We start from the raw sequence: 144,179 nt of genomic DNA on the forward strand, positions 1-144,179 counted from the left end.
TCATTAATTTACAGATAATGATAAAATAGATTTCAGTCCGAAATAGACTAGGTACAATGATGGTTGTAGTATGCTACTTCACACTAAATTTATGAGCACAGAAATTTACTTTATATTTTCATCTGTAAGGTGACCGGTACGATTGCACTATGAATGCCAATTTTAAATGCCTTCCTCTAAATGATAAAGTATTAATAACAATAACAAATGCTGCACGTGGCTTTTTCAGTTATATATAATCTAACTATAAAATGTTCTACATTTATTAACTCAAACCAAACCCCATGGCGCAACAGCCACGAATTTTATTGATCTACCAGGCGACCGCTGCTCATCCCAGCAGGCCAGCAGATCACGAAGTGTCATTTGGTCGGCACGACGGAGCTTCTCGGGCGTTATTCTTGGCTTTCTATACCGAGGCCGTTATCTCACCGTCAGGTAGCTCCTCAATTGTAATCACGTATGCTGAGTGTACCTAGAACAAGCCCTCAGATCCAGGTAAAATCTCTGATCTGGCCTGGAATTGAAGTCCGTGCCTCCGGGTAAGAGGCAAGTAAGCTACCCCTGCACTGCGGGGTCGGCTCATTTATTAACTCACATCATTATCAAAAGAGAGCTTGCTAAATATTTCTGCCCAAACGATCTTGTCCGTCAACTTTATAAAATAAATTCTCCTATTTAATGTCAACACACGTAGCATGAATTTGAATAAAGTGTTTCCTGCTGTACCAAGGACAGAAATTTACCATCTTAAGCTGAAATAAAGTACGAACTCAAATACTTCGAACTTCGAAAATTATTCTCTGTTGGTTCAGTCAACCCTCTCACCCATGTAACTTATTCAGGCTTAAACATTGAAAATTTTAAATGATTTACTCACTGATTAGCTAACAGAGGCACAGTAGAGTGAATCAGATTTAAGGGTAAATAAGGTATCAACCATGATGAGACTACACTAGAGGCTAAGACACTATAAAATGGGAACAGTGACATGTTACTGCTTGGAATTAGACCCTCCGCTGCTCGACAACGCGTGAAAACTTGCCTTGCCATTTGTTTTCTTCTTATGAATCACTGCTGAATATAAATAATGAGATGCGAATGAAAGTAGGAAATTAAATATAGCAATACGATATATACAGGGTCATCTCACATAGGCGTGAAGACACATAATTACTGTACCAGGAAGGCATAGGCCCTGGCACATACGAGCTATAAATTTTATTTTATGAGCATACAATTCAGTTCCGATGCATGAACAGCTGTGTAAGAGAATTTTCTCGTACTCACTGCGCTACACGAGAGAGAACGCAAGTCAAGCAAGGTCAAGTGACGTCACCGCTGCCTGTAGCTTATCTCCCCTTCGGAACTTTCTCCATTATTTTCATGAACTTTTTAACGCCTGGACCAATCAACACGAGACTAATGCTGAATTGTAGCTAACATTCTGGAAGTAAAACCCTGCAAATTTGAAGTCAATCCGTCTAGTGGTTTCCGAAATATGATAATTTAAAGTTGGGAAGGAATTCTCGCCCCTTCATCACCTGATTCCAAGCCCTGCTCGCCAGACCTGTATAAATAGGCCTCTGGGCCAAGGCCATAACCAGTGTGTGCAGAGAGTGTGTGTGTACAGAGTGAGCAGTAAGTGTGCCGTAAGGACAGTATACTCCGTCATGATTCGCGAGGACATAATCGTGGCCGCACTCGAACGCTGTTGAAATAGTACAAGGACGTCGTACGTAAAGTTTCTGACGACGGTAATATTCTAGACGTTTCTCAAGCAGAATTGTCGGAATATAATACTTGTAAATTTATTAAAAAATGTGAAGCTATAATTGGAAGTGAGAATTGAAGTGTCCAATATTTTACTGACCAATATACGACACCGTGAACGTTACCAATTTCACGTAATTCTGAACTGTGATAATATCCTAAATCATTGCGTGTGGTGAACTGAAACCCTAATTTAAGACCATTTCAATCAATCTAAGACATATTTCTCTTACAATAATATAACAGTGAACTGTATGAGACTTTATTTCACTCGACATTCGTCCCATAGCAGGGCTAGAACTGACTATTTTCCTTGTGTACTTTCTCAATTTTTCGATCATCACTGTGAGAAACTCAGTGAACTTTAACGACTTTTATGGTAATATTAAGTAGTACAGACTAGTGTGGTGTAAATACAATCATAAAATCGCCTTAATCTGTGAATAATATTTGTTTAGAGACTGTGGTAGAGACTGTTATAAATCACATTTTTCAAGCGCTTATGGAGTGTGGTCACTACTTTACAGTCGAATCTCAGACATAACTAGTGACAATTATGAACTGTGTTAATCCTCAAACACATGAACTGTGTGTATAAAAACTGTGTTTTCTGCAGCATGGACTGTGAATGTTAATTCAACACCGTAAAATCAATATAATAGAACTGTGCATTACAACTTATGTCGGTGTGAGCTCAATAGTGCCAATTGAACTTTTCCGTTTTCCGGCATTACCTCCTAGAACAACGGAAATCTTGGCAAGATGCTACGAGATCCTGGTACATCGAACGTCGCTTCCAACGAGGGATTTACGTGGTTTCTTCAGTTATGGTACCCATCGAGGGACGTCGACGAGGGAGATAGACGTGGTATCTTCACTGAACACCGCCGGTGCTGAGTTCGAGCCTTCGCCCGCACTCCGCGGAATGTTCCAGACACCAAGTCACCGTACAGCACAACTCCAACACTTGTAAGCAGATCTTCTCGTATTCTGAGTGAGTAATCACAACTGACTGACTTTTTACAAAGCACTTCATTACAGTGCTCTAACAAGTGCTTCGTGCGAATATCAACTCGTAACCTATAATTTAAAAGAAATTCATATTTTGCTTTTAAACTATAAATTCCTTTTCAAAGTCATTAATTAATTGAATTCACTTTACCTAGATGAACTTTGATTTTCAAGTGCCTTATTATTTTCATTTTTCAATTCAAACGAACTGAGAGACATAGAGCAAGAGATCAAATATTTGATTTATCAAACTTTTCATGACAGTGTGTGTTCATTTTGTGGTCTAAACATTAGAAGGACTGTAGGTCAGCATCATAAATGATGAACTGATAATATCCAAGTTGCTAAGTGATATTTTTGTTTGCATTTAAATTAGATGAACTGTAGGTGGTACATGATCTATTTATTTTGGACACCCTCAAGCAAATAGGCGTTACAGAAGATAGTAACAGCAATCCGAAATAGAGCACTGACGTTAGTTCATATTAAAATTTCAATATGTAGGTTGATGAGTTAGGAGAAAGGTTAAATAACATTGTCACCGCACTTTCAAATGATATTCAAATTTGAATATTAGGAGCCTTAGATGGTTTTAAAACCATGTATTTAAGTCAACAATATAGATACGCCACACACGATAAATCGCACTATCATCCGTCGTAATTTATGACACCCGAAAGTAAAAGAAGGCTGTTCATTAACTTACGAAAGCACTCAGCACCTATCAGAAAAGGATATATTTAACACAAACTGATTTTCAAAAACAATGTACTGTGGAATAACATCCACATCGATGGTCGTGACAATCTGTTTAGTATACTAATTGATATAGTATAGTCAAATACAGTAGAGACAATACGCGACACGTACGGATTTAGCCTTGTTAAAATGGGAGACAATTCGACGGTGGCGCTCCTAGCGACTTGACCTGAAAAGTCGCGCTAAATTCAAATATCAATGGAAATGCATATACGAAAATGGATAAATAAATTACGTCTAGAAAGAAAGTATTATTGAGATATTAACTTCGAAGTTGCTAAGTCAATTCTGGATAAATGAATGAAGAATTATTCAAAGACTGAAATTAGACATATAAACAAGATGTGAAATGGACTGCTGTCAAATGGGTTGATCTTTCATTTATGCATTACTTTTTTTGCTTTAGCATTCCTGCCTGAACTTTTAAGGTCAGATTTGTTTTTTTTCTCGTTTAAAATGCATTGTATCATCACATTAAGACACTTGTCAATAACAATATCGGTACATTCCTTACACACATGATGCAATGAATTAACATTTAAAAGCTGGACAATTTTCCTCTTAACACGAAGCCTATTAACAGAAAGAAAATCGATAAAATCCCGGCTTTAATATGAGAAGAGGGATAGAATAAAGAAAAGTATGAAAATGTTGTCGATAGTGATGCTTTGAGGAATATTTACGTACAATTAGAGTAAAAATATAACATACCCTTGGCTGTATAGTCGAGGATTTTTTAAATCGCTGGCCTGGAAATGATCTGAAGAGATCTTATAATTCTTATATAAGCGTAACGTCCCTTTTTTTCTTGTACACCTTATCCAAATCACTTCTGCGACATTTCAAAACCCACAGATCACACCTACAACAACACATCGGTACTGAAGGTTAACTGCTGCAATATACAATAAAATATGCGTATTAAATTTTGTAAGCCCGTTAAAATAAGGGTCGAGCAGGTCAGAAGATTATGAAGTACTATATAAGTATATTTGTCACTGGAAGAATATATATGCAAACACAATATTACTTACATTTTCATGTCACGAGAGAACCTGAAGAATAACCGCGCATTCTTCTCTACTTCATAGTTACTGCAGCCAAACACAGCACATACCTTTCCCCTCATGTTGAGAGAAGATATCAAGGAATGACATGCGCTACTATTTAATTATGTCAACTCATTGAAAACGCATAAATAACACCAAAAACTTCACACACAAATCACGTGCTCTTATGACAGAATCAGTAGTTCCTAGGTCTATCCGCTAGAGAGCGCTGAGTGTCGCGTATTGTCTCTACTGTATTTGGTATAGTGTAGTATAAATCGTTTATATTAATTTCAGTTTTTTAAAATAATTATCCATGGCCACGCATACGGCCGTGTTTCTGAACATCTGACAGAGCAGCATCAAATCAGACATTTTTTCATCTGGCATGCAGGGGCAGATGCTGATCTTGAAAGTCAGGTATGCTCTTGTGATCTTTGAGAGAATGGAAAGTGTCGTTGTAATTTGAGTAGAATAATAATGATTACTACCCATTGAAAACAATATATTTAGGATTTAATATTAATGTATCTCATGGAAATAATACAGAATTTAATTTACAAATGGTATTCTGTTCTGACTACTTGAATAAGTTACTAATTGTACCCTGTGGTTCTTCTTAATGAAGTGATTCTTAACGAAAATATTGAGTTGTAACGTACAGTCAATTTTTAAGTATCATTTTCTCCACAAACAAAAGAGCTAACAGCGATAGTCTTACCTGCTCTTGAGTCTCCTGAAATGCGTATTTATGTGCCTTAGCAACGAACTATGTATAGGTTCCCTTAGTTGGAAGAAGTTTCCATTTGTATTCAAATTCCTTTTCACAATTAACAATATTTCGTAAATCATTTACTTCCTTTTCTGGGTTGAACTGTGTTGTTATTTTCTGTACATTACATGCTGCCTGAGATACTGATTACCTCGGATCAAGTAGGGGTATTTCAGTCGCCTTGACAAAGAGTACTGCAATGTATTCGAAACGTCGGAAAAATCTACCTAATGTACAGAAAACAGCAACACGGTTCAACCCGGGAAAGGAAATAAATAATTGTACACACCGTGGAAGCTTCACTTCTAAAATATTTCGTAAATATATACACATGGTAATCGCAATATAGAGTAGGCCTACATTTAAACAAGAGATTTGCATATCGATTTGTGTTCACCGTATGTTTTTTTCATGGCTCTCGTCTGTAGTACGAGTATTTTAAAACTAGCTGCTGAACTGTCCTAAAGTATTATTCCATATTTTCACAATGAAGAAAACAGGCATAATAAATATTTTTCATAATATGAAGAATAGTTACCGTTTTCCTAATTCGCATTAGGTAGCTCATGGAGTTTAACTTCCTATTTTCGTAATTTATATGAGTACCTCATGTCTATGACCTATGAATCATTGGTATGTTACACAAGCAGATTTCTATCACTTCAATCTTTATTACTTAAGACACTAACAGGTTAAAGTGGTCTTATTATGTGTCTTTTGAAAGTTCATATATTTAGTTTTATCGAGATTGATTATTAGGCCTATTTCACATTCAGTGTCAGAATTGACATTAACGCTTGAATCATTTATAAATTACAGAAACATTGAAGGCCCCACCTTAGATCCCTGTGGAAACTGTGGTATTAATTAACGTGGATTAGGTAAAATAATAAGATATGTCTCTGTATCCTGATTATTAAATTAAAAATTCTGTGACATGAGGACGGTTAAATACGACCAGAACTAATAATTTTTAATTCCATTTTCAATTATGCCCAATTTGGGGAGGCATTATTGTTTCTGTCTACAAATACATTTTTCTTTCATCATGGTTAACATTCGGTCGTAGGTATTCTGTCCTTTTGCAACGATCTGTATAATCTTGGACGTGCTGTATACTCTTTGATTGTAAGGAAAGCTATAAATATTACCGGTTCTGCTTTGTTTTCCGCACTTCGATAAAGATCTGCTCTCGCAGCTGACGTGTTGAGGTTGCCTTTCTTGTCAACACCAGTGCTGACATTTTCGTGACTAGACCGTTCGGTGAAATATGAGTGTGAAACATCTCGGAAAAGGTAAGTGAAGTGCCAGCGGTGTGTTTTACTTTTGCTGTGGACACTGCTGTGCATTTCCTCTTTACTGAGTCGTATGCTGTTTCATGTTCATTGTGTATTGTGGTTTGTATACCTATTATGTCTTTCAAGGTTCGGTAAATCCTCCGCTGGAAAAGGGGAAGCTGCGACTCTATAGTATGCGTTTTTGTCCGTACGCCCAACGTGTCCATTTAGTGCTGGATGCTAAAAAGATACCGTAAGTTGTGTCCTGCTTTTTGTAAATTTTACATTACAGACATGTAACGAATGTATACAAGTTATGTTTATTTTTTTCTTGATTAATTACAAAAGGCACAGGTGGGCAAAATGAAACATTATTTAGTCATTTTAGTTATTTTGATCTGTTGGAGATATAACATTAACAAAAATTTTTGTTTTTGTGAAATTGCATGTCAGGTGTATTCATTTTCTTGCCCAGGATTATTGTCGTCTTTGTGCCGGGGCAGTTATCCATTAACCTTAGTGTGAGCAAAGGATAAAATTTTGTAGACCGTTCACGGAGAGCTCCCAACATGGCGCGGCTCGGGTGATGTCATAGAACTTAGCAATACAACATTGCTCGGCTCGACCGGTGTCACAGAGGCCACACATGCTTGTTAGTCACAATACAAGGCTGCCAACGTTGAAAGTAGAAAACTTTACAAGATCATTGGGATGGATAAAACCATTGGTCTGGATTGGTTAAGTCCGACTTGTTATAAGATAAGCTGTTGTGTTGTTAGAGCTAACTAAAGTTATTTATTCAGCATCAAGCAGTTACATGCAGTAGCTTTGCCCACGAGATTATAGAAAATAACATTCAAAACAATAACAAGTGCCCCATAATAATGTTTACAAAAGTGGCTTAAGGTGCGTCCACATCAAGATGTTTTCGTTAACTTTGTCAATAAACAATGATCATAAACATTTTTGTATGTTAATAAATAAAATAGTGTGTTCCTCAACACTATTGTAACTTTTGTGAATGGAACTTTTCGTGTTTTCGTTAACATTACGGTGCGCAAGGACGCACTTTCATAGCGCGCAGTACGATGAATTATTATTTCTTAAAAAAAATTGACTATCAAACTGTAAGCGAAAGTTCTAATATACAGTATTATTAATTCTGTATGTTATTTTTTAGCTGTGTTCTAATGTAGTTTCATTTCCAACTTTGCTCCGAGCTGTCACTTGTATATCATCAAAATAATACTATCCTTACTAGGTTAAAAGAAGACTTTCTTTATTTTTTTACCTTTTCTAATTACTTGACATTGTTGTATAAAGCTTCAAATACTCCAGGCATAACTGAAATTGTTTTTTTGATTCTGTAGATATAGTACGTGAACCTCTTTTGTGCCCTAGTTCCCATTCAGCACTATGGAGCTCAGGGCTCAAGAAAAGGTTCGCGTACTGTAGGTATATAAGTGAAATGTCAACCTGTAGTTAGTGGAGCCAGCTTTCTGATAATCTGTATAATTTCTTGCAATTTCAGGACCAATTACTGTCAACAAGAACTGAAAGTCGTGTGGGGGCATTCTCAAGAACATTTTGAAAGCCTCCTGCATCATGAATTAAACATTCTGACATACATGTTCTCTCCTAACTTAATTCTAAATGCTTTTCTAATATTTTTCTTTGTCACACTTTGCGTCTATTCTTCCTGACCCTATACATCGTAACCTCACGAACAGCTTTTCTGGTGTGAAAGTTTTACTAACTTAGGTGTGGACTAGCCATTATACATTGAAATGTGGTTCCATAAATTATATATATATATATATATATATATTCAAGTTGTTTTACGTCGCGCAGGCACTGTCTTATCTACGGACATTGTCTTATGGGATAGGAAGGGGCTAGAAGCGGGAAGGATGCGGCCGTGGCTTTAATTAAGGTACAGCCTGGTGTGAAAATGGGAAACCACGGAAAACCATCTTCAGTGCTGCCGACTGTGGGGTTCGAACCCACTATCTCCCGAACACTGGATATTGGCCGCACTTAAGCGACTGCAGCTATCCAGCTCGGTCATAAATTATAATCAGATGAGTTCAAGCCTGTGTGAAATACCATGAATTGACCAACGACTATTTGCAGAAGAATTTTAATGGTAGGTTTTGAAATTCACATCAAATTTTATTATAAAGTTTTATTCTTCAGATAGTGTATTTTATTAAAAAGTTTTATATCTAAAATGGTATAAGATTTCTAAGTTCTGTACAGACTGCACCTGGGTAAATCGATCTGATATGAATGTCTAGTATTGCATAAATATATCACTCGTGGGCTACAGTAGTGGTACAGCCAAAAATAAAATAAAACAAGTTCTGAAATAAATGAGTTCAAAGTTTGTACTGGATTGCAAACAATAATGCACACCTTATAGTGTGTTGTTATTGACGAAGAGAATGCACTACATGACTGCTGCCCTCTAGGTGCGAACTGAGAAGCACCAGTATTGCACCCAATGTAAACAAGAAAGCAGAGAATGCAACAGGAGCATTTCTGCCATTTGTTGGTGAAATAAAAGGTATGCTGCTATTGTTGCTGGAAGGAAGACTTAAATCTGCAATGCTGGAGAGTGCATTAACTCCAAATTCATATTTATTGAGTTGTGCCGATATTGCAGCCCATGAGTGATATGATATTCTGACAAGTTAAATCATTGATAGACTTGCTTTCTATGTAAAGTAATAGCTTATGCCCAAATACATCGATTACAGTTTTAATGGAAAGTTCAGTAGAGAGGTTTACAATGAGTCTTTAGAGAAAACACTCCCAATTATGTGAATAGCCCTCTTTTACAATTTTGAGCCACTGATGTTTAACGAACAACACTAGGCCTTGATTGAAGATACTGGTACTTAAAACACGAAGTATGAAGATTTTAAATATTTCTATTTAACTGTAATCTTATACAAAAACTGTTCAAAAGTTCAATCTTTGCTTCAATACAAACTCTGTGTTGACGTTCTGTTGTCTGTTGTATACATTTGAAAACTCCAGTCAGGTGCTACTGAGAGTATGCAGCTGCATACATTAATTGTGAGCTCTTCCTCTGTTTCAATTGCAGTCTCATACACAAGGCTTTCCGGTGCTTCCACGCAAGAAGTTCATGTGGGGTGAGGTTGGGAGAACAAGCCATCCATGCATCAACAGGCTGCAGTTCTGAAAGTTTGTGTAGGCCTAAAGGATTAAAATTTATTTCATATTTAATAATTTTATTGACAATACACAAAGTAACTCAAATGACCAATTTTCGGCCTATGTTTACTTCGTTAAATATATATATGTATATATATATATATTTTTTTTTTGGTCTCTTCTTTCATCTCTTGAAGCTAAAGTACTGTCTACTGGGGTGACTATGGTTAAAACCTAACTGAAAGGATAATTGGTGCCGTAACAATATTAACGTCACACTCTGCCTGTACTCTTCCACCCAGGTATCCTACGGCACGGAGCATTGCCTCTGCAAGTGGCGATATTCCCTGCCCGAACTCATAACTCCAACACTGACTTTGCTGTCTGGTAAACCAGAATTTAACCAGTCACTATTGGTATTTTATCACGAACAGTAACCTTAACTAGGCTATCATTATTAGTAATTTTGTCACCAACAGTAAACTATATTTCAGTTTTTATGAGTTTTGACTTGACAGTTAACCGGAAGTCAGACGGTGGTGCCAAACTGCTACGCATACAAACAGCTGATTTACGATACACAACACAAATGGAAATGTATATACTGGAATATGCCCATAATCAATTATTCTTTGTAGCAACATACATAATTCACATAAGATGAGCAATAATACACGACACATTTTAGGATAAGGCTACAAGATAAAAATGTCAATGCTCAATAGATAAAACGTGAGAAAATTAAATTTCTACTCACTATGTAGAAGAGTTCGCGTTCCTGTTATATTCGATTTTCCCTAAGGAAGGAAATAATCCTACAAAAGGAACACATGACTCATTTCTGAGTCAATATGGGCGTTGTCATCGTCTGTTGAGGTTTCACTCTCGCCTGACCCTAAATAGATAAAGTCTTCAACATAATCGTCTGCGAGACTTTCTTTCACCCTAGCTTTAATCATCTCGGATTTCGCGTCTCTCAAAATTGCTCCAGTCCTCCGCACTTATACGGCCTACGCCTTTGAAAATTTCTTTCAACTTCCAAAGCTGTTAAGTCTGTTATTGTCAGCTACATAATCCTTCACTAGGGCCCAAATAGCAGTGGTATGGTGGAAGGCAAACAACTTTATGCCCATGCCTCCTGGGTATCCACCACATAAACTGGGCACTGAGGCTTGCTTTGTTTCAAAAGATGAATGAGATCCCCCTTCCTCATGTCATCGCAAACCGAAATATTGCGTTCCTTCAACCACTTCAACTTGTTCTTTCTAGTCACCATTGTTGGAGCTTGGTCAAGAATGACGGGATGATAATGGGTGTGGTCTATGATAATGCTCTTTTCAAGCAATTTGCTCAGCAGGCTTTCCTCAGACCATTTTTGGAATGTGCCACTATTCATTTCCTCGTGGTAATCTCCGGTTTTCTTAAATGGAACACATACAAGCAATTTGGCACAAAACCTTGCGAAGTACTGACGTGAATCATTATAACTCTGCCCCCCTTCCCAACAGGTACTGGCATAGTGCCTTCTACTGAATCATCTGTCCAGCCTTTGCTCTGGGAATGAGAAGCATTAACCCAAGTTTCATCCAACCATACAATAGAATAAAAATTCTCGTCGATAATCTCTCTCAGAAATCTGCACCGCCACGTCACGATATCGCTTCTCTCCATGAGCACTCCTTGCCTGTTGAAACTTCTTGCACCTAAAACCCAGATTTTTAAGTACTTTTCTAAGAGAAGAATTGCTCCCACTGAAAAGTTCACTGTTTTCAAGAGAATGATGCAATTTCTCAAGAATAGGGTATTCCTTCCTACAGTAATAGGCGTTAATATGCCTACGAATCGCATCTTGTTGAAAACAGTGTAATTCCATTACCGATTTAGGCTTATTCCTCTTCTTCCTTGGAGTTTCAAGTTTGGACAGCCCCGCTGTCTAGTCCTTGGCAGAGTACTTCTCCTTTTCTATGCTTATAACTGTGCTCCTGTTCATTTTGGCTGCATCAGCTGTTCTCTGAACTGCTTTCGCAACAGGCAAGAGAGATACGTTGTTATCGTTCTCCTTCTTGAAATACTCCCTAACATTGCAAACAGTTTCCCGGGCCTGGCTCCTTAGTAGAGTACCGCGTCCGAAGGGCTTTCTTCTCTTGGGAGCTTCATCCTTAGATGTAGGCATCGACATGACAGAATATTGAATTCACACACGGGCCTAAAATTAACCTACTATATAACTACCGAACGAAATATTAAACTAAGCTACTATATAAACTAGATCACTATTGTACCTTGTTACACACTATTCACTACAATATAACATGCTATACTATTAAAAGATACTAAATAATAAATTTATAAACTCTACACTACGAAATATAAACGAACAACGTAGCACAAAGACTGCCAAAAGAATTGAGCACAGTACAACACGCAGCTGATAGTACGTGGTTACAGTAAACAACAGTCCAACAACACTGCTAATTGGAACTGGAATCTAACGCAGTGTTCTCCCTAGAACCCTTTTAATGGGCGCACCGCCCAGCCTTTTATACAGATCGCCCGGGTAACCTAACCTAGATATGTGCTAGTTACATAATATTAATACATATCTGAGTCACTGGGTGCTCCAAATTAAGAAGTAACTACTGTAAAACAGTTTATATAATAAGCCTTCATTATTCTCAGCATAATTGCATCAGTTACATCAGAGTGTAAACGTTTAACTTGACTGTCTTGTAGTGTCGTCCACGAGCGGTGTCTGGATTAGCGTGAAATCGCTTGTAAGCATTTGATTCAGCGGGACGTCACAGACTCATTGGCATTTCCCCTTGGGTACGGTGGGTATAAAGCCAACCATATTCCCTGCCTGTCGTAAGGGGCGATTGAAAGGGGCCACAGGGGCTCTTGAAAGCATGGTTTGGTGGCCATAGGGCCCTTAGCTGCGTCCTGGCATTGCTTCCACTTACTTGTGCCAGGCTCCTCACTTTCATCCACGTTATCTGACCTCCATTGGTCAACTCTTGTTCTTTTCAGATCCTAACGTATTAGGTCCCAAGGCCTAGCGAGTCTTTCACTTTCACGGCCTGCATGCCCCTCGTCTTTTTTGGCTGATACCTTAATTTTTTGAAATGTCGAACCCCTTCCATTTTTTCTCTCTGATTAATATTAATAGAGGATGATTGCCTAATTGTACTTCCTTTTAAAACAGTAATCTCCACCACCACCCTCTACAGCAACCGAATGCTAAGCCCGGGAGTTACATGATTATGAACGAGCAGTTCAGAATAATCTGTTATGTCTTGTTCGTCATTATAACACTAAAATAGTTCAATTCTGCGGTTAGTTTTTACCTGTCCGATATTATTGTTAATACCTTGAAGGGAATACATTGAAATTTTATCATATTCATTTTTTACATAGTATTTCCCACTCGGCTACTCATTCCTGCCACCTGGCTGACAAAAATTTCTGGCGAGAACACTGTAACGTGCTCTGACCGATCAGTTGCCTGCGATTGGCTGTTGAGTAATTCACTTACCCTCTGCCAAAAGGCAGCGCTCAAACGTCAAGTCAAAACTCATAATAACTGAACTACAACCCTCCGCATCAGTAATTTTGACACTGACAGTAATTATTAGGTTTCTGCACAGCCTAACTGAACTCTGTCACTAACAGTTTTTTCCGGGGAACCAGAGTCTTAACTGTCACTAATGATAACCTTCGAGCAATATTATGGCCGTTACGGAAGAGTTATGAATTACAGTAAAATTTGCCCATGCTGCAGTTAGTGCAGTATGAATTACAATGATAATTAACCTGTTTAAATAAATTTCTGAATTTTTGTATTTTTTCTCAATTCCGGGCAGATTTCTCTTTTTTTCTTGAACACACTAGCCTACTCCTAAATATGTTCTTAGTACATTAGTACTAGTTTTTGCCTTTAATCATCACCCCTGTGGCCATAATAACCCTGGTTGACAGTAATGAATTCTTTTTCATCCGATGACCCAGTAGACTTACACACCGGGTGAGTTGGCCGTGCGCGTAGAGGCGCGCGGCTGTGAGCTTGCATCCGGGAGATAGTAGGTTCGAATCCCACTATCGGCAGCCCTGAAGATGGTTTTCCGTGGTTTCCCATTTTCACACCAGGCAAATGCTAGGGCTGTACCTTAATTAAGGCCACGGCCGCTTCCTTCCAACTCCTAGGCCTTTCCCATCCCATCGTCGCCATAAGACCTATCTGTGTCGGTGCGACGTAAAGCCCCTAGCAAAAAAAAAAAAAAAAAGTAGACTTACACCTAATATTGTAAGATATTTTCCACAGGCATACTATCAGATCTCGTGTTTGCAGCTATTATCCCGTATGTGTGGCAATACTGTTTACTTCAAATTGCATCAACACAGACAGGTCTTATGGCGATGATGGGACAAGGAAGGGCTAGGAGTTGAAAGGATTGACCATGGCCTTAATTAAGGTGCTGCCCCCATCATTTGCCTGGTGTGAAAATAGGAAACCACAGAAAAACCATTTTTAGCACTGCTAACAGTGGGGTTCAAAACCACCATCTCCTGAACCGTGCAGCCACGTGCTTGGTGTTTGGGGCATTAATATTTTATGATGTGTATGTTATAATTAGGGCCCTGGTACTTTGGTTTTAACTAACCTTTTCCCTTGGAACTAAATTAGAAAATTCCAACACACCTTTGTGTTTTATGCCAATAAGGTTCTAATTTGTGAATCTTGCATGCATACGTCTTCATTGTAGATTGTTATGCCTTTCAGCGCTCAATCTGCAAGCCTCTGTGAATTTACTAAATGCTTTCACAATCCTCTATTTGTAAAGAGGTCTGTGGCCTCGTTTACTTCTATAACTCTTAAATCATTAAAAACAGAGTCTGACCATAGTAGTGTTCGTTTCCCTGTACTTCTCTCACCCTCCGTGAGAGAATCAATTATTTCCCTAGGTAAACTACCCTCCTCCATTCACCTCACATGACCCCACCTCTGAAGCTGGTTTATGCATACAGGTTCTTCAATAGTGTTCATTCCTAACTTGGCCTTTATCTCCTCATTGAGAGTACCATCCTGCTGTTGTTCCCACCTGTTTGTACCAGTGATCATTCTCATTACTTTCATGTCTATTACTTCTGATTTTTGAATAAGATATCCTGAGTCCACCCAGGTTTCACTCTCCATAAAGCAAAGTTAGTCTGGAAACAGCCTGGTGTAAAGATATTTTAGCCCTGGAGCTGTCTTCCTTCTCACAGGATACTCTTGATTGCCACTGAAAACTCACTGCATTAGCTTTGCTGCATCTTGATTCAATCTCGCTTACTATACTACCATCCCTAGAGAATATACATCCTAGCCACTTGAAATAATTTACCTGTTCCAGCTTTGTATTCCCAACCTGACATTCAATTCTCTTAGGTTACCTACCTACTGACATTGCTTTAGTCTTGGAAAGGCTAATTTACATATCATACTCATTGCACCATTTTCAAGTTCCAAGATATTAGATTACAGGTTTTCAGCATAATCTGCCATTAAGACAAAGTCGTCAGCATAGGCCAAACTGCTTATTAATTTTCCACCTAATTGAATCCCTCCCTGCCACTTTCAACCTTTCAGTAGTTGATCCATGTAAACTATGAACACCAAAAATTAATGATTACTGCCTCGTCTAACCCCCGTGAGGATATTGAACCACGAATTCCATTCTACCATCAATTCTCATTGCAGCATGGGGCCTGTTCCACAAACAAACTTCGCAACTTTTCTTCAGTTCAGATTTTGTTCCACCATCACTTTTCAGATTTAGCTTGCAAAGTGAAAAGTTAGGAATCTTTTCACTTTTCAAGTATGTTATGTTCCTCCATTGGTACAAAAATGCAAAGTGCAAAGAAATGAAGTAAAAAGATTTCAAAAACCTTCCAAAGAGATGATTCCCTTTTCATTTGTTCATTAACAAGTATGTACACTAGTTTCTCGGCATAGAATTTGGTTTAGTGATATAAACATGTTACAATGAGAGCTTTTTTTATCAAGTGAGGACAGTGATGAAGAATCCAGCAAGAGACAATACACAGACAGGATTCATTTCCATAACCTCACTTAGACAGAATTTCATGAGTGTTTTCGTATTACCCCAACACAGACAGACTATATTCGTGAAATGATCGGTCATTTATTGAAACATGCAACAAAAAGAAGTCAATCCCTTTGCGAAAAACAACAAATTCCTCCATGCTTACATTGGTTAGGAAATGGTGCCCGGCTGCATGGTGTGGCAGCAATGCATGGGACATCAAAATCAATTATTTGCGGAGCTGTTACCTAAGTTGTAGATGTTATAGCAAATGTAATATTTCCTAAGATAGTATGTTAGTCTGATAATACACATAATATAGTGATGGTATTTCCAATGAAGGGTGAATTTCCTTCTGTGTGTAGTTGTGTTGACTGTACTCGTTAATATTGATGCTTGCCATCATTTGAGAGGTTATTTTTAAAGTTGCCGTAAAGGATGTCCCGTTTCTCCTTGACAACTTATAACACGGCCATCTTCTTGTAATCATCTTTCTTTCCCATGATCAAAACTTTAAAACTACCGGTAACACAATTATACTGTCAAGTTCGCTGCAAAAAATAAAGCATTAAAATCGTGGAGTATTATACAGTTTGCACATAGAATAAACTTGATCGGATCACTCATTCGCTAAGACTTTTCACTTTGCGAGGAAGTTGAAGAGTAAAACCAAGATCATGGTGGAACAGAAGGACTTTGCACTTTGCAAGAATCGAAGAGTGAAAAGTCCAAAGCTGAAAAGTTGCAAACTTCGTTTGTGGAACAGGCACCTGATTGTCAATATAAATGTATTTGATTGCTTGTAATAATCTACCCCTAATCCCATACTCCCGCTGTATGGCGAACATCCTTTCCCTCAGCACTCGTGTCTATGCCTTCTCCATATCTATGAAACATAAACATAACTGTGTATCCCTCTCGTAGAATTTTTCAATTAACTGGCACGTACTGAGGACCGGTTTCTTCAACTCTGTGTTAAATTTTACTGAACAAATGTTAACTAACAATTGTTATTATTTTAACACTTAGTTTAAAAGTGCCCTGTTTCACGAACACATTTCTAACATTTGTTACGAAACAATTGTTGAAGACAAATTAACACATTTCTGTGAGATTTCTGAACGTATTTGGCAGCGAGTGTCTTTTGTTTCTTTACATAAAGCGCTCCTAGTGGTGTGTTGAAATGGTATTTTCACACCCCGCCCGACTTGATGCGTCGCTCTATACAGATTTCACCCAGAGAACCAGTCGTGATGTAAACATAAGCACGTGCTTGGGTTAATGTTTATTGGTTATTGCTGCCGTGGTACACCTATGCGGAGACTTGAAACTAGTTCTTTAGCTACATCATGGCTAATGCGATCCTAGATGAAAAATGTCTGAAATATAATTCCCCAGATAATTTAAGTCAGAAAAATATAAAAAATACTATTTGTACTCATTATTATTTAATATAAACAAGCATTTCAAATTGTACATCAGGAACATATACGCTCATGCTTGACCCGACATTCTTAAGCTGTGAGCATGGGAAGCAAGCAGATACAGTGAATGAGTGAGTGAGACAATACTTGTTCTTGTGCAGTATGGATCACCGGGTTGAGTTCGTTAAGCATCGCAAAGGGAAACTTTTGAAAAGCGGCGAGAAGACAATTGTATTGAATGTGTTTCATATATTTTGTGAAAAATACCTGACTTTAGCTTTAAATGATATTGCGAAGTTGACATCAGAGTTCACTGATGTTTCGGAGTGGAGCATTAATTCCGCGCACAGCGAACGGCTGCACCAAGGATTTGTAACAACACGTGGGAAATCGAAGAAGCGCCGACTTGGAAGGAGTTCGACCTTTATCAGATTCTGATTAGGTAAAGTACTGCACTTTTTTTAATATTGCCTTTTGTATGCTGTAAGTTCCCCTCTAGAATTTTATTTTATTGAAATATTAAATGTGTGAAGTTTAACTTACATGTGCTGCTGTGATTGATTTATTACGTATTTACATTTCGGTTCAAATCTACTTTTCTTTTCTAATATGTTAAATGTCCAGATGTCATTTGCCATTCGATTGTTGTTTATTTCTTGCGGACAGTGAGTATACTCTAATTTGTCTCGTAGTCCGCATCACAATTGCGTGTTAACTACATGTTGACATTTGTGGTATCCAGCAACAGTCTATGTAGAGCTAACTCTGATATAATATCTGCAATCAAGCGAAGTAACGACAGTTTCAAGACTGCCCACATGGTTCCTGCCATGCGCTCGGAAGTAGCCCAGTGATTTTCCAATAAGCGTTCAGGCCGCGGATGGACACATGTGGATACACAATGTTCTTTGTTTACATCAGATTCGATTCTCTCGGTGACGGCAGAATAGCTAGCTCCTTACCGGCCTTAACAATCAGGTCCACGCACTGTAATCAGAGTAGTTACACAGCTCGACGCATGGCGCTGGCGGCCTAACTATTATCAGTAGAAATAAATACTTCTTTATGGAAAAGATACTGACTTTGATTGCTGATTATTTGTAATTTAGAGTTGTAGAGAATGTTACATAGGTTATAACTGTTAAAAATTTTAATCCTAAAGGTTACTTTCGTAGATATTTGCCAAAATAATGTCGTGAAATGAAACTACGGAGAGATGGAGTAGTCCAGCTGACGTTCCTTAACTGTGAGGAATAATAGTAATTGATTTATCATGGCATTTAGGTACATAACAGAACTTGCCACAATACTTTTGTCTTCCGATGTTAATCTTGAGATTAAGAGTCGCTGTTCAATTAGAATTTTTAAATTCTTCAAGTGCTGCTTTCAGGAAGGGGGCTGGACAAAACAGAAGTCTTACTTTTTCCTATATTCGTTGTAGGCCTATGCATAACATAAATATTTTGACTCAAACATGTTTAAATTTAAATTTCAATATATATATAGTTCGATTACATTTCACTCATACCTCTCACTAGAATTTTAAATACCGGGCGAGTTGGCCATGCGGTTAGGGGCGCGGAGCTGTGAGATTGCATCCCGGAGATAGTGGGTTCGAACCCCACTGTCGGCAGCCCTGAAGATAGTTTTCTATGATTTCCCATTTTCACTTCAGGCTGTGCTTTAATTAAGGCCACGGCAGATTCCTTCCCACTCCTAGCCCTTTCCTATCCCACCGTTGCCATAAGACGTATCTGTGTTGGTGCGACATAAAACAAATGGCAAAAAAGAACATTTTAAATAAAAATTCAGTGAGAGAGAAGTATTTTGAGTAAATATATTGAACTTTTCATTGCTCAGGTAACACTTCATACTTTGGCCTTACCGTCATAACAATAATGGTTCTTACTCGTCAGTGTTTAAATGTTAAAGTTCAGATCATCTTGGATAAAAATGTGTTGTGTTGCTGTCATATGGCAAATACGACTCCGCCTAAAGGATTATTCAATGAAAGAAAATTTAGGGGTAAAACTACCTGACTAGCGTGATTAGCTGCCACCCCAAGCAGGCCCGGGTTCGATTCCTGGCCTTGCCACCAGTGGCGAAGCGTGAACTAAGTAAGGGGGTAGACAGATATTTCTTTCATTTAAACTGTTTTAATCATATTATACGGAATTTCGTTTTCGACGCATACATCTGTATTCAGTATTATATTAATGACTCTGAAAATAAGACAAACCCTATAACAACCTATAACCCTACGTGCACTTGCTTTATTTTTAAATATAGACGAAATAGGCCACGAGAGTTGTCAAATAACATACTTTCAGAATAAAAATAGCAATATATTTCTTTGTTATGTAGATTTAATAAGAGAAATAAGAAATAAATAGTTGTTCGTACAAGTCACATTAAACAATATTCTTGAAAATGAGTTTAATCTGCCTGTCCGTCATTTCGGCAAATATATCTATTACTCTCGTCTTGAAGTCAGGCGTCTTGCTAAGATTCCACAGAAATTTCTTCTCTATAGCTAGAGTTCCCAAGTTAGACAGTCTCTGGTTGGTCATCCAATTCCTTAAATACGTTTTAATTCATTTGAAGGCACTCATAGCGCGTTCACTAGAAACTAACTTTAACGGAATATACAGCATCAAGTTAAGCAATTTTTTCCGTATGCGTACTCTGGAGTACCTTATTAAGACTGGAAGCCAATACTTGTTGGGGTTATAATACTGCAACTAATATTGGCGGGCAAGAAAATGCATGTACTTGAAGGGTTTTGATGCTGTCATTCATTTATTAGGTGTAAGTTTACTGTACTTCATATTTAAATATTATTAATTTATTTTTAGACGTGTCTTATAATAAATTCAAATTAATAACATCAAAAGCATGTCTAAGATGGTAGCCAATAAGAGCACCTTCATAAGAGAGATCCAAATACTAACCAATAAGAGCAAGAAGAGACGCTGGTAAGTCTGTCTACTGGGCGGAGACATCTCGCTATAGGAAAGTCATAGTTCCACAGTTAGCACCTACAGATAGCGTTAGTGTTGCTCTATCTGAAAGCTTTGAAAATCAAAGGGAACATACACAGAATGGACAGCGTCTACTTTCGCCTACGTGCTTCGTGTAACTGACACGAGCCTTAGCATTGCCGAAGTGAGACGAAAGTAAGTAAAGCGGGGAATACAATAATGCCACGAATCTGAAAATAATTAATGTTCTAAAAAGTAACTGAATTAACTAGACAATATTTCTTTCACAAAATGTTGAGGGTACACGCTGTCTACCCTGTCTCCCCTGACGCTTCGCCCCTGCTTGCCACGATATTTCAAAAGTGGTATGAGGGCTGGAACGGGGTCCACTCCGCCTTGGGTGGTCAACTGAGCAGGGGGGGGGGGGGATCGATTCCCACCTCAGCCATCCTCGAAGTGGTTTACCATAGTTTCCCACTTCTCCTCCAGGCAGATGTGGGGATGGTACCTAACTTAAGGCCACAGCCGCTTCTTTCCCTTTTCCTTGTCTATCCCTTCCAATCTTCCCATCCCCAACACAAGGCCCCTGTTCAGCATAGCAGTTACGGCCGCCTGGGCGAGGTAGTGGTCATCCTTCCCAGTTGTATCCCCGACCCTATGTCTCAAGCTTCAGGACACTATTCTTGAGGTGGTAGAGGTGGGATCCCTCGCCGAGTCCGAGGGAAAAGCCAACCCTTCAGGGGCAAACAGATTAAGAAAGAAAGAAGATAAATACCTGAAATAGAAACGGAAAACTAAGATGAAAGTTTTAACTGCTTTGAGCCACTCCATAATTTTGTCCTGGTCTACAGAGAATTCGTGAAATGATAAGTGTCCTTTTGCTCTCTTCTTTTTCCTGTTCGAAATACAAAAAGGCACACAGCAATACTTACTCGAATATTTCCACACACGGTTAAATAAAAGCAAATCACTACGCCATTAAAAACGAATTAGTGCATAAATTAAAATTCTTGTTTAGGACGAAGTTAGAGCGAGAAATCACTTTGAACCATTCATTACATTTGTTCTTGTTTGCAGAAAATTTCTGCTCGAAGTACAAAAAGGCGCACGATAATGTCACAAAGTCCAAGATTTGTGAACACAATTTAAAAAATGTAATCACCACACTACACAATAAAACAAACTCACTGGCACATAACTCAGCTAACAATATCAATCCAGGAAGCACCTCATTGCGAACTCGTCGCCAATATTCACGACAGCAAAACAATATAAATAAAACTTGAAATGCGGCAAGTTGCGGTATACAGCTTCCTGTCAGTGACTAGGAGGCCAGCGCTCCAGGGGCATTATGGTGAAAGTTTCCAATTACAGCTTTATGCTGGGCTTCACAAGCGATTGTCAAGGTCGGTATAAGGAGCGCAGCGAGGGATCCAGTCGGCCGTGGTCACACACACATGGTTGACATTATTATAGGTTATGATTAGCGAAGACTGATAAGACGTAAACATGTCAAGTAAGAGGCAAAAAAAGCGCTATTATGATGAATGCGAGACAAATGTTGTTATAGTTTTAATTTAAAATTATGCGAGTGTGCTTAAAAAATTAAAGAACGGACTGTTATATCACAACATTCGGTACCGGTATAGGCTATTCATATATTCTTATCACCGGGAAAATGTGATAATTGATATGTTTTGAATGATTTTCGGGCATTCTTTTATTGCGTAGGAAATAATATAATGCCTTGTTAATGCTGCAATGGCAGCAGGATTTACTCTTTCCTTGCACTCGCGAACATAGTCGCCTACAGTTACATGAAATGTCTCGAGCCGTTGCCTACAGTGGGTCACCTTAATATTCGGACAACACAGATAATGGAATGTTTCCTGACATAATGCGTTCGCAAACAAATGTATATACAACAAACACACGTCCAACAATTCATGAGTATATACCCCACGTATCACATCAAAATTAAATGTCAGGCGAATTGGTGAAGTGTTCTGATAGTGATAGAAAAGGAAATCATCAGGTACTACACGTCACTTTATTATTCGGACACGTCGTCGTTACTCCATTTGTACGTGACTACCTTACCCAGGGCCTCTCAAACGCCCAAACTCTCACGCGTGCAGAGCGAGGTGCATAGGCTCTGTGCACTGTGCATCGGTACGCTTCGCCTCAACTCGGCTTGACTCGGATGGTGTAGTGTGCTGAGAGCAACGAAGCGTTTGGTGGTAGACGACGTGTTTATCAGTGAAATAGACAAGCGCACGAAAACAACATAATAATGGAGCAACCTGTTTCGAAGAAAGCAAAGACTTCCGAAAGTCCATTTCAATCGAACTGGGAACTTTCGTATTTTTTTTTTTTTTTGTTTGTTTGTCATGACGATAACGCCAAATGCTTAATCTGTGGGACGATAATTACGTGCGTAAGAAAATCATCTATTGAAAGACACTACAACAGACTACATTCAGAAAATTATTGTGAAATCATAGGAGACGTCAGAGAGAAAGAATTAAGGAAGTTGAAACAGCTTGAAGAAGAGCATTCTATATCCACAAATGAGTTTTGTTCCAGTACTGTAGCATTTTCATTTTGGTTACGGGTTCTGCATTTTTTAAAATTATGTTTACATTCCTCTCAAACATGTATGTGTATTTCTAATTCACTTTTTTAATTTTTTTAATAACACTGGTAACCTTGTCCCATACAACTGAGCGTCTCCGCTCACCACACGTAAACATTTCGCAGCGGGGGAGAAACAGCAGTGAAGGTGAGGAACGCGGAGACAGGCGGAACGGGGAGACAGGTGTAGGGAGAGAGGAGTGGGGGTCTGCACTCTGGTCAACCAAGCGAAGTCGTCTTTTGCACCGTGCACAGTGCATGCACCACGCGCATGCACTCTGAGAGGCCCTGACCTTACCCAATTGCGGCAAGGGAGAAACGTAAGGAGTAGGGTACGTATCCCTGAACTTCACTGCAGTGAGCAGCGCTGTACAGAACGACAGGGATTAGTCTGTACGTACAATGGGGCGCAAAGGCAGAAACACAACGTTTGAATAGCACCAACTGGTTATTTTCCACAATGCGAAGGGGCGCATCTTCAGAGATATTGCGCAAATGTTGTGTGTGAGTAAGAATACTGCCAATGACATTGTACGGCGATTTAAAGAAGAGGACAGTATTGCGTCTATACCGCAAAACGGGTCAACTGAAAAAGCTAACTGATCGTGGAGAGAGACTTCTCTTAAGAAAAATAGGGAACGATCCTAAACCGAATGTGCCACAACGTGCACAGGAATTATAAGAGGAAGCTGGTAAATCAGTGCACCCTGAAACTGTGCGCAGGACTCTTCGAAAGGCCAGATTTTACGGAAGGGTGTCGAGGAAAAAGCCATTTCTCAGTGAAGTGAACCGAAGGAAAAGACTGAAGTTTGCCTTGCAATATGTATACAAGGACACAGAATAGTGGGAACTTGTGTTATTTTGTGATGAGAGCTAATTTAATATGTATGGATCGGATGGGAGGAGAATGGCTTGGTGCAAACCAAGTGACGAATTAAAACCGAAACATCTGCAACCAACTGTCAAACATGCAGGCGGGAATGCAATGGTATGGGTGTGCTTTTCGTCTGCTGTAGTAGGTGAAATTTCGTTTATTGAACATACAATGGTCCATAAACAATATCTAGCCATCCTGAAGAAAAATTTACACCGAAGTTAAACAAAGCTTGGGCTAAGGGACATTTTTAATTTCTATCAAGATAATGACCCCAAGCATAAAGCTTGGAATGTCCGAATGTAGCTGTTGTTGAACTGCCTAAAGGTGCTTGAAACTCCACCCCAGATCCAGTATCTAAATCCCATTGAGAATTTATGACGTGAACTTGACAAGAGAGTGAAGAATTCCAGAATAACGTCAAAGAAGGAACTGCCACGAAAACTGATACAAGAATGGGCTAATATTAGTCCTAAGGAGACGGAAAAGTTAGTTTGTTCTATGCCATAACGACTGGAAGCCGTGGCAATGCCACCAAGTACTAGATTGATTTGAGTTCCATGTTACGCTACTGTTTCGGTCATTATGATCCTTGTGTCCGAATATTAAAGTGGTTTTGTTATGTGATAAAGTGATGACTTATTTTTTATCTACATGTCATTTTTGTTCTGATAAACTTGTATTATTATGTAATCATATTGGAAATATTGGGGTTTTGTATTGTCAAACTTTCTTTTCTGTATGTGTCAAAAAAGTACAAATATAATGCTCATATTGTCACATGTCATATGGTGTCCGAATATTAAAAGTGACTCACTGTACATAAGGCCGGGAAATACAGCACACTAGACTTGGCCTCGAGATACTTCCGACAAGCGCCGCTAGAGTTCTCTTTACTGAGCTGTCTCGCCCGCTCATTGCAACACATTCCAGTACGAAAACTTATAAAAATTCATTAAAACTAGCAATTTCACAAGACACTAAGCAGATGTGAGACAAAAAAGTAGACCAAGAGCAGTTGTATGACTTACTTCTACAACGTATTTCTTACACTTTGCTTAAACAAAATATGTAATTCACGAAATAAGCAGAGACGTCTATTAGCGAGTTTGTAACTTCTTCCCGTTTCCTCTAATTCTGCCTCAGTATATCCGATAAACTGATCGAGATTGCGCTCATAAATAACTGGGTTTAATCACCATCTTATAACTTATCCTACCTTTTCCTCCACACATCTGTTGTTTTCGTATTGAAGCCCCTGTTTGGAGAGCGATGTTATGCCCGTTTCGCCATTAGAAAATCCTATATAATTTTTCAGCATCTTCTGATGTGGTACAGTTAGGCAGTGCAAAGTTATCAAATCTGTAGCCGGTAGGTGTTTTCCCATGCCAGAGGACGCAAATTTTTATCGTCGTTTCTCCTTATTTCACTCTTTCTTCCCGTAAGATTCAGTTTGTTCTAACAGGAAAAAAAAAGCTCCTAAATGATCATTTATACCATTATTTTCAATTTGGTTTACATAAGATGCCTTAAATCATTTTTCTGATTTCATTACCGTATCCTACTTCTCAATATAAAGACTCTTTTCCGTAATGTGGCATTTGATGATGATGATGATGATGATGATGATGCTTGTTGTTTTAAGGGGCCTAACATCGAAGGTCATCGGCCCTGTGGCGTTTGAAATCTCATCAATATATATTTATATTTAACAAAGATACTCTACGTAGCCTTTCCTTGACATAGGAACGAGACTTGTAGGTACCTTTTTTGTTTGTGGGTGACGTAGATCAGTTACATGCTGAAGATAGGGTATGTTCATAGTTCTAACTTTTGATGGCAATACGTCATTTCTTGGAACTGGAGCCTTCCTGCGTTTGACACTTTTCTGTTGTGAACAGGATATAGGGCCTACACCAAAAAAGAGAAGGAACTTCGTTATAGAGAATTCGTTTGATTGATATGCTTACCCTGAAATCTGATGTATTAAAATGCAAGCTACATATTCTTGCCTCGAAATAGCTTACCTGAATTTCTCTCTTAAACCGCACTCCGAAGGAAGATTATGGAACGTCTCATTTTCTTGCTTTTTAGCGGTATCCGAAGTATATAAAGGTACACAACAGTGCACCATGCTTTTCAACCTCACGGACACTCGCCGACAGAAACAATACGCACAGTAAATTGCGTAAAATCAACACATCACAGTTACTCCGTATATCACAATGTTTAAGTCCGCCAAGAGAAGAACAGAAACCTGACATCTAGCGGCCAAACCGGCAAATTAGTAGCTATGTCTCGGCCATGTATATCTCGTAGGCAACGCTCGAGCATAATATTTAACAAGTAGAGGCCAGACCCTGCGGTCAACCGATTTCATCGAGCTTCAATGTACCTGTGGGGAGACACTCTAACTAATTTTACTTAAACATGTCAGATCCGCAACCTAATAACTTCAGAAAAATTGATGAATTCCCGATTCCAATGGGAGTTACATCACAGAGAAATGGAGTGGTGGCGAGTGGTCACCGTACTTGTCTGCGAACCTCGTAGACGTGAGTTCGAGTCTCGTCGCAGCTATACTTGTTGTGCAAAATAAATTAATATTTGAGGGAACGTTAAGAAGAAAATTGGAACGAAAATATTACGCAAATTGCAGCACACTTAATTTTCTACCTGAAATTAATATAAGCGTAAACGTTCTCACAGTTACTGCTGGATCTCCCTCTCTCTCTCTCTCTGTATATATATATATACACACATTTGAGATAGAAAATAAAGTTCCACTGCAATTTGATTATTAATTTTATTCGCATTTTACCTTCACATTCCCTGAAATAATTTAATTTTTATAAAAAAAAAAAAAAAAGTACGTCGTCGCCGTTCGGAGACAAGTATGATGACCACTCGGCTACTGCTCCACTTGACTGGGTTGCTTCTCTTCAAGTATATACGTGTTGCATTTGAATCGGGAAATTCGTAAATTTTCGGAAATTATTAGGTTGCGGACCTGACAAGTGTAAATAAAATGTGTTCACATTTTAGTGTTCTACAGAGGGCACTAGGAAAGTTTTGCAATATGAAAAAAGGGTTGGCTGGACACCCCTGTTATGGTGAGGGATGAAAAGAGGGGTGAAAACCGGTCTAGGAGACAGCAAATTGCGACCTTCACACCAGTTGTTACCAAGCAGTGGGATTGAAAGAAAGTTAAGATGTCAGTGTGGTCTAAAGGTGAAAATCGCGCAATTATCTGCTGCAATTTTGCTCATGGATTAATTCTACACGACCATCTCCATGTTAGAAAGGTTTGTTCTCTTTGGGTGCCCCATTCACTTTCTGAGGAACAAAGGGCACATCGAGTGAAATGGTGCCGAAAAATGCTAAAACAGTTTGAAAATGGGACTTTGCATAATGTAAATAGCATCGTTACAGGTGACGAAACTTGGCTTTATTATTACGATGTCCCAACAAAATCCCAGAACAAGATGTGGCTGAAGTTGAGGTCAGTGAAGAAAAGGATGATTGCAGTATTCTTCACTAAATGGGGCATCCTGACTCGGGTTGTGCTAGAAACACAAAAGACAGTTACTGCGAAGTGGTACAGTGAGACTTGTCTGCTTCAGGTCATCCAGGCTCTCAAGCAGCTCCGTCCAAGGTCACTGCTCAACACTTGGCTCTTGCATTACGACAATGCTCCAGCACATCGTGCTAATGTAACAATGGATTTTCTTGCCGGATCAGGGTTGACTGTGCTTGATCACCTTCCATACCGTCCTGATCTTGCCCCATGCGACTTCGCACTCTTCCCAGTGAGTGAAGATGAAGCTGAAAGAGCGGTGTTTTGCATCCGACGACGAGCTTCTGGCAGCGTGGGATCAAGAGTGTGAAAATAAAACCGAAGAAAAGTGGCAGAGTTGGTTCAGTGACTGGTTTTGACGTATGGAGAAGTGTATTGAGTGTGGTGCAAATTATTTTGAAAACGTCTAAAGCGTTGACTCAAATTGCAAAACTTTCCTAATGCCCTTTGTAATACCTCCATGTGGTCCGAAGCGGATTCTGCATAATGACATTTGTCCTCTCTTTTTTTTTCGGAAACGAAAGCATGACCTAAACCCTTATACACGAGTTACTGTTGAGTGTCCCCCAACAGGTACATTAGCTCGTTGAAATAGATTGAATGCAGGGTCTGACCCCTCCTTGTAAAATCTATAAGCAACTGCTACACTGGAGACACTGATAAGTTTCAGTCTTTTGGAAACTCTAACTTATGTTCAATATCGTGTAGTACCTTGCTCATTATGGCTTTGGTAATTAGAAATATTTCTTCTGACAACTCTAAAAAGTCGTTATTTCTTAGCATGGGTCATCCTTTGCCTTCTTCAATTTATAAATAGAATTCATACAGCAGTAAAACATCAAACTTACATCTTCTACATGCCTTCATTTTGAAATATTAGCAGCTGTTAAGAGGTTTAACGCAGGGCTGCTGCCACATTAGTTTAACACGAGTATTAACATTCGTTAGAGTTAGCAATTCTTGATGAGACGACAATTTTGTTGAATTACGTGTTAAGCCTCCCTAACAACAGAGTTAACACTTAATGTTCGTTGGAGAAACCGGGCCTCTGAAATTCTTACCTTAACAGTCCTTCTGTTGTCTGACACCACACTGGTTTTCATTAAACTTGCTCTCAACCACTGATCGCACCCTCCTTTCCAAAATGCCTGTTACTCCTTGCCTGGTGTACTGATTGATGAAATACCTCAGTAGTTGTTCATGTTGCAATTCTTCCCATTCCTTTGCTTACAGATAGGTGTAGTTACCCAAAACACTATTCATATCCTTTCTTCCTCCCGTTTTAAGGTTCTTTATTACTGTCCAGGAAGGTTTCCCTGCTGCTTGACCTAGTCTTTCCCTTACCCGTCTGCAGGCGTTTCACTTTCTCTGTCCTAGGCCTAGAAATACTTAGTTCACTACAGATTGGATAGTGGTCTGTGTACAAAAAAATCCTGGGCATACGCTCACATTCTTAACAGATTTCCTGAGTTCAAAGTCGTTCATGATAGTCTATTATGGATCTGGTGCCCCTATCCTCCCATGTGTAGTGGTGAATAGCCTTATGCTTCAAGAATGTGTTGGTAACTGCTAATCCCATACTATCACAAAAGTCCAGTAATCTCTTCCCATTCCTGTTAGCTTCCATATTTTCCCCACATTTACCCGTCACTTTCTCACACCCTTCAGTTCGATTTCCAACTCTTGCGTTTAAATCGCCCATTAGTACTTACCTATTCTTGCTTTTGAGCCTGACTATGATGTCGCTCATTGCTTCATAAAACTTGTCAATTTTATCTCCATTTGCTTCCTCACGTGGTGAATAGACAGACAATTCTCGTCCTAATTCCTCCAACTGCCAAATCTACCCAAATCGTTCGATCAGTTACATTCCTAACAGGAACTATGTTGCATGCAGCAGTATTCCTGATAAACAGTCCTACTCCCTGCCCTCCCTTTTTAACGCCCATCAAGAACACTTTATAATCTCTCTTCCACATTACTTCCCCCTACCTGAATGTCATTAACTTCTAACACATCCATATGCAACCCCTTTGCTGGTTCAGCCAGTTGTACTTTTTCCTTCCATAAGCCCCATTAATGTTGAAGCTCCCCCCATTGAATTCCATTTTGTTTGCCAAGTTGTTTCCAAGGAGTCCCTCACCTGTCAAATAGAACTGGAACTTCATTACTCCTATAGGTCCGAGGCTTGCTTTGGGAGGCTATGTTGCTAAATCTACATGCAGCTTAAGACTGGCTTGAAAGCACCAGTTGAAGAAACTTCATGAATAGAGGGATTTGAACATGGACCTTCGTGCTGATAGGATCGTGCCTTAGCAAGTATGCTATGTTCACGCTGGCTGAAACCAGTAGTGTGTGTGTTATTGATGCTGCTTTCTCAGCATGATTCCCAAGCCATAATTAAGTCACATGCAGATTTTGTAACACCGCCTTGCATAGCTCATTTGAATTTGCTCACTAAGTGTTCTGATTGGCTAACTTCAGCAGCTGATAAAATCATAACGGCATGAGATATCTAATTATTTTTCCAAGCTATTTATCAGTATGACCAACTCTCTAATGCCCATATACCTGGTTCATGTTGTTTCCGTCCACCCTGTATATGTCTAGACTTTAAATTTGTCATAAAATTTCTATAAAAGCCAAAAATAATTCTTGAAAACCTAAGAAAACTCTAATCTCTGATAACAAAAGTCTAAAATTCATTTTATAAAAACCTAAAAGTTGGGGCCCTAATTCTAATGAATAATTTCAGTTTTTAGAGGAATGATTTTTTTGTGGTTATGAAGGTGAATATTTGTGGCAATTTTGGTACAGTACTGTATTGAAGTTCAACAGGAACAGTACTCTTGAAAGGTTGTTTGATAGATCTTTATTATTTTTATACCTTTTTCTGTAAACTGTTTGCCAAAATGCCTATGAATCCACATCGGTTTAAAATGAGAAAAGATAAAGTTTTTATGTACTGTAGTAGCCACCTAACTAGCAATGCCTGAATCTTGATGCTTAGTTCAGTCATTAAGGGTGGCATTTTGTGTCTAGCGGAAGCCTGATTATCCTTACGATAAGCTTCCCTATGGTGAAATGAAAGTCCTTGTTGTTTCGTGTCTGTTATTTACCTTTTCAGGAGGATAAAAATTTAATTTGAAGTATTCGTGATTGCGCTATTTAACTTTTATAATACAACCAATGATGCTTCCTCCATGTCATTTAGCTGTTGTTTACATAGCCTATATTGTTACATTGATAAGGTGCATTTTACTCGCATTATGAAGTGATATATTTTTGTATAGGCATATATTTTCATTAGACTGGTGTGTTTTAGTTCAGTCAATCAACTAAACACTCGATTGATTCTGTGTTAGCAGCCTCATCCTCCTCCATGCCATTTACCTATAATTCATTAGAAATAATGATCACTGTCTCTTAGGTCTCCCTTCACTTCTTGACCTTCTATGGCCGATTAACGTGCATAGCTTTATCCATTGTATTCATTCCTAACTTAGCCTTTAGTTAAAATATGATCCAGTATATATGTATATATACACTCGACTCTAGATTAATTGGGATAATGTAGGGTTAAGGCTTTGCGGATAAGTAAAATCGTGGTGAACCCATAAAAGAGTTAAAAATAGAACAGGCATACTTAAAGTACAGTTAAAATAATAATAAATCATACTACTGGAGTTCCCTGTTTGCATCGGACGAACAAGCAAATGATAGAAATTTGTCTTTGTCGTATAAAATATCCTGCACGGTAGAATCACGGTTATATTGGACACACCTGTTTAACAGTAGAACCTCGTTCTATATTTTATACAACATCCAACTTCTGTCGAATCGTCAAAACGACACGCTTCCATTTTGTTGCCATTGTTTTGCAAACTGAACTGCACTGAACAAAAACAAGATAATGACTGAGAGGGAAGTGGTGTGGAGTAGAGAAAGTGTTCGTGGCCGGTGACACACCAGCTACAAAAACTTCAAGGTCGCGCCACCCCAGCTACTATTACGACTCGGTAATATTATCCTGACCCTTTGTAATTCTATATTACTGTAACTCCTTGTCTTTTGCCCGAGAAGTGCACTAATAAACAGATTTTCAAAATTCAGCTTCTGCCCTAGATTTAGGTTTTTGCCACAATAGCATACGCTAATGCAGGTGAAAATCAAATTTGTCGTACGACGACGAGACAAAGCTCATTTTAAGTCTTTAGGATGCAAGGAACAAATCTCTTAAACTCCGAGGGATACCGAAAACCACATGTTTTTTTTTTTTTTCCCTAAAACCAACAGTTTTCAAGATTTTGGCACCAAACTCTATAGTCAAAGTGCTGGAGAACAGATGTTGACAGACTCACGAACGAGGTGAATGGAAGCATAACACTTTCGCAGATTGCGTGAGACATGCAGGATTGCAGGAAGAAGATACTAGTCTGCAAGAGAATTTCAATGTGCTCATTGTCAGTTGTCTGTGTTCTTTCATACAGCTCATTGATATAACCGTTATTTGTCATACACATCTTTTTTTATTTTTTTTTCTTAATACTTTCCACCTTTTCAGACTCATTTTGTTTGACAGTGCTATAGTTGTTCTACCAGGCTTTCCTAGAGCTTTTGTAAACTGTAGTTCCTGTTACTCGTAACTGACTCTTATTTTACTTTCTTTTTCCATATTTATCTTCTATACCTAGAGAAGCACAGATGAGCTGCTTTGTACAGCTGTCCCATTTACTGCAGTGCAATCTGACATGCTTCTGCATTCTATCATACAGCTTCATACAGCTCATTGAAGTCAGACACATAATCTTATCTTCTCTTCTCTTCTTTTCTTTACTTTTTAATACTTTCTGCTTTTTCAGACTCATTTTGGTCACAATGGTAGTTGTTTTGCCAGGTTTTCCTTTTGTTTACCTACAGCTGCTGCATACTGTGTTCCTGTTTCTCATAACTGCCTAATTGGCAGCGTAAATGTACCTCCCTATGTTGTACCTATGAAGGGAGACTGGTCCTGTTTTTCTGTTCTCTATCTTACTTCACGGCACTAACTCGCAGGTGCCTGATGTGCGGGCTAGTGTCGTACAGCATATTTGTAAAAACTGGCAGTGGTTTCCAGGGTTTACTATGATGCATTGTGGAAACGTACAGAACCATGGTTGATGACCAGGCTTGCATGTCCTTACTCACCTCCTATGCCATCCACTGCAACTTCGTGGCTGCTGATGAAATATATACCTCTTTCAACATCTGGTGGTGTACCATTAAGGGAATGTGATTATATTGCCTGTTGAGGGATGGCCCATATTATGTTGTCATTGCATTTTGAACCATTCATACCTCATGTCCCTCCTCATCGACCCACTATTGCTAGCCTTGTCTTTACTCCGTACATCACTGAGCTCGATAGCTGCAGTCGCTTAAGCGCGGCCAGTATCCAGTAATCGGGAGATAGTGGGTTCGAGCCCCACTGTCGACAGCCCTGAAGATAGTTTTCCGTGGTTTCCCATTTTCACACCAGGCAAATGCCAGGGCTGTACCTTAATTAAGGCCACGGCCGCTTCCTTCCAATTCATAGGCCTTTCCTGTTCTATCATCACCATAAGACCTATCTGTGTTGGTGCTTAATGTAATAATCCCTGGAAGCTTTTTTGTACAGTGCTCTGCCAATGACAAAACTGACAATGAATGTCCTTTCACTGATTATCCATCCTCTTCTTAAAAACGCGTATCTTTCTTTTGTGCCCGATCTACATTTTCCCTCCGACTCAAAAAAATGTAAAAATTTTCAGTCATCCCATAAAAATCAAAGAGGCAAGACGTGCCATGCTGGATTTGCAAAAATGAAGATTACAAAAGCGTAGGGAGTCTGCAGACAGAAATTACCGAGGAAAACTTTCAATGTTAATAGGAAGGCTGTTAGGAAATACACTAAGAAAAATCCTGGTGTCAATCAAAAAGCTGTTAGGAGCAATGAAAATGTTTGCATGGAAAACAAAATCTTTATCAGGATTAAAGTACGACCACAATGCAGATTACAGTAATATCATGGTATTTGCTATTGGTGTGAAGGTAGATTGCAAGTTGTATTGTACAAAAAATAGAAAGAAGGCCCTGGTCTGAGTTGTAGGAACAGAATGGTAAATCTCCCTCATATTGAAAAGCCTCTCCATCCTCTATATAGCCTCCTTATTAATGACCAACTCAGTCTGAGCAGTTTTTGAGGAACATTATGAAGTATAACAGATCATTTAATTTAATTTCCGGGTTGAACCGTGTTGTACGCACATCACGTACAGTTTGCCGACGTTTCGAATACATTGCAGTATTCTTTGTCAAGGCGACTGAAATACCCCTACTCGATCCGAGGTAATCAACCCGGAAATTAAATTAAATAATTCTTCACACCGTGGAAGCTTCACTTCTAAGATATAACGGATCATTTTCAAATGACATCCTCCGGAGCTAAGGAAATTTTATGCCAACTTTTAAAGTTTTAAGGTCAAGTTTACCACAGAATAGGTAGTTTGTTACCTTCATCATCACAAGAAAAATGCTCATGTTGGCAAATATCTTTTGTAGGCAGTGATGAAATAATCTGAAACAAGTCCAGTATCTTCCCTTTTGTGAAGCCTTGGTAAATTTTTATAACTTCAACAACTTCTGCATAATTGGAATCCTGATATACAAGATTTTAAAATTAAAAAAGGATATTTGAAGCTATTTCTTTTCAGTTTAACTCTTAATTTATAACTGCAGAATACTGATATGTTCAGTTGTGGCTATGAACAACTTGAAATTGTATAGTTGTTTAAATACTTGGGTCAGTACTAAATATTAATTATTTATATTTCTTTACATAAGTCTAGTACATGTTTCGAGAATCTATATACATTCTCTTCATCAGCTAGTCAAATTAAAATTAAAATTCCTGTACACAAAGACCTAATAAAGGGGTGGGGGGGGGGCATTAAGAAATCCAAAACTATTGCCAGTACAATTTAACATTTTTAAAATCGAAGAGTGGATGCATGGAATTAAATTCCATCCAGTCGAATACCATCAAACACAACGTGTAAATTTCTAGCTTCTCAAGGGTATTCATTTGTTTACAGGTAAAAAATTACAAAAATTTGATAATGAAAATAGCCTTACGAGCACATGGCAGAGGATAACCATTTGTTTAAATTGGTGACCCAATACGCTATGAAGAGAGCAAAAGACAAGGAAGAAAAGTGCGTAAGAGGGGAAGTATGACGTTAGCACACAGGGGCAGTACCTCTCCCCTCCTCCGACCAATCACCGCGCCTCCCACTGCAACTCCGCAATCAGCCGCCGAACAACTTCAGCCGCTTTTATATATCCTTAATAGTTACACGACAGCCTCACGTACTTCTTGTATCATTATATTGGTAAGTTTTTAATAATTTTACGCGTTGTATTCTCCTTTTGTTTATGTTATAGTCTTCAGATTATAGTTTCTATTTTACTTTTCCCTCTTACAGAACATTTTAAGCTCATATCACCTGGCTGCATAACGCACCCATTAACGGATGGTTTTGGCATAACAACAAGTTTTTGCACTCTTTTATTTTATTCTTAACTCCAATTAAATTTTACAAGAAATCATTGGATCATCAAGTACACAGTGATCTAACGCCACAACAAGAACATAGTGCTCAATATTTTAATTCATACAGACTTTACTCTATTGTGTTTTATGGTATTCGACTGGCTGGAATTTAATTCCATGCATCCACTCTTCGATTTTAAAAAAGTTAAATTGTACTGGCAATAGTTTTGGATTTCTTAAAGGGGCACCCCTTTTTATTAGGTCTTTTTGTGTACAGGAATTTTAATTTTAATTTGACTATCTGATGAAGGGAGTGTGTATAGATTCTCAAAACATGTACTAGACTTATGTAAAGAAATATAAATAATTAATATTTAGTATTGACTAGGCGGACCATCCACCTACATATTTGTTGTGATCAAGTCAATACGGATCAAATACCGGCGACTGGTCAAGATTATTAATAGTAAATACTTGGGTATCGCTCTTCAAACTACAGGCTCAGCTTTCACACCGCACAGACAACAGAAATTAGCAGCAGCAACCAAAGCCATGTATGAGATCCCTAAGCTCCAGAATCTCTCAAACTGTACCACATTGACACTATTTAAGCTTAAAATTGTCCCAATTACAACTTACGGTATCTAGTTGATATGACATTAAGGGCCGATTGCAGAAACGGTGTTTAGACGATGTCTACGGTTAAACAATGCCAAGTATGGCTGCCGCATTGCAGAGATGTTATTTATCACATAGACACTGTCCAAAACTGATGTTCAACCGGCCATGTTTAAACACTGCTAAGAACACTGTTTAACCTGAAATGAGAGGAGTGAATCACAGAGGTTATGTACCATAAAACATGTAATTTGTATTATCATGTTGAGATGATTATGGGAAGGAAGGTTAGTCCGACGGCCCCTCTGTGGGTCCCCCGCTGTGAAATCGCAGCAGTTCATTTGAAATGTTCTGGGAGGTAGAGCTTAAAATAAGATTTCACTTTTCAAGAGACTTGTTTCTTGAGACTGACAAAGGGACGGTCCAGTAACTGTCAACTTGAATACAATTCTTGGCAACCTATATATTTTATTTTACATGGGGTAGTTTCCATGGAATTATTGGACACATAGACTACATACATGTCAGAATTATTTGTCCCAATCGTCAGAGGGCTGTCATATACATCAACCGGGAGGGATTCACTTACATTTACTGCCAAGTAAGCACACATAATAGTGTAAACTAACTCCATGGCTAAACGGTTAGTGTGCTGGCCTTTGGTCACAGGGGTCCCGGGTTCGATTCCTGGCAGGGTTGGGAATTTTAACCATCATTGGTTAATTTCTCTGGCACAGGGGCTGGGTGTATGTGTAGTCTTCATCATTATTTCATCCTCATCATGACGTGCAGGTCGCCTACGGGTGTCAAATCAAAAGATCTGCACCTGGCGAGCCGAACATGTCCTCGGACACTCCCGGCACTAAAAGCCATATGCCATTTCATTTCAGTGTAAGCTAACAAGTGAGTTGTATGTGGTTTTTATATATATAATCGTCACACTAATTCAGATCAGTTTTCGGCAAGTATGAGATAGGAAAAGGCAAGTGGTGGTGGTGGTGATTGTTTAAAGAGGAGGTTTGGGGAAGAAGAGCCATGGCCGTAATAACAGCCCTAGTATTTGTTTGGTGGAAAAATAGGGAAAGTACGGAAAACAATGTTCAGGCTACTGATGATGCGTTTCATACCTACGATCTCGAGAATGCAAACTACATCAATATGGTATGTACAACACATTCGGTTACACATTACTATTGTTTCATCTTCCCTTCATCGAAGCTATTTATGAGTAGATTACACGCACCTTAACAACGCTATAATCAAAGCTACACTTTCCCGTACTGTGGCGTGTCGCTTTAGTGTTGATAATGTGATGAGATTTAATTTCCACCGAAAGCGACATTCTTATCTGTGAGCAAGTCACGCTCATGCTTAGCCATATTTGAGTAATGTGTAGGAAGACAAACAGTTGACTGGCGTTCGGCACGTGCACAGACGAATTTCATTGGTTGCGACAAGCTAAGAGTTGCATGAAAGATACTTCTATCTCCATTTTCAAACCAATATTGGAACTTTAAACGATGTCTAGTTACACACCGGCTGAACATTGTTTATGCAATGGAAGATCGTGCTAGATTTAGACGTTGTTTAGGTAGACATTGTCTAAGGCTTAAAACTAGTCATCGTTTCTGCAATTGGCCCAAACTGACTGTAGCAAACCTAAGAAGACTGGAAAACATAAAAGGTAGATACGTGAAATGGGTCTTCTAGAATTCAGAGTATATGGAAAACGAATTGCATATGTAATAAATAGCCAATGAGTCATTTTTCTTGGAGGTCACAAAGTCCACATCTGGACTCCCCGATATTGCCGCATCAATTGTTGTACTAGGAGAAAGACAACAGAGCTCAGCAGATTCTGGAAGAGTTCTTCTACATGGTAGTGAAGAGCAGTATCTGGAGAGGGCCTGAGTACAAGTTATGCCACATATACACATGCTTTGACATCCATGGGAAGGTATGTCTAACCAGCGGATCACACACCGCAAGGGAGGACTGTACTGCCAAATCTGGTAGGCGGTGCTCATATACTGTCTAATGAACTGGGTCAACATAATTCAGCTGCTCAGTAAATTTGGCAATGACTGGTGTCAGCATTCCTTTGTGTACACTATGGTTTATGTATTTATCTATGCACATTGTGTGTAATAATAAATTAGGTGCTGAATTATAAATAAGTATATCAGATGCACCTGTGCACATATCTGAGAGCCCTTGGAAAAATGACCTGAAGTGGGATATTTAGAGGGAGTGTTAAGTGCAAAAGCAAAGTAGCTATTCCGTTGTGTGGAGTTCTCAAGGGCAGTAGCACTAAGGCAAATGGTATAGTGATTGACCTATCTAAAGCATTTGATAGGGTAGATCATGGGAGACTACTGGCAAAAATGAGTGTAATTGGACTAGACAAAATAGTGACTGAATGGGTTGCTATATTTCTAGAAAATAGATCTCAGAGAATTAGAGTAGGTGAAGCTTTATCTGACCCTGTAATAATTAAGAGGGGAATTCCTCAAGGCAGTATTATCGGACCTTTTATGTTTTCTTATATATATAAGGAGAGGAATCGAAGGTAAGGCTTTTTGCTGATGATATTATTCTCTATAGAGTAATAAATAAGTTAGAAGATTGTGAGCATCTGCAGAGTGACCTCGAAAATGTTGTGAGATGGACAGCAGGCAATGGTATGTTGATAAACGGGGTTAAGTCAGGTTGTGAGTTTCACAAATAGGAAAAGTCCTCTCAGTTTTAATTACTGCGTTGATGGGGTGAAAGTTCCTTTTGGAGATCATTGTAAGTATCTAGGTGTTAATATAAGGAAAGATCTTCATTGGGGAAATCACATAAATGGGATTGTAAATAAAGGGTACAGATCTCTGCACATGGTTATGAGGGTGTTTAGGGGTTGTAGTAAGGATGTAAAGGAGAGGGCATACAAGTCTCTGGTAAGACCCCAACTAGAGTATGGTTCCAGTGTATGGGACCCTCACCAGGATTACCTGATTCAAGAACTGGAAAAAAATCGAAAGAAAAGCAATTAGTTCTGGGTGATTTCCGACAAAAGAGTTGCATTACAAAAATGTTGCAAAGTTTGGACAGGGAAGAATTGAGGGAAAGAAGAGCTGCTCGACTAAGTGGTATGTTCCGAGCTGTCAGCGGAGAGATGTCGTGGAATGACATTAGTAGACGAATAAATTTGAGTGGCGTTTATAAAAGTAGGAATGATCACAATATGAAGATAAAGTTGGAATTCAAGAGGACAAACTGGGGCAAATATTCATTTATAGGAAGGGGAGTTAGGGATTAGAATAACTTACCAAGGGAGACATTCAATAAATTTCCAATTTATTTGAAATCATTTAGGAAGAGGCTAGGAAAACAGGGAATCTGCCACCTGGGCGACTGCCCTAAATGCAGATCGGTATTGATTGATTTGATTGTTTGATTTTGAAATGGACAGTCAAACATATAGGGTGTTTCACGAGTTATAGTGAATGCGTCAGGAGTCAGTAGTATGGACTATTTAGAATAAGAAAGGGTCCTATAAACATGCATCCATGCATCCAGTTGAGAGAGAGAGAGAGAGAGAGAGAGAGAGAGAGAGAGAGAGAGAGAGAGAGAGAGAGATATATGTGTGTGCACACTGATGGGAAAATTAATGGATCACTTGAATTTTCAAGGAAAAGAACTTGTTAAATTGTGAAACATTTGTTTTATTTTTACATTGATTATTTTCATAATAATATCTCTGGAATATGGAATTAAAGGTTTTTGTATGGTACACATAAGAACAACCTTATAAGTATTATTAAAGACTAACAAAAGGCTTTCTGATGCACAAACCTACGTACATTCTTTGGAACAACTTTCAATGTATGGTGAGTTACAGCTGTCCGAAGTATATGGAGAAAAAGTAAACACAAGAGACAGATTGGTTGCTCTCTTTATGCGTGGTTCTGCTCTCGTAAAAAATGCCACTTCCCTGTCAGAATTGCTTCCTTCAGCTTCATAATGCCAAACAGCGTAGAGGGTGCAAAGTCTTTTATTTTTAACTTTTTTTTTTTTTTCCATCTGTGGCAAAGGTACTTGGCTATCCCTTTCAGCATCACTAATGATGTCTATCTTCTGTTGAAGAGTCAGCTACCCCTGTGGGTGGGGAACGCAGACGGAGAATACACCCATGGTATCCTCTGCCTTTCGTAAAAGGTGACTAAAAGGGACGACCAAGGGATGATTGAATTAGAAGCATGAAAGTACTTGTGATTAGTACCATCACGCGGGGAACAACATGGGTCGCCTTTACTTGCAAGTAGTACCACTATGTTAGGTACACAATAGGTTTGTGATTGGTAGCAGCAGAGAGCGGTTCAGTGTGGGTTTCCAGTACGCGTGATTAGTACCATTCTGAGAAACACCATGGTTCTGGGCATTGCCTGTGATTAGTACCACTATATGAGTGACACTGTTGGTCTGCGCTGCGTGTGATTTGTACCCACTATGTGAGGAACACCACCAGATAGTAAGAGTCCCTGTGATTAGTACACCTATGTGAAGTGCACCATGGGTTTGCGTTGCCTACGAGTGGTGCCATTATGTGAGACACCATAGGTCTGCATTACCTGTACAACATACAATACTTCTGAGTAGTACCATAATGTTTGGAACACCATGAGTTTACGCTACCTTTGATTAGTACCGCAACTTGAGAAATACCATGGTTCTACTTTACTAGCGATAAGTGCCGTTGTGAGGGACCGTTGACCTGGATATTGAACCCCTTTAGACAACAAGCATCATGGAAACAGGATTGTGCTTTGGAAGCAGTCCCTTAGTCAGTGATATTGTTTCTGGGAAGGTGAGGCACTGCGGGTCAGATCCACTGATTGTTTTAAATTCATATTCATCCTTTCATTGTTCATCATGCTTTGAATTCTGGTCAGTGAATGAATTTTGTACTTTTAAATTGTCATTGCATTCATAACATTCGGGGCCAATACCTAGATGTTCGGCCTCTTTAAACAACAAGCATCATCATCGAAGAGTCAGCTTCTTACGTTTAGCAGCCATAATGAACGTAGTCCTTTGTAACATTCAGTACAACACTTATCACAGATACAAATGTAACTCGTAGCACAACTTGCAACATAGGAACAAAAACAGTGAATGAAGCTGCGGATATTCTTCAGTCTGTGCCCTCCGCGTGATTCTTAAGCAGGGGTTGGTGCTGCGAGACCGAAATGTCTAGCCGGGCTAACTGCGCTGCGGCTATAGGTTAAGGCAGCTGACCTCACTGGAGACATACCTATTTAACTATTGTTAGTGAAAATTCTCCTTTTTCAGATAATGACTGGACATAGGATATTTAATTTCATTATGGGATTATTCATACATTTGTAATTTTATTATTATTGACTACCGTTATTGCGGATGCTGAAAAATATGATGGTAGAAATGTCACAGGCTTGATGTACTATATGAAATTAGTCATTTTTATGGATATTTTAAGGTTAAATACCGACCTACCCCGACTGAAACCGTCCTAACTCCCGAACCATTCATGCAGTTTATGTACTTTAAAAGATTATTTTAATCTGTAAGGAGTCCAAGAGGAGATTAAACTTTATTTGGATGTTCAATTTGAGGAAATCTCTATTTATTTATTTATTTATTTATTTATTTATTTATTTATTTATTTATTTATTTATTTATTTATTTATTTATTTATTTATTTATTTATTTATTTATTTATTTATTTATTTATTTATTTATTTATTTATTTATTTATTTATTTATTTATTTATTTATTTATTTATTTATTTATTTATTTATTTATTTATTTATTTATTTATTTATTTATTTATTTATTTATTTATTTATTTATTTATTTATTTATTTATTTATTTATTTATTTATTTATTTATTTATTTATTTATTTATTTATTTATTTATTTATTTATTTATTTATTTATTTATTTATTTATTTATTTATTTATTTATTTATTTATTTATTTATTTATTTATTTATTTATTTATTTATTTATTTATTTATTTATTTATTTATTTATTTATTTATTTATTTATTTATTTATTTATTTATTTATTTATTTATTTATTTATTTATTTATTTATTTATTTATTTATTTATTTATTTATTTATTTATTTATTTATTTATTTATTTATTTATTTATTTATTTATTTATTTATTTATTTATTTATTTATTTATTTATTTATTTATTTATTTATTTATTTATTTATTTATTTATTTATTTATTTATTTATTTATTTATTTATTTATTTATTTATTTATTTATTTATTTATTTATTTATTTATTTATTTATTTATTTATTTATTTATTTATTTATTTATTTATTTATTTATTTATTTATTTATTTATTTATTTATTTATTTATTTATTTATTTATTTATTTATTTATTTATTTATTTATTTATTTATTTATTTATTTATTTATTTATTTATTTATTTATTTATTTATTTATTTATTTATTTATTTATTTATTTATTTATTTATTTATTTATTTATTTATTTATTTATTTATTTATTTATTTATTTATTTATTTATTTATTTATTTATTTATTTATTTATTTATTTATTTATTTATTTATTTATTTATTTATTTATTTATTTATTTATTTATTTATTTATTTATTTATTTATTTATTTATTTATTTATTTATTTATTTATTTATTTATTTATTTATTTATTTATTTATTTATTTATTTATTTATTTATTTATTTATTTATTTATTTATTTATTTATTTATTTATAGTGTTTTTTTTACCACTGACTATGAACTAAAATCGCTCTAAAGGTCAAATGGTTGGAGATAAGTATATGCCCTCACAGCCTTCTTTGTGGAGCTTGAACAGCTCTACATTTCATATGCTTACACTTGGGGTCTGTTGATAATGGTTCAGGCAGCGTAAGCCTTTCTACTTCCCTAATTTTGTTTGGAATACATTTTCATTTTGTTGAATATCCATAGCGTTTTCAGTTTCTAATTGCTTTTAATCTTATGAAATATATCTTTCACTGTAAATTACGTGAAATTTGCAAGAGACCTTCCACCTAAATGTTTATATTTCGTGAAGTTACTTGTCTCGCGGCATGTACACGTACGTCAGCAAATACAGTGGAGCCAATACGCGACACTTCCAGATTTAGCCTTGTTTAAATGGGAGACAATTTGCAAATGGTGCTCCTAGCGGTGTGACTTGGATATTCGCGCTAAATTCAAATATCAATGGAAATGCATATACGGAAATGGGTAAATAACTTACGTCTAGAAAGAAACCGGTCCCAAATAAAATGAATATGTGATGACTTTATAATTATCGCCATTTCTTGTATTGAATAGGTGGATCCCCATACCTAACAATTTTGAATGTAGAAAGAAAGTGTTATTAAGATATTAGCATCAAAGTTGCTAAAGCAATTCTGGATAAATTAATGAAGTATTATTAAACAGGTTATTATTTAAAGACTGAAATTAGACATATAATCAAAATGTGAAATGGACTGCTGTGAAAGGGATCTATCTTTCATTTATGCATTACTTTTTTTAGTTTTAGCATTCCTGCCTGAACTTTTATGCCTAGATTTGTCTTTTTTTCTCATATAAAAAACATTGTATTATCACTACGGCCCAGATTTTTAGGTTTTAACCTATTTTTTCCCTCGCTATTTAATTCACAAATTTCAATATATTCGTTCGTTTCACACTTCCTGGAGCAGAATATGTGAATTTTATTGCACCTAAAAAAACCTAAATGAGGGGTTGACGCCTAGAATAACCTAAATAGCTGTTTTACCTTCTTCAAAAAAAGAATGTTATTTTCCCTGCATTGTAAAATTATTTTCACTGCAATTACAAGCAATAGGACGGAGATAGTTCATGTTACTACCGTTAAATGCAGCACATCCCATGCTTCCCACTACATATGTGACATCTGGTGGCTCCTTGATGCATCTGATAGGTCAGGAGGAACGTAAACAGTTTCACCTCCAGTTGTCCATAGAGAGTACAGCCGGCAGAGTGTGTGGTGACTGGTTCCTGCAGTATTTTCTAACCGTAATTGCTGTATAGTGAAACAATGCCTAAATCGCACTGGCTGAGAAAATGGTTTGCTACAGATGGACATTTCACTACAGACGGTAGAGTAGTCTTCTGTCAGGCATACTCCAAAGAAGTAGGTTTTCTGTAACTGATCTAAAACCTGCATTGCAATACGCTAGTTCGCTTACTGAAGATTACTTAGGATTTGGATTCTTCATTTCAGCTTAAATGTGAGCAAAAATCCCATCTTGAGCAGCATAAATCTGCAGCTGTTCACATGGCTAGCATAGCGAGGAGAAATAAGTCCAGCAGCAACAGTAAGCAAACATTTATTTCTTCCACAGTTGGCAAGCCTGAAGATAACTTTAACTTTCGCCAATGTCAGGCATTGGTGTCTGCAAACGTCCCATGGAACGTGCTAAGTAACCTGACCCTGAAAACATTCTTAGGTGACATCAGCGGCCGCAGTATACCTAATGAATCCACTTTAAGGAAGAATTATTTGCATCTTGTTTACCAGAAGACATTAGATGAAATAACAGAAGATATAGGCGATCACTATATTTGGTGTTCTGTCGATGAAACATCTGACAGTTGCGGTCGCTTCATTGTGAATGTGGTAGTAGGTAAGCTGGATCAAAATGAACCAGGTAACGCTCATCTAATTCTTTGTAAAGAAATAGAACAAACTAAGAACAGCACAATAGCCTGTGCTGTGAGGGATGCTTTACGCATATTGTGGCCAGCAGAGAATCAATATATTAAGTTCCTTTTGCAAGTGACAGACAGTGCTGCCTACATTTTGAAGGCAGGGCAGGTTCTACAGTCCTTCTACCTGAGCATGCTACACGTTACGTGCTTGGCCCACGGCCTGCACTGCCTTGCGGAGGAGATTAGAAGCAACTTCAGTGACGTCGACAGTGTGGTTTCTTCAGTCAAGAAAGATTTCCTTAAAGCCCCAACATGTATAGAGTTGTTCAAAGAGAAACTACCAACAACACCTCTTCCACCTGAGCCGATACCCACTGGGGAACTTGGTTGTCTGCTGCTATTTACTATGCTGAGCACCTAGAAGGAATTAAAAATGTTGTCAATGACTTGGATGAAACAGAAGCTTCCTGCATCGCGAAGGCCAAGAAATCGCTCGAATGTCCGACCCTCGTCGCTTCCCTAGCATATATTAAGACACATTTTTTGTTTTATACCAGAAGCTATTCTTTAGTTGGAAGGTGCAACCTTGCCACTCAAAGATTCCCTGGATATCATTGGCAGTGTTTCCAGATGAGAAATACCTGGGCCATTGGGATTGGCATATTCTTCGAAGCTGCAGAAGATCCTTCAACGCAATCCTGGTTTTCAAGATATGAAAGTCATCAATTCAGTATAACAGGGAGAAAAGTATTCAGGAAAATTACCCCTAAAACCTAATGCATTATCATGTATGTACTACGCTCCAATGACGTCATGTTCCGTTGAAAGAACTTTTTCGTCATATAAGAATGTGTTACGTGACAACAGGAAATCATTTACGCCAGACAATTCGGGTATGTATGTTGTTATTTACTGCAATGCCAAAAAATAACTTACAAAGGCAGCAGTACAGTGTATTCTCTTGTGTATTTTTATGAATATGACAATGTAAACTTTTGTGAAATAAGTACATAAATAAATTTTACAGAACTGCAAAAACAAAAAAATATTGCTGCCTGGAGGCAAAACCTAAAATAACCTATTTTAAGAATACAAAAAACCTAAAGTGAAGGTTTATTCCATCTAAAAATCTGGGCCCTAATTATCACATTAAGATACTTGTCAATAAAAATATCGGCATATTCCTTACACACATGACTCAATGAATTAACATTTAAGAGCTGGACAATTGTCCTTTTAACTTGAAGCCAACTGACAGAAAGAAAATCTATAAATTTAGCCTCAAAATCATTCAAAATTTTCCTATAAGCAATACTTGCCATTACGTTAGGGTAAAGCAAATTTGCATAATCATATTTTCAACAAAATATGTACATTTCTTAAGTCACCCATATTTTCTTCAGTGCTTGACAACACTTTAGGGCATTCCAAATGGGGGGGGGGAAATTTGGAACACAATCAGCCACACAAATATGTATATGCATTTTCTGGAATTAAATCAAAACCCACAGACCACACCTACGACAACACATCGGTATTGAAGGTTACCTGCTGCACTATACAAGAAAATAAGTTTATTATATATTAAGGCAGTTAAAATTAGGTTGCGCAGGTCAGAAGTTTAGAAAGTACTATAAAAATCTGCGCGATACTGGGAGAGTTGGCCGTGCGGTTAGGGCACGTGGCTGTGAGCTTGCATCCGGGAGATAGTGGGTTCGAATCCCACTGTCGGCAGCCCTGAAGATGGTTTTCCGTGGTCTCCCATTTTCACACTAGGCAAATGCAGGGGCTGTGCCTTAATTAAGGCCACAGCCGCTTCCTTCCAACTCGTAGGCCTTTCCTATCCCATCGTCGTCACAAGACATACGTGTCGGTGAGACATACAGCCACTAGCAAAATAAAAATCTGTCAGTGGAAGAATATATATGTAAACACAATATTTACTTACATTTTCTTGTCTCGAGGGAAACTGAAGAAATGCCACGAATCCTTCTGCACTTCATAGTTATTTCACCCAAACACAGCTCATATCTTTCCACTCATGTTGAGAGCAGATATAAAGGAATGACACATGCTACTATTTACTTATATCAACTTACTGCAAATGCATAAATAATGCCCAAAACATCACAAACAAATACACGTGCTCTTATGACAGAATCGGTAACTGCAGGTCACTCCGCTAGACAGAGCTCTAATCGCTGTCCCTCAATATCTCGCAGACTGTTGCATATCGTCTTTACTGTATTTGACGTCAGTCATGCCAGTAGGCCTCGCTGGAAACCACACTTCGCTCCCTTACAGCCGTCATTCACGTACTGCCTACAGTTCATTGGACATGACCAACCAACGGCATCTAGTGTAACAGTGACTGCTGCTTGCTGATAAGTGATTTCCAAAGGCTGCGCCAATTTATCATGGTTCCATACATCGCTAAAGGAGCACTTTAATTTAACATGTTAACTTCAGATAGAGATTACGTGAAAACGGAAGTTAATTAACATTTCAAGCAAGTTTAGAAAAAAAGTATCTTATCGCAAATTTTTGTTACAACGGTATGTGCGATGGTAATTGATGTGAAATATATTCCTTAAAAACTGACTTTTCCTTATGTCGGGGTTCGTTAGAAGGGGGTTTAAATAACATTGTACCAGGTGAGTTGGCCGTGCGGTTAAGGGCGTGCAACTGTGAGCTTGCATCTGGGAGTTATTGGGTTCAAAATCCACTGTCGCCAGCCCTGAATATGGTTTTCCGTGGTTTCCCATTTTTCCCACCAGGCAAATGCTGGGGCTGTACCTTAAGGCCATGGCCACTTCTTTCCCACCATCAATCAATCAATCAATACTGATCTGCATTTAGGGCAGTCGCCCAGGTGGCAGATTCCCTATCTGTTGTTTTCCTCACCTTATCTTAAATGATTTAAAAGAAATTGGAAATTATTGAACGTGTCCCTTGGTAAGTTATTTCAGTCCCCAACTCCCCTTCCTATGAATGAATATTTGCCCCAATTTGCCCTCTTGAATTCCAACTTTATCTTCATATTGTGATCTTTCCTACTTTTAAAGACTCCACTCAAACTTATTAGTCTACTAGTGTCATTCCACACCATCTCTCCGCTGACAGCTCGGAACACACCACTTATAATACCAATATAAATGGTCCGATATTGGACATCATAAATTTTTCCAGCTAACTCATTCCTGGTTGCCAGCGTTTCACCCCGGTTTGCTAGGCTGGGCTGATCAGTTGGTACCTAACACATCTACAAAGATACATGGCGAGTGCATACCGTGGAGAACACTTTATAGGCTAATTGGAGCCATCGGCAGTGCCAATACACTATGAGAGACTGTCTCATTACCAAAAATTGATGCCTGCTTGGCCATGAGACAGTCTCTCATAGTGTATTGGCACTGCCGGTGGCTCCAATTAGCCTACGCAGTGGCCTCCACAGTATGCACTAGCCATGAGTCTAGGTAGGTGTGCTAGATACCAACTGATGAGCCCAGCCTAGCACATGGGGGCAAAATGCTGGCAACCAGGAATGAGGTAGCTGGAAAATTTATAATGTCCAATAACGGACCATTTAACTTATATTGGTATTATAAATTTACTCATTCGGAACAAATATTTCAGATTCCCTATGGGAATCAACATCTATATCGCATACCACGTAGTCGAGCAGCTCGTCTTCTTTCTCCCAGTTCTTCCCAGCCCAAACATTTCAACATTTTTGTACCACTACTCTTTTTTTTGGAAATCACCCAGAATAAATCGAGCTGCTTTTCTTTGGATTTTTTCCGGTTCTTGACTCAGGTAATCCTGGTGAGGGTCCTATACACTGGAACCATATTCTAGTTGTGGTCTTACCAGAGACATATATGTCCTCTCCTTTACATCCTTGCTACAACCCCTAAACACTGTCACAACCATGTACAGAGACCTGTACCCTTTATTTACAATCCCATTTATGTGATTACCCCAATGAAGATCTTTCCTTATATTAAAACCTAGATACTTACAATGATCCCCAAAAGGAACTTTCACCCCATCAACGCTGTAATTGAAACTGAGAGGACTTTTCCTATTTGTGAAATTCACAACCTGTCTTTTAACCCCATTTATCAACACACCATTGCCTGCTGTCCATCTCACAACATTATCGAGGACACGTTGCAGTTGCTCACATACTTGTAACTTATTTATTACTCTGTACAGAATAACGTCAACTGCAAAAAGCCTTATCTCTGATTCCACTTCTTTACACATATCATTGATATATATATATATATATAAGAAAAAAATAAAGATCCAATAATACTGCCTGAGGAATTCCCCCCTTAATTATTACAGGGTCAGATAAAGCTTCGCCTACTGTAATTCTCTGAGATCTATTTTGTAGAAATATAGCAACCTATTCAGTCACTCTTTTGTCTAGTCCAATTGCGCTCATTTTTGCCAGTAGTCTCCCATGATCCATCCTATCAAATGCTTTAGACAAGTCAATCGCGATACAGTCCATTTGACTTCCTGAATCAAAGATATCTGCTATATCTTGCTGTAATCCTACAAGTTGAGCTTCAGTGGAATAACCTTTCCTAAAACCGAACTGCCTTCTATTGAACCAGTTATTAATTTCGCACTTTCCCACTCCTAGGCCTTTCCTATCCCATCGTCGCCATAAGACCTATCTGTGTCGGTGCGACATAAAGCAAATTCTAAAAAAAAAAAAAAAAAAAAAAAAAAAAAAAAAAAAAAAAAAAAAAAAAAAAAAAAGTAACTGTGTGCTTATGGCAGTTTGAACTGGGCGTTACGAAAATCTTCGTTAAAAGCAGGAACTCCTTAAAAGCAGGCACGTGAAAAAGGGGTTCTACTGTATTTCTTAATTTTAGTCATGACATTTGTTCATGTAACGTAAGTTCTATTTTATTTGGTACTTGTCTTCCTGGCAGCCAACATTCATTTTCAGTTAAGGTACAATCATATCTATGTATGTATGTATGTATGTATGTATGTTCACTAGCATCAAATGTTTAATCTCACCTCTGAAATTTTTTTAATATTCTAAAACTTTATTCTTAATTGAAATTTACTGGATTTCTTATCTATTTTCTGCTGCAGGAAGTTGTCCATTCTGATCTATTGCACTTTAAAATACATTTAGGTATTATGTAGGTATCTGGAGAATGATACTTGTAATATATATATTTTTTGTTTACAATTTTATTTTTGTCGCACAATCACGGTAGGTCTTATGGTGGTGATGGGATAGGAAAAGGCTAGGAATGGGAAGGAAGCGACCGTGGCCTTTGTTTAGCTACAGCCCCAGCAATTGCCTGGTGTGAAAATGGGAAACCCCGGAAAAACCTCTTCAGGGCTGCTGATAGTGGAGCTCGAACCCACTATTTCCCGAATGCAAGCTGATAGGTGCGTGGCCACTTGCTCTGTAAAATATAATCTTCAGCCCTTATGCACGAAACACCAGCCTGCATTCTGTTATTTTGCTATACCAAAGCATTTACAAATCTTAAAAGACCCGGTTGCCTTTGTTGTTGAAATCATCTATTGTTAGCTATAATACAAACTACTTTCCCCCCTTTTTGAATATCTGTTGGTTTAAATTGTTTTCCAACATTGACTGCTCTTCAGTACTGCTCCAGTTTTTGCAGGATAGAGACTCACTGAAGAAATGGGATCAAAAGCTAGGGAAAAGTAAAGGAGAGCATCCTATATCATATGCCTACAAGACAGTTGATTGGTCAGACCAGCAGATTGCTGCAAAATTAGGGATTTCTGAATTTGGCGTTTGCTCTGCTTTGACGTGAAGACGAGAGACAGGCATTTGTAAAGATGTAGTACGTAGTGGATATCTTGGAACATCATCGGCTGAAGATAAACACATTGGGATCTTGGGATCTTATCAGCATAACAGCTGTGGACATTTGCGCTGAAATCAACAGAACTAGAGATCAACCATTGTCACTGTCAACTGTAAAATATCCTTTAAGTTATATTTACTTGTATTCACGTGCACCTGCCAGAATCATCTTTCAACATGCAGACATAAATCTTGGAGACTTCAGTGGGCCAGACAATGCAAAGATTGAATGGGCCAGACAATGCCAGGATTGAACCATTAGAAAGTGGAAATATGTGCTATGGGCTGATGAGTCAAAATTTGAGAACTTTTGTTCATATTGTCATCAGTATGTCTTCGGTCGTCGAGGAGAAAGAATGCTAGTAGCAGGTTACCCAACACTACAGCATGGGGGCAGTAGTGTTATGGTTTGGGGTTGTTTCAGAGACAATAAAGTGGGAAACTGTGATATCCACTATCATGAAGGGGGAGCAGTACCATCACATTTTATCGAGCAGTGTAGTACCATCTGGAACTCAGCTCATTGGAGGTGGGTTTGTTCTAGATCGATTTTGGAATTATTTTTAACTATCAGTATTGCGAGTTGGATCCGCTAATTATTTTAAATTCATGTTCATCCATTCATTCTTCATGTTTTGAAATCTGGACTTTTAAATTGTCATTACATTTCGTCTCATTTCGTACCATTAGGGACTGATGACCTAGATGTTAGTTAGGCTCCTTTAAACAAGAAGCATCATAATCATTATCAGTAGTGGGATGAACTTAACCGTAAGGCAAAATAATCTTCTGTCAACAGTTGTGAAGATCTCTGGCAATGCCTTTTGTAATCATGGGAAATTATAACCATAAAGATGTTGGAAAAGCTATTCAGAGCAAAAGGGGGGGGCACACAGAAAAGCACAGAGTTTGAACAGTGTAGCTCTAAATGATATAGTTTTCCATTATTTGAAGCTTAAATTGCTTTATTGTGTGTCACTTTGTTTATAATGGATGCCTATGTTCATATTTTGATTTAAAATGTAATTTGAATTATTACTAATCTGCTGCCTTACAAATAATAAGAACTGGAGTTCTCTCAAGGGAAGTTCAAAACTTTTTTCGCGCGCGCGCGCGCGTTGTGTGTGTGAAAGAATTACCATATTTACTCATGTATTAGACCCCCTCGCATATTAGTCACCCCTGGCCTTTTGAGGCAAAGAAAAGAAAAATCTTGCATACAAGAACCCCCAACGTAATTCATCAGAGAAGAACGAATCTGCTTCAAAGAGAGTACCAGCCTTACTGCAGTTCCGATGACATCACACGAATTTGTGAATAATTTTGTCTGTACGACCCACGCAGTCGCGCGGTACTTCCGTTTCGTTGTTAAGAAATGTCCACCTTCGCTGCATAGGCCTACTGCAGCTCTGATAACTTCATGCAAATAGATGAATAGTTTAGTGTCCGACCCACACAATGCAAGCACGCATCAGTCATGCTATGTCTGTTTTTTTGTATTTAAGAATGTCCACCAGCGAAAGGATTAGCACAATTAGCTGCAATTCTCTGGGAGGAGTGAGTTAGATTCCCAGTACCATACTGCCAGAGATTAAAGAAACGCAGGAAGTTTGATACGTAGTAATAATGGTGCATGCAGCTCCCCTCCACTGGGGGCGTGCCTAAAGAAAAATGAGCTGCACCACCTTGCGAGGAGGAAACTATTTTACTTCAGTTAGGCAATATTCATGGTTGTTCCTAGTAATATAGCAGGCGAGGTGATTAACAAAGTGATTGTTTAATATCTCGTAACTCGGGCCAATGTACATAATTTTTGGAGAGAAGCTGGCTTATAATGTGATCAAAACAATCCATTCATAATGATTGTTTTTCTCGGCAACATACCTAACAAATAATAATATTGATTTTACGGCCCCACTAACCACTTTCACGATTTTGGGAGACACGAAACAAAATATATCGTACCATGCATTAATAAAAAATGGAGATAACGAACGTACAAAATTAAACAGTATGATAGAACGCATTACCGCCACATCTGTAGATATCCATAAATGCGGCATTCTTTCATATTTTTATTTTTATATTTTATTCTTTCCGTTTTGGAACTTCTAACACTATCCGGGCACTTGATGGCGTACCTAACCTAAACAGTGCGGTCTCCCTTATTTCAGTTATCAAAATCAAATCAAAATCTCTTTATTTGCAAATGAGGTGTCTACCTCGGTGGCAAATGGTACACTAAAATACATTATTGTCAAGCACTAAATATTAAATTAACAAGAGAAGAAAATTTTTCCTATAATACAATATTATACAATTTACGCTAACAATGTTTTCTATTAACACACAGCTCATCCTTCATAAATTTATATTGTTTACGAAATTCTAATTATAATATCTCCTGTACTACTTACAAATATAGTCAACTGATATACAGTATGTGGAATTGCTTCAAATGATACTATAAAACTGGTATAACATTAATATTTACATTGCATTTATTTATTTACTTTTTTTTTTTTTATTTTTTTTTTTTATACCCGTTCTGGATCCTAAGTAGCATAACGACCTGCTGCGTCTTAACCAGAGCCCCTTTTGCCACCACTTTTCAGAGTTCCTGAAGGGCCTTCACAGCTACCGTAGCGGTCCCAGGGCCCTCGAAGTCCCCACTGTACTTCACCCCTACAGGCAGTCTCCTACTTTGGCTGTCCAAACTCCTTAGACCAGGGGATGGAATTAATTTATTCACACACATTTTTTTATTTACAATAACCTGCACTGGTCGAATGCCCTCTAACACTTCATTTATTTTCTCTGTTGCTGTTTATTCTCTTCTTGAATATCTGTACAGATTTTGGAAAAGGATCAAACACTACCCCTGGTAAACTGTTCCACTCCTTCACACCCTTCCCAATGAATGAAAATTTACCCCAATCGCTTCTGCTAAAATTCCTTCTAATTTTATATTTGTGGTCAGTCCTGCCGATATAATTATTTTCCAACTGAAGCCTCTCACGGATATCTCCCCATGCTTCTTCTCCTGTATAGGCTCTATATAATCCTGTAAGTCTAGTTTTCTCCCTTCTCTTACTTAAAGTTTCCCACCCAAGTTCCTTTAACATTTCTGATACACTACTCTTTCTCCTGAAATCCCCTGTTACAAATCTTGCTGCTTTCCTCTGCACACTATCTATTTCTTTTATTAGGTATTCTTGGTGAGGATCCCAAACACTGTTTGCATATTCCAATAATGGACGAACCATACTCAAGTAACTTTTTTCTTTTAATTCTTTGTTGCATCCTTTAAGTAGCCTCATTATGACATGTAATGATCTGTATGCTTTCCCAACAATGTCATCAATATGACCCTTCCAGTGCAAATTACTTTCAAATCTCACACCTAAGTATTTGCACTTGCCTTCTTTTGGGATAACTACCTCATCCAAAGTATATTCAAATTCAGTTTTAAAGCTCCTGTTTGTAAAAGTTGTAACAGTTGATTTGCCTCCATTAACCTTCATATTATTTTCTTCAACCCATTGTTGGATACTTTCAAGGTCCCTTTGTAATTCTGAACAATCCTCAATGTTGTTTATTTCTCTATAAACAATTATGTCATCTGCATACAATCTTATTTTTGATGTTATATTGTTCCCTAAATCATTTGCGTATATTAAGAAAAGTAACGGACCGATTATACTACCCTGTGCAATTCCCTTCCAAACTTTCTCTTCCTGCGATACATTATTTCCTACTTTGACTTTCTGAACCCTTGAATTTAGAACTGCTTTTATCCAACGTGTAACCCTTACGTCCAATCCTATTCCCTCCAATTTCTTTAATAATATTCCATGTTCCACTCTATCAAAGGCTTTGGAAAGATCTATGGCTATGCAATCTAACTGACCTCCTGAATCCAACTGATCTGATATGTCCTGCTGAAATCCCACCAGTTGTGCCTCACAAGAAAATTTCTTTCTAAATCCATACTGGCTCCTCATGAACCAATTTTTATCATCACATATCCCTCTGATGTACTTCGATATTAAACTCTCCAGAATTTTACAAACTATACTGGTCAGGCTGATTGGTCTGTAGTTCTCTGGTTTCCTTTTATCACCATTTCCTTTATAAATTGGTATTATTATAGATTCCTTCCATTCCTTTGGTATTACACTATTATTTATGACATAGTCAAAGAGAAATTTTAAATAAGGCACTATGTACCACCCCATTGTCTTTAATACCTCCCCAGTAATTTGATCACTTCCTGCAGCTTTTCCTTGCTGAAGCAGTTGGATTTCTCTGAAAATATCTTCGTTTGTGAATGAGAAGCTTCTTGTTTCCCTCTGTCTCTCTCCCTCTCTATCTTCTGTTTCGGTTTCCAACTCTTGACAATCATCTACTGAATCTCTAAGTTCCCTACTAAATAGGTTTGCTTTCTCAGTATCTGTTAAATAGTGTTCACCCCCTTCTCCCACCATTGTAGGAATTTGGACTCCTTTTCCTTTTTGATTCCTGATATATGCTGGTTAGGTAAATATTGATGTGATAAATGTAGAGAACAAGCATGAAATATACTAAAAAAATGAAGGTCTAGCTTTTAACAGCCACAGTTATCCAAAGATTGCTTCAAGTCATTGTATATTCGGAAGTACGACTCGTAACATGTAAATTGTAAATAAAGGGTACAGATCTCTGCACATGGTTATGAGGGTGTTTAGGGGTTGAAGTAAGGATGTAAAGGAGAGGGCATATAAATCTCTGGTAAGACCCCAACTAGAGTATGGTTCCAGTGTATGGGACCCTCACCAGGATAACCCGATTCAAGAACTGGAAAAAATCCAAAGAAAAGCAGCTCGATTTGTTCTGGGTGATTTCGGACAAAAGAGTAGCATTAAAAAAATGTTCCCAAGTTTGGGTTGGGAGGAATTGAGAGAAGAAGAAGAGCTGCTCGACTAAGTGGTATGTTACAAGTAATAAATCTCATTGTAGACCGTATTGGACATCAGATATGAACATTAAAACAAGAATAATAGGTAACACCACCTTTCCAATACTTATCTTTCCTTATATTTAGGAAATAAACATTACAACAGGCGTTGTAAGATGGGACATGTTTCGCTTAACAGTCGTGAGCATCATCAGCCTCATATATGTCAAGGACACTTGGTTCAGGGCTAAGATTTAGGCTAAGATTTATTTTCGGCTGATGATGCTTACGACTGTTAAGCGAAACATGTCCCATCTTACAACGCCTGTTGTAATGTTTATTTCCTAAATATAAGGAAAGATAAGTATTGGAAAGGTGATGTTAACTATTATTCTTGTTTTAATGTTCATAAGTGGTATGTTCCGAGCTGTCAGCGGAGAGATGGCGTGGAATAACATTAGTAGACGAATAAGTTTGAGTGGCGTTTATAAAAGTAGGAAAGTATGAAGATAAAGTTGGAATTCAAGAGGACAAATTGGGGCAAATATTCATTTATAGGAAGGGGAGTTAGGGATTGGAATAACTTACCAAGGGAGGCATTCAATAAATTTCCAATTTCTTTGAAATCATTTAGGAGAAGGCTAGGAAAACAACAGATAGGGAATCTGCCACCTGGGCAACTGCCCTAAATGCAGATCAGTATTGATTGATTGATTGATTGATTGATGATTGATATTCTAGTTATCAGCTGGTGTATTGGCACGCTTTCTACAGCACGGCTTTATTCAGAAGGGGTGGCTTCTGCTACACATACACCAACTGGGAATAATAGAAACTATCTCCAGAAACCATTTGCAAATAGATGCCACTTTTTGAACTCTACAGTCAGGAGCAAAACTATTTTTAAAAGTTTCATAAAGATGGGATCCTGAATGCTCTCGCTGGCGGTGCATGACAGTGAAGATGGCGTAATTTGGAATGACGACACTCCGGTAGCAGATAAGTTGGCTTCACAAGACGACAATAATTCAAATGAAAGCCGTGATCAGGTTTACTGTGTGGCAGGCCTACTGCTCAATTGACAGAGACAAATGACTGGCCATTAAGTTCGTTTGATAGACATTGCATATTACAATAGTAAGATACCATTATCCCTTTTCTCTTCGGGGTCGAATATGAAGTGAGACGAATGTTTTCAACCGAATGCTCTTCCTGATGTACACCTCATCATAGGAGTTAATTAGATGAAACAAATTACGAGATAAGAGTACCTAAAACTGACTATATTTACAAGTAGGCCTAAAAGTAATTTTTTTGCAATTTGTCTTGTTAAATTTAGAAATACTGCTTTCCAACGGAAATAGGCAGTAAATTTCAGAATACGTTAATAATTTGTTAAAGAACAGTGTAGAATGATTACATGTACAATTGCTCTTTATAGCCTAGAAGTCAGATGTTTGCACAAAAATTGAGGTTGTCGCATATTGGACCCCCTTTACTTTGTTTGGCTGTAAAAGTGGAAAAAAAGGGGGTCTACGCAAGTAAATACGGTACATTGATCTGAGAATTCATAGTGTCAATAGGCAGATTAAAATTTTTTTGTGCTGATTATATTTTCAATATTGTTAATTTAAAAATAAATAACTTTTCAAAATAGTCTGCTGCATTTTTGTTTGTCTTATCTTATACTGAGAAAAGGTTATTGCATGTTATTAAATCCCTGTATTTGTGGCTGGAGAGATTGTGATTGTTGTTAACTGAAGTTTCATATTTTCAGCTATGATGTTGTAAATATCAATTTGACTGAAAAGCCAGAGTGGTTGGTTGAGAAGAGCCCTCTGGGTAAGGTTCCTGTAATTGAACTTGAGGATCATGGCACATTGTATGAAAGCTTGGTCATCTGTGATTTTCTCGATGAGAAATATCCAGAGCGTCCACTCCATTACAAGGACCCATTCAAGAAGGCCAAAGACAAGATTGCAATTGAATTCTTTAACAAGGTTTGTAAAATTAAATCAACCAAGTTACTGTTATATTGTGTTAATTCAGCCAAGATGTTCACCTCAAATAACTTGTGAACCATTAAAAATACAGACTTTCTGTTTTCCCTTTTTGTAATGTTAGCAAGGGCCTCATAATCAAACCTGTATTACTTTTCCATGGTGTCTTTATCTGCTGAGATAATGGTACTTTGATTTAAAAAAATAGAACTACAGAGTTTTCTATACCTAGCCTTAAATTTATAAACATTACAAATTCAGCGCTATAATTATTTTGAAAATCAGACAAGTACTTCTCGAGAAAATACAATATATTGAAATGTGCTTATTTGCCAGCAATGGGCTGCCCTGTGAAATTGAATCTCAAGCCTGGCAGCTATAAGACACACTACATATGAAACACAAGCTGTGGATATGAAGAGTTCCTTCACCTTCTTAAAGCTAGGTATTCTTTCTAGTTTGACTCTAAATACACTATGATAAATTGTATGGTTTAATAAGATCTATCATATTGTATGAAGGCTTTTTTTGTGTTTTTTTTTTTTTTTTTTTTTCCCAACAACTTGTCGGTCATAAATAAGAAGTGTATATAGCCAAATGAATTTATTACCAAATGTTTGGTACAAATGTGGTTACTTTTCAACATAATCATCATGAAGGTGCATTTGTCATACCTCTGGACAAGCTTTTCAATCCCCTCTGCACAGTATGTTGCTGCCAGTGAGTTAAGGTAGGCACGAACGTTGGTTTGAAGATCTTCATCCTCCTCAAACCTCTGCCCTCCCAGCCACTTTTTCAGTCCCGGGAATGGGTGGAAGTCGCTTGGCGCTAAATCGGGGCTGTACGGCGGGTGGTCAAAAACATCCCATCAAAATTCACAATTTTCTTCAAATTGTCACCCGCCTTCAGCCTCATAACGGGTGAGGAACGTTAACGTTGTTACCATCTGGCAACTTTTGTGGTCATCAGACAAAATCTTTGGAACCCGTCGAGTGCATAATTTCGTGTAGTGCAGGTGTTCTGTTAGGATCTTGTAAACCGATGACCTTGAAACTGCAGGAAATTTCTTGCACAACTCACTTACGGAAAATCTTAGTTCATGCGAGCCTCTAGGTCAATTTGTTGAAAAATGTCATCCGTAGAGACAGACTTGCATTCTTGCCGCCCCCACCCCCCCCCCTTCATCGTGAACATCAGTCCGGCCTTCTTTAAATTTCCTGCACCACCCACCCACCCACCCACCCACCCACCGTATACCTGACTCATTCATCAGTGAATGTCAGCTGCATTATTCCCTTCTGCTTGAAGGGAACAAATAATACTACTATGCAACTCGCATTTGGCAGTAGCGTCAATTATAGCGGGCATGTTTCCTTGCCGATAATTCTGCTCACAATGGCGTGATAAAGTTGACTATGGACGCAGGTAGAGTGGGGGTCATGCGCAGTTGCCCTCCATGCTCAAACCGTTCCCACTACTTGTGTAGTTTACCTGCGCGATCGGAGGTTGAAAAAAAAAAAAACAGCCCTTGTAATAGGTGAGACTGCTTCTAAAGACAACCTAACATTAAATCACACAGGATCGAGCATGCTGGCTGCACGATACGGGCCATGTAGCTGTTACCTTGCACCAGGGAGATGGTGGGTTTGAACTTCATCACTGGCAGCCCTGAAAATGGTTTCTGTGGTTCCCCACTTTCACATCAAATAAATGGTGGAGATGTAGCTTAAGGGTAGGATGGCTTCCTTCCCAGTGCTAGATTTTTTCCAACTCCTTGTCTCTAAAAACCTTGAGTTAGTAAGACGTTAAAACTACCGACAAAAACCCACCAAAAACATACAGGTTTGGTGTTGGGAAGGACGTCAGTCTGTAAAACTGGGCACTAGTGTGGGAATATGGTCGGGGACAGAAGAAGAAATATGAATAATTAAAAAAAGGCCTTGTGTTGCACATAATATTTTACGTTACACTTTATGATTCAAAGTGTTGGTGGTGTTGGAAGTGATTATAGTTTTAAGGGGAACTACACCTAGCAAGGGACCCCCCCTCCCCCTCTTAACATTAATCGAAAGGGAAAAGGAAAAGGCCCACCGTATACCTGACTCATTCATCAGTGAATGACAGCTGCATTATTTCCTTCTGCTTGAAGGCAACAAATCATACTACGCAACTCGCATTTGGCAGTAGCGCCAAATTGATATTCGGCTGTTATATCCAGGGGGGTGTATTCCGGCTTCCCGCGCATTTGGTGGCAAACGAGTCATGACTAACGTGACGTCACTGGGAAGATACAGTGAGCTTTGAACTCGCCACTCGCTTTGAAGTCTTGGTTGCGTTGAGTTTGTGGGTGATAAATAGTAAAGTATATGTTATAAAATCTAACTTGCCGGTGTAAACACTTCGTTTCTCATTTAACAGGCGATTGGTTGCTTTAGTGTACTACGTATTTAAGTAAAATTAGTAAAAAATAGAACTAACTGTGCCGTTGCTCTGTGTAATAATATTGGTTACAAAACTGAGGTCATAATTTACCATCGATTCCCAAAGAATGAGGCACTCCAAAATACATGGGTAGCTCGGTGCAAGCGAATGGACAAGATAAATATCGATAATGCAAGAATATGTTCAGAACATTTTCTTTCGGATGATTTTGAACGAGACTTGAAAAATTAATTACTGGGTCTCCCAATATGGAAGATATTGAAATCGGACGCTGTTCCATCCCAGAAAATACCGAATTGGCATGGAAATAAAACTGAGGTCCGCCTCTGTGGTTATAGTGGTTAGCGTGAATAACTACCAGCCGGAGGTCCGCGTTCGATTCCTGGCTCTGCACGAAATTTGAAAAGTGGTACGAGGAATAGGACGGGGTCCATTCAGCCTCTGGAAGTCAACTGAGTAGAGGTGTGTACCATTCTCACCTCAGCCATCCTCGAAGTGGTTTTCCGTGGTTTCCAAATTCTCCTCCAGGCAAATGCCGGGATGGTACTTAACATAAGGCCACAACCGCTTCCTTCCCTCTTCCTTGCCTGTCCCTTCCAATCTTCTCATCCCTCCACAAGGCCCCTGTTCAGCATAGCAGGTGAGGCCGCCTGGGCGAGGTACTAGTCATTCTCCCCAGTTGTATCCCCCGACCCAGAGTCTGAAGCTCCAGGACACTGCCCTTGAGGCCATGGAGGTGGGATCCCTCGCTGAGTCCGAGGGAAAAACCAAACCTGGAGGGTAAGGGATTAAAAAGAAGAAGAAGAAGAATAAAACTGAGGCTAGTGCAGTAAGTCATATTCACTTTCCTTAATCTCGGCTTTTATTTTGATGTTTTTAAATTTAAAATTACATTCAGACTTGAAATGCTTGTTATTAATAGTAACATATACCGGGCGAGTTGGCCGTGCGGTTAAGGGCCGCGCGTCTGTGAGCTTGCATCCGGGAGATAGTGGGTTCGAATCCCACTGTCTGCAGCTGTGAAGATGGTTTTCCTTCCCACTCCTAGCCCTTTGCTATTCCATCGTCGCCATAAGACCTATCTGTGTCGGTGCGACGTAAAGCCAATTGTAAAAAAAGTACCATACTCAGGAACCACAATACCTTTCTTTCCTGTTTAGGTTATAACGGAGGGAGAACACCGCGGTGACATGAGATCAGTTAGGAAAAGGGCAGTAACAGTATTAGACTGCTTATCTCCGAAGAAACTGAAACTAGACCAGGCAACCAACACAGAACGCGCTCCTGATCCAGATATATTAATGAAAGACCAGGAATTAAATATATTCTACACAAACATCATTAATAAATGATGTATTCGTTGTTTTGAACTCAAGGGTCCCTAACGATGGAAAAACTCCTCTTAGAAGTGGTTATGTCCTCAAACATCGAAGTCAAGAAAACACTTTAAAAATATTTTTTGACATTTGCTCGTGTATGCGGCTGGGGAAAAGAAGCAGTCTCCTTCCGTTCCAGAAAGGGTTTTTAATATCCATAACTCCCTTATTGGACTCTTTGGAGATGTGAAAGGCATTATGGCATAGTACATTTTGACTTCCAGACTGAATCAGGCTGTCTGGAAAATTATTTTTCTAGTCTTCGGGGTCTCGGTATATTTTATAATAATCCCACTCCTTTCGAAGTGAAAAACAGAATGCGATTCTTAATACTAACTGGGAACGCGAACGACATGCCTCTATCTCGTGGAGCCTCTGTTGCTCAGGACAGAAGTCAACTTTCTACATTTTCTGACCCTCTGACACCTGACGAAGGAACTGAAGAAGAATTCCAGAATTTCCTTTCCAGCGAACTTTGCATCGAAGTGACTGACAACCCGTCCGATGTTTTGAGTTTTGACAGAAGTGAAGAAAATTTGCTACTTGATACTGACCTAAGCAGTTTAACGATTCCCAATGAAGATGTTAGAGACGATGCTTTAAAATATTTGGCAGGTTACGTCGCCTACAAGTGTAAAAACATTGACAGTTCGTTGGGAACAAAAACGGATATATATCGTCTTGATCCGATACTATCCCCTGAACAAGACCGGATCTCTATCATTACTAAACGTTGCCTCACTTCTTCTTCCCCTGAGTGGTTGGCTGCGACAATGGAGTTTGAAGTTATTTTTGCTTCCTTCCACGGGCACTGTATTTCAAGGTGCTGCAAAGTAATGGAAACATTAACATCAACTATACACTCGAAATTTCCTGAAGTCGATAGGAAAATCATTGCCTTATATGGAAGGACAAGGACTTTCATTCGTATGAGACATTTGCACAAAAAGGCCAAATGGGAAGCAATGAAGAAGAATGCAGTAAAGAAGAACCCACTCTGGGTTGTATCTCCTTAACAGCCATAGATTACATTTCCTGCCTTAACATAAAAAAATAAGCTTTAGCCGGTGACAGTCGCTAACAAAACCTTCCGTGGCAAAAACAGCCTACTGAGCGCCGTAGCCTGCTAAGTCGTGGTAGCCTGCAGATAGTGGAAGGATAGCCTTGCGAAATCCACATCCGTCTTTTCCGATAAAGAAATATGTTAAAACAATTTTAAGGACTACCTATTCATTGTAATATGATTATTAACAAAAAACGTGCCTAACTAAGGTTTACGAGGCTGGCACATACATTATGTACTATAATTTGCCCTACGATAAATATTTTCTATTTTTCTCTCATTCATTAAACATATTCATGATTTAAATATATGTTCCAAGTCAAGAAAGAAAAACATTCCAGTTTGAAAGCGCAAAAGATACGATAAATATTACTTTGCATTCAGCATTTAATGCAAGAGAATATTACAGACCGCAGTTGTGTTCTTCCCGATGACGTCACAAGCCGCTGACCAATGGCAGCACACATGCCCGGAATGGCCTACCTGTAGAGTATTCTAAGTTCCTTGTGTTATATTTTCAGCAATGGACAGATGTTTCAATTTTTCAAAGGAACTTTGTCAGGTGATGGTGTCTGCAAACATTCCTCTAAACAAGGAATTTCCTGGATAAATACACTAAAAAATCTGTTCCTATAGAATCAACACTGCGAAGAACTATTTATAGCGTTGCTATGAAGATATTCTAAACCAAATATGACACAGTGTAGCAGACAATAAGATTTGGATATCTAGAATGAGACGATGGACAATGTAGGTAGATATATAGGGAATGTAATTATTGGAACACTCCGTGCTGATCGCCCTGGGTATATTTTTCTACTAACCTCAGGAGTTTTAGAGAGAAAATCATTCAACGATTGAAATTCTTTTTGATAATACACTAAAAGTGTTGTGGAAGGATGAAATTAAGCGGGAAAACTTTCTTATCTTCGTTACTGATGCTGCTCCGTACATGGTGAAACCTGCTGAAGGCCTCAAAGCTGTTTTATCCAAGACTGATTCACACTACTTGCCTTGCGCATGCTCTGCGTAGGGTGGGAGAGGAGATTTGTGGAAATTTTCCTGAATTTGATAAATTAATATCTAACGTCAAAAGAATTCTTTGAAAGCATCACTGCGGGTTGTGACTTTCAAGGAGTTAGCTCCTTTGACACCACTCCCTCCACAGCCAGTTCTTACTAGGTGGGGTACGTGGCTCGATGCTGCCGCATATTATTGCGGAAACTAGTCCACTATCAAAAACATTGTTAACGCCTTCAACAAAGATGACATGTCTTCTCTCAAGATTGCGCAGGAATTGTGTTCCAACTGTTTGTCAGCAAGTTTGGCATGTATTAAGTCGAACTTTGGAATTATATCGAGTGCAATTACTCGGTTAGAATCTGCTGGCTTAGAAATTCATACAAGTATTGACATTCTGCAAAGTGTTGAACTTTCAGTACAACAATCACATGGAATAGTTGGTGACAGTGTAAAACGGAAACTTCAAAATGTGCTTAATCGGAATGATGGTTTTCTTTGCAAGTGACTAATCTCATGTTTTAATCCGTATTGAAATCTGTTAGTATACAATAATAAAGTTTTATTATGAATCCACCTGTTCAATACATTATCATGTTGTTACATTAAAATAACTTCATTAGTTAAAAAGTTACATATGGGACATGTTTCGCTCTCTTATAGAGCATCATCAGCCAAATCCGAATCTCAAACAATTGTTATTTACGTAACAAAGACTTAAGAACCATTAGAACACTTTTGACAAACTTAAAACTTATTCTATTCAAAAATCATAAAATATAAAATCCTTGTATACATGGCTCAATTACATGTGCTTAATAGGAACATACATTAAAATTATGGAAAAGAGGGTACTAAAATATAAAATAAATAATATATATATCATGTCCAAAATCCTAGAAAGATGTGAAGATCAATCTTAGGAGCCAATTTGTGGATCTTCTTAGTAATGAGATCTGGTAAAAAGTTATTTATCCCTTGTGGATAAGAGTCTATAAAGATTCAAAATTTATCGTCAAATTTGATGATTGAACTTATAACAGGATAAATGTTGGTCTTCAAGAAATTTAAATGCTTGTCATGTGACCTCGGCGAATGCTGTTGGAAAGATGTGTTCTTATAGTTGTCAATGACCGTTCGTTGAACTAATGGATTTTATACAGATGATTGAAAGGGACGTAAATCAACGTTTGTATTGAAAGCTGCTGCTTGGTTTATCTTGTTGAATGTCTGTAACAAGAAAAGGAATCTTGTAAGTAATCGGAATTTGTGTTGCTAGTTAAGAGTGTGTTTCTAGAAACTTCACTTACCCCTCCAATTGCTGTTTGTCGGTTTGGTGTTGTCCGAGGTTATGTGGTGACTGTCTGTTCTGTGTCTACTCCTTGTGTTGTAAGAGTGAGGTGGTGGGGGTTGAGGGGAGGGAGTAGGGGTAGGAGGAGAAATGTTTGTGGGTGTGGTTTTGGAAGGGGAATGTCTAGTAGGAGCGCAGGGAGGGGTTGAGTTTTTTAATGTTGGATGATTATTAGTTATTTTGGGAATGAAAACTTTGGCAAAATTACTTTTTTCTAGATTAAGCGTCTTTAAGAGTTTCGGTAATTGTTCGTGCAACGGATTTCTTATTTCAATTTCGTCATTTAACCTACACTCTCGTAAACCAGGATCCCATAAATAAGATTCAACGGAATCTAAAAATTATCCTCAAGAATTCTACTTTTTTGTTTAATGAACAAGAACACCAAAAAATGATAAATATGAATCCAAAGTTACCAACAGCTAGGGCATTGCCCAAATTACATAAACCCAACGTACCCATACGTCCTATAATAAACAGTAGAAATAGTCCCACGTATAAAACATCCAAATTTATACACTATTTCCTCAAAAGACATTACAAATTTAACAACGAATCAACAATCAAAAATTCAATAGAATTTTGTAATAAACTAAGAAAATTCAATTTACAACCACAACATAAAATGGTTTCATTCGACGTAACCAACATGTATCCAAATATACCGGTTAAAGAAACCATCAATATCATCAAACACAATCTTCTTACATACAGCAAATTAAGTAGATGTGAAATAGACGAATTCGTAAACCTACTGAAATTTGTATTAAACAATAATTACTTCACATTTAATAAAAAGATTTACCACCAAACATGCCTAGCAATGGGAGACCCCACGTCGGGCATACTGGCAGACATATATATGGATCATTTGGAGCAAAACAAAATAAACACAAAAATAAATGGACTTTGCCTTTGGATCAGGTATGTAGACGACACCTTTGTCATAATAGATAGCCAAAAAAATGATAGTGAAAAAATCCTAAGTTTCTTAAATAATATTGACCCAAATATAAAATTCACGAAAGAAGATGAAACTAACAACTCAATAAACTTCCTGGATATTAATGTAACACGAATAAGAGATAGTTTTGAATTTCAAATATTTAGAAAACCATCATATGCCCCTCTAACGATAAAAAATGATTCTCTTCACCCAAAATCACATAAACAGGCGGCTTTTTACAGTTTAGTTTATAGAGCTTTCAAAATCCCCCTTTCAGAGAGTAACTTAAAAAAGGAACTCAATTTTATAAAAGATCTGGCCTCAATTAATGGATATAAAATAAATACAGTCAATCGGATCATCAATAAAGTAAAACAAAAGTTAGTAACTAATCTTACTCCCGAAAAAACTAAGCAGTCCAAATTCGCAACATTTACATTCACCAATCCAGCCATTTTTCAAATAACTAATCCTATCAAAAAACGAGATGTAAATGTAGCATTCAAAACACAAAATACAAACAGAAACATTTTTTTCAACCACAATAGTATAAATTCCAACAAGAACCCTTATCTAAGCTCTGGCATCTATAGATTAACATGTGTAGAATGTAAATGTTCATATGTTGGCCAAACTGGCCGTAACTTTCTCACAAGATACTTAGAACACGTTAATGCTACAAAGCACAACAAACATTCTGCGATGAGTGCTCACATGAGTCAGGCCACCAATTTACAACCATAGAGAAAGACCTAAAAATCATAAAGAAGATAGAAAAAGGTAAACTAATGACAGAATTAGAAAATATTTATATCCACTTAGACCAGTATTTCAATAAGGAAAAAAATTTAAATGACGAAATTGAAATAAGAAATCCGTTGCACGAACAATTACCGAAACTCTTAAAGACGCTTAATCTAGAAAAAAGTAATTTTGCCAAAGTTTTCATTCCCAAAATAACTAATAATCATCCAACATTAAAAAACTCAACCCCTCCCTGCGCTCCTACTAGACATTCCCCTTCCAAAACCACACCCACAAACATTTCTCCTCCTACCCCTACTCCCTCCCCTCAACCCCCACCACCTCACTCTTACAACACAAGGAGTAGACACAGAACAGACAGTCACCACATAACCTCGGACAACACCAAACCGACAAACAGCAATTGGAGGGGTAAGTGAAGTTTCTAGAAACACACTCTTAACTAGCAACACAAATTCCGATTACTTACAAGATTCCTTTTCTTGTTACAGACATTCAACAAGATAAACCAAGCAGCAGCTTTCAATACAAACGTTGATTTACGTCCCTTTCAATCATCTGTATAAAATCCATTAGTTCAACGAACGGTCATTGACAACTATAAGAACACATCTTTCCAACAGCATTCGCCGAGGTCACATGACAAGCATTTAAATTTCTTGAAGACCAACATTTATCCTGTTATAAGTTCAATCATCAAATTTGACGATAAATTTTGAATCTTTATAGACTCTTATCCACAAGGGATAAATAACTTTTTACCAGATCTCATTACTAAGAAGATCCACAAATTGGCTCCTAAGATTGATCTTCACATCTTTCTAGGATTTTGGACATGATATATATATTATTTATTTTATATTTTAGTACCCTCTTTTCCATAATTTTAATGTATGTTCCTATTAAGCACATGTAATTGAGCCATGTATACAAGGATTTTATATTTTATGATTTTTGAATAGAATAAGTTTTAAGTTTGTCAAAAGTGTTCTAATGGTTCTTAAGTCTTTGTTACGTAAATAACAATTGTTTGAGATTCGGATTTGGCTGATGATGCTCTATAAGAGAGCGAAACATGTCCCATATGTAACTTTTTAACTAATGAAGTTATTTTAATGTAACAACATTATAATGTATTGAACAGGTGGATTCATAATAAAACTTTATTATTGTATGATGGTTTTCACCGTGTATGCAAGATAAATGATTTTCTTAGAGGAGAAATTACCAGTACACTTCAGGATGAGTGCTTACTCGACAGCAGTGATTTAACATTATTTAGATATGCACCAATTACGTCTTAGAAAGAAGCTTCTCTTCTTACAAGAATGTGTTAAGTGATAATGGGAGGTCTTTCGATCCTTATTTTTTGAAGAGGAATCTTGTCATACAACTTCAATTCCACCTGCGGAGAAAAATGAAAAAGGTATGTGAATTTGCACTATAGGCTCTGACGCCCTACCATAATGTATTGAAAGATGTCTACTCAATTCATTTCTTGATACTCAATTTAAACCTCAACGCATTTGAATAATGTTGATGAAATCTGCGCTTAAACGTTCCAAAATATATATTTTTAAATAGATTGATTTCTAGTTTTCTCGTATTTCAAACCACCAATGCAGGGTGCAAACATGTTTTGACTTTTAAAATGTTGTGTGGTCTGATATTCTTAGCGAACTTAGTACTCTATAGGTACGTATTAACAAAAGTTTGATAAGTTAAAAATTGTATCAGAGGAATTGGAGTTTCGATTTATAATTTATTATAAAATGGCCATATTTTGATTAATCATTTTCGGGTCATATTTTTCAATTTTTACGTCATATTTTGTCACTTTTGCGGTCATATTTAATCATTTTTGAGGTCATATTTGCTTGCTTATTTGGGCTATTTTTAGGTCTTAAATATCCGAGCCCTAGTGATAAGATTTGAGGAGCTATCTGACGGTGAGATAGCGACCCCGGTCTAGAAAGCCAAGAATAACGGCTGCGAGGATTTGCCGTGCTGACCGCACGACACCTCTTAATCTGCAGGCCTTCGGGCCAAGGCCCTTCAAGGGCTGTAGTGCCATGGGGTTCTTGCTTAAAATTTTGTTCCTGCCTTAGTTCTGAAGCTATATAGATTTTTTTTTTTTTTTTTTTTTTTTTTTTTTTTTAACCGTAATGATTCATAATATATCCATGTTTATGTCCTGTGATTTACTCTGTTTATGTTTATGTTAAAAATTTGTATGAATTATTAACTTCCACTTTCTGTAGTTCATTTTGCAAATTTGAATTAGTGTTTGGCATAGTAATAATTATTTCACATACATGTTAATGTCACTGTTAGAATCACTAAACTGTGTTGTCTTTTAATGTTAAAAGTTTTAAATCTCATTTTTAAATAGACCAAATGATTTTAGTTTTTGAAATTGAAAATTGAGGTTAGGTTTGTCGTCATGTTTATATAAATATCGCTGGTTTTAAGATAATAGTCATCTTCACTTTCGTCAGTAGTAGCAGCATCCCCTGCGGGTGGGGGACGTAGATGTGAAATACACCCCCGGTATCCATGGCTGTTGTAAGAGGTGACTAAAAGGAGCAACCTAGGCACGGACATGGATTGTGGTTTGGTATCATGTGTTTTGACTCCTGTGGATGGGAGGGGCTGTGAATATATTCACAGATAATCTCTGCATGTCATAGAAGGCGACTAGCAGGGTCATGTAGCCATCAGTTCCCTCAATATCTTTTTTAAGGGTTAGTTGTAGACTGATTCAAAATTCTTGATGTGCGTGCTGCTCGGAGATGGGCCTCTTATGAGTGCGATTACGCTCGAAAGCCCGCTGGTGACCGCGGGAAACCATTTGGGTGGGAGCGCCATGTGTCCGTGCAGTAGTATGCACCTGACAACACAGGTCGCCGCACAGCTGAATGCCAGAAGGACATATTATTTATTTTTTAAAAATCTATATTTATTACTCTGTACTCGCTATGGAGTACAAGCTATTGCGGGTGATTAGAGGAAGGGAGTCCTTGTGCTCATTGCCGCAGTCATCGCTTATTAGGCATCGTCCAACTTCGGACCCTGGGCAATACCTGGTACGACCAAGTGGGTATTGTTTTGGCTGCAGAGGCCCCTGACCGGAGTGGGTGGCATTCGGGGAGGATCATTTCGGGCATGGATTCAAAGAGTCTTCAGCCTGCCGAAGGTGGTCCCCCACCGAAATCTTCAACATTTGATTCGTTGAGGGGTTCAACCCCTTGGGAACAAGCGCAGCATGAAGGAATGGGATCCAGCTTTCGTTGGTTTCTGGTTGCTACCAGAACTGATTGGGGTGACTTCAAGCTGGTAAAGTCTATTTTGCTTAGTAGGCATGTAGGAGTCTACGGCAAATTGGAAGATCTGAAAAAAAATGCACAACGGTAGTTTGTTGCTAAAGATGTGCACTGCCATGCAAGCTGATCAGTTGCTGAAGTGTGACCACTTTGGCGATATTCCTGTTACCGTGTTTTGGTGGATCAGCAGAGGTGAAAGAAGGTGCGGGCTGGAATGGGTCTAACTACAAGTCCGAAAGATGAATTTAAAATTTATATAAAGGTTACATGTTCAACAGATAACAAGATTTAACAATTTTCACTAGGTGAAATAACAAAGAAAAATCAGGTACAATGTAACTTTACAAACGAAAGCACAAGTTAAAGCGTCTTAACAAATTCTGGGCTATGAGCCTCAAAGTTTAACAATTTCTGAGCTCTCAGCTCACAGCCACAAATTACCAAAGCGCAGAAAATCCCTCATTACATGGAGCAGTTGCTCCCACCTTCACATCTCAAGCCTCTCTGAGGCACTTTTACCACGACACCATAAAGAGCTGACCCGCTCTCAATCTTTCAAGCCTATTAAAGTCAATACAAAGCTTTATAATCACTTGCCATCGAGGCGCAATTTACACGAATTAAACAGGGCTATTTCATACCCAGCTTACCGGGCCTTAAAAGAAAAATAATAGGTTAATGAAATGGCCCAAAATACCAATATGAATGGAGGCGTTGCTTGCACTCCTACATGAAAGCTTGTTAAAACCTACGTGGCGCTAAGCCGATACACAGGGGCTATTCCCACACTATGTAGGTGACTTGTATAAGAAACATTTTAACACATTAGGAAAGATTAGAAAATCAGTTACGAAAACATAGTCACCTCAAGTCAAAATGAAGGGCAGCTCGAGAGGGTAAAGCACTCTCTATCCCCGATTTACATTTAAAGATATATGAAGTTTTACGAAGATGGAAAAAGATTTACATGTTTTAAGTTAAAGGTTACATATTAAAGGTTTTGGACCTGCTCTGCGGGTTAAATTGCCGAGCTAGCAAAGAAAAAAAAAAGTTAAATGGCCATTACCTTGTTGAAGAGCTGCTGCCCGAAGAAAGAGGCGCTACCCACCCCCTGCTATACTTCCATACACTAAGCTAGATGTTGTTGAAGTGACCGGGAGACAAGAAAATCAGCAGTTTTTATACCCTCGTGGAAGATTTGAGACCTTTCATGAATAATTAACACACCCAGAGACGTTTATTGGTCGTCTAAAAGTTACAGATCAAAAATTGAGGAAGAAGGACATGATTGGTCCAAAATTAATTAAAGAGATTCGGGATTGGCTAAGTTCAAAACTGGCGGAAAGAAAGATTAATATTGCCAACCCATAGATGAAAGAACGAAATTTAGTAAAGACCAAAACTTCTGAATACAAAATTTCTTCATAAAAGTTCCTTCACTTCGCACCTAGGGTGCGTGATCATAGTTTTTTTTGGTAGAGACATCTATAAGAGAATGTCCAGACTTCTTGATCAATGAAAAACAAAACAAATCGAAATACACACAGTGACATCTTCTGAGAAACAGTTGAGTTCATTCGGTTTTTAAAGTTCAGAGTTTCTCCAGTAGAGGAGTACTTTAAGGCGGAACATTCAAATGTGCGGCGTATAGGTGTACCAACCGGTACAATTCCCATCAAAGTGGAGGCGCACAACACCTTGAATTTGGTTTGTGGAGTTATCTTCCACCGCCATCTCATCTTCAACACTGACGATGAGTTGATGGAAGACGTGATGCACTGTCACGTGCCACATGTATGGCACATTACGCACAAAGTTAATGGCGAGGACGTTGCCACGGGTGCATTCATTGTCTCCTTGAAATTGTCAGTGTTACCAGAAAAAGTCAAGGTAACAACCCATCGCTACGATGTGAGGCCGTACATCCCACCTCCCATGCACTGCTATCAGTCCACCTGTATGTGGTACATGTGGCAGAGAAGCTCACAGCGCAGAAGAGTGCAAAACTCCTTACAGGTGGACTAACTGCCCTGGTCTTCATTCACCCTGAGATCGGAACTGTCCGGTATATCTCTGTGCGAAAAAGGTCCAGGAGATCAAGACACTGGATAGTCTTTCCTACCAGGAAATGCACAGTAAGGTCAATGCTATGAATACACTTGCCAAGACTCTACTCTACACAAAGATAGCACAGAGTCTTCCAGGTTCATCTTTTACATCTTCTAAACCTGTTACGATCTCTGTGCCCAAGGCGGCTGTTGCTCCTGTGAGCAAAGCCACAAAGAATAAAAGCTCGAAGGGGGGGACCACCCGTCCTTCGACCACAAACAAGTCTGTGCCGGCTGGGAATCCTAAGCTGGCACAGCAGGGGAGGAAGGCCAAGTCTCCCCCCACAATGAGGTTGGTGAAAGCCGTTCCCACACCGGTGGAGGTGGCATCACCGACCAGGGCTGGGAAATTATCTCCCAGCCCGTCAAAACTTGAAAAGGCAGAGAAGCGGAGCGCCCTTACCAGGCGCTCTTGCATTTCTCCTGCGAAGGAGAAATCATGCCCTCCATCTGGAGGGTATGAATCGGCGCCAGCTCCTAAACCTGCGCAGTTCCCTTGTAGGAATAAATCCCGCCCCCAAAATAATTAGAAGTTCTGGGCGTCATTCCCCTTGTCCATTGACGACAGGATGGACGTCAAGCTTTCCTCTATGTCTACGGATGTAGTTGTTGATGTTAGTGCTTAGGTTTTAAGTATAACCTAACACTCTTCCCGTTTCGCCCACACTCTGGCACTGTTACAGTGCAATTGTAATGGTTATGAGCTGAGCTGCGCGAGCTTATTAGTGAGTATTCAGTGAGTATTAGTCTGCATTCAGGAAACTAATCTCAGACCAGGTCATCATATGGTCTTGAGAACTTTTCGACTATAGTCGACAGAACGACATTATGCCAACCGGTCTTTAGGTGGTGTTGGCATTTTTATCCCTTCTGGTGCCTACAGCAAAGAGGTCCCACTAAGAACCTTGCTTGAGGCTTTAGCAGTTCGTATTCCGCTGCCTATCATAGCAACAGTGTGTAATGTTCATTTTCCACCAGGCCAACCTCTTCTGATCTTACAGATCAGCTTCCACCTCCATTCCTCTTATTGGCAAATTTTAATGCCCATCACCCTATATGGGGCTCTGAAATGCCTTACCCCAGGGGAAGGGAGTTGGAAACATTAGTAAGAGAGCTGGATTTATGTATTTTGAATACAGGTTAACCAACTCATTTCAGTGTGTGTCATGGCACATACTCTCGCATAGATGTTAGTTTATGCAGCCGAACGCTGGTTCCCCTGTTTCAGTGGAATACACACGATGATCTCTGTTACAGTGACCATTCCCATTGTTCTTACTTTGTTGAAACAGAAATCTGTTGAAGCTCCTCCTCGATGTATTCTTAAACATACTGATTGGCCAAAGTTCACATCGCTAGCTGTCTCCAACGACGTGACCGAGCGGAGCGTGGATGGTGATATAAATTACATAACACAAGTTATTCTTACTGCTGCTGAGGAGTCCATTCCATCGTTTACAGGGACTCCTTGCTGAAAACTCGTTCCTTAGTGGAACGAAGAAATTGTAGCAGCTACCAAAGAAGGCTGTCGTGCTCATAAATGCTATTGTAGGCAGCCTACTGTGGCCAATTTGGTATAATTTAAAAAGAACTCCGTGCTAAGGTGCGAGCTCTTATTTGATAGAATAAGAAAGCTTCGTGGGAGATATGTGTGTGTCGTCTATGACGTCACATACTTGGTCATCTCAAGTGTGGTTTCCATTTTCACACCAGGCAAATGTTGGGGCTGTACCTTAATTAAGGCCACAGCCGCTTCCTTTCCATTCCTAGGCCTTTCCTGTCCCATCATCGCTATAAGACCTATCTGTGTCGGTGTGACGTAAAGCAAAATAGCAAAAAAAAAAAGTGTGTACTAAACTTCGGCGTATTTCGGGTATACAAGGATCATCGTCAGTACTGGGAATTTCTATTGCAGGCAGTATAGTCACTGAATCGCTCTCGATTGCTAACCATCTAGCCAGTCATTTCGTGGATGTGTCTGCCTCCGGGAATTACAAGCGTGATTTCCTCGCTCTGAAGCAGGAGGCAGAATGTCATTACCTCAGTTTTGCCACTCAAGCTTCAGAGAACTGTAACGTCCCCTTTACAGAGTGGGAACTGTGCAGGGCCTTGGTGCTTTGCAAGGACAGGTCTCCTGGACCAAATAGTGTCCATGTTGAAACACCTTAGGGAGGATAGTCTGTTCTATCTCCTTCTTGTGTTCAACCGAATCTGGAGAGAGGGTGAGTTTCCGTCTCTGTGGTGAGAGGGCATAATAATTCCTGTCCTCAAGCCTGACAAAAATCTTAGGTATGCAGGAAGTTACAGACCTACTTGTCTTACTGTTTGTGTAAGCTATTTGAGAGGATGGTAAAATGCTGACTTTTGTGGTGTATGGAGAAAAAAGTACTTTTGTCAGAGTACCAATGTGGTTTTTGAGCCGCTCGCTTGATGACTGATAAAGGCCTATGCCACCACATGGCAATGTGGTATCCTTTCAGTCCTGCATCAGTGGAGATTCCGAGGTAACTTGCTGGTATTTAGTGCCAATTTTTTGTCTCTCTGTCTATTCCGTGTCGGAGTAGGGAGTCCATGCTCACAATACCACGTTCAAGAAAATGGAGCCCCACAGGGGTCAGTTCTTAGTCTCACTCTGTTCGCAAGTGCCATAAATGGTATTGTCGCTGCTGCTGGTTCAGCAGTAATACCGTCGCTGTATGTAGACGATTTCGCTGCGTTATAGCTCGCTCAATATGGCAGTCGCAGAGTGACAATTACAGCAAGCTATTAGGAGAGTGGAACATGGCTTTCATTTCTCAATCGCAAAAAGGACCTCTGTTGTACACTTTTGCCACTCCCATCCTGAGCTTTTCTTAGGGAATATCGCTCTTCCTGTAGTTGACACCGATTTCTCGGGCTCCTTTTCAATAGCAAATTGTCTTGGGAGCCACACGTACGGCAGTTAAAAGTGCAATGTACTAAGAAGTTGAAATATTTCGAAGTTTCTTAGCGGCACTACTTGGGGGAAGAGACCGCACGATGCTCATACGATTTTATAGGGGACACATTTTATCCAGGTTAGACTACGACAGTGCAGCAAATGGATCAGCAAGGCAAAGTGTCCTTGCAAAGCTGAATAGCATCCACCACAGCAGGGGTTAGGTTAGCAACGGGAGCTTTTCGTACAAGCCCCATTGCGAGCCTCCTCGTTGAATCTGGTGTGCCGCCTTTATACTTGAGGTGCCAGCAAATACTTCTGTCCTATTATGCTGCAAATTTGCTACAGATGCCACTTAACCCAAGCTATCCTGGCGTATTCCACAATGGAAAGTCGGCTGTATGCTGCTTATCCTCGAGCAACACGGTCCGTTGGTATGCGCTTGGATAGCGGTCAGAGGTTGTTTGCTGTGTCTTACATTCCCTGTCTCGTCAGACAACCAAGTGGGGTACCTCCGTGGATAATACGACGACCTGCAATAATCCTGGATCTGCACACTGGCCCAAAGGAAAACGCAGTCCCCTCGATTTATCCAAGGCTTTTCCTGTCCGTTGTTGGCTGGTATCCAGATTCAGTCCTTTACACAGATGGTTCGAGGGCAGATACGAAAGTGGGATGTGTGTTCGTTGTCTATCATAACAGGTTTCTTTTTCCTTTTCCAGAAGTCTGTAGTGTGCATACAGCAGAGCTCTATGCTACCTATGAAGCTCTGCGGTACATGCTGTCCGATGAGCGCCCTCACTTTCTGCTGTGTACAGACTCCTTGAGCTCGCTACAATCTATTCATACATTTTTCCCTCGACACCCTGTGATGCAGCGGACCCAGGACGTACTGGCCGGGTGTTGGCACCAGAATCATGTTTATGTGGCTCGCAAGCCACATGGGTGTAGAGGGGAAACAAGTTAGCTTATAAGGCTGCCAAGGAGGCTGTTACATTGTCCCCATTTCCTCACAAGGTTCCAGCAAGTGATATTCACTCTCAACTGAGACATTTGGTTCTGTCCCATTGGGAGATGGAGTGACCTCCACTTCCAAATAAGCCGAGGGCGATAAAAGGAACAACTAAGGTATGGAGGACTTCCTTCGGGCTTCTCGGAGGGGTATTATGTCGTCTTTGGATAGGCCAAAGTATTGCAACACACTCATATTTACTGACAGGAAACCCCCCCCCCCCTTTCCCGGTGGTGTGTACTTGCGGCGATCATTTTACCGTGGTACACATCCTTACGGAGTGCGTGAACCTGGCCTATTTGCACCGTAGTCCAAAACTCCCCGAGTACCCTCTGCCTCATCCTACGAGATGACGAGCAGTCGGCAGACCTCGTCATCCATTTTATGAGGGGTAGTGGTTTGTTTTATCGTATATAAACGTAGTGTTTAGTATTAGTCTTCCTATTATTGTTTACTACATTTTATTAAATTAACTCTATTTTAGTTTGTTTGTGTTTGTATATTTTAATGTGGATTTTTTTTTACAGTATTAATTTGTATGACATACTATTTCATTTTTAAGGCAATGTCTTATTCTACCATAATCTATCATTTTACTGAAAATAAGGCATTGTGAATTAGATCCACTGATTATTTTAAACTCATAATCATTGTTCATCTTGCTCTGTTTTAAATTCTAGGTAGTGGATACTTTTTAAACTTTTAATTATCATATCACGTTGTCCATTTCATACCATTAGGGGCCGATGACCGTAGATGTTAGGCCGCTTTAAACAATCATCATCATCATCAGTAGTAGCAGTAGTAGTAATTTGAGGAGGGATAACACAGTTAGGCCTAATATCTGTCACATGAACTGTCACTGCCAGTCTCACCCTTTTCATCTTCACTGTCACTTCCTAACAACATTGTCTGAATGTATTTTTCACACAAGTGTTCTGAATAAAATTTTACCATCTTATCCTACACAAATTCGCAGTATAACGTGCAAGAAGACTATAAAAGCAATACCCCGTGCCAAACAAACTTGCCATGCAATGTTCTTGGCACACATGACATGGCCAGCACGTGCCAACCTCTCAAAGAAATAGAATATAAGTATGTTATAATCTCTTTGACTTGTGGTTATATGCCATTGATCAGCCAACATGCATACACAAGTCATCTGTTGCGTTAAACCTGAATAAACGGTATTTTAAAACAGTCCTTTACGGCTTTGTGTCTCATCAGATCATGGCCGTTTTACGATTCACAGAGCACCGGCTTACATCGGACCTTGGCAGCCATTGGGTTAATATTGATAGCATCCCATCAAATTCAGTTTTATTTGCCAAGTTGTTCCAGTTAGTCCCTTGCCTATCAGATGAAAATCAAGTAAACTCCTGTCCACATCCTGAGGTGGTGCAGCTCCTTTCAGGCACACCCACAATGGCGGTGAGCTGCACAAGCCATTTTGACTACATATCAGCCTTCCTATCATTCTTAAATTTCTGACAGTACTGGAAATCAAACCTGGGTGTCCAAGGATGGGAGCTGATAGCGTTAACAGATACGCTACAGAGGTGGATATCAAATGCAAGTGGGACTCTTTTACTCCCGTAGGTCTGAGGCTTTCTTAAAATAATCTGTGCTCAGTAAATCCTGTGAAGCAGTGTGCTACCCTACTTGCACATACTCCAATGACAGTCTCTCCTCTGATGGGTTAGGGACCACTGTGGATTGTATTGACCTAGCTGCCTGATAATCAGGATGTCCATCACTCAGAATATATCTGAAATGCCCAATCATTTTCTGTACCAACTGGTATCTAGACACTCAGGACTGCTTATTAGGCCACTCAGCCATTACCCACAGTTCACAAACTAGGACGTGACTGCAGTAAACCAGATCATGAACCATTTAGCTATTAAAATGTATTTCAATTACACTTGTGACTGAAACAGACTTTTGCAAATGATATTATTATTATTATTATTATTATAATTTTTTTTTTTTTTTTTAATGCTTTGGGACTTTGGCTAGTTATACAGTTTATTCTGTCTTGTGGTTGTTTCCTGTGATCAATATTACAAGCACAGTTGGTTGGCATTTAAGGATACAGTGTTTGTTGATTTACAAGAACATCAGTGAATGGTTCTTGGAGTAAATATTTAGGGGGATGTAGAACAAACGTTACTTCATTTTTGGATTGACACTAAAAATGCTGTACAAATAAAATCGGCCCTCTTATGCAAGTAGGAACAGCAAGGTTGATGCCTTAATAAAACGATCATTGTCAGCACCATGGCTGCCTCAATGGATAAGTGATAGTGTGTCTGACTCATGGTCCTTTGTTTGCAGATTTTATCCTGGCTGAGGAAATTGTCTTTTGAAGGGTGATGAAACATCTTGGCACTCCAGGAGATTGTTGTTGGTGTGTTAAAGATCTTGGGTGATACCCTTGGTGTCACCCGACAAAATTAAATTTTCTCGGAATTTCTATTTTTGTTTTTAGACAGCAGCACAATCAGAATGTCAAAAATGGTATTCAGGCTGCCTAGATGACACCTGTTCAGATGATCTGCAATTCGGTAGCTGAGGCCATACGATTCTTGTTATAAATATCATTATAGTTACGTAAAACTCATTTTATATGTCATAGTACCCTTTCTTATCTCCAACTTCCTTCACTGAATGTTACTACATTGACAGTTTGTCACACTCAACAATAGAACATGGATTTCACTGTTTGGAGATGGAGTTTAAAATCTAAAAGCCTGCAGTAGCTATTCCGAGTATTATCTTTCTTCACTTGCTTTTTTTAAGCAAATACTAATAAATGGTATCGTATATAATTTTTGGATAGTTGCCCCATTTCTGTTTCAAAATAATTACAACTGCATACACTACTATAGATTCTGTATTAAAGCATGCAGTTTGCTGTTTTGCATAGGGGAGGAGAAAAAAATTATAAAACATTTTAGTACTGGGAGACCATGTTAAGTTCACAAAGATGAAACAGATTGCCATATATATCAAAATGCACTGTGTATTTCAAGTGGAAGGAAAAAAGGTAAATGCTTCAGAATTTACTTCAGTTTCATTTAGATGAATCATAAACCACTTGAGAATATGGGTGAAGAGGTGACCAGGGGCTTTAGTTGGATAATATGAAATACCGGTGCTCACCTAGCGTTACCCCATTTTCCACATGGGGTGAGGTTCTGTGGTCATTTTTATTTTCCATTAGTTGGCAGTCATTGTTGAATGTCTTCTGGATGCCAGCAAAGTCTTTGCATATGGTAGTGGAGGAAACTGCTGGACTGTTGGTCCCATGAGATCAGTAAATATTAAGTTTGCTACATGTGTCACGAAGAGTGCTTCTGATTGGAGTCAGTTTCATTCATTCATTCATGCCAATGCAAAACTGAGTGGTTTTTGACTGTTTAAAGAAAGGGGTAAGAAATTGCTGTGTGTGTGTGTGTGCACACGCGCGCGCAGAGACATGCGATCCTGCGTGGCATAAGCAAGAATACCACAAGTCAGAATCACAAAATGACTGGAATATGAATAAATAAATGAGAAAAGGCTAAATATTTACTAATAGAATATTCCTCAATGCAGGAGCGCACTACCGCTTTCTTACATGTATGGAAGCTTCCGATACTCATTCAGCAATTTTTTTTTTTTTTTTAACTACCAGTACTATGTGCCGGCCCTGCGGTGTAGGGGTAGCATGCCTGCCTCTTACCCAGAGGTCCCGGATTCGATTGCCATCCAAGTCAGAGATTTTTACCTGCATCTGAGGGCTGGTTCGAGGTCCACTCAGCCTGCATGATGACAATTGAGTAGCTATCTGACAGTGAGATGGCGTCCCCGGTCTAGGAAGCCAAGAATAACAGCCGAGAGGATTCATCGTGCTGACCGCACGACACCTCGTAATCTGCAGACCTTCAGGCTGAGCAGCAGTTGCTTGGTAGGCCATGGCCTTTTGGGGCTGTTGTGCAATGGTGTTTGGGTTTGGTTTGGTACCAGTACTATGTACCAGTGAGTACTGGCCCATCTATATCTATGGAGGTGACGACATAAGAATACCATTGTACATTTTCCATTGTCTTTGGTGTGTCCATATTCTGATGTGACTTACCCATATTAAAAGTTTTTAGTTGTTTATTGAAAAACCTGATAATTAATGATTTGCCAGTAAGAGAATGCATCCAGGATGTTTCTTTTTCAAGGTTATTTCTGCAATGTACAAAGTACATTATCACAGCTCTAGTTCTAGCCTGAGTGAGGAACATCTGGAAGAATTTTTTGGAGCACTGGAGTACTATGAAAGGGAACTGGTGCAGAGGGGTAAACCATTTTTTGGTGGTGAGTATTCTTTTTTTTTTAAACCTGAACTAAAGTTATTAAGGGTTCCATTTGTATTTTGTTTTGCATCATAAAAGATAAGATTGCTCTTTATGAACACAGTATTTTACTTTATAAATTTCCTTCATGTTTAACTATACATTGAATGATTTGGGCTAAATCACTTTATGTGGAAGCAAAATGTTACAAATTCTCTCTTGATAGAGAAAGGGAGTCCTTCACACATTTCAACAAAAGATACATTAGAAATTGACACTCAAGAAGACTAATCCTAACATGAGGTGTGTGGATCATTTCTCCATTAATGTTAAACACGTTGCAGTATCGTGCAATTTTAATTTTGTCTTTAGAATGTACGAGGGGGATCAAATATAAACGGGATATTATTTTTTATTTAAATTCAGTTATTGAAAATACAAGGCAATTACAATTTATTGTTCCACATAGTTTCCTACTTTGGAAATGCATTTGTCCCCCAGCGTATGGGCAGCTTTTTGATGCCCTCATCGTAAAAAGAAGAGGGTCGTGTCACCAGCCAGTTGCGCACAAAGTCTTCCATACTCTCGTCGTCTTCAAATCTCTGCCCTCCTAGAGCTTCTTTAAGCAGCCCGAACAAATGGAAATTGCAGGGCTATAAGTCCTTGCTGTAAGGAGGATGATCAACTGTAGTCCAGTGCATTTCCTGTAGCTTGGAGACAGTTAGAGCTGCAGTATGAGGCCGTGCTTTGTCGTGGAGGAGAATGACCTGTTGAATCGGTTGGTCTCTACTTTTGCGACGATATGCAGCCCTTGCCTTGTTCAACAGCTCGCAGTTGTAAGCAGCATTGATTGTGCGTCACTCATGCCCGTCGATCTTCTTCAATAATGTCTTCAGCAGCAAGAATGTTTTCGTCTGTAATGCTGGTCCGAGGACGGCGATCGTGTTGCTGATTTTTCCTGACGAAGCAGCGGGAAGTATCTAACAGCATGCTCTCCCCACTCTTAACGGTCCCACCTAAGCATAGTAGTAGTGCGGGGCCAGTCCTACCAACTGTTGATGATCCAGAACAAAGTTCCCGTTTATATTTTATCGACCTTCATATGTTGGTGTTACGTCTTATGATTATAAGCTGCAGAGTTTACTATTCGATCTTGTTCCGTTGTGTGTTACATCTGTGGCACATTAATGTAGTGTCCCTCCCATAAAACTGCATGAGTACCCTTCAGCTGCTGATTTGAGATATCTTTGTAAGTGTGAAACAGGAATACAGAATGAAACTTGTTCAAAATCATTGCTGTCCTTCAAATCAGAGAGAGAAAAATAAGTTTTGGACATGAAGCTTGTTGTGGTAACATTACACCTGTAAACATGAGTTTTGAGGGAACATAGTGGAGAATTAGACAAAGATAATCTGTGCTAACTGTGTGGAATGTGGTAACGTTGAGTCTTTGGTGTTGGAGAGGATGAACCATACACTACATTGTCAAATGCCTTTGAAACACCTGTTCATCATATCATGTCCATGTAGGCTAGTTGGCTCCTTAATAAACACCATCAAAGGTTATGTGGTTATGTATGTGTATTCATTTCTTATGCATAGCTCACTTCATACTTATCACCTCTTCAAAATTCTTTAGTCTGCAGGTTATTACCTCTTCAAAATTCCTTAGTCTGCAGGTTAAGATATATGTATTGATAAACATCTCATCAAGAAGAAGAATGCTCAGTCATTGTCATTACGGTGATAATGGGTATTAAGTCCAGAGGCATTGATTGTAAAAACATAATATGTTGCTAAAGTGTATTGAGCATGCAATCTAGTGGTTTCAGATCTAACCTTTTTTTGTTTTCACAAGCCGTTACATTCAGCACCCCTAAAAAAGTTGCCAGTCTTATCATTTTTACTACAGTTGTAATCTCATGCATATTTTTATCAAACCTAAAAAAAGAAAGAAGTTTAATCATTTCTACAAGAGTAAATGCTGTATATATTACTTAATACCACATGACCTTGGCTCCTATATTCTTATTCTAAGGAGAATTCAAAGAGCAGTGTTGTGACAATAAGCCCCAAAAGCCTTCTGTTTCCATCTGCAGCTAGATTTCAACTGCCTAGTATCTACTACAGAAATCTGGCATCTGCAACCAGTTTAATAGTTTTACATTTAAAATACACTGGTGGAAAAAAATATCCAAACACCATGAAATAAGGAATGTAGAACACAGAAATTTTGGCAATGTATTTGTCAAGGTAACATATTTAATCGATTAAAGGTACAAGACTACAGGTTAATATCCGCACGAGAAAAGCCATAGCAAATATGAAATGCTGGTCCATTAATAACCAGTGTAATCACCTGACTCTTTAATGCAGGCATGCAAACGTGTATGCATTGTGTCGTACAGGTGCCGGATGTCAGTTTGTGGTATGGTGTTCCATGCCTGTTGCACTTGGTCTGTCAGTACAGGGACGGTTATTGCCGGTTGTGGATGATGCTGGAGTTGTCATCCAATGATGTCCCATACGTGCTCGATTGGGGACGGATTGGGGCATCGAGCAGGCCAAGGCAATATGTCGACACTGTAGGGGACGCTGGGTTACAACAGCAGCATGGGGGTGAGCATTATCCTGTTCGAAAACACTCCCGAGAATGCTGTTCATGAATGGCAGCACAACAGGTTGAATCACCAGATGGACATACACATCTGCAGTCAGGGTGTGTGGGATAACCAAGGCAGCCATGAGTGTGCTCCTGCTATCATAGGAAATAGCTCCCCAGACCAGAACTCCCAGTGTAGGTCCAGTGCGTCGACGACGCAGACAGGTGGAATGCAGGCGCTCACCTGGCCACCTCCTAACCAACACACGGCCATCACTGGCACCAAGGCAGAACCAGCTTTCATTGGAAAACACAACAGACCTCCACTCCATCCTCCAATGAGCTCTCGCTTTACACCACTGAAGTCGCAGATAGCAATGGTTTTGGGTAAGTGGAAAGCACGCCTCAGGGCGTCTGGCTTAGAGCTGTTCTTCAAGTAACAGATTTCAAACAGTTCGTTATGTCAACTGCCGTTTGAATTGCTGCTGCATTGTCAGTCCACTGCGCTACAGCCATACGCCAAATACAGCAGTGGTGCCACGGCGATGTCCGGAGCCCGGTCTTCTTGAGAGAGTACCTTCTCATGACCACTGCTGCTAGCATGCTTGCACGTTGGATATATTTCTGCAAAGTCATACTGCAATAGCTCGGAAGAAAAATCCACCTTAACGTAGCCCTATTTTATGGCCTCGTTCAACTGCAGTGAGCTGTTGATACTGGCCTCTTCATAGTTGTTAAGGTATTCTTGACCCACTCAGTCACTCCGTCCAATCTCCCAGGTAACTAACGCTTTTGCATAGTACAGCCTGTATTTAGAGCAAACCTGATGTGCAACGTCATGGGGCCTAGTGCCATGCTAATGCGATTTGTGGGAAATTTGAATAAACGTCATCTTTCAGATGTATAAACACGCCTACCACGGTTCATTAATCTAGTAAAACACCTTCTTGGTGTTTGGATATTCAAATCTCCAGGTTCTGCAGCTTTAATTTCTTTAATGATTACATCCATGAGTGCAAGTAAAAGTAGTGGAGATAGTGCCCTGCCTTATTGTACACCTGTCTTCGTTTGGAACCATTCAGATATACCATTCCCGATTTGTACACTACTTTCACAGTTTTCATATAGCAATTGGATCTTACGAATTAGAGAACTTGGAGCCCCTAGTTTATGCAGACGTTCCCATATTTTGCTCATTGGAATACTATCATAGGCCTTTTCTATATCTAGGAACACTACTATCATATCTTTCCCTTTTTCCCAGTACTTTTCCATTAGTTATAAAATGGCAAAAATTAGGTCTATTGTTTCTCTGTTGCCTCTGAAGCCATGTTGTTATTTTTCAAACTGATGTTCTATCCATGTTCTTATTCTCTTCGCTATGATCTTTACCAAAATCTTCAGGCAGTGTGGTAGCAGGGTAATTCCTCTGTAGTTTGTACACTTTCTTCTGCTTCCTTTCTCGAATACTGGTATGATCAATCCTTTTTTCCATTCATCTAATATCTTATTCTCTCTCCAGATTACTCCTAGTGTTCGATGTAGCCACTGAAGACCTTGTATGCATGCCACTTCGATTATATCTGCAGATAATCTATCTGCTTCTGGTGATTTTCCTCCTTTCATAAGCTTCAGGGCATTCTCTGTTTCTGACCATGTACTGTAATTGGTCTTCCTTCTCCATGTTTGATAGGTTCATTGTTTTCATGCTTCTCTTCTTCATTGCCATTTAACAACTTGTTGAAATGGTTTTCCCATTTCTTCTCTGATGTTTTCTATATTCCGGATTAGGATTCCAGCCTCTGTTTCAATTGCTTTAATATCTTTGATCTCCCACTCTTCAATATTCCATACATCTCTTGATTCCCTTTTGAGTTGTCCTCTAGTTTTTGTGTGAACATCTCCCAACTCTTATCCTTCTCTGCCTTCACAATTCCCTTCCCTAATAATTTCTTATCGCTATACTGTATATTTGTTCGAGGTCAGCTATTTTTTGGTTATCTTCTGGTAAGACACCTTACATTTGGTTTTGCTTCTCAACATCTTTGTTTCTTTGCCATATTTCGGTCTTTTATAGCTTCTCTTACTTTTTCACTCCACCAACGCGTCTCTTTTCTTCCTCCTCTTGTCTTGCCACATACTTCTGCTGCACAATTCACTAATGTTTTTTTAAACAGTTTCCATTCCTCCTGTGCACTTTGTATTTAATTCTTTGGTACCTTTTCCAATACTAACTCTTGAAAAGCTTTTTTATTTGCCTCATCTTTCAATTTCCAATCTTTTATTCTTGGTGTTTTCTGTGTACTTGGTGTTCGCAACCTTACAGTTCAAGTCAGCTATTAGTAAGCCTGTGATTGCTGTCTAAACATTCACTGGGAATTACTTTTACATCTCTCATGCCTTGTCCACTTTTTCTATCTGTTATTACATAATCAGTGATCGTTTTAGTTCTTCCACCCCAGCTGTATCTGGTTATTTTATGGCTGTCTTGTTTCTTGTTATGTTATTTCTGGCACAGAAATCTAGGACATTCTTACCTTCAGCATTTCTTCCCCCATATCCAAAGGATCCCATTACCCCTTCATAGCCTGTTCTATTTACTCCAACTTGGGCATTTAGATCCCCTATTGTCATAATATTATCCTCTTGTACATGGTCTTCCAATTTCTCAGGGAACTCTTGGAATATTTCATTTTCAGTCAATACTGATCTGCATGTAGGGCAGTCACCCAAGTGGCAAATTCCCTATCTGTTGTTTTCCTAGTCTTTTCGTAAATGATTTCAAAGAAACTGGAAATTTATTGAACATCTCCCTTGATAAGTTATTCCAATCCCTAACTTGATGCCCTCTCTCCATAATTTCCCTTGGTCGGACGTGTTGTTTCGAATCTGCGCTTGCGACACCCTCTCCTCCCCTCTCCGCTAAACAGAGTTTTGTACGGCATTCATCTCACCTCCCTACTCTCCACCCCTGTGTGCTGAACTGAGGTATTACTTACAGAATTCCCCTCACCTCGCTGCATAGCAACCATGACCGGAGCAGGGAAACTGGCTTCTGTCATAACACAGTCGCTGGAGTTAACAGACGATTAGCAGCTTAAGTACAGAAAACTTTCTCTAAGTTACTAAGGTGATGGTGGAGGATTACTAAAATCATAATTTGTCTCGCTTGTTCGTAAAATCACCAATTTACAATCGTGGACAGGTTCACACAGCGTAAGCAATGTTGTACATATATGCGCATCATTTAAAGTGGTTTGCTGGTATCTGAGTATGTTCTGGTCAGGTTCACACAGCGTAAGCAATGTTGTACATATATGCGCATCATTTAAAGTGATTTGCTGGTATCTGAGTATGTTCTGGTAGATCAAAACTAGTCCTTTTCTTAAGTGTGTGTTTTTTACAGGTATGTTAGTGTTGTGTGTTAGAATTGAAAAGCTTTAACCCTTTCGGATCCAATTAATTTCCCAGCTGCATCTTGGACAGGTCCAGTTTAACATTCAGCAAGTATGGGAATGAAATACCACATTAAGTCAAATGCTGAATTTGTACATTAAAAATAAACTGCACATTACCTTATTATCCATCATGTTAACAAAGTTATCAGCGATACTTCATGAAAACGTGGTGCTTCGAGACATTTATTAGGGTACAGTCCTGGGTTCCCTGGGCCGATCTCTCAATAACATGTCTCATTTCTGCCTCCTTTCACTTTACTGTCAAAACACATGATGCGATCCGTAGTTTTTTTTAGCCTCAGATTATCTGTGATATGTAGATTAGATTCCCATTCGGACAAAATTCATCACAGCTGCTCCATCGGACGTGCTTAGGGGCATTTAGTTTCATAAGTCCCATGATGAATTGATGCCTGAAAGGCTTGTGACCCACTTCAGGCTTATTTTCTGCCTTTTGCTGCATATTATATACTGTCAGTAAGCGGCGATTAGGAGGGCGACAGGGGGGGAGCAGTTTGCCCCCCCCCCCCCCTTTGTGGAGAAAATATTCCATTTTTATTCCATTTTAGCCAGCTGAAACGAGGAATTATTAAATAAAAAGCAATTTGTACAAACACTGTTGTTTTATCAGCCAATTCCTTCTTTTATTTTCTTTAATTAACAAAATTATTAGCGGAAATACGCATAAAATATCGTTTGTCTTGGCTAACTGATTTGTATAACGCCGCAGCAAGTAGTGGAGACTTTGCATGTGCTGTGAGGAAAGGTAGCAGGGGTATATTATTTTTCCAAGGTCATGGACACTGAGATATGATTCATCCACTTGTCGCACGATTTCGTCAGTCTGGCAGTCTCTTTCATGTCTGTTAGTTTCTTAGTATGTAGTCAAATACTAAATGATTTTTATTTGTATAATCAAGCTGCCCTTCTATGTAATTGTAATACATGTGTAATATTGTTCCTTTGGTGACACTTTTATTATATAGTATTGAATCAAAATCTCAAAAAGCTATTATTACCTCACTTAAGTAGGTAAACAGTCAACCTTTACCTCTCTCTAGAAATTTGCTCAGAGAGCATTAAAAAAAAAACTTACTGTTTTCTCGGGTCTCTCTTTTCCATTTCTGATATATATATACCTTCCCACCCACTATATTGGACAAACCCGGGTACTTCTTGTTGTCTATATTTTTTTGCCCCCCCCACTTCTAATTCCTAATTGCCGCTACTGTATACTGTAGTTGAAAACTCTTCACTAAAACTGCCGGCTTCTTTCCTATATTAGGAGGCTTGTATTCCATAGCACTGTTATGGAAATACTTCATAAAATCGTGGTCGCCTTCTTCATTCATCACCTACCAAATCACCATTTTTGCCACTGTCTTTCACCTCACTAGAAAAATTATTCTCAGATTTGTAACCCTAATTTCACATTCAGAATCAGTCGACAAATCAGTGTTATTATCATTACTGTCACAACCATCCGTAAATATCAGGTTCCATGCCTCGATTGGTGGACACCATGTTGGTAACAAATAAAAACAGCAGTGAACTATCTCCAAAGAAAAAGCAATTCAGTTAAAACATATTAACAGCAGGTGCAGCACAGAGCAGAGAAATGTCCAGGCTAAATACTTTGTAAAGCTCGGTGCCATCTTTGCTCCAATGTACCAAAATACATTACCTTCGAGTTGTCGGACTAGGTCTGACATAGGATTGGAACAGAAAATTGACGACGTCAGACCATTGAACCTCAAAGTTTTAAAAGATGCATGAACTACTACAGTATTTCAGCGAAAGGTGTAAAATATCTGCATTACCTATTTCATTTGACATTTCTTTGTTCATACTTCCTTTCAGTTCTGTAACATGTATTGAACAGAAATGTACTGCACTTTGAGAAGTGATAAAAATCTTACAGCTTGTATGTGCATTCTACTTAATACAGTAATAAATCCAATTACAGGTACACGACCAGGAATGCTGGATTATATGATATGGCCTTGGTGTGAACGCTCTGACATGCTGAAAGTGTTGGGTGGAGAGCAGTTTGTGCTGCCAAAAGAGCGATTTACGCGACTGGTAAGATTTTATGTCCTGTCTTGCTTACTTTCTTGGCATTTTTTCTTTTTCTGTATTTCTGTGGTAATATTAGTAATACCAGTATAAATAGTCCCTTATTAGACATTATAAATTTTCCAGCTAACTCATTCCTGGTTGCCAGCGTTTTGCCCCCGTGTGCTAGGTTGGGCTCATCAGTTGGTACCTAGCACACCTACCAAGACACATGGCTTCAGGAATGAGTTAGCTGGAAAGTTTATAATGTCCAATAATAGACCATTTATATTGGTATTATAAATTTACTCATTCGGGACAAATATTTCAGATTCCTTCACTTCAATAGGAACACTGTTGCCATTAGTTACCTGAAATTTGTAACTAGGACGTAGTTACTCTGCAATTCTGGGACGTTTGCACCGACAGATAGGAGCAACATACTTCGGGACACATGGTGACCCAAACCGCAAGGAACGTGTTAATACTCTTTCGTTACCAGTATTTAATAAGCACCAGCGGAAAATATTTTTGTATTTGTTTCCTCGTCTTTTTTTCACGCCTTTTAATACCCTCATCTTTAGAAACTGTAGATAGCCCATATATTTCAATGTACCTGTACATACACAATATAAAATACAGGCATGTCAGAAAAAAGTATCAAGTGTTCACATATCCCTGTTTGATAGTTCTGATTCGTGTATTCAGTAATACGTTTTCTCACTTAACACATTATCTTTCCTTGTTCCCTGCAAAAATGTCTAAATGAGGATTTACTGTATAAACTAACCTCTAAAATGAATCATACATTCTGCGCTGTATTTTGAGGTGTATCACAGTCTTACTTAACTACAGTACAAATAATTAAATTAACACATTCACTCCCATAGACGCCTTAAGGCATTTAAGAGCAGCCTAAGTGCGGGACCATATCCGAGTTAAGGTGTTTAAGGTTGCGTGGTGTAATGTTTTGAATTCAGTGCTAAATTCGTACAAAGTCATGGTTTGTGTTGAAAACCATAGAAGGCATTTAAATGAACAGTCCTCCACCCTGACTACCTGAACAGAGGGTACATTCCAATGCTTTCTTTCTTCTTTCCTTTGAGTAAACATGGACCTAAGCCAGTCGTGGTATTCTTGTGAGGGTGTGTAGTGAAGAGAGTTGTGTTGCGATAACATGACGAGTTACACAGTATACGAAGAGAGGAACTTTAAGACATTCTACTGAACGATGATTCTGGCAATGAACTCATCCCTGACTTCTGTGATAGCGAAAGCAATTCCGATGATGACATACCAGACTCTGGCCAAGTGTAATTCAGTACATTCAAATAAGGGATATGATTCCATCTCATTGCCCGCCGACAATCAAGTTCATGTCTTTCTTCAATTTATTTGTAAATGAATATTTCCTTGAATACGCATGCCACCAGACAAACCTTTACACGGAACAAGTTATTAGTGCAGCACTGCGTCCATTCAATAAATATTCTATTTCTTCAGACGTGGAAACCAGTCGACGTATACAAGATGAAAAAGTTTTTAGGACTAAAGTTTATAATCGGAATAATTCAAAAACCAGATCTGAAAATGTACTGGACAGAAGACACTATTTTTGGCTCGCCGATTTTTCAAATGCATGGCACATACCTGGTTCGGAAACATACCTTCATTCTTGCACTTTAATCACAGTGGTCATTATGAGGGGAATCCTGATACGCTATACAATATTAGGCGGATTCTCGAAAGGCTCAGCGACCAGTTCTTGTACAGTAACATTTAATGTAAAATAGTGCACTACAGAGATGAGGAGATTTAAAAAGGCTGGACTGGAGGTTTAAATCAGTCGCTGAGGAGCTGGTAGTCAATGTGTTAAGCGATTGTTTATTTCAGCCTCTATTTCTAATGAGTTAACCACTACTATCGGCCATGTTATTTACGCATTTATTACAGAAACATATTCCCTTTCATTTTCAACTTGTGTTTACAGAACACCAGTTGACGAGTATTACTAGTTGAGACATCCCCTTAGAGTTCGAATGTCGATGAGAGCAACCGCTAGTACATATAGTGCGAAAACTATACAGAAGCTAATCGTTCGCATTCAGTATACTGTAATAGCTGGTGCATAAATATCTATAACGGAAAAAATAACTCCTGCTTAATCACTCGTAATAACTGATGCATCAGTGATAGGATTCTCGCTGTAACCGAAGGGTAATACAGTTTAATGTAGGAATTTTCAAGGGACATAAAAAAAGTTGTCATTACAACGGAGTTCTCGCTATATGCCATAACCGCTATAGCAGGTTTTTACTGTACTGAAATTTAAGTAAGAATGTAATACACCTTAAGATATGGCAGACTACATCAGTGATTTCAGAGGATAGTTTATATTCTCTCATGTCTAGTTACATTTCAGAAAGGCTGTTCCATGTTTCTTTGTAGTGAGGAGGTTATAATTTCTCTACGTGCACTTGAAATACGTTTTCATGTCACATGTACGGTTAGGTTAGGTGACTGTTTGAAGAAGAAAACCGGAACATTTGCCACAGAGACCTCTTGGAGTATTACTATAATTTTTTCAGAATGAAATTAAACATATGCTTTCAAGTAGTATCTGATTTCGAAAAATAACAAATGTGTAAACCGGAGAATGGATCTTATCCGCAAAAACTCAAGTTTTGAATAAACTGATTGAGGTTTCATATTGATTTTAATGCATATGGGGGTTTTCCCGACTTTTACGAAAAATCAGATATCACAACAATCCGTTACGGGATTTTTTGCCGTTATGAATTCTCGCTATAATGGACTTCTACTGTATCTCTCATTTAAATCGATAATAATGTCTAAAAATAAATTTAACACATAGGGTCTTCCATTCATATCGTTTCGTGTCACCCTGTGTTCGAATTGTTGTGTAACCTATATTTTTATGCGGGAATCGCTTGCGCTGTTACGGTGAATGAAGCCTACAATGTTGCTGCCTTCAGATGACAGATTATTTAATACAAGGAGCACCAGTACCATGCTTCTGACATCTCGTGTAACCTGTTCCTTTCTACATTGCTCTCGGGTAAGCGAATACAACTTTTCATATTTTTATTTATTGGAGTAATTATTGATATGTTTATTATCTTCCGTAAATAATATTTACAAGCAAGTTCACATATCCTTTTTCTGACACACTGGTGGCACAGAAAATAAAGAGGTTTAGGATGACACTTGATCCCGGACATATTGCTCATTATTTGGAACAAAGTTTGTCAGTGATTTCTCTTCAGTATCAGTTGATGACCCTATGAACAGCCTCATCCTTTGTGACAGTATTTAGTTACTAAGCGTAATATGAAAATAATTAACAGATCAATGAACGAGAAAGTAACATTTTCTTCTGGGGTCATTTCTGGGTCACGCATTTGTTGAATCGGAAACCTGTCGGAAAACTGTCTCCTCAACAATAAGGCACACAACAAGTGCTCCAGCATTGTTTTGGATTTCATAGTAGGGACTATCTAAAGTCAAATTCGTCACGTCACCGGTGACCCGAGCAGATAACTAAAGGCAGCATCGTGTCACCGGTGGGCCGATACGACATAAAATTAAGTCATCAAAATTCACTGCCGCAGGGAACATGTTAAAAGGTGTGTAAAACACCAGACTACAAATATAAACACATTTGCACTGGAGTCCATAAAAGTATCAGTGCATTATTTGCAGATCATACTGTTTCTAAAATTGTCAGTTGAAGCCTTATATTTTGGACGACTGGGTTATTAAACATTGTTTTCTGATCACACTCTTCGATCATGAATTATTTGAAGTTTTTACTCGGCCATGTGTGAGAGGATTACTTTGACTGTCACCTCGAATGCGACAGCACTTCAATCAATTGGATTAACTAGAGTCGAAACTCGAAGGTGCGAGTTTCAACATACCAGTTGAAAGATGCGGATGGATGCCTATCCACTTCCTGGATTTTAATTTTGTCTTCATTGGTAAGCAATATCACTACTTTTTTCACTATCCATAACTGGTCTACACAACAATATGACCGTGCTAGTCCACTTTACATGATTTTGTTGCTGATCCGTACGTAGGATTTCACGCAAAACAATAAATTTCTAACTTCTGAATGAAATGTGAAATACAAGCACAAACAGGCTTTCTGGGTTATTCAGCAATATCATTGAAAACCAAAGAGAAAAACTGAACTTTTGTGAGGCTAACGGCTTAATTCCTGAATGTGTAATTTACCCTGTAAAGTTCAGGACTTCAAGGCCATTTCTTGTTCTTGCGCAACTCTCTCCAACCAGCCTCCATTGGCGAGGACTCTTATCTGTGTTGGAAATAACGTTCCTTTCACAAGGGATGACAAAGAACATTTTCATGGGTAGGAAAAATGTGATCGTACCAAGCGGTAATCGTGAAAATTTGCTACGCTATAAGTGAAGTATTTTTATATAGATTTAATGCATATCGGTACTTCAAATTGACGTCATGCTAAGCAAAGATTCGTCTTTATAAGAGAATCCCTAATGAGATTTCACTGTATTTTCTCGTATGTGGTTAAGTTTTGGAAATGTTATTACCATGTAAATTTATAATGAAAAGGTTACTACTTTACTGTCATTTGAAATATGTTCTCATTATGTATATATAGTTAAGTTAGATTAGATTATACAAATTCAATAAGTAAATTGAAGCCCACAGGAGTGATACTAGTCCAATTTTTCACAAAGAAATTGAACATACGGTTTCACGTTTCTCAAAATTAGAAGATAACAAACGAATAAGCTGCAGTATGGAAATCTGCATAAACACAGCACGCGCGCACACACACACACACACACACACACACACACACACACACACATCCTAACCAGTTATGAATGGCCACATTTACTAATTACAAGTCTTTTCACAAATCCCTCTCCCTTACGCACAGTAGGAGGTCCAGCCCGCTTGTCTACCTGCGGACGCTTAAGCCTCGCTTTCACTTCCCCAAGTCCAGTCAATCAACTCATACAGCATGTGTGTGTAGACCGCTGGATTTGAGCACAGTGCGACCGGCTACGCAACACAAGACTGTTTGTTGGTTCGACTCCACAGATAGTCCAGTACTTCACACAGTCGCATGCAGTGAACAACTAAACAGCTCAACAGTATTAAACAGCAGGATGATACAACAGCGAACGTTAACACAGGTCCGTTTATCCCCGCACTCACGATAGCAGGTTTCCTTGCTGGCTCACAGCGATCCTCAGTCCACAGAATTACACGAACACACAGTACTGTCTTCCGTTCTGTCGTCTCCAGTTACACACTCACTGGTCTCTCCTGGTCTCTCCGACACCACAACAGCAGTTCCTGGTTCAGACCTCGGTGGGACACTAGCGACAGCCAACACCTCTTGGTTGCCAGCGTTTCGCCCTCGTGTGCTAGGGTGGGCTCGTCAGTTGGTACCTAGCACACCTACCAATACGCTGGCTAGTGCATACCGTGGAGGCCACTGCGTAGGCTAACTGGAGCCACCGGCAGTGCCAATGCACTAAGAGACTTTGTCTCATCACTAAAAATTGATGCCTGCTTGGCACACGAGGGCGAAACGCTGGCAACCAAGAATGAGCTAGCTGGAAAATTTATAATGTCCAATAACGGACCATTTATATTGGTATTATAAATTTGCTCATTCAGGACAAATATTTCAGATTCCCTAAGGGAATCAACATCTATATCAGCCAACACCTCTGTCGCTTTTAGCCCAGCCACCGAACCCCAAATCAGTCACACTGACCACCTCCCGAGTCCAACACTGACTGACTGTCCGTGGCTGGCCTCCCTTTTTATAGCATGAGTGATTTCAGCGAGAAATTTCGCTATTTCACTAGAGGCAGAACATTCCCATTGAATCTCCAAGAACCTCGCAGGTAAGCCGGCCGACGAGAACAGTACACGGAAAGGCCGGTCCCACCTTACAAGCCGGCTCGGAGATCCCAGGTCTTGCGAGTCACTAGCCCCTTCCTGGAAGTACCGCAAGGAGTTACCACGGGGCTGGCACGCAACGTTACGAAAACGTGTTTTCCTCCTTCATTTTGAATTTTCTTTTAGAGAACAGCAGTCGACAGGTGTTACTGATAGACTCGGACATCACCCTTGAATTATTTTATTACATGTAACTAATCTCATGATTAGACCCGTATTGAATTTGCTATAATATGCTTACAATATTGTGATTTTTTATTCCACCTTTTCAATAAAATTAGTGTAATTCGTGTAATTCTGCATGCACTTTATATTAGAACCTCAATAATTCAAAGTCATTTAATTCAAAATCTCGCCTAATTCGAAGAAGATCTCTTTCCCAGAAACATGAGGTAAGGTTTTGCATGTTATTTAAATGGTTTAATTTGAAATATGGGTAATTCTTAATTTGAAGAACACTGTCAGTCCATTACCGAAATTCAGACTTTTAATTCAAAACTGCATTTATATTTTTAAAATAGTATTTTACGGAGTAAATAAAATTCAACATTTCTCCGTGTCATGAAAGAACGCATCTTCCGGAACGTGCAGGGGTAGCTTTCTGCACTTTCACTCGCTCAGTGTGTCTACAGTATGCTTCATGTGTGCTAAGTTCGAGTGAAATCATAATTATTTTGTATTCAGCATTTTAAGGAACGCCACCTTATCATGTAGCAGGCAGTGTGCGGAGAAACATAATCTGAGGACACTGGCGATGCTGAACGTTGGTAAAAAAGTGTGGCTCGTATAATCAATTCGTACGCACTGAATGATTTTGTCAGTGCCAATGAAACTGCATTTTTTTTTTGTTTTAATGCGGAGCCCAAACGGACTTGCGCTTTTAAAGGAGAGAAGTGCCGGCCGGGAAATCGTACAAGGGTAGGGGTCACTGTACTGTCACAATGCACATGGAAGCGAGAGACTTCCTTCCCTTATCATATGAAAGTTCGGTAAGCCACAATGTTTTAAGGGTGTCGGGCACTTTTCATGAAAGTACAAGGCATCTAAAAATGCAAATGGTACAGTAATCCTACAGATAAGCATTTGCACAGGAGAGCCAGCAAAATTTGTCCTCATCTTTCAATTGTTTTTTTCTTTTGTTGCGTGAGGTTATGTTTGCCAGTGTTTTATCAAGTGCATTATTGCATTCGGTAATGTAAATGCACCTTGTTGGATACATTTCATGTGAAAAGTTTAAACTGAGAATCAAGGTGATTGCATACATTAATGGGTCTTAGAATACTTTGTGTTAGGCTGAGTGGCTCAGACGGTTGAGGCGCTGGCCTTCTGACCCCAACTTGGCAGGTTCGATCCTGGCTCAGTCCGGTGGTATTTGAAGGTGCTCAAATACGTCAGCCTCATATCGGTAGATTTACTGGCACGTAAAAGAACTCCTGTGAGACTAAATTCCGGCACCTCGGCATCTCCAAAAACCGTAAAAGTAGTTAGTGGGATGTAAAGCAAATATTATTAGAATACTTTGTGACGTGACAAAAAGTTGGCATTTTGAATTACGAGACAATGCAAGCATGGACAAGCGTCATGGCGGGAAATCATAAAAGGATAGTCACTGTACTGTGTTGCAATGCAGGCAGAAGCGAGACTTTCTCCCCTTGTCATAGGAAAGTTCAATAAACCACGATGTTTTAAGGTCATTTGGTACTTTTCATGCAAGTACAAGGCATCTAAAATGCATACCGTACAGTAATCCAATGCGTAAAGCACTTACACAGGGGAGCCAGTATAGATTTTTCTTTGTCTTTGAATAATTTTTTTTTTTGCCGGTGGGTTAACCAAGTACATTATTTGAATACTGTAAATGCACCTTGTTGGATCGATACATTTTGGAGATCGTTTTCTTTTTCCATGGCATTTGAAACTGTGAATCAAAGTTAAGGGTTGGCATTTTTGAATTATGATTTGGCGGTTAATTTGAAATCACGTAATTCAAAGTCCGATTTTTGCGTCCCAACGACATCAAATTAACAAGGTTTTACTGTAATCGCTAGGTGCATGAATATTGGTAATAGAAAAAAATAGCTACGCTTTATTGCTCGTAATAACAGATGAGTCAGTGATAGGGCTCTTGCTGTAACCAAAGGATAATACACAGTTTAATATAAGAATTTTGAAGGGATGGGAAAAAACTGAACGGGGTTGTTGTTATATGCCTTACTCGCTATAGCAGACTTCTACTGTACTTCAAGAATCACTTATTCAGTATGTACATCTGGTAATTTTTAATCCTACCTGTTTCCCCTAATACAGGGTCTTTCACTCAAAGTGGAGCCGGCCGGTTGGCCAGCACAGCGCAGTGGGTAGATGGACGAGCTGGTGAGACGAGCACATGGCAGCTCGCTGAGCATGGGACCAGGAGAGCGCCTGTATGAATCGCATGTAAATAAAAAGCACACATAATAATGCATAATCAAAGTAAAATTATTTCTCACCTTGTCACAGATGATGTTGAAAATGTCTTCCACCTGCATCGGAACATTTCTGGCTTCATCTAAGGAAATTTTCATTCATGCGCCTTAGTTCATCTACGGAGATGGCCTCAATTTCTCTTGTTATATTTTGTTTTAGTTCATCTACAGTGTGAGGGTTTGTTGTATAAACCTTTATTTTCAGTTTTTCCCATAAATAATCTCAAACCGTAAGATCTGGGGATATTGCAGGCCACAATGGTTTACTAATTACTCTGTTGTCAAAAATATCCTCAATTAAATGCTTAATGACTCGTTAGCCGTATGTGCGGTTGCAGAGTCTTGCTGGAAATATTCAGGCTGGCATTCATTTTCCGTCAGTTGTTAAAAAATCGTACGAGAATGTCATTCCTATATCTCTACCCAGTGATTGTGGTTTCAAAAACTATAGGCCCTATTATCCTGTCTGCAGTTACTGGCGCCAACACACCCATTTTCACACTGTAAATGAACTCAAACTATCACGAGAGAAATTGAGGCTATTTCGGTAGATGAATAAAAATTTCCTTAGATGAAGCCAGAAATTGTAGATGCAGGTGGAAGTCATCTTCAACATTATCTGTCACAAGGTGAGAAATTATTTTACTTTGATTATGCATTATTATACATACTTGTTATTTAAATGCGATTCATACGGCGCTCTCCTGGCCCCAACCTCAGAGAGTATTCATGTGCTCATCTTACCAGCTCGCCCATCTACCCGTTGCGCTGCGCGGGCCGACCGGCGCTGGCCCCACTTCGTGTGAAAGACCCTATAGAAGATTCCTCACTGACATTTTGTTATCGTTAACAAGGTAGCCGAGTACCTAGTATGAAGTCAAATCCTTGTCGTATCAAAGTTTATGGTGTATGGAATCTTTCTTTGCAGCCCTGTGAAGTAGGGGTGAGGTTATTTGACCTGGCACCAAGCTCAGTAGAGTAGACGGTAGACTGCCTTCAGACTCCAAATTGGTGGGTTTAATCCTGGCTCAGTCCTGTAGTATTTGAAGGTGCTCACATATACCAGCCTCGTGTTGGTAGATGTACTGGCATATAAAAGAACTGTAAAACTGGCATCTTGAGAAACTGTAAAAGTAGTTAGTGGGATGTAAAACCAATAATATTATTCATTCATCTTCGCTAATCGGCCAACTAGGGACCATGATAAGCCTCACTTTACATTCTGGCATTTGTTCATTTTTCGCTTGATCCACATCGTCTTCATTACCTCACTGTGTTTAGCATGACTTTCTTCTGTCCATTTAGCACCAGTTGCCCGTTTTTCATCCCGGAATGTCCCAAAAGTCTTGATAGCTGCTCTGAAAAGATTTCGGTCTTGAGCATCTTCTGCTTGTAGGCCCAGTTCTTTAAGATTTTTCTTGATATTAACGTACCATGGCATTGCTGTTTTTTTTGTTTTGAGTCAGATATACTGAAGATAGGTTTCATCCATCGAGAGTCAGATCATCCATTGTATATGACCGTAGAAGTGAACTCTGCCTTTAAACATTGGGTCCATGATCTTCTCTGTCTTAGAGCATAATTCTTCCCTGGATTTTCTGATGTAGATGCCATTTTTGTAGTTTGGGCCAAGTATGGTGTGTAGGATCTTTCTTTCTTTCCTCTCGAAATCCGCAAGCAAACATTTCTCGGATAGGATAAGGCATTCAGATGTATACAGCGATACTGGTTTGATGACAGTGTTTGTAGTGACAAAATTTTGTGTTAAGGGAAAAGCACTTTTTGTTGTATATGTTGCAGGTGGTTTGGAAGATTACTTCCATTTTCTTGATTCTTGCTGCTATGGCCTCTTTGTCAAGTCCATTTTGCTGAATCCATTCCCTAAGGTATTTAAATTTACTAACACCATTTATTGTTTCATTTTTGGTGTTTAGTTGTGCCGTATCATCTTTGATATTCAACATTACTTCTGTCTTTTGAAAGGAAATTTGTAAACCTGTTTATTCTGCTACTCCCTTCAACACATTGATCTGTTCTGTTGCACTTTCAAAATTTTCTGTCATCAGGGCTATATCATCAGTGAACGCTAAGCAATCTATTTCCACTCCATTTTTTTTTTGTCCCAATCCTTAAGGGTTTGTAAAGGTTTCTTTCTTTTAACATCTTTCGCCACTTCTGTATTACCTTCTCAAGTACGTAGTTGAACAAAAGAGGTGACAGCCCATCTCCATGTCGAATGCCTGTCTTGATCTCAAAGGGTTCAGAGAGACATCCTTGGAATATTGCTTTGGATTTGGTATTAGTTAGTGTTGCCCTTATCATCACCAGCAGTTTCTCATTGACTCCTATTTCTGCAAGGATGTTAAGCAACACATCACGGTTGATAGAATCGTATGCTTTCCTGAAGTCTACAAATGTAGATACATAGGTTCAACCTCTCAGCATATGGTATTGTATTATGGTTTTTAGGTTAAGTATTTGTTCTGCACTTGATCGGCCTTTCCGAAAACCTCCTTGGTATTCCCCGAGTTTGTGTTCAATTTGCTGTTCCAATCTTTCAAGAATGGATAGTGACAGGATCTTGTAAAGGATGGATCAATGCTAGCTTCCAGTCCTCTGGTAGTTGTTCTTTTTCCCATATATCTACAATGGTTTGGTGTAGGATGTCAATTGCTTCTTCCGGGGCATGTTTCCACAGTTCCACAATCGTGGAGTTTTCACCAGGAGCCTTGTTATTTTTCAGTCTCTTTATGTGGCGTTTGATTTCATCGCGATTTGGCGGAGAAGATGGCTGGTTTTGGCTCACTGGCTTGTTTTTATAGGGTTGGCTGGTTTTTCGCAGTTTAGAAGGTCTTTAAAATACTTAAAGATTTTGCAGTTTTCTTCATTTGATGTTGCAAGAGTTCCATCTTTCCTTAGAAAGCAAAGGGAAGGTGCCTTGTTTCCTTGTACCTTCTTTTTAAAATTTCCAGAGTATTCACGGGTCTCACCTCTATGAAAGTCTTGTTCAGTCTTGTCCAGTAGTTCCTTCTCATACTTGCGTTTCTCAATGCGTATTATTTATGCTGTTTGTGCTTGTGTTTTGTACGTCTTCCAATCTTCTCCTTTTTTCGAGGTGTAATACTTTTTCCAGGCATTAGACGATCTCCTAAGGTCTTCTCCCAGTTATCGTTCCACCACGTGTGCTTCTTCCTCTTCTTGATTTCGGCCACTCCTTTTGCAGCTTGTATTATCTGCTTTCTCATGCTGTTGAAGTCTTTTTCCACTGGTTGGGCAAATTATTTGAATTCATTCTCTCTTTCTCAGAGTTTTTTTGTGTCAAAGAGAATTATGGTAGGTTCGTTCTTATTTTTGTTGAGAGGGATTGGCCAAAATTTGATTACGGATACGTAGTGATCTGAGTCTATGTTTATTCCCTTTTTTACAATAACATTCATTATTTCCGGACTGTATCTTCGAGATATAGCAACAGGGTCTATTTGGAATTCTCCTATTGTTTTGTTTGGGCATCTCCAAATCGTCTGTTTTCTTGGTAAGTGACGAAAGTGTGTTGACATCATTTGGAGGTTATGGTTATAACATAGTTCAAGGAGGCGTTCTCCATTCTTGTTGGTTCTTTTGTGTGCTGAGTAGAGCCCAACAACTTTCCTGTGTTTCCGTTCATTAAAATCACCCATTAGGATCTTGACGTGGTGTTTCGGGATTTTCGCTAATCGGGCATCCAGGACGTTCCAGAATCTGTCTGTGTCTTCCAGGTCTTTTTTGTTTTGTTCATTAGTTGGAGCATGTGCATTGACTAGCGTATATGTTTTATTTACACAACGCAGGGGTAGTAGGCATAACCTATCATTAACTGCTTCAAAATTTACACTGACCTAAGGATTCTGGTGTTGACAGCAAAAGCTGTACCGAAGATAGGGGTGTTTTTCATTACTCTTATGGGATTTGCTTGTGAAGCACTGATACCCTTCAGACTCAAACATATCTTCGTCAGTGAAGAGAGTTTCTTGTAGAACCATTACTGTGATTTTATTTTTGTGGAGGGCATTGGTCAGCTGTTTAATCTTACCAGTTTGTAGTAGACTGTTTATGTTGAATGTTGCCCAAAAAAGTCTTAGATATGGGTTTCAGTTTTCGTGACTGTTCAGGATTTCCAAGACGCTCAGACTCATCTTTAGCATGATGTTGCATCCCCTCCAGAATCCGAACAGGATGCATGCATCGCTTGTCGGCGACTGGATTTCTTTGAAAAGTTACCACCCCAGGTGACAATAATATTATTATTATTGTTGTTGTTGTACCAGAGGTACACCTGCTCCGTGCATTTAAATCAAGCGCATTTTAGAAGGCTATCTCTAATATAAACTCTGAAATTGCGAGTGGAAGAAGTTTTGACGTTTATCGTCAGATGTCTATACTTTCGACTTATGTGCGCCCTCTGCCGCGAGGATGAACAATAAATTTTCGAAGTAATTTTGTGTGTCAAGGTTTCCTAAACTGAATTGTTTGTAGATTGTTTTTGGTATTCTAAGGTTTTTAGCAACTTCTATCTCTTCCTGCCCGTTTAAACTTGTAGCCAATAGGGAATTTTGTACATTTATTTTATCAACCAGTAGAATTTGTGGTTGTGTCCAGGGCTTCAGCCCAGAGGATTCAGGAACCTTCCTCTTTGCTATGGAAGGTCCACCAGTTCAAGGTAATGGCAGACATCTTTTAATCATGTAATAGTTTCAGAAAGCTAACACAACGGGAAGGTTTCAAAATTCTTTCTTAATGTAATCTGGCCATGTAAATTCTCAGTCTGGTTTAAGATCTTAATTAAACTTACAGAATAAAGAGTGGGAACCTTCTTGTATTTCCCTTTAACTTGGTCTTGAGGCAATTATGATTTCATAAACTTTAAAATTTGAATTTTCTTTAATTTGAATTTTCTTTGTAATTTAAAGTTCCTCTCCATCTGGTCACCTCCGTAGTATAGGCTTACTCTTTGTAACTTTGGGCCATCAGCCCAAACAGGGTTTTGGGTATTTTTCAAGTGTATTTCAAAGGAGTGCAAGATTTTGCCTCCCAACATTTTGATTTTTGGCCAGTAACTTTAACCTTTTCTTTTTACTATGGCCAGATAGAATGGGCACTTTGCCCCTGTTCAAGTTATCTACTTTTATTCTACCGTATTTCCTATGTAAATTCACCTGTTGAGCGGATAAGACAGTGAATACGGTTTGTTTAGTAAAAGGTTGCGCCTTGGAGAGGCTTGAAAATTATAAATTTCAGACAATAATCTCCTACTTAATTATGTGAAGCAAAGATGCTCCTCGTGAATCTAGTAAATTTTGGGAGCTCTGTCTCCTTGTGGATTTGTTGAAGGGAGCAGTGGTGCTCTTGTAAAATTGTAACTTGGGAGCTTCAAGCTAATTTGTTAAATCATTGTAGTCTGATTGTTTTTTAAAATTGTTCTTAAGCCCATGAGCTAACCTGCTCTAGTCCATTGTTATTTGTTTAAAATCTTAAAAGAAAAGAAAAAAAGGGGAAGAAATAAAATTCCAAATTTTAAAGTTTTAAATTACAATTTGATCTTCTTACACCTCTATCCGCCACAGTATCTCTGTAACTATTATTATTATTATTATTATTATTATTATTATTATTATTATTATTATTATTATTATTAAATTTCTCACAGTTTGACGTGGAATGACTTGCACAATTTGTGTGCATGAGGCGGCACATAGCTTTAGCTTCATAGTTTGTGCTATCCCCATGGATGCATGAATACTGATGTAAATGTCATTAAAACAAAACAAAAATAGAGATGAGTAGACTGAGCTTTCGATTTGAAGGGGCATACTTGCCAACTCTCCTGATTTAGATGGGAGGCTCCCAGTTTTTCAAAATTGCTTCCTGACCTGATGGTTAATTGTTTCTCTTGATTTAAGTCAACAACGGCAGACCTTGAAATATGTTTTGAAACTCCCGCCTTTTCAGGATGTTGCTTTAATGACTGAAGGTCTTTTTATTGTCGGTCGCTGTGAATGCTGAAAGTTTTTCTCTTATTTGTTGCTATGAGTAGCTGAAAGTGTCTTATTAACACAATGCGGACCGGTCCTGAGTTATCTTGCGTTAGCAGCAGACTGAAGTTCAGTGCGATCTTTTGAGATATACTGGAACTATTTGGAGGTCAAGGGTGATAGAACTCTGTTATGTATGGTTCTACACAATCGATACTCGCATTTCTTTTCGATTATTCTTCATATCATAGATTTTCTTTGCATTTCCTGACAACATGTTTACAAAGTTCGAAAAGCCATGCAAGATGGCACCGCCGAGGGATCGCACGTGTTTACATAAGGATGAAATTATTCGCGAATTATGTGCAGATACAGGCTCCGAATATCCAAGTGATGCTGAATATTTAGAGTTCGATGATGAAATATATTCTAACGGAAATGTTTCAAGTGATGACGAGGATACAGTCTTGTCTTCAAGGTGTGGAACTCACGTGGTGCAGAACGAGTCTGATAATTGTTACGGGTGTAAATATTCTAAATATTGTAAATAATGTAGTGTTTTCTGACAACTGGGTTATGAACAACAGTGAACCTAGGCTAGAGGATTTTGAGGGTGCTCCTGTTATAAAGGTATGGCCTAATGAATCTGGAAACATAGGCCAAGTAGCAGGACTTATGTTTGGTGAGGAATTTTTTCTGCATGTAGCTGAGCAGACAAACTTATGCTATGAGCAGAATTCACATTCTCATAACGTATCCCCTAAAACACTAAATTGGACTAATGTCACTAGCAGGGAAATTAAAAAAATATTGCTCTGTGTATATTGATAGGGCAGGTGAAGAAATCATGTCTGAAAGATTACTGCCAACCGATCCCCTAATAGAAAACCCCATATTTCCGAAAACTATGAGCCGAAATAGATTTCAACAAATACTTACCTACCTGCCTTTCAACAACTATTCAGGAAGGCCACCAGAAAAAAACACAGTAGTCCTTCAAAAGCTAGTGAAGTTCTGACAGTTTATTTGAATGCATGCACTCCAGCTTGGAGGTAGTTAGAAAGTGGCCGGGAACAGGGCTGTGCATGGGGTGAATGGCACCCGGTCTGCAATGTGTTAACTGCCATTTGGGTGGAAGTCCTATTCTCAATGACTGCTTTAGAAAGAAAGTGAACATTGAGATCCCCAATCTGGTGTTCCTTTTCTCTCTTGCGGTGCATCATGATTTTTTGTTTGCCATGGTCGTGGGTTTTGTGGTTAGTGAGGTCGATCACTGTGGCTTGAATAAGTTCAATTATTGTGATCAGTTGTTACTGCAGTTTTGTTTTAAATAGTGGAGTGAAGGGTGTGTTTGTTGATGTGATGGAGCCAGAGACAGTGCTACTTTCAGTGTTAGTTTCATTTATCATATTGGGTAACATTACAGTACGGCATGGAGTGTTCATTCTAGGTTTGATGTTTTATTATGGTGAAGAAATATAGTTTTCTTTTTCTGAAACAATTTTCAGAACAGTTTCCATGTATTACTGAATCGAGGGAAAGTTCAGAATTTGCATTTTGTATGATTTTTCAGTGTCGCATGGTGGAAAAAGAGATTTTATCATGATCTCCCAACTTTTTGGTGTGAGATACATGAGTAAATATGCTATTTCATTAATCAGTAAAACTTAAAATAATTGTGTGTGCTTCACTAGAGAAATATAAAAATGCTCTGCTTTCCTAGCTATCTCTGTATCCTTTATCCACAAGGGTGTTCATGTGGTGGTGGTTGAGTAATTTGTATAAATCCATTTTCCTATTGTGCAAACCGAGAATTGAATTTTCTTTTTGCAGATGGAGTGGCGTAATGCTATGCGTGATGATGAGGCAGTGCTGGGTAGCTACCTGGAGCCTCAGTATCATGCTAAATACTTCCAGAGTCGCAGGGCTGGATACCCTGATTATGACCTTCTGCTAAGCAAGTGAATTTTGTCTCTAGAAGCGTGAATGCCCACCTCTTCATGTATGTTATTTGTGTAAGAGTTACGAGGACGTTATTACCTGGTAGAATAGGTATTGTAACTGTGTGTGAAAGGAAGTTCATGAAATTGTAAATAGTATTGTATGATTGCAGCACTGTGTGATACTGTGTTTTGCTTGTTCTTTTGTAAATGTTGAAGCAGCAATGGCTTATCTCAAATATGGGTGGTATATAAGTATTTTGCTCGTATATGGATTCAGTTACCAACCTACAATTTATTATTTATTCTAATCTATGATTGAAATAAATTTCTGGTAAACTCCTTTTGCAGCTTGTCACGTGGTTCGCGAGTTTTGATCGTGTAATTTTGTTACTGCATATTCTCAAACAAAATCATGGCTGCAAGCTGCCTTACCTGTTGTGCACCTTCATTGGCTTAAAGTACAGGTTTTATGCTGCTTGAAATCATCGTGCGAGGGTAAGGTCACCGACTGATCAAAGGACTAATTCCTTTGGTATAAATGTCCTTAGTTCTTGTTTTGGGGACTGATAAAAGTAAACAAAAAAAATTGCCATAAAGGAAAGCAGTGTAAGGTATAACTATATCATTTAATAGCTTATTTTGTATGATACATTTTTGCTGTTATTATTTTGTTTCCACCATTTTGAGCTAAGCCACTTCAGTCTCAATGTGTAGATATACTTATTGATTTTTTTCAATACTGCATTTTATCTCGGCTATTGTGTTCATTACTGTATTAATGAATTCCCCAAATAAATGTACATAGATCTTTATGTTAATTGGTCATGAGGGTTTTAGACATTGAAGTTTGTATAATACCTTTAAGTTTTTGTCAGAACTATTGCAAAATTAATAAATAATAGGTTGTACTTTAAAAATAAAACATACCATGATCAAGTGTAAAAACATTTAAAATTCTGTCTGCAGTGCTTTAATAAATGTAGAATTGTTTTGAACTTTCCTCAGTGCACTCATGTCTGTTGTTTTCCCTCTCGTGTCACTTGCCCTGGAAGGGAAGTAGATGCAGTGCATTAAGAGAAGTTGAAAATAATTTCCACATTAAGATACTCTGCACTGAATTTTAACAAATGGTTTTTACATTTGTTCATAATGCATTTTCTTCTTCAGGCATTTTCTAGTATTTATTAATTATTATTATTAATTATTTATTAATTTTGACAGACAAGAAAACTTAAAGGTTATATCCACTTTAACAAATTTAAGTTCCAATGAAATCACTTATTTTGAAGTTGAACACGTTTTGTTCTACGTGTATATGCTGTTAAATTATTCTAGTGTATGTTTGAAATGGTAAGGGAAATGTTTACATGAACTAGTGGGTTAAATATGTTAATGCAACACTTCTGCTAAGTAAATATAATCATAATAGTTCATTCCACAGTGTACCACATGTGCATTGGCATTTATTCCTCAAGACTGTTTGAGAATTCCATACATTTGCTGATGATTTTATCTGTTATAACAGTTTGCTTTGATTGCATAACTTTCTTTGTATGTTGCATATTCCACGCATGACAGATATGTGAAGCTTCTTGTTATCTGTACTGGACCAAAATGCTTATAGCTGGTTATTTGGTTGATAATGCATACTTGAAGGGGTGTGGTAAACATGTTTTTGTGATGTATTTTGTTATGTATATGTAAGCTTACATATGTAAAATTTGCAAAGAGATAATTTACATGAATGAGACAAAATTTTATGTCATAAGATTTGGTTCAAATTTTCTGAAATATCGTAAAAATAAAAGCCTGATTTTTTTTTTTTCTTTTTCTTTTTTTCTTTTCACTAAATATGCAGCATGTTGTGTGTTTCAATTTATCATAGTGTATGTGCTTCATTATGTATAAATGAATTTACATAGGTCTTTAGACTTGAAGGGAACAGTTGGGACTCACACACCTTTGTATACCAGCTCCTGGATTGCAGGAGTTGGGTAGTAACTTCTTTGTATAGCTCTTTCCTGATTCATTTTAAAGAATTCCCTTTGAATATCTTTAATATGCTATGTAATGAAATGTTTCCATTTCAAAGATATTTGTATCATGATGTGTACAAAATGTTGTTTTTCTGTCTTCTGATCTGTTGCTGAATGATAAATGTATGTAGGTGTGGAATTTTTGTGTAAATGTTAAATGGTCAAATAAAGGTCTATCAAATGCAATATGCCATTTTAGGTCTGTTCATGCAATTTTGACTTCAACATTTAATAGGACTTAGTATGCTCTGGTTTATGTTGGTTCTAACTTTTGTGAAGAGAGTAATGCCTCCATTCTTATTTCTGGGACAACCTTTGGAGTGAATCTGTTGCAGTGAGGAAATGGAACTGATTACTTCTCAGCAATATGATGCAAAGGGTCTTTGGGAGGGAATCCCAACTAACCGTAAGGGAACAACTGCAAATTTAGTATCATGACCCTTCACAATATATTCATAGAAATTTTCTTAGTGCTTTGCTAGAAAGTCTATCTATAGGGATGTTATTGCTCACTGATTGTCTGTTCCATTTGTATAATTTAGGTTTTATCTTGCATTTTTCCTTAATTTTTTTTAAACATTATTGGGTCAAGTTAAACCACCTTAAGTCCTCTCTAGCATCTTGTTCTTAATATTAAAATTGTATCTGATCTTTTGTATTTAGTTAGGCTTAATATGTTTTTATATATATTTTAATTAAAAAGCAGTGAAGTCTGAATCATCATTCCACCTCCCCACCAGATGCACTTGGGTCAGGGCAAGTATGGTTTCTCTCTGTTTTACTCTATGCTTCTACTGCTGCTCATTCAGCATTGTGTTACTTCAAATAAAATTCCATAGTTAGTTTTTTTTTCATTCTTCCTTATATTCATCTGTGTCGTATGTCCTAACATTCTGTCTATAACAGAGGTGCTGACACTGGACATTCTGTTCCGCAGGCGCCCAGCACTGTAACCAGGCAGGCAGGCAAAGAGCGTCTGTTAGTGTTAAGCAATGCTCTCGCTCGAGACTCTCGAGACTGACGTTGCAGATCTCGAGAATCTCGAGACCAATTCTCCTGTAATGCAAGCTGTGCGACGTACCAGTAACTACGACTGTAAACTTGATAGTATATCTTTGGCAGTTATTGCATGAAATAACATTCTCATATGAAAACGTGTGAGCCAATACATTTTGTCAAAAGCTTGGAAAAGTACTGCATGTTCAACTATGAACCCCTTAATACCATTAACGGAAGTGAAAACCGAATGTCGGTATCTTTAACTGTTCACGGCTCATTTGAGGTGGACATCTTAGCAGAATAACCCTGCATAATTTGTGAATAACTGTAGATAGGATGTACACTTACTCTGGATACTAGAGGCGTGCATTATTCGAACTTGAGATGGGGAGGATGTGCTTTGCTACATATGCAACCCCAATTGCACAAGAGTGGAACGTGTAATCTAAAATGCCCGACTTTGCTCCAGTTCTTTCAGCAGGGGTGATGGGCAACGCTCTCGAGACCGATTCTCGTGTGCTGCGAACTGTGCGACGCGACGTCCCAGTAACTACGAGTGTAAGCTTGATAGTTATCATCAGCAGTTCTCATATGGAAACGTGTGTGATGATAAATTTTGTCAAAAGCCTCGGAAAGCGCTGCATGTTGAACTATGAGCCCCTTAATACCGTTAATGAAAGTTAAGACAGAATGCCAGTATCTTAAACTGTTCACGAGATATTTCAGGTGGACTTCTTAGCTGAATGCCAACGGCCGTAGCCGTGTTGAAACACCGGATTTCGTGAGATCTCTGAAGTTAAGCAACATTGGGCGTGGTTGAGAAGTGGATGGGTTGCCACGCGCTGTTGGTGGGGGTAAGGGAATGGAGGAGCGAAAAGGAGCTGGCCACCCTACCGTACGTAAACTCCAGCTCAGGCACACCTCTGCAGAGGTTCGGACCTGCCTTCGGGCAGAACACACCCTTACTATCTTAGCTGAATAACCCATATAATTGGTTAATAACTGTTATTAGGATGTAAACCTACCTGGATGCCTCACAATCGTTGTCAGCAGGGTAGCTTTCTGTGATTCAGACCTGGCCGGAAGTGTTCTGTAACTATTCCTCTTCATTTATATTACGTGTTTTTAAGTGTCGGATCATCCCAGAAGTATTTCTGCTGACGTATTTTACTTGTTTTGAATAAACAACACAGCGGGCTGTGCTATGTGACATCCCTTCAAAATAATAGACATCCACGACTTGCATTGCATTTCGGACATCGTCTTAAAGTTGTCACGTACAACGAGACACAATTACACATTGCGCTGTTATATACCAAAGTACCTAATTATTATTATTATTAACAAATACATCACAAATGGGGAAATATCCCGGTGGCAACAGTCACTTACAGTATTGTAATAATAACCAGCATGCTGATGTGGGCAAGTTTTCCTTCGTAAACAGGACCATAAGGGATTGGAATAAATTACCTGCAGCAGTCACTGATAGATTCTCTTCCGGTATCAAATCGTTTAAGATGATTAGTGCTAGTGTAACAGAGCTCAATAGCTGAAGTCGCATAAGTGCGGCCAGTATTCGGGAGATAGTGGGTTCGAACTCCACTGTCGGCAGCCCTGAAGATGGTTTTCCGTGGTTCCCATTTACACACCAGGCAAATGATGGGGCCATGGCCTTCCCAGTCCTAACCCTTTCTTGTCCCATCGACGTCATAAGACCTATCTGTGTCGGTGCGACGTAAAGCCAATAGCAAAAAAGAAAGTGCTAGTGTAAAGTGAAAAGTAAAAGCTGTAAATGACGGACAATGAATTTGTGATTTTCTGCTGGATTTAGAATGTTGAACTAGTAGTATTTCTTCTAATAATTTCTCTCCATGGAATTGCTTATTGTACTCTTGTTGTTGGGTAATTATGCTAACTTTACATATGATGTGAATACTCTATAATATTGTAAGGAATTATTTCTTTCGTCATCAAAATATCTGTAAACAAAAACAGTGGTCATAACATGATATTAAATGTGGGGTCTAATAATGATGTACACCTATCTGTCAAAAGAACTGGAGCAAACTGAAGCATTTTAGATTACACATTCTATTCGTGTGTAATGATGGTTGCATATGCAGCAAGGCGCAACTTGCCTCGTCTCGAGTTCGAATAATGCACGCCTCCAGTATCCAGGTACGTGTACCTATAGAAGCCGTAAGTTTCTGTACTTAGCATATTTATTCGTGTACATACCAGTGCATACAATGCCAGAATGTGTATAGTTTATAATTATGTTATACTGCGTCACAATAGACCTCGATAGAAATGAACGCCCTAGTCGCTTATCGACACATATTTACGAAATGGAGAAGGCCCGTGGTTAGCTATTCGCATACTCGGCACAAACAACATTCAGCTCTGACTACCTGTAGGCCTACGACACGCTGCTCGCCAAAAAATGCGGGGACAAATCTCTCGAGATCTCTCGAAATTTCTCGCGAGAAATAGTGCCTGCGCTATTCTCGAGAAATACCTATAAATCTCGAGATCTAGTCTCAGACTGCCCATCACTAGCATATGCTATTCAACAACAGTGACGTTGTGGCGCGTGGCTACGTGGCTACATTTGGGAGTGGCGTTTGGGCAAAATTCTCCCAGTCACTCGATCACTGCAGTGATACCAGAGTTCGAACTGGAGGTAGAAAATAATGAAAGAAAGATGGCAGAAATTCATGTCATTTTCAATTTACGTTGTAAGAAATGTTATTTATGTTCATTACAATTTATGTATTACGACTGGATACAATAAACAGTTAGGCTCACAACCTCAAATATTTTTATAATGTACGTAATGAATTACCATTTCCCCATTAAATTTTAAGAGGTGCTTTGGAAACATTTCTTATAAAATACGGAGTTAAGCTGGTTAAGCTATGACTTGTGGTGGTTTCGATTTAAATTATCTGATAAACTTGCCAACAATCTGATCATGCTTACCGGGAATAACATCAGTTAGGTTATTTATTTGAAGGCATACTGTATTATCTATGACGTAGATTTATTTACATTGTTGTACTTTATTGTTCGATGGTAAATGTCTGTGTCCTTACTTGAGATGAAACTCCCTCTCGCCATTTAGAGGCTAGCTATTATCATCGGACGCCTGTTCAATTTTAAATACTGAAAAATGAAAACCTACAACCTGTTTTCCAGTCATTGACCGGGTCTGGGACGAAATGAAATGAATCTTATATAGGCTATTAGTACGATGGGGTCCGCCTCTCCCAAAGTGATTTATTAATGACTGATAGTTGCTATGAAATGAGAATGGAGTGTGTTGCTGGAATGAAAGATGATAGGGAAAACCGGAGTACCCGGAGGAAAACCTGTCCCGACTCTGCTTTGTCCAGCACAAATCTCGCATGGAGTGACCGGGTTTGAACCACGGTATCCAGCGGTGAGAGGCTGACGCGCTGCCGTCTGAGCCACGGAGGCTCTTTTGTAGATTGTAACAAATTGTGTCGGTTTTCTTTGAATGAATATATATAAGAAAATAAAACTGACTGTTTATATTGAGTGCAGTATAAATCAATCTGAAATATCTTGAAAAGGTAAGGTTTTTTGTTTTTTCTTTTTTTTGCGATTATAGCACTTTATTTTAAATACTGCTCCCTCCCTTCCCTGCAAAGTGTGTCCGCTCTCTTGCTTCACTGTGACGTATGCTTGTTATGTAACTCCCTACCATTTATGTCACGCCAGCCCGACTGCTTTGGGCTAGCCTCAGCGGGCGCCCAGCTGAGCACCTCTAGTCTATACAGTGTGATCCATCACCCCTTACAATTCATAAAGACACAAAACTCATCTAACGGTGTTTGTTAGTGCTATCTGTAGGTCAACAACGTTAAACGAGGCACCCTTGCCTAAGATAAAGACTTTATGCAACCCTGGTGCCAATTGCGAGGGACCATTCCACAAACTTACTTACGTACCAATACTATGGTCATGTAAATGGCTATGGAACATGATCTGTTCTGATAGAAAATAAATGAATGCTGCAAAACCTGAATCACAGTTGCTACACCGAAATTAAACATTAAGGTGGAAGAAGCATGTGTTGGCAGTGTAGCATACCTCCTGTGAGCAAGAAGTGTTCTATCGTAGATCAGGCCTGCCCAAACAGCACTCCTGTCTAGCACTCTGGATGCAGTAGAGGCAAGATGTTTATGGGAGAGCAGCAGGTGAAAGGTTAGCAGTTTCACTATACAACAGCGCAGTGGTGGTGGTGGTACTGGGGTAGCGCCGTCCAAACATTGTCGCATTCCTAGGGGTGTGCTAGCATGGGAGGGGTGCAAGCCTTTGCCCATTGTTGTAGATGAATTGATTTGTAGATGATTTGGAAAAACCTCAGTTCAAATCTATATTTTTGAAGGCATTGAGTGGTTTCGTAACCATGGAGGAGAGTGCTTTTGCTACATTGGCTAGAAGGAAGCCTGACAGTCTGTAGCAAGTCCATAGTTATTCAGAATCTGTTACTACAAGAGGCTGTTGTGGATGTACTGCCTTTGAATACACAACGGCCTATTCCACACAAAAGCTGTCAATAATCCACTATTAATATTAACTACACGTATGTCCAACCACCGTACACTTGCCACATTATTTATACAACAATCGTGACTACGTACCACAAAGACTACCTTACATGCCAGTTTTTCAAATGTCCATGTCTTTAAGTCATCATTCCCACAAACAAGTGTACTGAGAGTTAGGCCACTATTGCACCAATAGCCCCATATGTGGAGTGGAGGGATATTTTTTTTTATCTTCCATGCACAGTGGAACACTTGCGAGCACTGAAGTTGCAGTGAAAGTCGCAAGAATACATTCTAGTGTTTTAAATTGGCATAATTTGGAGTGATTTTCAGCTTATTGTCAGGAGTAAGCTACCTAGAGCATAGCATGATAGCATTATCTTGAAAAACTTGTGGGAGTCTCGAGCAAGACATTTTCCCATCTCTAGTGCAAAGTGTATTACATACTTATACTCGCAACCTGGATCTGACCAGTGACAAAGAAATATGAACATACAGGGAGCGTAAATGAAATAACTGGGGAAGTATGTTACAGAAGATGATGGGAAAGAAGTGAACGCAGAAGAATATTGATTCCTGTTCCTACATAGGATTAATACGGTGATAGGTTTGAGTTTAAGCTCGAGAATACATACAGAATTGTTAGCGTTAACGTTAATTCAATGATAGAATCTGTATTGAATGTATGAAATGATCACAGCTGCAAATAACACTTCCATTAAGACAGGGAACGAACACTAAGCCTACTTAATTTGTAATTACTGATGTCGGTAAAGTCTTCATCAAATCAAATTCAGTAACAGTTGTATCATTGGATGCTTCCCTTCTTTGTAATGTTGCTGATAACTAATTGAAATAATTTCAGTATTCAAAATCGACACTACAAAACAGTCTTATTACCAGAAGCATTGTATGCATCAGAAACAACCACAATTGGAGCATCAGGCATCATAGAGACAGAAAAAATAGAACATAAAATTCTCAGAAAAATATTTGGACCAATACACAGAGATGGCGTATGGATAAAACGACCTACTGAAGAGCTGTACCAGCACACTGACAGACTCAGACGTGATCAGGAAACGCAGACTAACTTTATATGGGCCCCTACAGAGAATGGACAGCAACAGACTTACAAAGAAAATCTTTGATGTAGTAAACAGTTCAAGCAAGAAAACAAATTGGTATCATGAAATAGAGGAAGACTTGAGGCAGGTGGGGATCAACAGGCAAATGATAGGAGACAGAAAAGAATTCAGAAACAAAATTAGGAATACAAAATTTATAGTAAATGAGAAGAAGATGAAGACAGGAACATTGTGGACAGAACAAAGGAAACAGGAGCATAGCCAAAGGATGAAGAGATTTTGGGAAGAGAAGAGGAAGAAGAGAAAGAAGTGAAAATTGTGTCGTCATGAGATATTCGAGTTCAGACACTGTCCATAAGGGCAAAAATGATATGAATGAATGAAATATTCAAGAGCATGACTTGCGCCTTGTAGCGATAGTAAATGGAGTGAATACGAGTCCAGTGTTTCAGGTTGTCTACACTTGAAATCAAGGGGTTTCTATTATTGCAGGAGCAATCCTGGCTACATCTTGTGAGTCTAGTGATGCGTTGGGGCCATGTACTCACGAGTAGCCTATGAAGCCCATATCTTGCTCTCGTCATGTTAGCTATGTAGTGGGATGAGGGGAATGCTCCATCACCTTTCTTCTTTCTTTAATTTATTTCCCTTTATTACATACCATTACGTCCGCCTCTGTGGTGTAGTGGTTAGCGTGATTAGCTGCCACCCCTGGAGGCCCGGGTTCGATTCCCGGCTCTGCCACGAAATTTGAAAAGTGGTACGAGGGCTGGAACGGGGTCCACTCAGCCTCGGGAGGTCAACTGAGTAGAGGTGGGTTCGATTCCCACCTCAGCCATCCTGGAAGTGGTTTTCCGTGGTTTCCCACTTCTCCTCCAGGCAAATGCCGGGATGGTACCTAACTTAAGGCCACGGCCGCTTCCTTCCCTCTTCCTTGCCTATCCCTTCCAATCTTCCCATCCCTCCACAAGGCCCCTGTTCAGCATAGCAGGTGAGGCCGCCTGGGCGAGGTACTGGTCATACTCCCCAGTTGTATCCCCCGACCGAGAGTCTGAAGCTCCAGGACACTGCCCTTGAGGCGGTAGAGGTGGGATCCCTCGCTAAGTCCGAGGGAAAAACCGAACCTGGAGGGTAAACAGATGATGATGATGATGACATACCATTACCTTTTGGTTGTAGTAGTCCTCCAATGTCACCTTAGTAACATTGAGAAAGTTTTCTGTACTTAACATTAGCCGTTAATCGTCTTGTTACTTCTAGCGACTACATTTGGACTGAAGCCAGTTCTCTTTGGCCAAAGCCTGTCACATTCCTTCGGGGCAATGATTAATAACTGACAAATTACATGATCGTGGAGAGCGTTGCTGGAATGAAAGATGATAGGGAAAAACAGAGTACCCAGAGAAAAACCTGTCCCGCCTCCACTTTGTCCAGTACAAATCTTGCATGGAGTGACCGGGATTTGAACCACAGAACCCAGCGATTACAGGCTGATGCGCTGCCGCCTGAGCCATGGAGGCTTACGATGCATGGGGAATCAAACCGAAATATTCCTAAACGTAATCATATGTACTGATCAGAGTAACACAAAAGCTTTCTTTGATGCATTGAATATTATTGGCAGAATTTACAATACGCAGTACCGTAAGCTAGGGAGTATAACTGCACCTATTTAAACCAATATTCTTAGTGCATTTTCAAACTAAACTTCACTATTCAATCTTACTCAGTTATTTTAAACAAACTAAAATACATACAATATAATAACAATTGCTATACAATCAAGAATGCCACATGTTGCAAATATCTACATATGAAGATTCAGTAACTTGAAAAAACAAAAAAAAAAAACAATTAAGGTAAGTTAATGTAGAGAAATGCACAAGTTAGTTACAAAATATCTACATGAATAATTTTCAAGTGCTAACACATAATTATTTCCAAATGTCAGTTCTAAACAAAGGCGGTATGCTGCAACATGTTTTCGTAAGCACCGAGTCCAGTATACTTATCAACCCTTAAGCTCGCTCTCCTTTCTACACAGTTCAAGATTCATTCTGCCGAAGGGGTGAGCATTGAGTGTAATACCAGCGAAAACTAATGTATATCTGGTGAGTATACACATACAGAACAGGTGTGAAGACAGGTGAATAGGGTCTGTGTGGGTATGGGTTTGGACAGGATCAGACAGATGACCATCTATCCTTCTGGTGAGATTTCAGCAGGTACAAGGAACTGGTTTCTCATCTCTGGTGCCTTGCAATAAAAGATTAAAGTTATTAATGAAATTTGTAGTTTCTTACATAAGATGCTTTTTAGAATTTTGTAAGAAAAGCCATACTTCTCAGTTTCCACTCGGTTAATGTTACTTTAAAGTTTCACAGCCTGTTAAAAACGCTAATATATAACATTATAATATACCTGTAAAATTTTTTAAAAACACACACTAATAAACAAAGAATGACATGTATTGTTCTATAAGAACATCCTCCCTCATATTCTATCAAATCACAAATATATCTGCAATATTCTGTACATTGCATAAACTTGTCAACGATTTGAAATGCTGATGTTATGAACAAGTGAGACAACTTTTGGTTGTAGTAGTCCTCCAATGTCACCTTAGTAACATTGAGAAAGTTTTCTGTACTTAACATTAGCCGTTAATCGTCTTGTTACTTCTAGCGACTACATTTGGACTGAAGCCAGTTCCCTTGCTCTCGTCATGTTAGCTATGTAGTGGGATGAGGGGAATGCTCCATCACCTTTCTTCTTTCTTTAATTTATTTCCCTTTATTACATACCATTACATTTGTTTTCTTAAAGTTAATTTTTAAACTCCATCCTCTGCAATATTCAGCAGTTCTTGTGATGATGCTTTGTATACAAACTAATGAAAAATTGAAATGTCGTATGGCTTTTAGTGCCGGGATATCCGAGGACGGGTTCGGCTCGCCAGGTGCAGGTCTTTCAATTTGACTCCCGTAGGCGACCTGGGCGTCATGATGAGGATGAAATGATGATGAAGACAACACATGCACCCAGCCCCCGTGCCACTGGAATTAACCAATTAAGGTTAAAATCCCCGACCCGGCCGGAAATTGAACCCGGGACCCTCTGAACCGAAGGCCAGTACGCTGACCGTTCAGCCAACGAGTCGGACACCAACTAATGATAGAGCAGAAGGGTATCATCAGGGAAAACCACGCCAGGAATTTCTTCATTGGTAAGACGTAGGCTTGTCAAATTCTCCTACCCTTCATTATCCAAAATATTGTTAATAAACGTAACGAACAATATTGGTGACAGATTGCACCCCTGTTTTAGCCCAGTATTTTAATTAATCTCTCTTAATGTTACATCCTCCTTCATTTTAATTTTACTGAGTGAGTTGGTTGTGCGGTTTTGGGCGCGCAGCTGTGAGCTTGCATTTGGGAAATAGTGGATTTGAATCGTACTGTTGGCAGCCCTGAAGATGGTTTTCCGTGGTTTGCCATTTTCACGCCAGGTAAATGCTGGAGCTGTACCTTAATTATGGCCACGGCTATTTCCTGCTCACTCCTAGCCCTTTCCTATCCCATCATCCCCATAAGACCTCTCTGTGTTGGTTCAACATAATGCAAATTGAAAGAAAGGAAAAAAAAAACATTTAATGGTGCATTTAACATCTGAATACAGTTCTTCTATGGCATTAATAATTTTATTCGATACCCCTATTCTAGCCGTCTGTGCAGCGGCTGTCTGTCTGCTGACAGAATAGAAAGCTTACTGTACATTTCTAGCTGTAACATAATTTAAAACCTCTTCTCTTTATGTATTTATCCATTATTGTTTTAATGACAAATATATTGTCTGAAGTTATCATACCTTTCCTGAAACTGGATTGGTAGACTGGGAGTAGAGAAGAATCCTCTGCCCATCTTATGAGTATTTTTGCTAATATCTATATACATTGAGGGGCATGAGAAACGCAACACTTCAATTCCTTTAAAAACTGAAATTTATGACACATTTATGACACTAATCCAGTATCTTATGATAGAATATTGTGGTACGGTCCCATCCAAGTGTCTAACAATGAAAAGAAAAGATGATTGTAAACAAATTGAACAAATTAAGCCAGGGATGCACATTTAAAGGAAATATTGAGTAAGCTCATAAAAGTAATGCACTTCTGTCTTGATTTTATATAGTTCACACTTTAACTTCACAGACCTCGGAGATGGTCTCGAGGACTTCTGTTCGCATCTTCAAAAGCGTGTATTGGCACCTCTTGCACCAATGACGGCATTCAAACTTTCAGGCTTGCTCCTGATTAATGCGGTAATGTCCTGTTGAGAAATCACCTCCCATTCTTCCAGGAGGTCCTGTTGGGTCTCTCGATAGTGCTGATGGGTTCTTCGTCCCAGCTGGTCCCGAAAGTGCTCAATAGGATTCAAATCGGGGCTTCGAGCAGGCCAAGCCACAGCATGAATCCCTGTTTCATCCAAGAACTCTTGCACAATTCTCACAACATATTGAATCCTTTTGGTCCACTATAAAGGATACCTACCTTCCTTACCTATCAGCAAAGTTCATGAGATCTGTCTCTTGGGTCGTATCGGGTTCTTCGTCACTTGCTGAGGTAAAGTTAGGGTTCAGTAATTCTAATCTATCTACTCAAATGAAAGGTCTGTTTAAAATATTCCTATTCATTCAAGTAATTCCTGAAGAATTTATGATTTATCAACGGCATCATTGAACTCAATCGTGTCCACTGGACACCACAATCATTTTTACATAGACGGTCAGAACACTGGTGTGAGCCTTTGACGTAACTGCCTGATTGGCATCCTTACTAGAAACCATTGTCTCAATTATTAATTAAACAAAGGAAAGTCTGGAAATCCTTAAATTCGGCTTCCATGTGAGACTACATGTACCATCATAGTGATTCTTCGTAACACGAACTCTGGACTCTGGGTATAATTAAGGCAGTCCAATCGGTGTGTGCCACACAGTGGTTATATGGCATGGACCCTTAATTGAATCGATGTGACCTGCGACTATGTCATGGACCGACATCTAAACTTCTCAGTTACTTTAAAGTCATTGTGGATGATGACCGCAAGGAAAATGATTCTACGGTGGCATATGGCCCTACTCTAAGTCACTGAGGTTGATGACCCCATAACCATCCAAGATTCTAAGCTGAAGGCTAAACACAATTAAGTTACATCGGTTGATGACCAAAGTTCCACTTTACTAACCCCAGCACCTTTACAGCTCAATCAATCAAAGTCAAATAATGCAACAACAACAATGCTCACAATACTTTGTGGCAGTAGAATCCATTACCTTCGGATATGTCACCTTAATCGTTACGTTAACATTTACATATACCCCAGAAAATAAACTACGATTTCCAGAATGCATCTTCAAGTTATTCGCTTGATTTAAAGTTATTTCAAAATACGGTTTTCACTGAATTTAATAATTAAATAAATTTAAATGATTTAATGAAATCTTAAAAAACAACAAATTCTATTTCCACGGACGAATGGTTTCTTCACAAGTCCCTACACAATTCTTGACGTAATTTATTTAATCACGTTTGATGTTTATCTGTTGATTCCTGTTGCTGGAAAAAATATTACGTCATTCATATATCTTGTTTCATAACCACATACTTTAAATCTAATCTAACCCTAGCCATTAGTAACACTTGGATAACCCTAATAATTACGTACAAACCAAAAGTAACTTGCCGTATAATGTAAGCCAATTACGATGTCATATCTCGTCATAACATTTCATAAAGTTTGCGCACCCCTCACAAACAAAACAATCATCACTACCACCGCTCTATATTTTGAACAACCCTGAAATTGGCTAACCTTACTCATTATACTCTAAGTTCGTGATCTCAAATGTACATTACGATCTCAATGAAACAAATTCACAGTCTCCAACAACTCGCACGTTATTCCCGGATGGAAATTTCAACTAGATTCCGTAATTATTTATCTCCGTTACCAAGAATGTAATCTCCATCCTACACGTAAACCACTACACGTTCCGTTATACAAAACTGTCCCCTCTCGATCAGCTGACGGTCTCGGCACAAACGACCCTTCTCTGTCTGTCAGTCTCGATATGAAACATCTGTTCATCTTGCCTGACTGACCTCAAAGAATGAAACATTTAACTTCGCAAAAAGATTTATTACAAAGTACGATATATTCTGACCAACCAAGTATGCACATATATTTACTTTTAAAAGTCCCACAATCAATTTTACATATCGAAAATTAATACCGGCGCGGATTCTCGTTTCTGCTTTCATTCCCAACATTATAAAATCTTCCTCGGGCTCCCACAAGTCCCGTCGCAGTTGGTCACCCCTATGTGGTTTTTGTAAATGTCAGGATACGACGAAATCTACAGTATATCTCAAAACCTGAAGATGTTACAGATGTGAGAACTGGTATTTGGAATCACCTTCAAAAGTAAAGAAACATGTATGGTATATTTTTGTTTTCAGAAAAAGGGAAAGAGGAAAATGGGGTGAATTTTTTAAATGACTAAATCTACAGTGTATCTGAAAACCTGAAGATGTTACAGATGTGATAATTGGTATTTGGAATCTCCTTTAAAAATAAAGAAATGTGTAAATTTTTTTCCGAAAATTCACTTATGGGGCTTAAGGAGGGTAGGTGTGAAATAGATTAAATTAATTTTTATGAGAATACTTATATCTCAAAAACGGAAGATGTTACAGACGTGAAATTTGGTATTTGCAATCTCCTTTAAAAAAAAATAAGAGACATATTTTGTTATGTTCTCTGAAAATCCACTTTGTATGGGGGGTGGGGGAGGAAGTGTTGCTCCTACAGTATATATCTTAGATTTTCTTCTTCTTCTTGGTTAGTTGTTGGACATCATCGTCACTGGTTTGCAGTTTAAGTATTGTCTAGGAGAGGTGCCAACTTTGAAGAAATTAGTGCACTACAGAAGAGTAGCGATAGCTATTTAAAGTAGCTAATTCACAGCGAGTAAAAATAAAAAAATAGGAAAGTACAACGTTATATTAGGGTAACTTATCAGGACATAACTTAAAAACACTGGGACATAAGGTTCTAAATCTTCACGTCTGTGTGATCCGTCACGAAGTCTTACTACAAACGAACTAGACCGGACCACAAATAAGGGTTGGGATGAGAAACGATATACCGTACCTGATGGAAAGGAAAAGGTTACAAATGAATATTACAGGCAATCGAAAAATTGAAAATTAAGTCTACAATACGAAACGTCGGTTGGTACACTAAACACGAAACATTTAACGGCAGTTGGTAACCCGCGGTAAGAAGCTTAGATATGAACACGCGTCTTTGATTGTCATATGTCTGACACTGAAAAAAAGATGTGATATAGTCCCGTGTGCCTGTTCACATGGACATAATTTACTTTCGATAATATTAAGGCGATAGAGATGTGCAGGCGTACATGCATGGTTTAAACGGAGCCGTATGATTTTAGTAATAGGACGGCGAGTGTATTTACCAAAATCAAACCACGGTTTGTTAGGAATGTCAGGCAGAAGCGTAAATAAATGCTTACCTTTCGTCTGTGATGTTTGTCGCTATTCTACATTCCACTGGTCTTTGATGAAGTGATGACAGTTTTCCCATAAATCTGTGTGTGGAACTGCGATGTAATAATCTAATCCGGTACCCAGTGCTGCCTCGTTTGCTAGGGTATCGACTTTCATGTTCCCCTGGATTCCAGAATGGCCCGGAATCCACGCGAAGAGTACATTAACATTACGGAGCGACCAGTCATAACTTAATTTGCGTAAATTCTGAATATACCAATTCTTTGTATTTTCAGGATTGTCTAAGGCCATCAATGTGCTAAAGGAATCGGTACAAATTAGAGCTTTTAATATTCCGGAATATTTCATATACAATAAAACCTGGCGGATTGCGAAAATTTCGGCCGTGAAAGAAGAAGCAACGTGTGGTAGAGTGTATTTTTTTCCACGGCCAGTTGTGGCGAGTAAAATGCAGCGCCTACACCAGTTGGAGATAGATGTTTTGAACCATCCGTTTAGAAAGTGATATAATGCTCATGTTTACTTAAAACAACGTGAAATATACTATTCGTGACATGAGTATTTGTTCGTAGTATTGAAGAACGATCTTCAAAGATAGTGTGGAGAATGTCGGGTTTAAATGTACTAGCTCGAAAAGGTATGGAGTAATTCGGGTGGTTTAATATTTGTACCATACTAGTACGAAAGTGACCGAATTGGTTAAATGCTCATAATAGAGCCGGTTGGTGTTCTTCCTGAACATTCCGGTTTTGATAATATTCGTGTAACAGCTGTAGTTTCGGGAGGATTGGGTGGTAATATTTAATTTGTTTAAAATATATTTGCTTGCGATTAGTCGTCGCCGAAACTTTAATGGCGGTTCTGATGCTTCAGCTAAAATTGCATTCGTTTAGGAGGAAGATATAGCCCCCATAATTAATCGGAGTATTTTAAACTGGAAGGTATCAAGCTTGCGTAGGTGACTAGTAGATGCTATATCAAAAAGTGACAACCATATCCGAATACTGATCTGATTATATTTTTATATACGGTAAGAAATACATACAGATCTGATCCCTAAGTGCGTTTAGTGAGAGATTTGAGAATATTATGTTTAGTTTCTAATTTGGAAAGAATATATTCTATATGTTCTTTCCAGAGTAATTTGTTATCAATTTTGATTCCTAAATATGTGATCGAAGTTGTTATACTAATCTCATGGGAGCCATAAGTTATTGGCGTACGGTCATAATTTTGTTTCCTCGTAAAAATCATTGCAGAGAATTTTTGATTTTCGATTTGTAAACTATGATGTAGAAGCCATCTATGGAGGATCGTTGGTGTATTTTCAATGGTAATACGGGATTCTATTCCGATTCTTTAATGAAATAAGTAACTATATCGTCAGCGTATTGTAGGATTGTAGCATGTTGAGTAATGACCTGCTCTAAGTCAAAGGTATATAATAGATACAAGATCGCGCTCAAAATGTCACCCTTTGGAACTGTACCTAGAATCAAGAATCTGTCCGTTGCTTTTTACAAAAATGTGACGATTAGTTAATAATTGTTTTATAATATTAATAAACGGGATAGGAAATTGGCGAGAAGTACTCCGTTGTCCACATTATCATATGCTCCTTTTATATCGAGAAACAGAGTTGTCACAACGTCACCTCAAATTCGCGCGAGTAATAAGTCTGTAAAAACTATGTTAAGGGCGTCTGTCGTACTCCTGTCTTTCAAAAAACCAAACTCATAGACTGGAAGTATATTATAATATTCTAAACACCATAGAAGACGTGCAAGAGAATTCGTTGGAAAGTTTTCCGTAGGCAGGATCCCAACGCGAACCCTCTATACCCATTTTTGTCTTGAGGATATTTACCTTTTTACAATATTGGTATGGTTTGAAAATCATTCCAATCGACAGGAATTGCATGGCTATTGAGTATGGCGTTAAATTTATATACCAGCGTTTGCTTAGCATAGGACGGTAGATGTTTCAACATTTTGTAAGTTATAGAATCTCTGCCCGGACTAGAATATTTTCGATGTTCGAGTGCCATATCAAGTTCATTAAGGGAGACATTTTGCAGGAGACTAGAAAATTTCGCGGAGGGAAGTCTGCAGCTATATTCGTAAGAAGTTTCCACGTAATCAGGTGTGAGTTGGTGATAAAATTGGGCAATTTCGATAGGGTACGATTGAGAAACAACATTTGTGTGAGCATTACTTAGATGTTTGATGGCTGCCCATATATCTTTGAAAGGAGTGTGACTATTGAAAGATGTGACAAATACCTTCCACGCTGTTCGTCTTTTTTCATTAAAAATAGACTGTATAGAAGCGACAATTTTTTAATACTGAACATAATTATCATAAGTGCCAAATTTTTTATATGTTTTTAAGGGAGCTTGTCTTCGACGGACTAGGGAAGTGCATTCGGAATCCCACCAGCGAATAGAATTGTTCTGCTTTTTAAAAATAAGCTTGTGTTCGATGGGATGATAGGTATCTAAATAGGAATGAATAAATTATAAAAGTAGATCATAGTCAAGAAGATATGTATGTGGAAATGTAGAGCGTATTTTATCAGCAAGAAAGGTTTTGAATAAAGCAGGATCAAACGAACGGGAATTACGGGATGTAGTAAACTGAGACATATTTCTGTAAACTTGTGGGCCTATATCTATTATTATTGTGAAATGGTCACTTTGATGTATATCATAAATTACACTCCAATTTGTTTTGTGTGCTAAATCAACTGTGTAAATAGTGAGATCTACTGCACTTTTATTAATGTTAGGGGCTGTTAGTCAGGTAGGAGAGCCGTCGTTGAGGATAACCAGTTCCTGTTTTACGGTGATTCTTTCGATATTCCTCCCTTTTGGGAAGCTAGATATGCTCCCCCAAAGAGGATTGTGGGCATTAAAATATCCAAATATGAGAGTGTTTTTTGTGAAAATTGCGAAAAGAAGATGTCCCATTGAACATAATTACCTTTGATCCACGGCGGGCAGTATATTGAAAACACGTACCAATCTTTAATTTGTACTGCAATGGTTTGAGTTCCCGGTATAATATAGTTCAATGGGGTTTCCTGAAAATAGATGTCTTGTTTGAGTAAAATGCATGTACCCCCAGAGATGGGTGCATCATGACGTAGCGCTGAAAAACCTTACATACGAAAATGGAAGTGAGGTTTCAACCAAGTTTCGCTCAATAAAATTAAATCGGGATCAAAAGAATTTAACAAACTCACTAATTCATGTTTCTTATTTAGAATGCTCCTTCAGTTCCATTTCAATAATCGTATGTTTTACTTGGAAGCAGTGGAATGTCCCAATAAAAGAAGAACCTCACATGTAAAAACTTTAACAGATGCTTCCATTGGACGTTTTGTCCCATGTGGTCCATTGAGACTTCAAATTTCTCAGAAACGTTTCGATATTTGTCATTAGAATTAAAATTTGGATTACGATTTAAATCCGCGACAGAGGTAGATGCTGAGATATGTGCGTGGGTATCCGAAGGTTGCCCTTGTTGACTGGACTTCCATGAGGTAGATGCAGTCTCTTTAGGATTAGCAGGTATCAATCTCACTATTGGAGTGTCAGAATTTTCTGTAACTAACTTCGGATTACTTATCAAATTCAGATACGCTGTCCTGTCATAACCTGGTTTAATGGGCGGGTGGGGAGGATTACTAACCACCATAGTATGTTTACGCTTTCGAGGGAAAGTTTCTTCAGAATGTAAATTTCTATTTGGTAATGAAGGGAAATGTTGTGGCATCATAAGGGAGTTCGATATGGACTCTAATGGGGCAAAATAGTTTTCTACTTCTAAATATGATTTGTTTTCAAAACTTATAATTTTTTTGATTTCTTTCTGTTGCTTGTGAATTTCACATCGTTCATCCCCCGCAGGATGATTTTCTGCACAATTAGCGCATTTAAATAGCTGTTGAGTACAATCTTCGGTAGTGTGATTAAGGGAATATTTACCACATCTCGGCTCCCTTGAGCGAAAATTAGTAGCGGTATGGCCATACCGCTGACAGCGTTTGCATAATAAGGGAGAAAATATAAAAGCCTGAACCTCTAAAATGACCTTAAAATGGAAACAATTTTCGGAAGATGTTGACTTTCAAATACAACCTTCACTGTACCTGTAATATATATTCAGTTTTGCCCTCTTTCGAGGATCGTCTATTAAGACGTTGTACTTTCACTACAGGATATGACGATTCTAAATAGGTTAGAATGTCGGATTCGGAAATAGTAGTGTCTACCCCCCTACTACCCCTACTCGATGAATATTCGAAGACGGAATAAACGCTTTCAATTTCTTTTCCTTAAGAATAGGATGAGAAAGAAAGGCTTTTGCAGCCTTACTAGACAGGAAAGTAATCTGGATCCTACTTTTACCCTTTCTATGAATGGCCTTGACTTCACCAATTTGTCTCTCATAGAAAATCCGACCCAGAGCCATAGGGTGAATATGCCCTATTTTATTCTGAGATTCGATCGATTCTACAAATACTATGTAGGGACCGAGATGAGTTTTAGAATATGTAGATACAGGAACGTGCTGACTTTGATCCATGTCACGTACCGTACCTTGAGAACCCTCTCTCTGAGTATCAGTATTAATATCGTCCATTGGTAAGTCCTCACTCTTGGAATCATTGCCAATATCGGGTGGTCTCCCTAAAGGGCCACCTCCACTATCTACAGAGATACCACACCGATAGGTGAGTACACTATACTATCACCGAAACAACTACAAGGGAAGAATTACTAGGATACAAACACAAACACAAGACATTCTACTTATCTACAGACGTGGGAAGTCAAAAGCCGCTGCACCAGTGACCGGACAGAGACGTGTGCACTGCACAACAGCCGAACTCCGAATGAACCGTCCAACCATCTTAGATTTTAAATGAGAAGTGGTCTTGAATCAATATATTCCAAAGAGGTTTTGACTGGAGTTTGGGGCCTGATAACAAAAACATTCATTCCTCTGAAACCGTTTGACATACGAGGTTGAAACTTCACATGATGTTTGTTCCTACCAGGTATATGTATTAGATTTTAATTAAGAAGTGGTCTTAAACCAACACACACGTATAAGGGGTTTTGACTGGGGATGAGTTCTGATGTCATAATATTCATTGCTCTGAAACCATGTGGCATACAATGTTAAAATTTCACATGATTTTTGCTCCTATAGGTTTTAGATTTAAATAAGAAAAGGTCGTATATTTCCAGAGTAGGGAACGAAATTAGCTTGTTAAAAGCTAAACACGACGATTTTGACAAACGGTTCACTTAACAAGCCGAAAATACGACCACACAAATCAGTCGTATTTGTAAAGATGTTGGTAAACTAAAGACTGAACTAAAAATGATGCCATAAAATGTGGAAGAGATCGTCCAACTTCGATTGGGAGATGTTAGGACCAATTTAGAAGGCAAGATAGACCAACTGGCAGATAAAGTTGTTAATTTAGAGTCTCGAGGTATGTCTAGACCAGTTTATAGTACAGAAGAACATATCAGACGACGGTAATTAAAGTCCAAGATGAAAATCCTCCTAAATTCTCCGGTAAGGAAGACTACACGGCTAAAGAATTCTTACTTCATGTAGAAGAGTATTTCCAAGAACATAAAATTAGCGAGCATAGGAAGTTAAAAAACGGTCGCCCGATTGTTAGAAGGCAAGGCTTTTTCATGGTATGCTGTCTTCAAATTTATTATCAAGACATACTCAGAGTTCAAGGATGCCTTAATTAAGCGTTTTTGGAACGCGGAGACACAGCACCTAATCAAACTTCAACTGTATTAGAAAAGGTACAATACCTCGATTAATACCTCTCGATATTCCGATTTTTTACTATCACAGTTGAGAAAGATGCAGTATTTTGATCCTCCTTTGCCCGAGAAGGAACTTATACAAGTCATTACCTTGCAGTATCCTTCTCATGTTCAAAAGATTTTGGTGGATGCAAATATTCAAGTTTTAGACCAGTTAGATGGGGTACTAAGACGTCTTGATTCTGCTCATGCACAAGGTACTTTCAAGCCTAGCAAGAGTAAAGACTTAGCTGCACATCCTGTTGTTCAGATTAGCACTTCTGAACAACAAAAGCAAAGTCCTGAACATGTCGAGAGAAGGGAAGATAGAGATACTCAATCAGCTACCCCTAGGCGGTGTAGAAGGTGACAACAAAAACAAAGCCCTGAACATGTCGAGAGAAGGGAAGGGAGAGATACTCAATCAGCTACCCCTAGGCGGTACAGAAGGTACGAAAACTCCCATACCGTAGCAAGGTGCCATACGAGACAAAACCTACCTGGCGAAGGCAAGATGGACAGCGAGAAGGGAGTAGAGACTCAAATCGTGCCGACCTAAATAAAATATGGAGAGAAACACAGGACTATCTCCAACAAGTTAAACAAGAAAATAATCAGCCTGGAGCAACTTCTCTTGAATATCAAGAGTACAATAGAAGAAACAACACCTTTGGTCAGACCTCAAATTCCATAGGCGTTGTTGCAAAAAGAAAGTTAAAATTTTTAAAACAAGACTGCCTGAAAACGAGGAGGTCGGGTCATTCTATGTTGACATAGTCAATTATTGGCACATTGACGATGCTGGTTTACTGCATGAAGACGAGTCACCTATTCGTCAATGTGTACAACGTAGCCTACCAATTATTAACGTTACCATTGGGGACTTCCAAGTCTCGTCATTAGTGGATTCAGGCGTGCAAGTTTTTTTGATCTCTGATAAATTAATAACGATAATCAAGGACAAACCTAATGTCCTTACTTTACCAGGGGCACAAATCAGGATTAAGTGTATCTTTCCTGACAAGAATATTAAATGCAAGCAACAAGCTTTCGTTGAGTTTGATTTAAATGAAGAGCTGTTTGAACACATTTTCCTGATAATCTCGCAAATAAAGTTCAACCTTATCTTAGGTTCGGATTTTCTGTTGAAATATAAGGCAACAATAGACTATTCTGTCAACATTATTAATTGATGCAGGGTTGGATCTCTAGAACTGCAACTGGTAGATGGTGAAGATAATAGACTCCAAGGGATTAATATGCCCAGTACAAAAGTCGATGGTGTGATTGGCGATGCCGCCCCAGTCGATCAGGTACTAGATGAAGAGGGTGATCCCGAGGAAGAAGACGGACCCATTTTTGAGGGGTTATGTGACAAAGGGCCTGATTTTTCACCTATATCGCCAGTGTAATTGAAGCCCCAGAACGCAATCCAGACACAGCTGCAGCAGAAGAGGAGATTTATCAGTCCTATCCAGATGTATTCGATGAGAAGCCAGGAGAAATTATAGGTTTCAAACACCACTTCAATGTCAGTGATACATCACGATACAAGCGCAAACCATACCCGGTGCCCGAGAAGTACAAGGATGAGACCATGGTACTTATTCGTCAGATGGAGGCTGACGGAATTATTTCTAAATGTGCCACACCGTACATTAATCCACTCACTATAGTAAGGAAGCCCAAAGTAGCCTACGATTTTGCCTCGATGCTCTTGCCTTAAACGACCGTCTGGTATTAGAATATGACCACCCTTCTCCGCTTAAAGATGTCATTAAGCGATTCTACGGCAATAATTTTTTTACAGGCATGGACATGCTGCCGACCTCAGAGGAAGGAGGAACCGAAACCGCAACTTCAGATAACCCTTGCAAGTAGGAGATAAATTGTTGATACGTAAGCCTGCGATGTCCCATCCAGAGTTGCGCATCTACGCTAAATTCTGTCCTCTATATTTTGGCCCCTACAGGATTGCTGAATCATTAGATAACGGCGCATATAAGGTCAACAGATTATATGACAGTTCCGAAGGCATTTACAATGCCTCTAATCTTAAAAATACTTCGAAAAACATAATTAAAAAGCAGAAAATCCTCATAAATAGATTCTTTTTTCCTGAGAGGGAGGGATATGTACCAGGAACTCGCGGTACATGCTGTATTTTTCAGATGGATATTATTTCATTGTCACGCATGGCATTTACTGCAAGGTTGGTGTGTCAACGTTTACCAGAGCGAGCCAGCATGAAGCACAAACAGCTGCGTGTGATGTAGGTGCAGGAGCGAGATAGGCTACTCGTCCGCTCAGCCACTTGCCACACGGCATGGACTAGAGTTCCAGAATAAACGGCACGCCTTCCAGAAACTTCGATTTTGAAATTTTCAAAAGCTTCTGTGATAATGGTCGTGTCCGCTCGAGAGATACGTCATTTTGTAGGGAATTATGTGAACGTCTACCATAGCAATTTTCAAAGCAAATCCACCGAGGTATTTTAACGTTATTCCACTTCTTAATAATTAGGACATCTGATGACGTATGAGCTCCAATCGTATATAAGACGATCCAGCTAAGCGGTAGATACCAGTCACTGCTGGGAGTTCTGATGTGTCAGACTCACCACGCTACGTCGTAATTCTGTTCATCGGAACACAGTACTGTTTAAAATCTATATCGAATTCTGCGAGTGAAATGAATTTAGGTTCTACAAGTAAATCGGACTTAGATTTTGAATGCAAGTAGGGACTTTGATATTTGTCAAGTGTTTAAAATTTTTCAACGGATTGTGGAACTTAGCTTTCCCAACATTAAGTGTTATAAAGGTGCTAATGGACTTTGATATTTGTCAAGGCTTTAAATTTTTCAACGGATTGTGGAACTTATATTTCTCACCATCCAGTGTTATAAATGTGCTAATTATTTCAAAGTGACACACTGGAACACTATGTCATTAACTTTGGTGTGTTTCTTAGAATGTCTCCAGTTTGAAACTCAGTTCAATTTATTTCATTTGCTACGCAAAGGTGATCTTGAAAGTGCCTAAACTGCTTCGCTATAATAATAACAACAAGTGTTTGCCTATTGCGCAATTCAATACTCGAGTGATCCGATACAGGTGATTGATTTTCTCACGGAACTGGAGGGTGTATCATAGAGAAAGGATAGGAATGGTAGGTGGGGGAGTATTAATTCTCGTGATAGAAAGAAGAATTTGTAGGCTACGAAAAAGTTCAAGATGACAAGAAAGAAATTCTAGGGGTAAGGCTCATCTCTAGAGATAATAGGCAACTTGATGTTTTTGGAGTTTACAGACCAGGAAAGGGTAGCACAGATGCTGATTCAGAATTGTTTGATAATTAGCTATGTGGGAAGCGATAAGGAAATGAACGTGATTGTAGCGGGTGATCTCAATTTACCAAATGCCAATTTTGAAGGTAATTCGAACGACAGGAAGCATGACCAACAAATGGCAAATAAGTTAATATGGGAAGGGCAACTGATTCAGAAAGTGATGGAACCAACTAGAGAGAAGAATATATTAGATGTGGTGCTGGTAAAACCAGATGAGCTCTATAGAGAAACCGAAGTAATATCCGGTATTAGTGATCAGGAAGCTGTTTTTGTGGTAATTAAAAATAAATGTGATAGGAAGGAGGAGATAAAAATTAGGACTATTAGGCAGTACCATATGGCTGATAAAACAGGCATGAGGGAGTTTTTAATACGTAACTAACGATGATCGGTGGAAAACGGTAAATAAAAATGAAAAACAGACACTGGGATGGGTTTAAAGCAATTGTTGAGGAATGTGAAAATAGGTTTGTACCTTTAAAGGTGGTAAGGAATGGTGAAGATCCACTATATTATAACAGGGAAGTAAAGAGGCTAAGAAGGAGGTGCAGGTTGGAAAGAAATAGAGTTAGAAATGGCTGTGGAAGTAAGGAGAAATTGAAGGAACTTACTAGGAAATTGAATCTAGCAAAGAAGTCAGCTAAGGATAACATGATGGCAAGCATAATTGGTGGCCATACAAATTTTAGTGAAAAATGGAAGAGTATGTATAGGTACTTTAAGGCAGAAACAGGTTCCAAGAAGGACATTCCAGGAACTATTAATGAACAAGGGGAGTATGTATGCGAGCATCTTCAAAAGGCCGAAGCTTTCAATCAGCAGTATGTAAAGATTGTTGGTTACAAGGATAATGCCCAGATAGAGGAGGTGACTTATATCCTGGGAATCCTTCATATTATGAATTAATGAACCGGCACATATAGCATATATAGTATAAGTATTAAAATTTATCTATGACAGCAATGATATTTACAATAAGATACAAAAGTTGAAAACTAAAAAAGCAGCTGGAATTGATAAGGTTTCGGGGGATATACTAAAGACAATGGGTTGGGATATAGTCCCATATCTGAAGTACTTGTTTGATTATTGTTTGCATGAAGGAACTTTACCAAATGAATGGAGAGTTGCTATAGTAGCCCATGTATATAAAGTAAAGGGTAATAGACATAAAGCTGAAAATTACAGGCCAGTCAGTTTGACGTGCATTGTATGTAAGCTTTGGGAAAGCATTCTTTCTGATTATATTAGACATATTTGCGAAATTAATAACTGGTTTGACAGAAGGCAGTTTGGGTTTAGGAAATGTTATTCCACTGAAGCCCAAGTTGTAGGATTCCAGCAAAATATAGCAGATATCCTGGATTCAGGAGGTCAATTGGACTGTATCGCGATTGATCTGCCTGAGGCATTTGATAGGGTAGATCATGGGAGACTACTGGCAAAAATGAGTACAATTGGACTAGACAAAAGAGTGACTGAATGGGTGGCTCTGTTTCCAGAAAATAGAACTCAGAAAATTAGAGTAGGTGAAGCTTTATCTGTCCCTGTAATAAATAAGAGGGGAATTCCTCAAGGCAGTATTATTTTACCTTTATGTTTTCTTATCTATATCAATGATATGTGTAAAGAAGTGGAATCAGAGATAAGGCTTTTCGCAGATGATGTTATTCTGTACAGAGTTTTTTTTTTTTTTTTTGCTATTTGCTTTACGTCGCACCGACACAGATATGTCTTATGGCGACGATGGGGTAGGGAAGGCCTAGGAATTGGAAGGAAGCGGCCGTGGCCTTAATTAAGGTACAGCCCCGGCATTTGCCTGGTGTAAAGATGGGAAACCACGGAAAACCATCTTCAGAGCTGCCGACAGTGGGGCTCGAACCCACTATCTCCCGATTACTGGATACTGGCCGCAATTAAGCGACTGCAGCTATCGAGCTCGGTCTGTACAGAGTAATAAATAAGTTACAAGATTGTGAGCAACTGCAAAATGACCTCGATAATGTTGTGAGATGGACAGTAGGCACTGGTATGATGTTAAACGGGGATAAATGTCAGGTTGTGAATTTCTCAAATAGGAAAAGTCCTCTCAGTTTTAATTACTGCGTTGATGGGGTGAAGGTTTCCTTTGGGGATCATTGTAAAAACCTAGGTATTAATAAATGAAAGATCTTCATTGGGGTAATCACATGAATATGATTGTAAATAAAGGGTACTGATCTCTGCACATGATTATGATGGTATTTACGGGATGTAGTAAGGGCGTAAAAGAGAGCATATTTGACTCTAGTGAGACCCGAAGTAGAGTATAGTTCCAGTGTATGGGACCCTCACCAGGATTACTTTATTCAGGAACTGGAAAATATCCAAAGGAGAGCTGCTCGATTTGTTTTGGGTGATTTCCGACAAAAGAGTAGCGTTACAAAAATGTTGCAAAGTTTGGACTGGGAAGACTTGGGAGAAAGGAGACGAGCTGCTCGACTAAGTGGTATGTTCTCAGCTGTTAGTGGAGAGATAGCGTTGGAGGACATCAGTAGACGAATACGTTTGGGTGGTGTCTTTAAAAGTAGGAAAGATCACAATATGAAGATAAAGTTGGGATTCAAGAGGAAAAATTGGGGCAAGTATTCGTTTATAGGAAGGGGAGTTAGGGATTGGAATAACTTACCAAGGGAAATGTTCAATAAATTTCCAATTTCTTTGCAATCATTTAAGAAAAGGCTAGGAAAACAAGAGATAGGGAATCTGTCACCTGCGCGACTGCCCTAAATGCAGATCAGTAGTGATTGATTGATTGATTGATTGATTGATTCTGTGTTGAAGTGAACGGTAATTGATTCAAACTGGATCGAATTTATAACTGTGCATTATAATTTCTAAACTTTATTATTTCATAAGTGTGATTAACAATTTATCAGCTAATAGCTGTGTCCGATAAATACACTCTTGAGCAGCTGTTTTTGTGTGTGTCAAGTGCAACATTATTTACTGTTGAAAGCAACCTCGAGCAGTGCAAAATACGTGAACGAGTTTTAGTTTCATTGTTTCCAGAACCCAGTACCCATGAACTGTGATTTATTTTTTCTTTCTTAATTCGATGCTACCCGCATCTTCAACTTCTTAAATGACATTTAAATTCTGCTATCTACAAGTGATAAGTAGAGTTCTGACTACTTCAGACTTCGTGTTACGTCAATATTAAAGTCAATCGTTGATGCCGAATAAATGTGTCGGGGGACTGTGTAAATGTGGACGCTCGTATGAGTAAATCACGAGTGATTACCCCGCGGTAATATCGTCGGAGAGCTTCGAGATCGTCTAGAGCTTCAGGTACGAGATACGAGTTCGACCCTGATATTGGACGGACCTGGGTGTTCCAGCTCCATTCCATGGTGACGAAAGGACCCTGCAGATTGGATTCGATTCCATGGTGACAAGGAGTCCTGGGAGTACGAGGTTACCTGGTAGGCGGTTCTGAAGACGACGAATATGTACACCAAGGTGATGTGCAATTCAACCTGCATTTATTTTGAATAAACTAATTTCATTAAATAAATCTCAATTTTCTTGTTGATAGGACCTATCCTCCCGTACCAAGCCCTAGCTAACTTTCACCTAGGATTGCCCTGAGAAATGTCTTGTGCGCTTTTAAAATCAACAGCAGAGTCGGACTATACTTTAGAAGGACAATACTAAATCCTTTCTGTTCTTCCTAAATCACCGGGCATGTTGGTCCATCCCGTAGGCGACCTGCGTGCGCGATGTCGATAAGAGACAACACATACTCCAACAATGGATAGGATAGCTGCGGTAGGAATCGAACCTATGTCTACTCAGTTTGACGGGGACCTAGGTAAAAAAATCTCTTACCTGGCTTGAAATCAAACCCCGGAGGGAGCCTGCGTCGTGGGACGTAATATTGTCCTACCTAAACTAGTCACGATTCGAACTCTGGTGGGTTACTACAAGGAAGCGGCCCTTGTGTGTGTTGCGTTTGTTATCATGTATAGTCTGTTGTTATCTTACACATCAGAGAGTTTCAGTGTTCGATTCCATGCATGTAACATTTTACGGAAACTGTGTGCCTGTGTGATGAATCGTGTGTAAACGAAAAAAGGAGTGAGGTATTATTATTCTAGAATCAATGAGAGAGATCAGGGTTCGATTCCAGGTGTTAAATATATTTGAGATTTTTTATTCTAACGCTGAACAGAGAGATCTGAGTTCGAAACCATGATTTGTTTTATTCTGTTACAGTGACTAAATCAGAGAGACCAGAGTTCGGATCTATAACTGGAATGCGATTTTTTCTGTTGCATGTGTTAGGGAGTTTTTTAAATCCGACATTCAACGGAGAGATCGGTGTTCAAATCCATCACAGTAATAGCGAGAGAGATATATATATATATATATAGAGAGAGAGAGAGAGAGAGATAGAGAGATAGAGAGAGAGAAATTTTGATAGTGGTTATGTATTTGTGTCAAAAAGTTAATGTTATATTGAATTATGTGTAGACAGCACACGAAATAAGGAGTGAGGTATTTTTATTCTTGCATTAATCAGAGGGAACTTGTCCTCGGACACTCCCGGCACTAAAAGCCATACGCCATTACCAAGGGCTTCCACTAATTCCTGTGACATTCCATCGTATTTCTCCCTCGGGTAACGGCTACTTTGATGTAAGCGCGCTGCTCAACACGGGTTACTTCCATCTCGCACTACACTCACCAACCGACTGATTTCACAGCCCTCGCTGCGCTACTACCAGCTATCACAGAGCCATCTGTTGTTCTGCATCCAAACTATGCCTGCAGATCTTCCACGCAACACGTATACGTTTGTGATCCGTTCACATATCTACAAGAAAAAAAATAGTTGCCATGACTTTTGCCCCAATCCTATTATTATTATTATCATTATACTTATTATCATTATCACTGGAGATCATTACTATCTTAACCAGCGCCGGGCTGAGTGGCTCAGACGGTTGAGGCGCTGGCCTTCTGACCCCAACTTTGCAGGTTCGATCCTGGCTCAGTCCGGTGGTATTTGAAGGTGCTCAAATACGTCAACCTCGTATCAGTAGATGCACTGGCACGTAAAAGAACTCCTGCAGGACTAAATTTCGGCACCTCGGCGTCTCCGAAAAACTGTAACGTAGTTAGTGGGACGTAAAGCCAATAACATTATTATCTTAACCCGTAGTCATCCTTGATTTATTATTTTAATTTCATTTTTACCATTAATTTTATTATCATTAATAATATTTTATGTTCTTCTTCTGATTCTTCTTCTTCTTATAAATTGTTTCACAGCAGTTCACTATTATTATTAATCCTTAATTTACCCGGTGACAATCATTTTTGGCACTAATTTATTGGTCAAATCACGAGTTACTTGGAATATTATTATTATTTTAAATTTATTTTAAATTTACAATCTTTAGCATTTAGTCACCCATGTTAAATCTCAGATGCACAACCAACTTCCGAGTTCTCACCGGTCGGGACACAATGACGGTAATCGAACCGGGACCTTTCTTCATTCGTACTGTAATTAATTTATGGGGACACCATGTCCTCCCAAGACAAATCTCTAATCCCATGGCACCCCGCAGGAGGGCATCTCCATCCAGTCCCTGCGAGTCTAAATTATTCCTTCTTTCACATTTGAAGTCCATACCTTTCCCTGGAACTCTTCAAATTATTTTATTCATTAATCCTCGGTGCGTGGCTTCTCTGCCACTCATAACACCGGAATCTGTATATAGCATCGACGTAGGCCTCGGGATTCATCTATTTCTTCATCAACATCAGTACGATTCAATTTTCTGTCATGCCTGATTTTTGTCCCGCACGACTTCCAAAAACAAAAATGGGCTTAACCCAATCCGGGCCTTCAACATGGTGTGACCATCATGTCCTAGTGTCTCTATCGGTTCTAAACACATTATTTTGATTATTATCGAGTCCAAAAATATTAAATCATCAAATACATTTTAAATTCAATTTAACTGCACGAATTAAAGGCTTCCACGTGTCACATGTTGTCCCCCCATTTAATTCACTTTAAATCATTCTTAGAAATTAGGTCCGTGCCTTATTTACAAAGTATTATTATTACACACTCATTTAGACATAACCCGTGTCCACTTATCATCTCGATTTTTTGAATGATTATTATTACTGACGTCCACTGGCGAAACTTCGTGGCACACATAGACACTGATATTTACAGTAAAGCAACCGGACATCAATCCTGTACAACAATATTAAAATTCACTGGCAAACCGGTACCTGTGTATTATCATACGTCATGCCTTAATATAGATATAAAAGAAATACGAGAACCTGGCATAAGTCAGTCAAACACATCTGGAGCAATCCTAACATGAATCTCAAATTACCTTAAATGAATCGTGCTCCTTCACAATAAGGTAATGAACAAAATCAAGCACTTGAAAAATAAAACAAACCATAAATGACTCTAATAAAACAAAACAAGATTATAAAGAGTGCTTGATATAATTATTTACGTATTAATTTGCCCCTTTGTCTACCTATATCTGAACTGGACGAGCCGAGAAGCAGCTTGCTTAACGTTAAGTTACCATAATTAAAGGATGTAATTCCCCCCGTTAACGTTAGCAAATCTACGTAATTAAAAGTGATATGTTACTCATCTCTGCCTGTAGTTTCCTAAACATGACGAGGAGCACATAGCCCGTCCAGTTTAGTACGTCATCCTGCTAGTTTCCATGCCACTATGTAGAGGTAATCCTTTACACTATTCAAATTTACACATTTTAACTTGTCAAATATTAAACACTCGGAAAATTTTACACTCTAATATAACAAGGACATTTTTACACTTCTGGACTTTTATGTGGCCCACTTAATAATATTCACATATATTCTTCGTTCCTTCCCGGCACTGAGGAACTCGTGTACAACGGTATCACCTTCAACGGTGCGGTGCGCACTCGAATTCTGAACCCGGCAGTTCCGTAAATGTTCGCATTCCTGCTGGCTTACGTCCACGTGGCTGACCACGTATCAGTTTGGAATCGACTGTTCACTGGCGTCCAATTATGCCGATCAACCGCAACCGTTCTCGTGAAATATGCACTGTTTCTAAGATATACTATATCACTCCTACCCGTAGATTTATACTGAATTACTTCCGTAAATGTTTATACATTTCTATTGACTTGTCAGTAGGCAACTACTTGTAAACTTTCTCCGGTATTCGAACTCATGATACTGTTGAATGTTCAAGTCCGTAACGCGTAATATTTCGTGTACTGGATCACTATGCTGACGAACATAGTGACGGCCCGAATAAACTTTCCAGAGTGGTCTCGTAATAAGTACTGGATCACTGTCTTAACGAGTGTGGTGACGACCCGAATAAACTTCCCAGAATGGTGTGTTGTGTGATGCACGCCCCTCTATTTATACTAGTTTCGCTCCTTTTTGGGGTTCGTGGAAGGTTACGTTAGAGTGAGAAACTCCAACTTCCCCGTTTGGCTACACGCAGATCTGCCTGTGGCTTCTCTTCGTAGTCCACATTTGTGATTAATCATTTCTTGCCTCTGTGCGAAATTAGCAATCAGATTCATCGTAGGTTATTACAATAATCATGAATTTAGGTCCTGTCTGGTTGGCGGGCAACTTTGCGCCATTTCTAGCGTCCCATGCCTTTAGACGATCAGAGAATAGCATCAGTGATTTCCGAGACTTACCACTGTACATGTACATAAATGACCAATTTTTAACATCAGGTCATGCTTCTACATTCTTCCTCATTCTCAATCTGTACTCAGTTTTTTACGTATTAATATTATTTGCGAAGTTTATCCGTGTAGCGCTTCCCACAATATAACATTGGCATGATTGCCTCTGAGACGGTTTCCTGGCGAATTTTGTCATTGGACCAATGCTTGGCGGGAATTAGAATCTCGCTTTATTGCCTCGCCATGCCAACTGCAGCGTTCAAACACGCCTCCCTGCGTTGGACTTTCCATGACGTAATTTTCTGGAACTCCTGCGCTGTGTTCCAAAGAGGATAGAATAGAATAGAGATGAAACTCAATGATAAATTTCGGTTCCAAGCCACTTGGCGCTAGTAGTTTTAGTCTCTTTTCCGAGATAGCGCCACAGTGTGCATTCTGATGCAATACCTTAGTATTACTATCAACAGATAGCGCGGAGAATTAACATCCGGGTATGCTTACGGCTCCTCCTCCCCCCTCCTTTCCCTGCCCCTCGCCACACCCCCCCCGGCGATAATAATGCAGTTCTACTACTTCCATGCCCAATACATTGTAATTCATATATTTTTATTTCCAAGTACTTACTACGTTGTAAATAATGATCTGATACCCCTAGTTCGTATGGCATACTATGTGACTGAGAACATAACCACACACCTCAAAGCAGCTTTAACTTCAAATGAATGATTGACACATTTACGCAAAGCTGATATTATAACAAATAAGAAATCCCTTCGAAAGCAAGACAACAGAGCACACCATATGCAAGAAAATGGGGTATCACATCAATATCCAAGTACCACATGAAAATAAAAATAACAGAATTAAATGCACTGAGACAGGAAATATATAGAACTACATTAATAGAACCATTCAGCTTTCAGTCCCTGATGTGTACTCAAACAGGAAATACAGGATTTCAGGAGGACTGGCGAAGATATATTTCAAATAAACAAGCACAAGGAGCGAAGATTTACAGCACAAGCACATGAGCACTTGGAATTCAAACACAAATACTGTAGCATCATGGGAACTATCGATTAAAATCGATATAAGTTCGAACAAGGTTAATCGATTGGCTAAAGTCGAATTCGATGCAATTCAGCAATATTATCTCCACAATGCTTGACGTTTTATGACTAATTAATTTGTTAGAAGGGCCCACTGATTGAGGTTAGACTTGAAATACTTTAAATACTTCACTTCGAGACAAACTGCCTTTAATTATTAACAACGCTCATTTCATGCTTACTTGGGTGCCATCTACAGAACGTGTATATAACTATTTACACGTTATGAATGACCTCCAGCGCCATCTAGAAAAAGAGACTGAAACTACCTGAAGCTAGTTACAGATTGGAACCAAAAGCCCTATTAGAGTTTCACCCCCCTGCTGTGTTCCTTGTTCCTTGTATAGCCCGACTCTGAGGCTATGTAAGCTTCCACCTTGGTTCTGAAATACCTACAGTATTCTCGTTCCATCTTCATAAGACTTCTGGGTACACTATTTATGCTTTCCATTTTATTTCATGACCATTTCTTAATCCCAGTGGAGACAGAAATCTGTATGTATGTCCCAACTCCTTACGGACTGGCCTGTCCAATGTATAATATTTTACGCTTAGCGAATCTGTAACATATTCCTTAATAAATTATTGAATGACGCAAGTAGTATAAGTTACGGGTTCTGCAGCCGCCGCCGCCGCAGGCCCTCCGCAGAGGCCTCCGCCGTCACGGCCAATGCAGGCCCTTCCGCAGAGGCCTCCGCCGCAAGCCACGTGCTTTTTTGACAGCCAGGTGCTTTTTTGACAGCTGTCATCCGCCATATTTATTCAACAGAGCACCGTGCTGCTTTCTTTACGTCACTAAACCTTACGGGAGGGCTATTTGAAAAACTGTACATGCTTTTTTTGACAGCAGCCATCTTTAATTAACAGAGCATCGTGCTGCTATCTTTACGGCACTAAGCCTTACGAATGGGCAATTTGAAAAATTCCATGTGCTTTTTGACAGCTGTCATCCGCCATCTTGCATCGCTAACCTCAGTGCCGCCGTCTTGAAGGGCTAAACCTCATAGTACCAACTTAGGCGCGTGGTAGAGGGCAATTTGAAAAATTCCACGTAAACAAAGCCACGTGCGTTTTAGACAGCCACGTGCTTTTTTGACAGCTGTCATCCGCTATCTTGCATCGCTAACCTCAGTGCCGCCATCATGATGGGGCTAAACCTCATAGTTACCAACTTAGGCACATGGTGGCGGGCAATTCGAAAAATTCCATGTAAACAAAGCCATGTGCCTTTTTTGACAGCCACGTGCATTTTTGACAGCTGTCATCCGCCATCTTCACCGCTAACCTCTGTGCTGCCCTCTTTATGGTACTAAATCTCATCGTGGTGTTGGGTAATTTAAAAACCACGTGCTTTTTGACAGCTGTCATCCACCATATTGCTTCCCTAACCTCAGTGCTGCTCTCTTTACGGTACTAAACCTCAACCTGGTGGTCGGCAATTTAAAATCCACGTGCTTCTTTGACAGCGGCCATCTTTAATCAACAGAGCATCGTGCTGCAATCTTTATAGCACTAAACCTTACGAGCGGGCAATTTGAAAAATTCCACGTGATCATCAAAGCCACGTGCTTTTTAACAGCTGCCATCTTTAATCAACAGAGCATCGTGCTGCCCTCTTTTCTATGAACTCCGAGTCAAAAAAGCAAGCAGCCTCTTTGCTACTAACGGAAGTGACTTAGCAAAAATATACATTACTTTAAAATCCCTGTCCTGTTTTAGCGTTAAGAAGGGCATCCGGCTGTAAAACAGATTCTTGCGATTTAAAATCCCGGTCCTTAGAATTTTGGCGTCAAGAAGGGCATCCGGCCGTAAAACGGATTCTTAATAAGAAAGTGCTAGGAGCGGGGAAGCGGCTAGCCGTCCCCTATCATTTACAGTGTAGTTCGAACCCCGCTATTTAGGCGTTACGCCTTGGGAGTAGGCTATGTGCTAGCACCGGACTGTAGTAAGCAAAGCTGTAAGGGCGTACCTGTTGAATGCACCAAGTCTGAGATGCGTAAGTCCCTGGGGCAAGATAAATATCGTGGCTGTGTGTTTTACAGATATGTTGTATGAATATTTCTTAGAGTGAGCTTCAAGCTGCTGCAAGTAACGGCTAGAGCACACTCGCTGGAATGTAGTGCATAAGCGAGTTTCGCCCGGTGCAAATTCTGTCGCACACTTACAGCCTATACCATAAGTAACAGCAGCAGACTTTAGGCCTGTTCTCTCTTGCCAGGTCGGGCTAAGTAGTTCAGTCAGTTCAGGCGCTGGGTTTCTAACATAGCAGGTTCGATCCTGGCTCAGTCCGGTCGTTGTCAAATACGTTGGCCTCGTGTCGATAGAACTCTTGAGGGACTAAATTCTTGCACCTCAGTGTCTCGTGTTGTTAACATAGCTGGTTCGACCCTAGCTCAGTCTGAAGGTGCTCGGAAGAACTTCTGAGGGACTACATTCTGGCACCTCGGCGTCTCCGGGTTCGATCCTAGCTCAGTCTGAAAGTGCTCGGTAGATTTACAAAGAACTTCTAAGGGACTAAATTCCGGCACCTCGGCGTCTTCGGAAACAGCAAGTTCTATCCTAGCTCAGTCTGAAGGTGCTCGGAAGAACTTCTGAGGGACAAAATTCTAGCACCTCGGCGTCTCCGAAAACAGCAGGTTCGATCCTAGCTCAGTCTGGTCGTGCACGGCAGAACTTCTGAGGGAATAAATTCAGGCACCTCGGCGTTTCGTGTTGTTAACATAGCAAGTTCGATCCTAGCTCAGTCTGAACGTGCTCGGAAATATTCTGAGGGACTAAATTCTGGCACCTCGCCGTCTCCGTGTTCGGTCCTAGCTCAGTTTGAAGGTGCTCGGAAGAACTTCTGAGGGTTTAAATTCCGGCACCTCAGCGTCTCTAGGTTCGATCCTAGCTCAGTCTGAAGGTGTTCGGTAGATTTACTAGCAGAACTTTTGAGGGACTAAATTCCGACATTTCGGCGTCTTCGAAAACTGCAGGGTATACCGTAGATGATACCTCTTTTTTACGGCGCGTTGTTTTTAACTTAGAAAAGCTCCTTGTTAACAGACCTTTTTTGGGATACTAACACGGGAAGGAAGAAGGGCTTTAGTCCTGCTTACTTTGAAGGCCCGTGTTTTTTCCGACGGCTTAAAAAATCAGTGCATGAACTTTTGTTTTAAATGTAGTGCAGACTTATGCATAGTAACAAGTCCGCAGTTCCACCGGATGTAGTCTGTGTGAAACGCACGGCACTTTGCAGTCTCTCGTGTGTGCGTTAAGTGTGTGCATATGTCTAATTTACTGTATTCCTTTACCTTCAACGAAGCTGACTATGGAGATTGATATCTGCTAAAAAGGTAAGTTTAATTCTTTGATTATTATTATTATTATTATTATTATTATTATTATTATTATTATTATTATTATTATTATTATTATTATTATTATTTCTTTTTCTTTGTTTTAGAAAATCATCGTCTGCTGCCAACATTATTCCAGTGAGCATTCTTCATCTTAAGGTAAGCCTAAACTGTTAGTTAGTATTTGCATTTTTTCGAAAGCAACTTCTACGCTAGCTGATAAAGATCAGCGAGCTGCATGTATTTTAACACAGTAAGGCTAGCTGTTGAAGAACCGACTTGCTCTTTCATATCCCATCATCACTATGTGCGATGCAAGTGCTGCCTGTGTAAACATGAGAATGTGCTAACGCTACCTTGAGACAGTTAGACGATATTCATAAGTGTAAAGAAGGCTACGCTAGCTGTTAACGAACCGACTTACCCTTTCATATCCTATCATCACTATGTGCGATGCAAGTGCTGCGTGTGTAAACATGAGAATGTGCTAACGCTACCTTAAAACAGTTAGACGATATTTATAACAGGTTAGCTGTTGACAAACCAAGTAACTTTTGTAGCCCTTTCCTATCATCACAATGTAGGACGCAAGTGCTTCTACGCTAGGTGAAGAAGATCTTCGAGTTGCATGTATTTTAACACAGCAAAGAAGGCTAGGCTATCTGTTGACGAACCGACTTGCCCTTTCATATCCTATTTTCACACAATGTAAGACACACGTGCTTCTACGCTAGGTAATAAAGATCTTCGAGTTGCATGTATTTTAACACAGTAAGGCTAGCTGTTGACGAACCGACTTGCCCTTTCATATCCTATCATTACTATGTGCGATGCAAGTGCAAACGCTACGTTCAAGCTACAGACGTACATTAATATATTTTAGTTTTTTTCTAGGTTCATCAAGAATTATCGTCGACATTTATTCGAGTCACAGTTTCAACGTGCACATTTTAAGAATTATCGTTAATCATCCGAGTAACAGTTTGCAGTCTGCAACGTGTACATCTTAAGGTATGTTTCGATCTTTTTTCGATCTTATATGTTTACATTGTTTTTTTAAAAATTCTAAAAATAGTATGTCGCATTTTGTAGAAAAACCATGGAGAAGATTAATCAGCTAGGTTATATTTCAACTGCAACTACCAAGTCGCTAACGAGTCTACCGCTAAATCAGCAATTTAAAGCGATTTCGCTACGAAAATTAAAAACAAATGAATTTTATGCGTCTGTAAGTACTCTCAAGCTTTTCTACCCAATAGATTTAGTGAGCTAACTGATTTAGAAATAGAAGAACTAAATCAACGTTCTATTTGTATTATATACCGTGGAATAGAGAACAAATCACGTGTTATTAGTTTTGTTGATGCGTAATAAATTAGGAAACTACACATACATGTTTTCTTTATCGCGTATTGTGTTAGATCGAAATTCCTTTCTATAATGTTTTTGTAGACAAATTTGTTGTTTATGCATATAGCGCTTAATCTAAACCCTAATCTTGCAACATATAACAGATTAAGCTGTTTTTGTGTGCAGCTTCAAAGTAAGTTTCTTATCGGTTGGTTTGATTGTAATCCCTTTCGGCCAGAATTCCTCTTCATATACCCTGTCCATTAGATCAAATGGAATCCCCACTTTGAAAGCTTTCGTGTCGTAATTGGTTATTATTTCTTCACACGTAACGTCGTCTTTGATTCCTCTGTTTTCTAGGTATTTCTTTATGACATCGGAGGTTGTGTGCGGGCTCAAACGCCCCATAAAGAGCCAAGCTTTCTTCTTCGCCGCTTGCAATTCTTCAACTGTTGGACCTGTGCTTATCATTGCGTATTGCTGTCTAGTTTGCTGTCTACTTGATTTGCTGGCAACTTGCTCCGGAAAATTGGCATATTCCAGGTCTGGAGTTTTTACCTGCACCAACTCATCTTACAGCTAGACAGGGAGAAAAAGGAAGACCTTCTGGGGGGATAACTATCCTCATAAAACCACACCTAACCCCAATATTATCAACAAGGCAACAGAACCATACCCTACTACTGGAAATAGGCGGCCTCGTAATTATAGCCGCTTACTTCCAACCGAACATAACAGCTATCGACTTAATGGACGAGCTAGGCCAAATGATCACTCAGAGCAAGCAAGATAAACCAATAATTATAGCAGGTGACCTTAACTGCAGACTGGACATTCCGAAGTACAAAGCAAAG

General features: G+C 38.9%; 1 protein-coding gene across 1 annotated transcript; it reads left to right on the forward strand.

Moving 5' to 3' along the window:
* The first annotated feature begins 6,512 nt into the window (after positions 1-6,512).
* LOC136864232 (pyrimidodiazepine synthase) lies at positions 6,513-106,521 on the forward strand. Its single transcript, XM_067140963.2, has 6 exons — positions 6,513-6,659; positions 6,789-6,894; positions 56,904-57,126; positions 79,667-79,802; positions 87,807-87,922; positions 104,190-106,521. Exons 1-6 carry the CDS (start codon positions 6,635-6,637, stop codon positions 104,319-104,321), a joined length of 738 nt encoding a protein of 245 aa, XP_066997064.1. The 5' UTR covers positions 6,513-6,634; the 3' UTR covers positions 104,322-106,521.
* The last annotated feature ends 37,658 nt before the right edge of the window (positions 106,522-144,179 follow it).

The sequence above is a fragment of the Anabrus simplex genome, chromosome 2, assembly GCF_040414725.1.
Source record: "Anabrus simplex isolate iqAnaSimp1 chromosome 2, ASM4041472v1, whole genome shotgun sequence".
Taxonomy (NCBI): domain Eukaryota; kingdom Metazoa; phylum Arthropoda; class Insecta; order Orthoptera; family Tettigoniidae; genus Anabrus; species Anabrus simplex.

Excerpts from the sequence above, each read along its gene's own strand:
- LOC136864232 (XM_067140963.2), top strand. The coding sequence starts at position 6,635 with ATGAGTGTGAAACATCTCGGAAAAG. Across the intron at positions 6,660-6,788 it reads TGTGAAACATCTCGGAAAAG|GTTCGGTAAATCCTCCGCTG; the intron begins GTAAGTGAAGTG and ends ATGTCTTTCAAG. Across the intron at positions 6,895-56,903 it reads CTGGATGCTAAAAAGATACC|CTATGATGTTGTAAATATCA; the intron begins GTAAGTTGTGTC and ends TCATATTTTCAG.